Below are 144,179 nucleotides of genomic sequence, written 5' to 3' on the forward strand. Positions count from 1 at the left end.
ATGCAGATATATCATGTAGATACTGTACAGTCGAAAAACACATTTATTGGGTAATATTTTGAATAAATCAAAAGACTGGTTGGAGGCATGGGCAAACTAATGGTAAACAACATGCTGCATACAGTACTCTGGAGTCATAATTCTGTCTGGAAAGCTTCCCTGGCAAGTTGGGCTCAGCATGAGTCATTATGTACAGTCCTCTTTGAATGAGATCCCCTGGAATGATTAAACCTTTACAACCTATAGGGGTAAGTGAACAGCTCACAAGAGGGGATTTACCCCCCGTCCCCCCAAGCAAATCAGAACCTCCTGTATACTTCACCAATAATGATTTAGTCCCAAATAAAGACATTCATATTTTTGGACACAGATATTATTAAGAGTCCTCTGCTCTTTATCGAGAGCTATTCTTTTAATAGGAAATGACATCACTGGAAGCCCAAGGTGGGCCTGTTAAGGGACAAAACAACTGCACTGCCCATTGGCACAAACATGCTAGGGCCTGTCGTTTTTTTTCACAGATGAGGGAACTGAAATTAAGGGTATTTTGTTCACTCATGCTAGGGTCCGAAAAAGATTATGCTGGGACTTGCAGAGACAGCTGGATAGTAAAAAAAAAAGAAAAGAGGAAAATCCCCAGAAAGAAGCCTGGTCTTAATTACAAAAGGCTGATGGGAATGGTTGAATAGAGGAGCTTTGGAGAGCAGATATTTGCAGCGGGTTCAAAGGAGAAATGAAGGATGACAAATGACCCCCGGCCCAAGTCTGCTGGAATCCAACTGGTAGACAGTCTAACCCCAGGGATAGGGAGAGAGAAGGAGAGAGAGCGTGGAAGGGGTGATCTATTTGAGTTTGCCCTTTTTGGCATTATTTGTATTCAGAAAATAAGGAGCAGGTGGACCTTGCCAGTACTATCTTTTAAACAATTGCGATCCCCTCGAGTTGTACCAATAGGGTACTGTTTTGCAACTTTTTACATCAACAAACGACAGCAGAGTAGGAGAATTTCTTTCAGCTCTTGTTGTGATGTGTATTCAATGTCCAGTTCAATGTTTCACCAGCGCTGTCAATGGAACTGTCACGTTCGGCAAGCTTTGGTGAATTGAGAGTGCGGGTTACAAAAACAGGAAATAAAGTCACCCGTCTTTCCTCTCATTCCGAACATCTCCTCCGGCATTGGGAGAATTCCCAGATCAGCCACAGTATGAGTCCCGATTGTTTACACACTTCCTCTATTCAACACCAGGCTGACTTTATGAGAGGCTTTATTGTGTATTTGTAGGCTGATCTTAGACCAAGAATAGGGAACAAGACTAAATGAAAGAAGATTGCCAATAATGTGACAAAAGGCAATCCTATTTGTTTGACGTCGGTTTTCACTGCCAAGTGGTGTCTTGAGTCATAGTCGTGGGAAGTAGAGGTGCTGAGGACGCTGCAGCACCCCTGAAAAATCGGAATATTTTTGTTGTTGTTTCCCACGAAAGTAGTATACTTGGCCTTTAATAGTTCTGTATTAGTGGACCGACATAGCCGTCTGTAGCGCAAACACAATTTAAAAGGATTCCACCTGACCATCTGCTGTACATACCTTTGACATTACTGTAAGATGATTCAAGTACTGAGCTAACGCAGTATATTTTTCTTCCTGTCCTGTTCATGTAACTAACTGAGCCCATTGCTTAAAAATCACCCATACAAAGGATTGCAAAACCGGTGTCAAATTGTTTCAAGGGGTTCGACAGGAAATCACATTAATCTATGGTATATCATTATTGTTGCAGGTTTAAAAAAGAACCAAAGTAATCTTCTTCTTCAATAATTCCAGATGTCAGTATGATGGTAGAAGACATACCCCAGTACCAACCCCATTCTAAAACACACCACAGGAAAGAGAAGAGTAGCATTACAAGACGGTCCGTAGGGAACCTCAAGTTAGTCAAAATAAATTAAAGCCGTCTGGTAGGGGAAATGGGCGAGGAACCTGCATTAAGTTACCTAAGAAGTAATACCTTCATCCAGTCCATTGATTTGAAGTGGTGGCTAGTGCTCTATGTTCCAGTAATTGGCTTTTTAGATAACAAAACAACTTTAATAGGTTTGTGCTGACTGGCTGAGCAAGCATGTTGTTATCAGTAGTGCAGTGCACTTTGGAGGATGGATTAAGTGAGTGGTCTCAGTCACAAGACAACCGGGCCTTTGAAAAATTGACCCTTATCTCGCTGATGTCATCAACGAGAGACTGTTGCCATGACTCATGATACAGCAATCATACATGTCTGGAATGTACAATCACAAGGGCAAAGTAATGACTTTTCCTGAGAGATATTCAGAACTATTTCCTTACTGATTTACTGGAGTAAAGATACTTGACATTGGTTATGAATTTGGAATTCAAATATGCCACTTGTGTTACTGGATAGCCATAGTCATTGGTCTTAATTTGGTGTAATTTGGTGTAATTGGGAATCAAGTTGAAAGCACAAGAGATTTTAAGGTGCTAAAGCATTAATTGCTGCGGTGAAGGAGAACTAATGAATGCCGGCCAAACAGTTTCCACCCTAGGAAAGAACATGGTTTATTGAATCTCTGTGTGCTCCACTGTATCTGAGGCAAATGAAATTCTAGAAGCCCTGTAATGTATTGTGCTGTCTGTTATTGTATTGTGCTTTCAATATCCGCCTCAGCTGGGGCAATACAGCCCTTCTACTCAGTGCCAAAGTTGCCATTAGCCCAGTGAAAGTAGCCTGTTGCTTCCTTCCTCCCTCAGTTTTCTCTTTAAAATTTGATAAAGCCAAAGTTGTCCAAGTTGCTTCAATAAGCTGACCCAAAACAACAGAGCAGTAATGGGAAGGCAAGTTTGTCGAAAACACATTGTTGTTTGTGTGATTTTCTTTGCATTTTTGGGCATTTTGCGATCCAGATGCATGTAAAATGAATAACCACTAAACAGTCACGAATATCTATCGCACGTCAGATGATGCCTTGAGTTAATATTATGTCAAGTGCTTATTTGAAGCCCATGTTCCTCAGACACAAAGCAGACCCTTTAATTCAGAAAGTACAAAATGATGTCAAACTACACTTTTAAAATCGCAGAGTCCTCATACATATTAGGACAAATCATTATCATTGTCTGCTTCATTTTTAATCAACCAGCCAGCGAAAAAGGATTATACATGAAACATACTAAATTGATGTGTGGTCGGGTTTTCAACCCCAGTCAATCCTTTGTGGCTTAGTTATGGAGAGTTTCAATTAACATTATAGGATAAGTAAATTACTTCCCTGTCATCTTTGCTACATCTTTGCCCAAAAAGAACATTAGTAAAATTGAAGAGATTCTCTGGTACTTTTGTTTACTTTTTAGCCAGTGGTCTTGAAAGTAGCACTCATATACAGGTATGTGCAGATATGTGCACCCTGTCATTGTTCTCATTCTCACTCTGCTGTGTGTGCATCTTGGTAGCTGTCACTCAAATGGTGAGGGTATGAAGCTCATTGGCTAGAATTCAAATTGCTAGGGGGTGGCCCACGTGGGAGAAAATGTAAAGAAAATGGCGCAGCACAGCTTACAGAAAACAGACACTTTCAAACTAGGGACTTTGTGACTAATTGAGGTAATACAGTAATTCTGCTCATAGGTTTTGCACGTATGAACTACATACACATTGACCCATCCAGCCCAAAACAGAATCCGTAAAAAAATAGTTTGTAGTCGCCAAAGTTCCAGAGCATTTCTTTAAATGAAATCTGTGGAAAGGATCAGAATCTGTGGAAAGGATCAGGAAGTCAACACATTATAAGCCCTACAATAAGACATTATAAAGGTGCATACATGCTTATAACAAGTAATAGCATTATAAGCAGGTGTTAAAGTGGAACTAACAGTGTTTAAGCAACATGAAATTAAAATATTTTCATATACACCCCCAGGAAGAATATGATGCCTTTTTTTATTCTGAGAAGCGAGCACTTAGATATGACAATATTCACATTTTCATACTTTCATAGAATGGTTGGAAATTAAGTAGAGTAAGGGATTTGTGAAAATTCTATAGTGTGAAAGCAGCTGTGCGTCTGGACAGTTGATAGACACTGCAGTAAATACACACAATACCCAATAATGACAAAGTGAAAACAGGTTGTTAGAAATGTTTGCAAATGTATTAAAAATAAAAAACATAAGTATTCAGACCCTTTGCTATGAGACTCAAAATTGAGCTCATGTGCATCTTGTTTCCATTGATCATCCTTGAGATGTTTCTGCAACTTGATTGGAGTCCATTTGTTGTACATTCAATTGATTGGACATGATTTGTTAAAGAACACATCTGTCTATGTAAGGTCCCACAGTTGGCAGTGCATCTCAGAACAAAAACCAAGCCATGAGGTCGAAGGAATTGTCCTCGAGCTCCGAGACAGGATTGTGATGAGGCACAGATCTGGGGAAGGAAACCAAGAAATGTCTGCAGCATTGAATGTCCCCAAGAACACAGTGGCCTCCATCATTCTTAAATGGAAGAAGTTTGGAACCACCAAGACTCTTTCAAGAGCTGGCCTGCCCGGCCAAACTGAGCAATTGGGGGAGAAGGGCCTTGGGCAGGGAGGTGACCACGAACCCGATGGTCTCTCTGACAGAGCTTTAGAGTCCCTCTGTGGAGATGGGAAAACCTTCCAGAAGGACAACCATCTCTGCAGCACTCCACCAATCAGGACTTTATGCTAGAGTGGCTAGACAGAAGCCTGTTTGGAGTTTGCCAAAAGGCATCAGAAGGACTCTCAGACCATGAGAAACAAGATTCTCTGGTCCGATGAAACCAAGATTGAACTCTTTGGCCTGAATGCCAAGCGTCATGTCTGGAGGAAACCTAGCACCATCCCTATGGTAAAGCATGGTGGTGGCAGCATGATGCTGTGGGGATGTTTTTCAAGGAGCAGGGACTGGGGAACTATTAAGGATAGAGGGAAAGATGAACGGAGCATTGTACAAAGAGATCCTTGATGAAAACCTGCTCCAGAGCGCTCAGGACCTCAGACTAGGGTGAAGGTTCACATTCCAACAGGACAATGACCCTAAGCACACAGCCAAGACAACGCAGGAGTAGATTTAGGACAAGTCTCTGATTGTCTTTGAGTGGTCCAGCCAGAGCTCGGTCTTGAACCCCATCTCTGGAGAGACCTGAAAATACTCCAACTTACTCCACTCCAACTTGACAGAGCTTGAGAGGATCTGCAGAGAAGAATGGGAGAAACTCCCCAAATACACAAGACTCAAGGCTGTAATCGCTGCCAAAGGTGCTTCAAGAAAGTACTGAGGAAATGGTCTGAATACTTGGGGTATTGAGTGTAGATTGATGAGGGGAAAAAACTATTTAATCCATTTTAGAATAAGGCTGTAATTTAGCAAAATATGGAAAAAGTCAAGGGGTCTGAATACATTGCGAATGCACTGTATATGAACAGATTTGAATACGATTTCATGTTGCTAAAATGCTGTCAGTTCCACTTTAAAGTGTGTTTTTATTTCACTTTGTATGGTTGTCAGTCTCTTTGGTCCAGTGGAAAAATAACCACCTTTTTACTTTGATTCTCACAGCTGGTGTCAGTTATATTTGTTAGGAGTGGTGTGAGCATGGCAACCGATACATATGTACAAGTGGAATGCATTTGAAGTTTTACATGGTTCATATGCAAGCATTACTTAGGTATATATCAGGTTTCTGTTTGCGTATTCATTGGATGGAAGTCACAGAGTCAACACTGAAGTAGCGATGGTGTTGTTATGCACTGCTTCCTGTAGTCAGGGAAGTTGAGGGAACCATAGAGGCAATCAACTGAGAGACAGACATCATATTGAGTTCTGGATGCTGGTTGGATGATTGAAGATACTGAAGTCAAGCAACACTGTTTAGTGTATGTCACTGTGTTAGATAAGGTCTCAATGAAATGCTGGGTTCATCACATTGAAGTGGATGAAATTAGATGTCTCATTGGCCTGCTGGTAAGTGCAGATATAATCAAAGCAAAAAGGTCTGTGTTCTGAGAGCAGTTAGTCCTGGTTGCAGACATTTAAACATTAGTCTCCATGTTGGTTTTAGGATGGGAAAGGCCTGCATTTTGGTTCAACTAAAGTTGGTCAGACCCTAAATTATGCACTTAGGTCCTAGAAAGTAAATTTAGTATACTGTGTGTACCCGTTTACAGTCTTCATACAGGTGCACTGTAAAACATTTTTTATAAAAGAGTAGGATGCGCTGTTGTTCATCCGAAGTGCTTTTCTGATCGGTATGATCCAAAATTACGCTTTGGTTCATTCAACATACTCTATTCAATTTGTCTGAAATCAAATAACGAATTTGACAGATCAATGTGATTTTTTGAATTGAATGAAAGCTTCTAAATTGCTTTCAACGCCTCATGCATATTCACATTGCATAGCAAAAATCTACTTGGTACAATGTGAAAAAATGGGTTGTACATATACAGTACCAGTCAAATGTTTGGTCACACCTACTCATTCAAGTGTTTTTCTTTATTTTTACTATTTTCTACATTGTAGAATAATAGTGAAGACATCACGTCTATGAAATAACACATATGGAATCGTGTAGTAACCAAAAAAGTGTTAAACAAATCAAAATATGTTTTTTTATTTTATATTCTTCAAAGTTGCCACCCTTTGCCTTAATGACAGCAGGTAGCCTAGTGTTTAGAGTGTTGGGCCAGCAACCAAAATGTTGCTAGATCAAATACCTGGGCTGATAAGGTAAAAAATCTGTCGTTCTGCTCCTGAACAAGGCAGTTAACCCACTGTTCCTAGGCTGTCATTGTAAATAAGAATGTGTTCTTAACTGACTTGCCTGGCTAAATAAATACAAATAAAATGACAGCTTTGCAAACTCTTGGCATTATCTCAACCAGCTTCATGAGGAATGCTTTTCCAACAATCTTGAAGGAGTTCCCACATATGCTGAGCACTTGTTGGCTGCTTTTCCTTCACTCTGCCATCCAACTCATCCCAAACCATCTCAATTGGGTTGAGGTCGGGTGATTGTGGAAGCCAGGTCATCTGATGCAGCACTCTATCACTATAATTCTTGGTAAAATAGCCCTTACACAGTCTGGAGGTGTGTTGGGACATTGTCCTGTTGAAAAACAAATGATAGTACCACTAAGCCCAACACAATGGGATGGCATATTGCTGCAGAATGCTGTGGTAGCCATGCTGGTTAAGTGTGGCTTGAATTCTAAATAAATCACTGACAGTGTCACCAGCAAAGCACCACCACACCATCACATCTTTTCCTCCATGCTTCACGGTGGGAACCACACATGTGAAAATCATCTGTTCACCTATGCGTCTCTAAAAGACACCGCGGATGGAACCAAAAATCTCAATTTGGACTCATCAGACCAAGGGACTGATGTCCACCGGTCTAATGTCCATTGCTTGTGTTTCTTGGCCCAAGCAAGTCTCTTATTATCATTAGTGTTCTTTAGTAGTGGTTTCTTTGCAGCAATTCAATCATGAAGGTCTGATTCACGCAGTCTCCTCTGAACATTTGATGTTGAGATGTGTCTGTTACTTGAACTCTGTGAACCATTTATTTGGGCTGCATTTTGAGGTGCCGTTAATTGCCGATTTCTGAGGCTGGTAACTCTAATGAACTCATCCTCTGCAGAAGAGGAAACTCTGGTACTTCCTTTCCTGTGGCGGTCCTCATGAGAGCCAGTTTCATCATGGCACATGATGGTTTTTGCGACTGCACTTAAAGAAACTTTCAAAGTTCTTGAAACTTTTCGTACTGTCTGACTTTCATGTCTTAAAGTAATGATGGACTGTTGTTTCTCTTTGCTTATTTGAGCTGTTCTTGCCATAATATGGACTTGGTCTTTTACCAGATAGGGCTATCTTCTGTATACCGCCCCTACCTTGTCACAGCACAACTGATTGGCTCAAACACATTAAGATGGAAAGAAATTCCACAAATTAACTTTTAACAAGGCACACCTGTTAATTGAAATGAATTCCAGGTGACTACCTCATGAAGTTTAGAGAATGCCAAGAGTGTGAAATGCTGTCATCAAGGAAAAGGTTGGCTACTTTGAAGAATCTAAATATTTTGATTTGTTTAACACTTTTTGGTTACTACATGATTCCATATGTGTTATTTCATAGTTTTGATGTCTTCACTATTCTTCTACATTGTACAAAATAGTAAAAATAAAGAAAACCCTTGAATGAGTAGGTGTGTCCAAACTTTTGACTGGTACTGTATTATGTTAAATATTAGGTTTTATCAAAGAAAAGTAAGTTGAGTGTTAAATAAGTAGGTTGCAATTTGAAATATAGTTTTTTTTCAACATTTTCGGCGCTGTAGTCACATTTTTTTCTTCTCCTCTCTTCATCTGATGTGGAATTTATTTGTTTGCCTGATTGGACAGTCTTGGACCCAGGCTCACCTCAAAGCCAAGGTGTCAGCACTGTTTCCAACCCTATGGCATTACTCAACGACGGTTGAGTCAGTGTCGACTACAAGCTCTCCTCCATTCAGCTCCCTGACTGGTAATTACAGCATTGTGATCTGTGTGGCCGCCTAACAAACAGCCCACCGCTCATGATTGGCCAGCTCAAGGGCGACCGGGCGGCCCACCCTGTCTGCTGTCATTGCTCAACTGTCGGTCCCGGTTCACCGCCGTTCACGCACCCTCCCAGATTCCATGATTCGCCTTCCCTGTGCTATCCTCCTTCACCCTGCCAGGGACGACACATCAGGATGTTTCCACACAGATATCTTGGTGATCGAGTTGGCGATGGAAAATAAGTTTGAATGTCCAATAAAGTGCATCTTTCCTCGCTAACCTTGACAGAGGACGGGGGATGCGTCCATTTATCTTGCAGTGCCTTGGCGGGCCAGCACATTTATTAGGATTTACGTGTCACTCGCTGACAAGGTGCACATTCTTTCCGTGCATTATGGGCTGGATGATAGTGGTTCTATTTTATTGAGTTATATATTGTGTCGAATTTACGATTGGGACGAGGCCCACAGAGAAAACGACACGACTACAATGCCCAAGGGAGTGTATAAGGATGTGTAGAAAAATATCTGTTTTCCAGGGGGGGGGGGGGGGGGGGGGTTCTCGTTTGGCCTGTCTCATGTCAAATGTTATGAATAAATTCATGCCAATACCTGGACGTGTCAGAACAAATTCATTCTGAGTTCAATTATGTGCACTCACATTGGATTGAAATAGCTACTGTATATTCACGCTATCTATGAATACAATAGTAACGGTATAGCACATTTAGTGATGAGCCGTGCAGCTATGGGATGTGACAAGAACTCATCCTTTGTAAGGATATAAATTACCTCATGATTGAATGTTACACTGGTGTCATCAGGTTAGACAAATAGGGTATAATATTGGGGTGTTGCATTAGTTCTACATTGGTGCACTCAAATCCAGGAATGATTCAAATGGATTAAATAAGCACAACAACCATTGTCTCACATATTTTACAATAACAACCTTTACGGACCTGCCTGGAAAATATTGTATTGGGCTAACAATATTGGGTGTCATCGATGACGTGTTTGACTGGAAAGACTGAATCCTTTAGTTTTGTACTTCCCTCAGCCAATCGGTGTTATGGAAAAATATCAACAGTGGGAGATTCAAGATGGAGATCGATTGTGCAAAGTCCTACTCACATCACAGTTTTTCATGAGCAAGCAAAACTGGAATCAACGACTTGATTCTATTATAGTTGGCTCTGGTTTCTGATGGGAGGAGAAGTGTAAAGAAGTGTTCCCTGCAGGAGAAGCTAGATAACTCATGCTTGGTTAGGTTTTTCTGATCAAATCCACAATGTCTCTTAAATGACTTGCATGCACACTCAGCAACCTCCTCAGAATACATCTGTACATTTCAGCTAAGATCCAACTCATTTCTGTGTGGCGCAAATCAAATCCATATTGACCCGGCGTCCTGAATGCTTGGTGAGCTGAGGAGGCTGCCAGTCAATAACCCCCACAGCTCAGATCGGCTTTAGCACCGAGACGCCATCTGTCCGTCACCACACTACCCCTGTGATTCATAGCAGCTAAAACTCCCCACTCATGTCAGCAGCAATTAAGGTCTGGCTGTGTCAGCTGTAATAGAGAAAAATAGATGTTGAGATGAGATCCAATCACTTAAGGCGGGAGCTTTTTCATGTAAGACACTTTCCCTGAGATGTCCTTCATGAAGCGACTGTCTGTGTCATTTGACACTGTCATGAGAATGATATAGCTTATGCTATAAGCAGCCATAAAACTGTAATCAGTGTGTGTAACAAATGATGTGGCATTGTTCTCCATTGCTGCAGTACGCAACTGATAACCATGATCAGGTGATTGGCTATATCCCTAGCCAATCATAATTCATCATGGGCAACCACACACAGGACCCATCCAATCAATTTGTCCTGTTTGCAGTACTTGTCCTGAGTAATGTAATGTACATTTGATCATATTACTCCAGTGCTAGCCTCTCTACACTGCTGTTAAAGCTCGGGCTGATTTCAAGGTTTTACTGCTAACCTACAAAGCATTACATGGGCTTGCTCCTCCCTATCTCTCCGATTTGGTCCTGCCGTACATACCGACACATACGCTACAGTCACAAGATGCAGGCCTCCTTACTGTCCCTAGAATTTCTAAGCAAACAGCTGGAGGCAGGGCTTTCTTCTACAGAGCTCCATTTTTATGGAATGGTCTGCCTATCCATGTGAGAGATCAGATTCGGTCTCAATCTTTGTCTTTATTGAAGACTCATCTCTTCAGTAGGTCCTATGATTGACTGTCGTCTGGCCCAGGAGTGTGAAGGTGAATGGAAAGGCACTGGATCAACGAACCGCCCTTGCCGTCTCTGCCTGGCCGGTTCCCCTCTCTCCACAGGGATTCTCTAATTCAAACCCTATTACGGGGGCTGAGTCACTGGCTTACTGGTGCTCTTCCATGCTGTCCCTAGGAGGGGTGCGTCAGTGGGTTGAGTGACTGACATGATCTTCCTTTCCGGGTTGGCACCCCCCCCAACTCGGGTTTGTGCCATGGGGGAGATCTTCAGGGCTCTACAGGATAGTAAGTTGGTGGTTGAAGATATCCCTCTAGTGGTGTGGTGTGGGGGCTGTGCTTTGGCAAAGTGGGTGGGGTTATATCCTGCCTGTTTGGCCCTGTCCCCGGTCGTGCTGCTGCTCCAGTTTCGGCTATGGAACCCTGACCTGTTTACCGGACATGCTACCTTGTCCCAGACCTGCTGTTTTCAACTCTCTAGAGACAGCAGGTGCGGTAGAGAAACTCTGAATGATCAGCTATGAAAAGCTGAAACCAAAACTTTCAAAGGAGTTTTTCCTATCCACCGTGCTTCTACACCTGCATTGCTTGGTATTTGGGGTTTTAGGCTAGGTTTCTGTACAGCATTTGTGACATCAGCTGATGTAAGAAGGGCTATTTAAATCAATTTGATTTAAGTGTGTTTTTTGTTTGGTTTCTGTTTCTACCCAACATTTCAAATGTTGCTTTTTCTGGTCCTCATAAAGTCAATGTTCAAATAGCAAAGCCATATTCCACAGCATGTACTGTGTCATTTAGGCCGTTCTCTCGGCCCTAGATTTGCATGGGCTTCTAACAAGAGCTCCCAACTGGCTGGAATCAGACGATGTCAAGTCCACATCAGTATCCAATTAGCAGCTGTTAACGCTTGGAACCTCTCATGTCGAGTTTGGCTCGGCTAAAAGTTCAGAACCATTGCTTTTCCTCATCCAGTGTCAGTGGAGAGGGGAGAAGAATGTTCCCCTGGTAGTCCAGCAGTGACAGAGCTGGCAGACGAAGCCAAGACGAGATTAAATTAGTGTGAAACGCCTGTTTTCAGAGATCACATCATCCCCAAACCTCTGGATGTTTAATTCCCATGTTAAAAGGGAACAACGATATGTAAGATGTATTGTTTTGACGTGTTTCTCCTGACATAGAGTGACTTCATAACTCTGTATAGTGTTGTACAGTGCCGTGAAAAAGTATTTACCCCCCTTCTGATTTTCTCTATTTTTGCATATTTTTGATATTTAGATTAAGGGAACCTGAGTTTACAAATAACCTCCAAAAATGTATACTTTTATTTATGTAATTAACAAAGTTATGCAACACCCAATTCCACTGGGTGAAAAAGTAATTTCCCCCTTACGCTCAATAACTGGTTGTGCCACCTTTAGCTGCATTGACTGCAACCAAATGCTTCCTGTAGTCGCTCACATCGCTATGGAGGAATTTTGGCCCACTCTTGCACGGAGAACTGCTGTACCTTAGCGACATTTGTGGGTTTTCAAGCACGAACTGCTCATTTCTAGTCCTGACACAACATCTCAATTGGGATTAGGTCCGGACATTGACTAGGCCATTCCTTTTAGACATTTTCATGTAGACTTGATTGTGTGTTGCTGCATGACCCAGCTGCGCTTCAGCTTCAGCTCACAGATGGATGGCCAAACATTCTCCGGCTCCCGGCGACAGATCCCAGTCCAGAGCTTCCGGCGACAGTTCCCAGTCCAGAGCTTCCGGTGACGCTTCACAGTCCGGAACCTCCAACGACGGTCCACAGTCCGGAACCTCCAACGACGGCCCACAGTCCGGAACCTCCAACGACGGTCCACAGTCCGGAACCTCCAACGACGGTCTACAGTCCGGAACCTCCGGTGACGATCCACGGTCTGGAGCCTCTGGCGACGATTCAAGGTCCAGTTCCCAAGGCGACAACCCACGTTCTGGTTCCTCCGTTGACAACCCACGGTCCGGTTCCTCCAGCGAAGAGCCACGGTCTGGAACCTCCAACGACGGTCCACAGTCCAGAACCTCCAATGATGGTCCACAGTCCGGAACCTCCTGAGAAGGTCTACAGTCCGGAACCTCCTGCGACGGTCTGCGGTCCAGAGCCTCCAGCGAGGATCTACAGTCCGGAGTCCTCGGCGACGATCCACGATCCGGAGTCCCCGGCGATGATCCATGGTCCGGTTCCTCTGGTGACAATCCATGGTCCGGAGCCTCTGGTGATGATCCACGGTCCGGTTCCTCCGGCGACGATCCACGGCCCGGAGCCCCCGGCAACAATCCACGGTCCGGAGTATCCGGCGATGATTCACGGTCAGGTTACTATGGTGATGACCCGCAGTCCGGTTCCTCCAGCGATGACCCACGGTCCGTTTCCTCCGATGACGTATCCACGAGCGGAGTGGGTACTTCGCCTCGCACCAGAGTCGCCCCCAACGGTGGATACCCACCCGGACCCTCCCCTATTGAGTCAGGTTTTGCGGTCAGAGTCTGCACCTTTTGTTGGGGGGGGGGGGGGGGGGGTACTGTCACGCCCCGACCATAGAGAGCTTTTTATTCTCTATGTTGGTTAGGTCAGGGTGTGACTAGGGTGGGTCATCTAGGTAATTATATTTCTATGTTGGCCTGGTATGGTTCCCAATCAGAGGCAGGTGTTTATTGTTGTCTCTGATTGGGGATCATATTTAGGCAGCCATTTCCCCTTTGTGCTTTGTGGGATCTTGTCTAGGTATAGTTACCTGCAAGCACTACTTTGAGCTTCACGTTTCGTTTTTTTGCTTTATTGTTTTTGTTCTTTGAGTTTCACTTCCAAATAAAAGGATGGAAACATACCACTCTGCATCTTGGTCCACTCCTTTTAACGATCGTGACATAAAGCAAAGCAGTGCGACAGAATCAACAACACAGAGTTACACATGGAATAAACAAGTAGAGTCAATAACACAATAGAAAAAAGAAAGTCTATATACAGTTTGTGCAAATGGCATGAGGAGGTATGGAAATAAATAGGCCATAGTAGCAAAGTAATTACAATTTAGCAGATTAACACAGGAGTGATAGATGGGTAAGATGATGATGAGCAGATGATGGAGTGTAAGTAGTTATGCTGGTGTGCAAAAGAGCAGCAAAGTAAATAAAAACAATATGGGGATGAGGTAGGTAGATTGGGTGGGCTATTTACAGATGGACTATGTACAGCTGCAGAGATCGGTTAGCTGATCAGATAGCTGATGTTTAATGTTAGTGAGGGAAATGTAAGTCTCCAGCTTCAGTGATTTTTGCAATTCGTTCCAGTCACTAGAAGGAAAGGCGGGCAAAGGAGGTGTTCTCTTTGGGAATGACCCGTGAGATATACCTGTTGGAGCGCGTGCTACAGGTGGGTGTTATTATCGTGACCAGTGAGCTGAGATAAGGCTGAGCTTTACCTAGCATAGACTTATAGATGACCTGGAGCCAGTGGGTCTGGCAACGAATATGTAGCGAGGGCCAGCCGACTAGAACATACAGGTCGCAGTGGTGGGTGGTATAAGGGGCTTTGGTAACAAAACTGATGGCACTGTGATAGACTACATCCAATTTGCTGAGTAGAGTTTTGGAAGCTATTTTGTAGATGACATCGCCGAAGTCAAGGATCGGTAGGATAGTCAGTTTTACTAGGGTAAGTTTGCCGGCGTGAGTGAGGGAGGCTTTGTTGCGAAATAGAAAGCCGATTCTAGATTTGATTTTGGATTGGAGATGTTTGATATGAGTCTGGAAGGAGAGGATACAGTCTAGCCCGACACCTAGGTATTTGTAGTTGTCCACATATTCTAGATCAGAACCGTCCAGAGTAGTGATGCTAGTCGGGTGGGCAGGTGTGGGCAGCGAACGGTTGAAAACCATGCATTTGCTTTTACTAGCGTTTAAGAGCAGTTAGAGGCCATGGAAGGAGTGTGGTATGGTATTGAAGCTCGTTTGGAGGCTAGTTAACATAATGGGATAATGGTCCAAACGAGCAGTTCATGCTTGAAACCCCACAAATGGAGGTGAGTTACAGCAATTCTGTATGCAAGAATGGGACAATATTCCTCCACAACGACGTGAGAGACTGATCAACAACTACAGGAAGCGTTTGGTTGGAGTCCTTGCAGCTTAAGGTGGCACAACCAGTTATTGAGTGTAAGGAGGGGAATTACTTCTTCACAGAGGGGCATTGGGTCTTGCATAACTTTGTTTATGAAATAAAGGAAATAAGTATGTCAATGTGGTGTTATTTGTTCACTCGGGTTGTCTTTATCAAATATTAGGTTTTGGTTGAAGGTCTGATAACATTCAGTTTCAAAAATATGCAAAAGTAGAGAAGATTAGAAAGGGGACAAATACTTTTTCAGGGCTCTGTATGTCAACTGTCTTGTGCCTTTTACTGAGGAGTGGCTTCCGTCTGGCCACTCTACCATAAAGGTCTGATTGGTGGAGTGATGCAGAGATGGTTGTCCTTCTGGAAGGTTCTGCCATCTCCAAAGTGGAACTCTGGAGCTCTGTGAGAGTGACCATCGGGTTCTTGGTCACTTCCCTGACCAAGGCCCTTCTCCCCCGATTGCTCAGTTTGGCCGGCCGTCCAGCTATAGGAATAGTCTTGGTGGTTCCAAACTTCTTCCATTTAAGAATGACGGAGGCCACTGTGTTCTTGGGGACCTTCAATGCTGCAGACATGTTTTGGAACCTTTCCCCAGTTTTGTGCCTCGACACAATCCTGTCTCGGAGCTCTACGGACAATTTCTTCGGCCTCATGGCTTGGTTTTTGCTCTGACATGCACTGTCAACTGTGGGACCTTTATATAGACAGGTGTGTGCCTTTCCAAATCATGTCCAATCAATTGAATGTACCCCAAGTGAACTCCAATCAAGTTGTAATAAACATCTCAAGGATGATCAATGGAAACAGGATGCACCTGAGCTCAGTTTCGAGGCTCACAACAAAGGGTCTGAATACTTGAATACATTTGCGAACATTTCTTAAAACCTTTTTCCGCATTGTCATTATGGGGTATTTTGTGTAGATTGATGAGGACATTTTTTATTGAATACATTTTATAGTAAAGCTGTAACGTAACAAAATGTGGAAAAGGGGAAGGGGTCTGAATACTTTCCCAATGCATTGTATCTTGCTCTTTTCTGCACACACAATCATGCCTTTCCCCTTTGTATATTCCTCTGACAACATCACCCCCACTGTCTATTCATTTCCATGTCTCTCTATTCATCAAGTTTTCATTGGATTCAAACCAGTCAGATCTATTTGTAGTGGGAAACGTTTGTCTGAGGGAATGTTATTTTTAGTGGCATGATAAGCTATTGACTGCAATGTGTGCGTTAGATTGCAGTACTTCCCTGTTCTCTGGAGATCAATACTTTCCTCCTTTCTTTCCAACTGCTCCTCTTACAAGCTGTAAAAGCAGATAAAGGAGAGAATAAAGGAAAAATAGAGAGAGAAAGAGGGGAACGGAGATAGTGAGAGAGAACAAGTACATTAAAGAATCTGGAATTGGTTTTGAATGCCAGAACATGTCTTGACTTTGTTCTTGCCTGTGTTCTGCCTGTGTTCTGTTGGCTCTATGATGAGATAAAGTGTGGAGTGGGTGGATGAGGGTACTTTCCCCCGAACTCTATCTAACTATGTCCTTCAGGGTACTTTATCCCAACAAAGTGATGTGCTTCAAATCACCCAACTGGGTACAGAGCTATAGTACACTCACCTGATGCAGAGGATGAGATGTGGTTGCTTTATTCCTCACTGCTGAGAAACCTAGAATAAATTACTGGATGAAAAATGAATTGATTGACAACTGAAGCATATTGATTAAATATGATTAGAAAAATTGTTAAAACATGTTGTGTGACAGTTTTGTTTAAATGGCCTCATACTGCTGTTGGGCTTGGCTGAGACTCAAATAGAAAATATGGAGCATTTAGGGCCCAAACCATCTCTATTTTGTTAAAGGTGTTTCTGCATATTTGTAGGTGGTTATAAATGCTACTTTGCGAGCATTCTACCCTCTAGGTATGAATGGTATCTCCCTGCTGTACGCTATTGACCAGATGATGTAAAACACATGCTGAGGAAATGGTGGGAACCCAAGTTTTACTCCCAGAAGACACTGCAGGAGGGAAGCGGGCCAAATCGCCGTCCTCACACATGGAGGGATTGCACACAACTCGTGGTACCGTTTGCATGTAATGTTTCATTTCAGAAACAATGTGTAACTGTCAACTATCATCAGCGTAATATGTAGTTTACCTACCGAGCGTGTGGTTAAGTTAACATGGCCAATGGTGTTAAGTTTCCAGTGCTGTGGTTGATATTTTCTGTCTTTGAATGACTCATGTTCTTGAGAAAGAGTTTGACCTAGTACTGTTTCTACTTATTCTGCGGTTGTCATGACAGTTCTACTCTGTACCCACAACACAGTTCCAACAGCATGTTACAAAATCTTACATTACACCAAGTTTGTCAGTATAGACAGCATCTATTAATATTCACACGATGCCTAGCATACATTTTTTCTGAGAGAATTTGGGGGTTTGACTAATGCTGAGACGAGGGCTTGAGTACCAAACAGTATGGCCTAATAAAGGACAGAACCAGAATGACATGCCTGAAGGGCATTTCTCTCTGATGGGTTTATTCACTTGTGGTGTAAAGTACTTAAGTAAAAATACTTTACAGTACTACTTAAGTATTTTGGGGGGTATCTGTGCTTTACTTTACTATTTATATTTTTGACAACTTTTACTTGACATTCTTAATGAAAATCATTTTCCCTGACACCCAAAAGTACAGATGGTCCAATTCACGCACTTATCAAGAGAACATTCCTGTTCATCCCTACTGCCTCTGATCTAGCAAAATCACTAAACACAAATGCTTCGTTTGTAGATGATGTCTGTGTTGGAGTGTGCCCCTGGCTATGCATAAATGAAAAACTAAACAAGAAATGTGAAAGGTATACCTTTACTTTGTGTTCTTAAGTATATTTTAACAATTACATTTGCTTTTGATACTCAATTAAATACATATAAAACCAAATACTTTTAGACTTTTAGTGGGGGACTTCTACTTTAACTTGAGTCGTTCTCTATGAATGTATCTTTACTTTAACTCAAGTATGACAATTGAGTACCTTTTTCACCACTGTCAAAATGTTTATGTGCACTGTTCACCAGGCACCAGGAAAGGCGTCTGAGTGTGTGATTGAAAGCATGGTGGTGCTGAAGGTGAGACTGGCCACTGTTCCGTGAAACCATAGCCATAGGACTCCTCTTTAAATCTGCGTGTTCCTCCAAAGCTCAGTTGTCCTGAGTCTGCACAACTCTGCCAGGACCTAGGATCAAGGGAGACACTCAAGTTTCTTAATACTATATCTCTTGACACTTTGAGGAAAATAATCATGGCCTCTAAACCTTCAAGCTCCTTCAAGTTGGAATAGTTGGACCCTATTCCAACTAAACTACTGAAAGAGCTGCTTCCTGTGCTTGGCCCTCCTATGTTGAACATAATAAACGGCTCCCTATCCACCGGATGTGTATCAAACTCACTAAAAGTGGCAGTAATAAAGCATCTCTTGAAAAAGTCCAACCTTGACCCAGAAAATCTAAAAAACTATCGGCCTATATCAAATCTCCCATTCCTCTCAAACGTTTTAGAAAAAGCTGTTGCACAGCAACTCACTGCCTTCCTGAAGACAAACAATGTATACGAAATGCTTCAGTCTGGTTTTGCACTGAGACTGCACTTGTGAAGGTGGTAAATTCCATTTTAATGGTGTCAGACCGAGGCTCTGCATCTGTCCTCGTGCTCCTAGACCTTAGTACCATCGATCACCACATTCTTTTGGAGAGATTGGAAACCCAAATTAGTCTACACGGACAAGTTCTGGCCTGGTTTATATCTTATCTGTCGGAAAGATATCAGTATGTCTCTGTGGATGATTTGTCCTCTGACAAATCAACTGTACATTTCGGTGTTCCTCAAGGCTCCATTTTTGGACCGCTACTGTTTTCACTATATATTTTACCTCTTGGTGATGTCATTCGGAAACATAATGTTAACTTTCACTGCTATGCGGACGATGCACAGCTGTACATTTCGAGGAAACATGGTGAAGCCCCAAAATTGCCCTCCCTGGAAGCCTGTGTTTCAGAACACAAGGAAGTAGATGGCGGCAAATGTTCTACTTTTAAACTGACAAAACAGAGATGCTAGTTCTAGGTCACAAGAAACAAAGATATATTCTGTTGAATCTGACAATTAATCTTGATGGTTGTACAGTCGTCTCAAATAAAACTGTGAAGGACCTCAGCGGTAGTCTGGACCCTGATCTCTATTTTGATGAACATATCGAGACTGTTTCAAGGACAGCTTTTTTTCATCTACGTAACATTTCAAAAATCAGGAACTTTCTGTCCAAAAATGATGGAGAAAATGAATCCATGCTTTTGTCACTTCTAGGTTAGACTACTGCAATGCTCTACTTTCCGGCTACCCGGATAAAGCAATAAATATTTTCAGTTAGTGCTAAACATGGCTGCTAGAATCTTGACTAGAACCAAAATCATATTACTCCAGTGCTAGTCTCTCTACACTGGCTTCCTGTTAAGCCTAGGGCTCATTTCAAGGTTTTACTGCTAACCTACAAAGCATTACATGGGCTTGCTCCTACCTATCTCTCCGATTTGGTCCTGCCGTACATACCTACACATACGCTACAGTCACAAGATGCAGGCCTCCTTACTGTCCCTAGAATTTCTAAGCAAACAGCTGGAGGCAGGGCTTTCTCCTACAGAGCTCCATTTTTATGGAATGGTCTGCCTATCCATGTGAGAGACGCAGATTCGGTCTCAATTTTGTCTTTATTGAAGACTCATCTCTTCAGTAGGACCTATGATTGAGTGTTGTCTGGCCCAGGAGTGTGAAGGTGAATGGAAAGGTACTGGATCAACGAACCGCCCTTGCTGTCTCTGCCTGGCCGGTTCCACTCTCTCCACTGGGATTCTCTGCCTCAAACCCTATTACAGGGGCTGAGTCACTGGCTTACTGGTGCTCTTCCATGCCATCCCTAGCAGGGTTGAGTTACTGACTTGAGCCTCCTGTCCGGGTTAGCCCCCCTGTCCTGTGTGAATTTCAGTATGCTTTCTCTATTTCTCTCTCTCCTTTTCTCTCTTTTTCTCTCTTTCTTTCTTTCTTTCTTTCTTTTCTTTCTTTCTCTTTCTTTCTCTCTCTCAGAGAACCTGAGCTCTAGGACCATGCCTCAGGACTACCTGGCCTGATGACTCCTTGCTGCCCCCGTCCACCTGGCCGTGCTGCTGCTCCAGTTTCAACTGTTCTGCCTGCGTCTATGGTACCCTGACCTGTTCACCAGATGTGCTACCTGTCCCAGACCTGCTGTTTTCAACTCTCTAGAGACAACAGGAGCGGTAGAGATACTCTGAATGATCGGCTATGAAAAGCCAACTGACATTTACTCCTGAGGTGCTGACCTGTTGCACCCTCTACAAGCACTGTGATTATTATTATTATTTGACCCTGCTGGTCATCTATGAACATTTGAACATCTCTGCCATGTTCTATTATAATCGGCACAGCCAGAAGAGGACTGGCCAACCCTCATAGTCTGGGTCCTCTCTAGGTTTCTTCCTAAGTTCCATGCTTCTACACCTGCATTGCTTGCTGTTTTGGGTTTTAGGCTGGGTTTCTGTACAGCACTTTGTGACATCAGCTGATGTAAGAAAGGTTTTATAAATACATTTGATTGATTGAGAGTGGTTAAGAGTGTCGGGCCATTAACCGAAAAGTCACTAGTTCGAATCACTGAGTCGACTAGGTGAAAAATCTGTCTGTGCCCTTGAGCAAGGCACTTATCCCACTCCTGTAAGTCACTCTGGATAAGAGTGTCTGCTAAATTACAAATAAAACAAAAAATGTACTGTAGTGTTTTTGCGGACTGTACTTTACAATAGTATTTACTGTAATGTTTTTGCGGACATTACTGTCGTATTTACTATAGTGTTTTTGTTTTATTATCTTTAACATAGAAGTGGAGGCTTTCTCCTTCAGGAAACCTACTTGAGAAATACTAAAATAGCTTATTTTCCATAACCTGTAGGTAGGTAGGACTGGGGTCTGAATGGTTTGTTCAGAGCTTCTGCTATTTCTATAACCTGTAGGGAACACAATAAGGTTGTATACTTGGCATGTAGGTTTCTCACTTATTGGTGGCATATGGGGGAAAGGAATGGGCAAGGTATATGCAAGTTAAATACTTTAGTATTTACTATGGTTAAAGTGTAGTGTTTTTGCTGACTGTAATGTTTTTGCAGATATTACTGTAGTATTTACTACAGTGTTTTTATTGTGGATAATACTGTAGTATTTACTGTAGTTTTCTACCGTATACTAAAACATTCTAAGTACTACACATGATCGAGGGATACTACAGTGTGGTAGTATAGTATTCTACAGTACACTTACTACAGTTTACTATGGAATTCTATAGTAAGTACTGTAATATTCTAGAGTAGGTACTGTAGTATTCTAGAGTAAACTGTAGTATTTGTTCATGTGGGTCTCTCTCTCTCTCCTGGCTCTTTCCCCTCCTCAGCCTCCCTTTCCCAGATAGCAGTTTAAAGGCTTTGAAAAGCCAGAGAGTCTGTTGATCAGATAGCCCCATAACTAATGGAAAGCGTCATGGAAGTGACAGCCAGATTAATGAAGTAGCCCGGGCTGCACTTGCACGTGGTGCACTGGTGCTCCTCGGGCTGCGTCGCTGCTCTAACCGCTATTCATGGTGACAAATAATGCACCATCACTGACACCTGCGAGTCGAGGTTAAAAAATACATTTGCCCAGCCACCACAGCCATTGCCAGTGAAAGAGAGAGAGACAGAGAATGACCAAGAGAGGAGGGAGAGAAGGAGAGGCTGCCGTTTCAGATATGGAATAAACATATTTACTGGAAGTGGGCTCGGGGGTTGGGCGAGACAGAATGGGAATTCAGGATTAATTGAAAACATCTGTGCGACGCCATAGCGGAGCCTGAGGGGATAGGAGGAGAGAAATCGCAACACTTGAGAACATTGATTTCTTTTTGGGTCTTGAGGAGACAGTTATGATGTCACTAATGGCTGGGCTGGCTATCTTGGGGTGTGTGTGGACAGACATCACTCTGATCAGGACTGTCTCATTTGTAGTCGATAGCGGTGGCCAGACTTTGGAGCGGTCAATGCTACTGTCTGACCTTCAGAGGCATTACAGTGAACCAATCAAAGTGATTGTGTGAAAACAAAGCCAAGGGCGGTGGAGGTTAAGTGGGAAGGATGCTGACGCACACACATATATACAGGCGAACCCTTGTTGTGCATCACAAAACCTAGTTGGTATTTGTGGGTAACAGCGACCAGCCGTCTCTGTGTGGCCGGTGGCTGTCCCTTGTGCATGGTGCTGTTCTGTGTTGTGTTGTGCCTGAGGAGCCACCAGAAAGAGACGGAGAAGAGCAGTGGAGCCCAGCTCCAGGAGTCAGATTACAGAGAGAGAGAGAGAGAGAGAGAGAGAGAGAGAGAGAGAGAGAGAGAGAGAGAGAGAGAGAGAGAGAGAGAGTAAGAAAACAGACAGAGGAAGAGAGAACAGAGAACAGAGGAAGATAGGTAGTTAAAGAAAGAAGTAAAGAAAGAAAGATATTAAAAGGAGAGAAAAGAGGGAAAATATATAGAAAGTGTGAGGGAGGCGACGGGGAGAGTTTTACACAAAGAAGAGATGGACAGAGAAGAAACCCAGAGAGAGAGAGCGAGAGAGAGAGAGAGAGAGAGAGAGAGAGAGGCTGTAGCTGGAAAATGTAGATAGACACCTTGGAGAGGAGAGAAGCACGCAGAGGGGCCAGCGCTCAAGTAGAGTAGAGAGGAGATTGTACAGGAGGACGGGAGGAGAAAAGAGGGGAGGAGAGACCGGCAGAACCAGCAAGACGAGAGAGAGAGCAGTGTGTGGAGAGAAAGAGAGAGCGAGAGAGACGAAGGAGGGGGACACAGACCACTGTGAGAGGAGGGTGCCGGCTTTGCACGGTAACGGCTGCAGACACGACACACAGACAGAGAGACGGACTACAGAGCTGCACACACACACACACACACACTCACACAAACACACATAAAGAGTGTGTGAGACATGCCCAGGCTGCTGCCCATGGACACACACACACACAACCTGGCAGGGCATCCGAGAGGACATACAGACCCCTATGTCTAAGGAGTCATGGAGAGCAGCATGTTTTTCGGTGAGTTTGTGTCCTGTGCATGTGTTTGTGTGGCATTAGCAGTACATACATCATCTTCAGAGATGGAGCGGATGATTTGGTTAACGTAAAAGGAAGGAAAGTGTGAAGTTCCACACTTACTACATTTGACACGGTTGGATAAGCCCTAGGCACCGTGTCTACTCCCCCTAGCCATTATCCATCCTGCCAGACTAGATCCATGTGTGGGGTTGAAAGTCCAAGGTTTGCATTTCATCTCACATGTTTTATAGACTCTCGCTGATGTGTTTATAGCGAAGGAATTCAAAGAAGGACAAAGCTAGCTCACTGTCGGCTTTGAGAGCCACTTGATATGCTGTCTAGAATAGTTTGAGAAATGAAAGAATTAGACTTCTTCCATTAGATTTGTGTTTGATGAGAGGCTTAGGCAGACTTAAAGCAGGAGTGCTTTCCTTTCAAGTGCTCTTCACATCGCTGGCTTACATTCTCACGTTAGAAGAATAATTGCATTGATTCTTGCCGCAGCAAGGCTTCATAAAAGGGCACTGTCTTTTTTTGTGGGATTAAAATGATCTCAAATTACACAGCAACCTAATGGAGTGATATTCTGACATCATAAGGGGTTCATTATACATCATGCTGATGACAAGACTTATAATGCATTGTAACTGCATTACAATGCATTACACCTGCGGGCTTTAAGTAAAGTGTTACAGAGAGTTTTTGTTTTGGAGCCAGGTGACATTGTGGGCAGACTGCTAATGTGTCCTTTAGGAAAGAGGTTATGATGTAGGATGTGTGTCAGGTGTGATGTATTAGCTCTCAGAGACGTGTGACTGCTGGTTGTCTGGCAGGTGTTCATCCACAGGAGTATTTTTTGTTGTATCTTATTCGGATCCCCATTAGCTGTCGCTGAAGCAGCAGCTACTCTTCCTGGGGTCCACACAAAACATAAAACATGACGCAATACAGAATATCAGTAGGAAAGAACAGCTCAAAGACTGAACGACACACAGAGAATAAGAAGAATAGTACACACATTACTGACAGTTACACACATTACTGACAGTTACACACATTACTGACAGTTACACACACATCCGTACATATACATATGCCTCAAAGCCTAAGTGCTGTGTGTGTTGTTTTATTTCTTTGCTTGAATAATTTGATAGAAGGGAGTTCTTGGCTCTATATGATCATGGCTCTATATAATACTGTGTTTCCTGGAATTCATTCTGGATTTGGGGACTGTAAAGAGACCCCTGGTGGCATGTCTGCTGGGGTAAGTATGTCTCTCAGAGCTATACGTAAGTTGATTCTACAGAACATTTGGAATTTTCTACACAATAATATTTCTCACAGAAACAAGAATTGATGCAGTCAATCTCTCCTGTACTGATATGCATACTGTTGACATGAGCCCTCTGTGTACATTGAAGGGCAAGGAGTGTTGATGTAGTGGGGACGTGACTGGTCTGGTGTCCTTGGTCTGTGGAGTCACCTCCCTGGTGCCAGCTCAGCCTCGTGACTCATCAGCTTTAGTCAACACACAGGCCCACCTGAAGACAGAGGTAGCCCTAGTGACGATAGGGTGGTGAAATGCAGTTTTATCACTTTTGTCAAATGAAAAAGAAGTGCATTGTGAATAAAATAATCAAAAGTATATTATGTCTGGAATTATTTTGTTCTTGTACTAATGCCTAATGTCGTCATTGCATAATGGAGGAAAAGGGAGGAAGGAAGCTTGTTAGGTTTTGGTTGTGGAGAACGTGCGTTGCTTAAGCTTAAGCATTTGTTGATGAATATATTAATATAGTTTGCATAATATGTTAGACTATAAACACAGCTAAATTAGCTGTTTGTGTCAGTGATAGAATCATTTTAGAATAAAAATCCAAGTTTGTGGTTTTCCTCAAAGATGTTTTTGGTTGAAAACTTTTTGAATATGCATTTTGAATGATATAAATTCTCCTGTCACATAATACTTCTACAAATCCCTACGAATTTGATCCCTTAGAATTTCTGATGGGAAAAAAAGAAACAAAAATCAAGGGCGAGAATTCCCCATGTGCCCCCTATGCAAATAACCCTCTTCATGAACCAAATGGATGAAGAAGGCCAATGAAAAGACAGTAACTCAGCAGGAGTAATGTCTCCTAGTGTGAGCTGTAATCATAAAAGGGATTAGTGTTGAGTTGGAGGCCCAGAGCACGTATCTGGTGTATCTGGCCTGGTGGTTGGAGTTTAAGAGCACTTAAACATCTCTTTGGTTAACCTCAGATTACAGAGCACAGTGGAAGTGATTGTTGGATCAAACTCCGAGACAGCTGTGTTTATTAGAGGTTACACCGCGAAAGTCATGACAACAGAGCGGGTTACGTTGGGAGGGTGGGGTTCTGGAGTTAGCCAGGCTACTCGAGTCTGAGCCCGGAGCTAAATGCTAACCGTTAGCTATGCAGCGGAGAGCTTAGTGAAATGGATACAAACATGTAGCCTAGGGGTACATTGGTGTAAATCTGTTTCTAATTGACCAATCTTCAAATGTTATGGATTAATAAGAGATTTGAATGTTTCTACATGTTTGTTGTTTTTGTAAATGGGGTGAAACCACTGTAACCTCTGCATCTTAATTACATCCTAAGTGTAATTATGGTCATGGAATACACCCAGACAGCACCTAAGAACACAATGCTGTGAAACACATCTGAATACACATCATCAGGATATATGAATGTTTTTGACACGCACTTGACCTCATATTTCCCAATAATTGGATTTATATTTGCTCTGTGAAATAGTAGACCTTTGCATCGTAGATTCTATATTCCATGACAGCAGTTTTCCGGCTATGTGGAATCTCGGCCCTTTAGACAGATCTTATCGGAGAGCAGTCGGGATCAAGACCAGGAGAGGCGGAGGTGGGAGAGAGCAGTGGAAGACGATTAATTATTCACGTTAGTCTGTGTCCTTCAGACATCTTTACTCTCGCTCGACACACTGCCGCAGGGTTTTAGTCCCAGATAAAGACATTTTTAAGAGGGCCGATATGCAAGGCGCCCACACGCACAGACATGCATGAAAAGACGCGTGACGCACAAGACGTTGACAGATACACATTAAACAAACTTACAAGTACATGTTTACATGTATTTACGAGCAGCACACATATCTATTTTACACGTGTTTCAAAACACACCACATGAAAACACACTTGCACACTCCCCATAGGAGAACCCTTTGGCTCCAGGTAGAACCTATTTTGGGGTTCAATATAGGACAGTTTTCAGAGAGGGTTCTTTCTACCTGGAACCCAAAAGGGTTCTCCTATGGGGACAGCTGAAGAACCCTTTTTTTCTAAGAGTGTATTATACACAGCTAGAGAGTCTCATACCTAGAGACAGGACTTACTCAAGTCTACAAGCTCCACTCTTAATACTACAATGAGCCATGCGCCAATATAACGTTCAGGTCAGGGAGTTGAAACACTAGCCTTACATGAGGCAATGTTAAAAGATGGAATGTCTCCTTGTGTGTTTGTACATGTTGGGAGATCAGTGTTGCTTTGTTATCCTTCGGAACGGAGGAAGTGAAAATGAACGCATGAGGTTAAAGTGTCTTGTCTCAGTATGCCATCCTGAAATGGGGAAATTGTTTTTTGAGTTACTGCACTCTGTTAGGGGAGACTAAAAGATTGGCTAAAATATTGACCGATGTAATTTGTTCGCTTTTTGTCATTCAGTAGAGCTGAGATGCTGGACTCCTATGTGCCTCTTGTAATTTACTGTATAACAATTCCATCACAACCAGATCCATTCTTTCCTTTTTTTCTATGGACACGTTTATATTTGAAACACCACAATGGATACTGTAGCTCACTCCTCACTCCTCAACCAGAGTACAGTTCTGGTTGTATGAATAGGCTGTTTTGACTGCACGTTGCATTTCTGGTCGGCAATCTGGCTTGTCGGCAACGTGTTTCCAGGGTGACGTCAGGCAACATGTCAGTGGAGGATCCTGCAGGGATGATGGCTGCAGAAGGACATGCTTTGTTAGAGGAGAACTGGGACGTGTCTCCACATGACCATCGGCATTTGTTGCTTTCCAACAGATGGCAGTGCTCCTCCGAGCAGAGGGGGAAAAAAGACTTGTGGTTTCCCTCCCTCTCTCTCCCTCTTTCTTTTTTACAACTGTTTCTTTTTATTCACCCTTACCATCGCCTGGGGACTTGATGTGGCAAACATAGTTTTTTATTTGTCTCAAGCCGGTGTTTTGATATGGTATCTGCGCTTTTAGTCATGCTGGCTCTGAGTTCGTCATGTTGTTAAATGTACTGTGGTAAAAGTCATCCCTGGTTCTAATTAATGGGTACGGAATGGCTTTCTTTAGTTCCTAATGTTTTGGAAAGCTGCTTTCTAATCCCCCGGTGTTGAAGAAAGGCTCTGCTGGTTGTAATTCATGGCTTATAAAGCCCGCTCTGGCTTCTCTCGTGTAGATGACAATGAACGTATTTACTTTGGTTTTTCCAGACCGTTTTGCCGTTTTGTTATTGAATCTTCTTCGTTATTGATCTGTCTGGTCTGGTGCACTCATTTCATATTTGTGACTAAGAGGATGGTTTCAGCATTAAGACATTTCTCTCTTAAAGATGCACTATGCAGAAATCGCTTCGCCCTTTCCTGGTTGCTAAAATTCGAATAGTTCGCCTAATTTCAGTTTCTTTGACAAAACAAGCAACCATAGTGTAGAGAATCACTGTACCATCTAAACAGCTGTGAAATATATTTTCCACAACCAAAAATACTGTATTTTCAGCTGTTTGAAGCTGGTGTACAAAACCGAAAATAGAAGACTCAAAATCAAAACTTAAGAACGGGTCGCATAGAAATAGTGCACATAGAACATATCTGCCTCTTCTTAGACTTGGTTTCAATAAGAATGACAGATTTATAACTTACATTTATTTCGATGTGAATTTGGTCAGGTCACCCAAAAAGTTCCATATATTGATTGCAGCTTTAAAAAGTGCTGACGAGAAGGATTGTTAAAGAGTCAAATGCAACAGGATAAGGCTGACATGGCATTCCCATGATCCAATTAACATCATACTGTATTTGTCTCTGTAGGCTATGTCTGAATTGTCTCGGGTTATCTATAACTTGTTCAGACTCAGTCCAGAGGCCTTGTTTTCATTAGAAGAGAGGTCATCATAGTTAGAGAAGGCAGACCAATATCAGATTTTTTAAATATTTTATTTAACTAGGCAAGGCAGTTAAGAACAAAATCTTATTTACAATGACGGCCTACCCCGGGCCAATTGTGCACCACCCTATGGGCTTCCCAATCACGGCCAGATGTGATACAGCCTGGATTCAAACCAGGGACTGTAGTGATGCCTCCTGCACTGAGATGCAGTGCCTTAGACCGCTGTGCCACTCGGGAGCCTCCCAAATACAGTTGGAAGCCCCCCAGATACAAGTGCTCTCATATTTCATCTAATTTGAATCTTACTTTTTTGGTGGTTTTGTCTATGAGACATTGTACATTTTGCTCATAATATCATACTCTTGTTTAACTGAGAACCACCACAGCACAGACCCTTGAACACTGCCCATTCTCTTTCTTCTCCTCTACAGGTAATGCATGTCAAAATGGCCTCCTGCCGACGCTGATACGTCCTGCTCTGCCCACCATCCAGCAGTCTCTGGGCATGAAGCAGTTCCAGCTCCCGTTTCCCCTGGATACGGCCTCAGCAGTCAGCCTTTTCCCCGGCTTCGGCATGGTAAGCCCCGGGTCATGTGGTCAGCTCAGGTCATTGGGATCAGCTCAGGTCATTGGGCGTTACGATCCTGGTTAGGTCTGGCTAAGGTCATAAAGTATGGTATCTGATATCGTTGGTGCAATGGTTTAGATTTAGTATGATGACATTCATGTTAGAGGGCATGTGATTTGTCTTTTGAAGTGTGAGCCTCTTTCAAACATTTGACCATACATTTCCAATCATTTAAGCTGCTGATGTAAACAATGATATAGGACAGTCATAAATGTGTGCACTAAACCAGAGCAGGCAGACAACCAGGGTAATTTGAAAGAATATATTGGGATTGGGACTCGTTAAATACATTGCATGTGAACAGACTTCACACATATCCAATGTGCACTTATTGTAGAAGTTGACTGTATTCTCTTGCACTGTTTTCTTTGTACGCAGATATAAAGTATAGGCAAATACTGCATGTGGCCTCATCAGGTTTGAATTTAGCAAAATCATCACAAAATGATGACTAGTGGAAAATATGTGGCAGATAAAAGTCTACGGCTTGAGCTTTTTGCCTTTGAATTACGGGGGATAGCTCAATTTAAAGTCTGCTTGAAACAGAACCAGAAATATGGAGCACAGCTGCAGGAAAACACAGGAGACAAGTGGGGACATCATCACGGAACAAGGCTTGGATAGTCCAGTTGAAAGCCAGATAGTATCAGGAATGGATTTCGTGAGAAAGTTCAGGTTTTGCCTCCATTCCTCTTCTCACCCTCTAATCTGCATTAAACAGACCTTTCAGCACTTAATGAGTAATGTACTGTGAAGCCTCCAAATCACGGAAAGCTGATACTGGATTAACATGGGGTAATCACCTCTCCCATACACTGTCCATTTCTCTCTCTCACTCTCTCTCTCTCTCTCTCTCTCTCTCGCTCACTCTCTTCATTCTCTGTGCCCTTGACGTTTAATCACTGGCAGAATTAATGTAGGGTGATTGTAAAAGCTAGCGTTGGCACGATCAACAGCGCTATAAAAGTGTTTATGCACAAGTTATTGTTCCATGTTTGGTTGTGCTGCTTACACTTGCATAACTTTTGTATTGGTTTGGTTTCAGGGACATAACAAAGTGGTGATGTCTGTTTCTTGCATGTGGGATGGAACGCTTTTTTATGTGTGTGTCCATTTGAAATGATCCATGGTTAGTTGTGTGTGAAGACGTTTCACAGCATTGTTGTAAGTGGGATCAATTCAATGTTTTGAAGGAAGAGGCGCGACTCTAACTCACAATTGAAAACTCAATGCTTTATTGATTTAATTTGAGTTAAAATCGTGACGTTACGACCGTCAGTGCCCTTCATCAGAAAGAAGGGATCAATTCAATCAAATGATTGATGAAGTGGGTCAATAACATGTGTGGTAATCATGCAATGTTTTCCAGTGGAGATAGAGAGGTATTAGATGTTATTAAATGTACTATACAAGGTTTAGCTAAAGCTACTTACCATCATCAGCTATTGGAAAGGTGGCAGTTTTATCAGATATAATGTCCGTTTTGCTTATGCGCCTCTAGGGCACAATAAACATTTATGCACTCTGATTCGCAAAATGCAAAATAATCATATAGAATACGATGATGACTGCAGATTTCCGTTAATCTACTCCGGTGTAATAAAGTGTCAGAGTTCTGGCGTGATATTCAGCAGACACGTTCCGCACCTTCTTTCGAGAGGCGGGGAGTTACGTCCATGACCACACCTGCATCTGATGAGATAGATTCCAAGTCTCCTTGCAGCTCTCAGTCAATGTTGTTCTGTAATACAGTGTGTGACTCACATAAACAGGATACGTTTCCCCAGAAGGGATCGCAGGAATCTTTTCTCAATGTTTTGTTATACTCCCCTTTGGTTGCTATTCCTTCTTCCTGGGCTGTGCTACTTCTCATAGAATAGAAATGTGTCCTTGTGTAATATGACCGTGTATATATAATATATGGCATAATACACGTTTTTTGACTCATTTGCTGTATAGAAGCAGTGCAACACCCCGCTAATTTCCTTTGCATATTCAATTCTGGGCATTGTGCTGCAGTATTTTATGTTAGAAAGAATTGGTTTGTAGAATATCCTCTTCACATTTCCTAGAAAACATTCGGTTTATTTGTCAGGGTGAGAAAGAAAGTTTTTGTAGACGAAGAAACAACAGAGCAGGAAGGCCGTTCACAGCTAAGGTGAAACCAACTGTGAAATAGGTGTAGAACTTTAGATTACAGCAACTGCAGTAGTGATATTGAGCTGGCCAGAGTGAAAGAACAGAAACAAACCAAATAAAAAGAGTAAGAGCTCAACACTCAGCACAGACAGGTGTTGGTTTGGGGGTGTAATGAAAGGAGTGAATGGGAAAAGTAGTTTCCAGTTAAGGGGGCTTTCTTCACCGCTGAAAATACCATTTATCTTGCCAGGGGCCTACATTTGTCTTGAAGAAACAATACAAACTCTATTTCCTCTGTAGAGTAATCAGGAATGTGAGATATTGATTCCTTCTTACCGATCTGCAGGCTGGAAAATTGCTTTGTAGTCCCGGACTGAGAATGACACATGGGTTTCAGCCCGGAGTCCCTCAAGCATCACAACCCATTTCAATCGTCCCCCCCCCCCCCCCCCTCTAAAAGTCAATTATTCTATCAATACCAGTAATGGAAATGTAGGTTTCGAATGCACTTGCGGATAAGCATACGGTTTTATCTGTTTTTGCTTTGGATGATAAATGATAGTGGAGGAGCGCTGCGTGATTTGAAAAAAAGAACAAAGGGCGGAGACTATTTGCGGATTTTTATTTGATTTACGCAAGTCTCGTAACAGCTAATGGATTCTGTAAATTGTATTCCCATAAGGATAGCAGCCAAAACACCAAAGAGGAGAACACAGTGGGGATAAGGACCACCCTGGTGGTGCGCCCTTGCAAATGCCACCTGATGTAAACGCGCAAAACAGACTATATGGTTATTGCAATGGTTGCTATCAGTTAGCACCCGGTGCTTTTTAACCTCTGCCCCTAACAGTGGCTTTATGTGGTGAGCGCTTTCTTGACGGTTTCTCCCATGATAACATTTCACTCCCCTGGGTAGCGGCCAGCAGAGCTCTCTCAGTAGGAATGCAGAGATAAACCGTGGAGCTAAAGCCAATTCTTTATGGGGATGCTCTGTGCCAGCAGCTTGCCTGGCACAGTATTGTTAATACTCTTGTACTACTTTTGTAGTGCTTTCTCTCGTCTCAAGATTTGCAGTGAGCCCTCTCCAAAGTAGAATATTCACAAAATTGATTTAGATAGGACAATTATGTACGTTGTAAAATGTTGTGTGTAAAAGTTGACAAGAAATCATACTGTACTGTATGTGTTACAGTGCATTCAAGGGTCTATGTAGCCCCATCGTCTATGATACACAGGTTGATTTATAGTGGCTCAACCAATGAACCCTCGAGTTCAAAGTCTTTCATAAGAAGGAAACGTGATTCTGTTGCATTATTAGTTGCTCTTAAAGTAGGCCAAGATGAATAAGAAAAGGTGACAATATATCAATCTTAAACTGTTCATTCTGTGTATTACCCAACTGCTCTTTCTCACACCCCAGGTAGAGGCATCTGTCCATTGTGGGGATGTGTGCGTGAGGTTCAGGTCTGCACGGTACCATGTTTCACTGCTAAACCAGAAACAGCTGGGGAGTCACGCAAGCAGTTTGCACCTGCAACACTGATTGTTCCCTAATGTTAAGCACACGTGCCATGTACGGTCCCCGGGAAATATTTTCGCACCGAGACAAGATTAACCCAGTGCATTTACGAGACTGACAATCTTTCAAGACTACATCATCGTTTAGATTGTTAGCCTAGAGCGGCTAGAGGGCTGAACGTGCCTATCGTAGGAGATGTTTTGTGGTCTTTTGCCACACCCTACTTCGAGCTGGGATTCTGTGAACATTTATACTTTCCTTCCGCTGTTATGTGAAAGGTTTATGATATGTATTTATGTCTTCCTCCACAGTTATCCCCCTGAGACTCTGAAACATCCTCTGATTTGTACACAAACTACAATATCTAGAGCTCAGTAGTATTACAAACTTCCAAAGATATAATTCATTGCATTCACATAAAAAAATGACCATATCACTTCAAGCCAGCGCCGGCCCTAACCTTTTGGGGGCCATAGGCGAGAATCTGTTGGGAGGCCCCTCCACCTCGCGGGCAAAAGTAGTTTTACAATTAGATTTAGTTTTAAAGTTCATTTCCTGCAATTCTAAACATTTTGCCATGAGGCGGAGAGAAAAATGTGCAGTTTTACAGATAATTTCCTGCAATTCCATATATTTTGCCATGGGGTGGAAAGAAATTTGTGCTGTTTTGAAACTAATTGAAATCCATGTCTTAAACATTGCTACGTTAATATTATTTCAGTATTCCTCTATTATGACAAAAAATATATATCTATCTCGCATAGTTCAATAGTACACCCTTGTGGTTGAATATATGTGTACCTATTGCAGGTCCCAGGATACAACAATGAATAATGTTGAACTAACAAATACCATCAAGGGATACCTTAAAATGTACAACAACAAACACCTTGTGAAACAGCTGTGAAAACCAACCTGGCAATATTTTAAGATTTAAATATATAAACTCTGATTTTTTTTTGATACAGTTGTGTCATTCGTTTATTTTCACCAGATGTTTTGGAACACCCACGTGGCAGTCAGAGACTGAAATACTGATGTGTGTGGAATAGAGAGGAAGTGGGTGCTGTGTGGAATAGAGAGGAGGTGGGTGCTGTGTGGATGGGAGGTTCTACCTGTCACCTGTTCTCATCAGGCAGCCAGTCTCGGGAGGGGGACTTGAAGAGGGAGACTTCAAAGTCCAGGCGCTGCTGCTCTCTTTATTCTGTGTTTGCAGTGCTAGTGTAATATGTGCCCAGTGTGATGAAGCAAGAAAACTTTCTGAACAGATAATGACAACAACAGTAGCCGTAGATGGAATGAAAAGTTGGAGGGTGGTTGGTAAGGGAGGACATCAGGTAGATCCCCGTTTGGGTGTTAGGGGAACGCCTAGGTCCTGGAGAACAGGAGCAGAGTAAAGGGAACAGGGTAGGAGACAGACATAAACACACAGGTTACATTTCATGTGATGGATGAGTGCAGTGTTATAAATGAAAGAAATTTTGAAGGTATAACCTACCTCAAGCTGGTCCCCCTCCGACTCAGAGCACAGAGAATCAGACTGATACGAACTCAATGGCTCTGTTGGGTGAGATACCTCCTGAGTATCGATAATCGATAGTTCTATAGTCATTTGGAGAGGTAAATTAAGGAGGTACATTTTTTATAAGCTTTCTCAAATGTCAACCAAAGCTTAACAGACTTTGTCTCATGGGCTTCACCAAAGTGTAGGGCGTCAGGGCTTTCAGTAGTCGACCGCCCAATCACTCCAACTGGAGAAGATTGTTGGCCTCCATCGAGGTAACTCTAGGAAGACAAAGTGAAAAAAATCTGCATCAGGTTATTTTGTGTGCAAATGCAAATAGTTATTATCTGAGATTTTTATATTCACCTTAACAGATGGTGACCTCAGCTAGGAGCGAAAGAGCAGTGAGGTTTCCCAGGTCTCGTCTTCCTTTCGTCCTTCTTCCGAACCAAGTCATTTGCCTCCACATCCTTCTCAGCTCGTGCCTGAAGGTGGTCCTCGAAAGCGTTCTGATCTGGTTCGACCACTTCCACCACATCAGGTGTATTTTCGGTGATCTGAAAGTACATTATACATAAAAATAGCAATAAACAAATAACACTAAGTCAATCACAAATAAATTTGAAAGACTACGTGATATGCAATAATTGTATATACAGTACTATTGTATTGTTTATCTCAGTCAACAGCTGCCGCTCACGTCCATACATCAGGCGATCGGCGAGTACTCTGTGGAGGCCTGGACAATGCTGTTGTGTGCAAAGAGAATTACCTTCAGGTTGTCCTCCCACCATTCCTGGTACCGTCAAGGGATTTGCCCATGGCAGTCTTGAGGGTCTGGTTGGTCCATTCATCCAAAACCTGGAGAAGGGAGTAGGAAAGGGATATCTATTGACAATGTGAGATATTGAAATATGTCTTATGTACCATAAAATGTAAATAATAAAAAACAGAATATAACCAATAACATCCGTACCTTGTTTCACTCAAGATGGCCTCAGGAGAACTGTGGGTGTTGAAGATGTCCATCATCACCTTGAGGAGTCCTCGCCAGTCTCGTTCTTGATTGGTATCATACAAAACTAAAATCTATTTTTGGTTCCAAGCACCCTTTTTAATAGGTTACAGAAGGGAATTTGGAGTAAAGCACATTCTCTCCCGTTATTGACCTTAATGAATATTGCTTCCACCCACTTGGTGAAGTGATCGGTCGCTGTCAGACAACAGCTGTTGCCATTCCTGGATTTAGTGAAGGGTCCGATGAGGTCCACCCCTAACAAGTGTTAGAGAGGTTATTTTATTCTTACCCGTATCTGTGTCATGCAGTATGCAGATTTTCATATTTGTAAGAATACTAACACACACACACACACACAAATCTCACTCTATGATTATTAAAGCAAGCAAGCCTTACCAAACAACTTATCAAGGCAAAAATGGTTTTGTTACACTTACTGATCATGGTGAAACAACTTTGATGGGCTTGTCGTGTCTCTGACTTCTTTAATGAGATGACATGCTATTTTCAAATTGATTACCTAACGTGTAATTGATTATGTGATTGAATTAAACCATGCAACAATTAAACCATTAATAACCTGGGGCACCACAGAAGCATTAGTTTATATAGAGTGGCTATCTCCCGAATCCACTCCTCAAGATCTGAAGATCTTTTATATCAATAGCAGTCAATCAGTCATTAATTATTCTTTACCAAATATCAGTCTCATCTGAACGTCATAAAATTCTTGGTTATCTGCACAACCCCAGCCTTTGCTTATGAGTCATCCGTACACAAATTGGTTCAATTATTTATTTACGAATGAATTAAACAATTACAGAATATACAATACATAATAACATTATACAGTAAATACCGTCCCTACTGGACTAAACAAAAACAGTTTGGTTATAACACAATAGATTCAGAGAGAAGAGAAGGGATTTTTGGAAAGAAGACTAAGGACCATGGGTCTCTATCAGACCTGGGAAGCTATTCCCACATAAATACATATGTCACTAACGATCGCTCATTCGGAAAAGCAATGCATTGTATTTACGTGAAGCTGGCTTCGATAGTTGAGCTGGGGATGTGAGGCACTGGTTTGCCCATTCAATGTCACCCTCGTCCTTTGAGGAATCTTCAGTTTCATCATGTGAGAGGTTCCCGTGGTCTGAGAGGTTCATCTCACTCTAGAGATGCTTGAAATTGGTCCTTTTCATTGTGGAGGACATGTCCTCCCATTATTTGGAACTGAGGGGACTTTTCGTCAAGGAGGCTTTTATTCAATAGTGGAAAATATGTTTGTTCATTATTTCCAACCAATGTCTATTCATTTGTGTGTGGCTACTGAATTAGTTCAACTTCATATGGAAGGCCAATTCTCTCATTTTAAAGGTTAAACATCACATTACATCATTTCGCTAATAGTTTCATCTTTACTCATTCATTTTATACAAGAATTAGATGCAAGCCTTGTAACTGAGGAACCTGTATAAACAGATTTAGGGTAATGTGGCTGTATTTTCTTTCATGAGGTCACAAACATGAAACAAAACGGACCGGGTTGTAGCTGGCTTCTCCACCAACCGTTTACACATTCTCCAAAATAAGAATATTGTTAAATTCTCAAATTCTGGGATGTAGTAGAATTTGGCGGGAGAGTTCCTTTGTTCTACTGTGACCCTCTCTCTCCCATATTGCATGGTCAGGAAGACAAGAGTCTGCATGGAATTTAGGGTGTGGTTGTAAAGTTGTAAAACTGCTAACAGGAGAGGGGGGGTTGTTCACATCTCTGCTAGCCAATTCACTGAAAGGGCTAGCGACATGACAGGCTTCAACTCTGGCGCCACAGTTTTCACCCTCTCAAACTTCTGGCAGGCTTGGCAGGTACTGATCTTTTAGCACAAAGTAACAAATTGAAACGCTGTGTGCTCTCTGATATGACATTCATTGAAATCACAATAATTTCAGATATAATAGAATGTGATTGATAAACAAAAGGTTATTTCACTTGCCCAGCTGTCTGTCTGGATGTGTTTGTCTAGCAAAGACACCTAGTTAAGTGCAGTTGTAATTATCATAATTGCTTATACCTATCCATTTGATTGATCAGGGTTAATTATAGCTAGATACCTCTTGCGCCTCTTGTCGTGATCAGTAGTGCCTTCATAGTGCTTTGCCTGGTTGGAAAGATAAAATAAAATCTCTTTGAGGGATGCCATTGAAATGCAAACTACATACAAACAGAATACTACAATAGCAGGGGCACTCTTTGGGAGGGGGACACTATTTGGCATGACAGGCCTCCTGGAAGTCAGTGCCTCTGGACACCCTAGGCCCTTCGTGCCCGGTTGGTAATTCAGCCATGATTACCACAAGTTTAGATAGCTGGGTAGACTAACTTACCAACCTAAAAAATATTAGCTAACATGGGCTAACGAAACGGTCACTGAGTTTATCAAGAAGTGTATAGGAGATGTTATACCCACTGTGACTATTAAAACCTACCCTAACCAGAAACCATGGATAGATGGCAGCATCTGCATAAAACTGAAGGCACGAACCACCGCATTTAACCATGGCAAGGTGAGGGGGAATATGGCAGAATACTAAACAGAGTACTCGATCACTCCACAAGGCAATCAAACAGGGAAAATGTCAATATCGGGACAAAGTGGAGTCACAATTCAACGGCTCAGACACGAGACGCATGTGGCAGGGTTTACAAACAATCACGGACCACAAAAGGAAAACCAGCCACATCGCCGAGACCGAAGTCTTGATGCCAGACAAGCTAAACACGTTCTTTGCCCACTTTGAGTAAAACACAGTGCCAACGACGCGGCCAGCTACCAAGGACTGTGGGCTCTCCTTCTCTGTGGCCGACGTGAGTAAGACATTTAAACGTGTTAACCCCCGCAACGCTGTCGGCCCAGATGGCATCCCTAGCCACGTCCACAGAGCATGCGCAGACCAGCTGGCTGGTGTGTTTACGGACATATTCAATCAATCCCTATCCCAGTATGCTGTCCCCACATGCTTCAAGATGGCCACCATTGTTCCTGTACCCAATAATGTAAAGGTAACTGAACTAAATGACTATTGCCCCGTAGCACTCACTTCTGTCATCATGAAGTGCTTTGAGAGACTAGTCAAGGATCATATCACCTCCACCTTCCCTGTCACCCTAGACCCACTTCAATTTGTTTACCGCCCCAATAGGTCCACAGACGATGCAATCGCCATCACACTACTTATGTAAGAATGCTGTTCATTGACTATAGCTCAGCATTCAACTCCATAGTACCCTCCAAGCTCATCATTAAGCTTGAGGCCCTGGGTCTCAATCCCGCCCTATGCAATTGGGTCCTGGACTTCCTGACGCCCCCCCAAGAGTGCATTCTCGGCCCCCTCCTGTACTCCCTGTTCACCCATGACTGCGTGGACATGCACGCCTCCAACTCAATCATCAAGTTTGCAGATGACACAACAGTAGTGGGCTTGATTACCAACAACGATGAGACAGCCTACAGAGAGGAGGTGAGGACTCTCGGAGTGTGGTGTCAGGAAAATAACTCCTCACTCAACGTCAACAAAACAAAGGAGATGATCGTGGACTTCAGGAAACAGTTTTAAGTTCCTCTGAGTACATATCACTGAAATGGTCCACCCACACAGACAGTGTGGTGAAGAACGCCTCTTCAACCTCAGGAGGCTGAAGAAATTTGGCTTGTCACCTAAAACCTTCACAAACTTTTACAGTTGCACAATTGAGAGGATCCTGTCGGGCTTTATCACCGCCTGGTACGGAAACTGCACCGCCCACAAACGCAGGGCTCTCCAGATAGTGGTTTGGTCTGCACAGCGCATCATCGGGGGCAAACTACCTGCCCTCCAGAACACCTACAGCACCCAATGTCACAGGAAGGCCAAAAAGATAACCAAGGACAACAACCACCCAAGCCACTGCATGTTCACCCCTCCATCATCCAAAAGGCGAGGTCAGAACAGGTACATCGAAGCTGGAAGCGAGAGACTGAAAACAGCTTCTGTCTCAAGGCCATCAGACTGTTAAACAGCCATCACTAGCACAGAGAGGCTGCTGCCTATATACAGACTTGAAATCATTGGCCACTTTAATAAATGGAACACTAGCCACTTTAACAATGTTTACATATCTTGCATTACTCATCTCGTATGTAGAGACTGTATTCTATACTATCTATTTCATCTTAGCCTATGCCCCTCTGACATTGCTCATCCATATATTTATACATTCTTATTACATTCATTACTTAGATGTGTGTGTATTAGGTTTTTGTTTCGGAATTGTAAGATTTTACTTGTTAGATATTGCTGCACTGTTGGAACTAGAAGCACAAGCATTTCGCCACACTCGCAATAACATCTGCTAACCATGCGTATGTGACCAATAACATCTGCTAACCATGCGTATGTGACCAATAACATCTGCTAACCATGCGTATGTGACCAATAACATTTGATTTGATTTGACTGTCGGTAAGAAGAGGAAAACTGCTTGATGCACCACTAAACTTAGAAATGGTGTTTTCCACTATTCTAACTCTCAACAGTAAGGGGGTCGGGGGCCTAGGCAAGGGTTTCCCAAACTCGGTCCTGGGGCCCCGTCCGGGTGCACGTTTTGGTTTCTGCCCTAGCACTACATAGCTGATTCAAATAACCCTCTCACCATCAAGCTTTGATTTATTTGAATTAGATGTGTAGTGCTAGGGCAAAAACCAATGCGTGCACCCAGAGGGGGCCCCAGGACCGAGTTTGGAAAACCCTTGCTTAGGCAACCGCCTATGTATCTTACAGTATGCCAAGGGCCGGCACTGCTTCAAGCAGTGTAGGCATGTGTGTAAAACCCTTGAATTCATTGATATTAAAGTGTTCACCATTATTATACTGTGTGTTTGCAGGTAAGCCATGCATTTCTCATTTCAGGGCATTGATTTGGAAAAGAGGAATTCAAATGCAATGTAGGTTTTTCTTTCATTATTATGAATATTGTTCTTGTTTGATATTCATGGTATAATATTATGCAAAGATAAATTGTTTCATCTTAGATTTCATTGAACCATGTCAGGAGAGAATAACTCCGAGTGGGGTGTTGCCAGAGAGAGAGGTTTGATAGATTGATCGATTAGAAATCGGGTTACAAAAGAATTTAGCAAAACACTATCGAACCACATCAACTTGACCTACAGTACACAGATTAATCGTGATGTATATTCAAATGTATACACCTTATTATTGTGGTGAGTTTGGCTCAAGACCTGTGAAGACATATTTTAGTAATTCAAATAAGATGTGTGTGGGGGGGGGGGGTGCAGTTAAATGTATTCAACCCCTATTTAAGAGTTGTTTCATAACGTTCAAAGTTACTTTTTTAGGTGTTAGGGCTTTTATATCATGTCACGCTTGACAGTACTACAGATAAGGACAATTTGATGGAGCTCAGATGTGCTTTGTTCTGAGGCAAGGGGTGGGTGTGGCAGGGGTTAAGGGGTTAAGGTGTTACATTTTCATCTGAGCAGGTCGGGGACAGTATGAGGCAGCCAGGTGGCTCTGGGGAGCAGAGGAGACACCCTAGATCAATATTCCATCCTAACAGATCTTGATGGTGTGAGAGGGGTCAGCGGTGAAGACCGATGGGAAAGTTCTAAAGTACCACTCATACTGGAGAAAATACAATCTGAGACAAGAAGCAGAAAGCTGAGGGATAGATAAGTGGAACGAGAGGCGCAACGGAGAAAAAGAGCAGAGAGAGAGGGGGAGAAAGAATGGGTTATAAGGAGAGAGGAGAAATAGAGAGGGGGAGATAGAATTGTACTTGTGCTTGCTCTGTGTTCGTCGAAAGTAGTCTATTCAGGTTCTCCCCCCCCCCCTCTCTCTCACTCTCTCGCTAACCACTTACATTTTAATCATTTAGCACTCTTATTTAGCGTTACTGACAGTAAGTGCCTGCATCAAGGGGAACAACAGCATAAAACTTCAATCCTTTTATAGAATCCAAAACCCCTTAAAATCCCTTAAAAAGCAGCAATATCCACAGGAGCAATGTGCATAATGAACCCCCACTCCAGCCTTCAGTGTGGTATATTGAATAAGAAGCCCAATTGAAGAGCTCAATAGTGCTACTGCCCCTTTGCATAGTAATGATAAACACACACACACACACAAGTACAGTACACACACAAATTCCACTGAGATCCACTAGACCTATTTTCCTCTATACATGGTGAAGAAACACACGTGAATCCCTTTCAGTTTGGGATGCTTCAACCCTAAGGAGGAGAGATAAACAAGTGCAACGATAGAAAGAAAACAGACTGTTCCCTGGGGCTTTTTGAGCCAAGTTAACACTTAGAAGAAGGTCAAATTGATCTGCAGTAACGGACTCATAATCCTATTAGAATATTAAATTGAATCAAGATTCTATGAGTTTCATTCTATTCACGGTCACTGTGAATTTTCCTATCCAGTGACCCACTCAAGTACACTATGGGGAAATTCTTCTCTTCTCTCTCATTCTCCCACTCTCTCCTCCTGTTGCAAACAAATCCATATCACACCAAACATATTCACTTCTCACAGTATATGATTACGAAAAAAAAACTCTAAGTTTAACAGTTGTACTAAGACGGGGGGAAATGGATTGATCTTTCTCTATCTCAGTCTTTCAGCATCTTCAGGGGATACATCCACTAGTAGTGCACTCAGTTCACAGCAGACACTGCTCTTCACCCCTCAGACATCATTGCTTCCTCTCTTCCCCTCTCAACGTCCTCTCATGTGAGGGTCTGCATTTTTATTAACACCTGGGAAGCTTGTTGTTTCTCATTATAAGTTATGAGCGTCCCCCGCATTTGACTTGCAAATGTTTTGGTGTGGCAACAATCTATAGCGGCATGTCTGCTGATAACTAACTGACTGGCCTAGGCAGCGAGGTAATTGGGAAACGCATAGGAGGGAGGATTAATTTTGACAGGTCATTCATCCCACTTTAGTTAATGGTAAGCGTGCGTGGCGGCCGTGAATGGAACATTCAGACCACACGGTGGGGGCTAGCTCAGTGTGTTGACCAGTCATTCATTCATTCATTCATTCTCTCTCTCTCTCTCTCTCTCTCTCTCTCTCTCTCTCTCTCTATCTCTGTGTGTAACTGGGCAGCATTTGAGCTGCTGGCCACAATCTTTTACTAAATGTATAAGAACACAAAATACTATAATTTTTATTATAATTGTGACACTTTGCAAAAAGGCTGATCTATGGATTCATTTGACCTCATGTTTTATGCAGTGATGTGTGGGCCTTGTATGGGCATATAGAAAATATCATGTTGGTAAATTAACAAATATAGTGCTCAGTGTTGTGTTTGTCCAGTTTATCACAGTTAGGAAGTGAAAGTCACCCACCCACACACAGCCACCGCGTCTCATCACTGTCTAGTCTTGTTGCATTATCTTCTGCTCTGAGTGAACCGGTCTCACGTCCGACGTGCTGAACTGTATGACAGACAGGCTGCTGTCGGCTCTCAGATAGTATCCATTAAACAGCCTGGTTATTCCTCTATCGTCAGGGGTGATGGTCCCCCGACATCTCCCCAACACATCAGCATGAATCACAGAGGACACGTGAATGAAAGGAGACACTCGCTCGGACGGAGAGACTAAAATAGGGAAAACTACACGTACGTGGGCTTTGATAGGAGGCATGTGACTTAGCATAAAGATGTGTGTGTGGATGGGGAGATATCTCAATTGAAGCCAGCTCCCAGCAGGAGGTTCTCTGTGGAGTATGTGGCGCAGTGGGTGGCTGATGAGAGAGTATGGTGGAGGAATAATGTGCTGCTAGGAATGCAGCTGTGCTGGCTAAGGCCCTGTTCACACTCAAGTGTGAGCTGATTTACAACACATTTGTTTAAACGGTTGTGATACAACAGAGATAAACGGTTGTGATACAACCAAAATAATTACTCAAGCGCTGTGGAGAAACCGTTAAAAAATATTGCAGACAAACTCTATCAGGTTGTATCACCATCGTGTCAAATACGTTGTACATCAGTTGTACAACCGGAGTGTGTACGGGGCCTTAGACCGCAGCTGAGTGGTGGAGGACTGTGTAATGGACAGATTTTATACAGTAGATCGAGAAGAGAGTTCTGTGAACGTTATGTGATGAGGCTATGTGAACATTTACTGAATATACACCGAAACACACCAAGGTTACTTGTGTGAGGTACTTCCCTAGTAACCTTGGTGTATTGTGTATTATTCTAAGTCTACATAGCCTAATATTAATTTGACACTGATTGTGATGGCATTTCTGACACTCAAGCCCAGTGCGTGTTTTAAGTCGAAGGTCATCCTTTTTCCGTGGCACAGATGTTTCTCACACTCGATACGTTTCCAGTCCTCCATATTAGCCTATTTCCCAGCAGGCTGTAGCTAATGTATCTGTACTGAAGCTTTCCCTGCCAGGGACCTGTGCCAAGTTTATGTGTCATCTTCTCTCCGAAACTTGGGTGAGATTTACAATGGAAGAATGTTGCATAACACACCTGTTTCTTCAATTCACCCACAGTTTGGACTCACCCACAGTTGCTCTACTCACAAACTTGTGCAAACATTTTATGATTGCGTTAATCCAATTATGTTCTTGTAGAAAGTTCCCTTTTAATAGTTTAGTTATAGCCCTATAGATCTAGATCTATATACAGGTGGGATACTTAGCAATAAACCGATGCGTGCGTAACTGTGGAGCACAACAGGCAGGGTTGGCTTAAAATCAAAGGATTGTTGACAACACCAAAACTATATTTCCTCTCCATATCTTTATTGAAAACATATTGTCACTTAATGTTACTCGTTGTACACTCAAATACATCGTTACAGTAGTTGGTTAGCTAGCAAGCAAATTTTTGCAGCTTCTTGTCATTGTTGTTAGCTATCTGACAGTCCAGAATCAAAACAACACACAGACATCTGCTGTGGACCCGCGTGCATCGTTTTTGTGACATTGTCAGCTAACCCGTCTATGTACACTATCGTTCAAAAGTTTGGGGTCACTTAGAAATGTCCTTGTTTTTGAAAGAAAAGCACATTTTTTGTTCATTTAAATAACATCAAATTGATCAGAAATACAGTGTAGACAATGTTGTAAATGACCATTGTAGCTGGAAACGGCTGATTTTGAATGGAATATCTACATAGGCGTACAGAGGCCCATTATCAGCAACCATCACTCTTGTGCTCCAATGGCACGTTGTGTTAGCTAATCCAAGTTTATAATTTTAAAAGGCTAATTGATCATTAGAAAACCCTTTTGCAATTATGTTGAACACAGCTAAAAACCGTTGTGCTGATTAAAGAAGCAATAAAACTGGCCTTCTTTAGACTAGTTGAGTATCTAGAGCATCAGCATTTGTGGGTTCAATTACAGGCTCAAAATGTCCAGAAACAAAGAACTTTCTTCTGAAACTCGTCAGTCTATTCTTGTTCTGAGAAATGAAGGCTATTCCATGTGAGAAATTGCCAAGAAACTGAAGATCTGGTACAATCCTGTGTACTACTCCCTTCACTGAACAGTGCAAACTGGCCCTAACCAGAATAGAAAGAGGAGTGGGAGGCCCCGGTGCACAACTGAGCAAGAGGACAAGTACATTAGAGCGTCTAGTTTGAGAAACAGACGCCTCACAAGTCCTCAACTGGCAGCTTCATCAAATAGTACCTGCAAAACACCAGTCTCAACGTCAACAGTGAAGAGGTGACTCCGGGATGCTGGCCTTCTAGGCAGGGTTCCTCCGGCCAGTGTCTGTGTTTTTTTGCCCATCTTAATCTTTTCTTTTTATTGGCCAGTCTGAGATATGGCTTTTTCTCTTCAACTCTGCCTAGACGGCCAGAATCCCAGAATCACTGTTGACATTGAGACTAGTGTCTCAACGTCTAACCCCCGAAGAAGCTCTAAAGCAGGGCTCATCAACTATATTCAGCCGCAGGCCAATCTTTTCTTGAGCGGATGGTAAGGGGGGCGGGAATATAATTACAAATAATTTGTAGACAGCAAATTGGCCTCAAGAAGCCCAAACAGATATAATTTTTTACTAAAACATAATCATTTTAAACATTGCTTTGTATGCGATCACATATATCTCTCCTGTGCGTGGGAATACTTTGGAACAGATTTCCAAAATTAAAATCACTTGGAGCTGATGATTTGCTGGTGTTTTTACAGTCTTTTGTGTTCAGCAGTAGAAAAAAAGAAAAAATCCATAAAAAAAAGAGAATCACCTGCCTGAGTTAGGGAACCCTGCTCTAAAGAAAATAATGTTCTCTTTCCACCACACCAAAGGATGTAAGGTGGTTGATTTAGAGGTCCGCTCTAACACTGTATCTCACTTAGATTCTATACTCTCCTCTCTCCCCCCAGATGGACCCAGTTCAGAAAGCTGTTATGCATCACACGTTCGGAGTTCATCCCTTGACGAAGAGAAGACACGTCTCGTGCAGCGTGTGCCAACTGAGATTCAACTCACAGGTGAGGAAGCTTCAGGAAGATCACACGGGTCCAAATGCCCTCGATGAACCTGTGTTGTGTTGAGTCGTATTAGACTGAATAACAAAGCACGACGGTCCACTCCTACTTGTTCAACCCATATTTACAGGATCCCAGAAGATGTTGATGAGGTCATACTTCCAACAAAGTCTTGCTTGAAACATAAGACATAACGGGCTCATGGATCTTCAAAAGTATATGTCATTTGTTATTAAAGGGGACACATTACATCCTTATATAAGATGTCAGTTGTGAAATAGCATACGATGTTGCTTGTCTCATATGTGGATGTGTCCTGAATAATATATCCAGCACAACATGCTGTCTTTGCAATCTAGGACAACTTTCTTGTAAAGACTTTAAAGTTGGAGTAAGCAACTGTTATCTTGCAATACATGACAGCAGTTGTTTTTAATAATAAACAAAGTAGTTCTGATATAACCCTCATTACTAAAATGCATGGAATCTGACTGTTCAATTTCCTTGTTCTTACCATCAAATCACATTTTCCTACAATTGAAAACACATTTTTGAGCCAGGGGTAGTTAATTCAGTAGCATTACAAAATGGCATCGTCATACTTCCTCCAATAAGGAAGCTAGCTATCTATTCAGGGCCCCAATGTGCTAGTGATTTCTCAATGCGGCGGTTAATATTTCTTCAACATTGAGGTCTAGCTCAGGATAATCATCATCCATCCCAGCCATCAATCACAACTCCTGAGCAAACAGATAAAGATGATGTTTACCTATCAATTCTCTGTGGTGCCGAGATAGGGAGAAGAAATTTCAGTTTGATGTCACTTGGACATCAAAAATACTTGATCATCTTTGCAGATTGACTATATAGGAGTTTAAATTGGGTGGAGAAACCTGGTGGACTTGGAGGTTGTTCGGGTGGTGGATGGTGCGTGTAGCTTAACTTACTTTAGTGAAGAACAGAATACCTGGACTTTTGAGTGGTGAAAAACAACTAAAATACATACAATATGATTAAATAAAGGGGTCAAATAAGCAAAAATAAACCACAGTCCATCATTACTTTAAGACATGAAGGATAGTCAATCCTGAAAATTTCAAGAACTTTAAACGTTTCTTGAAGTGCAGTCGCAAAAACCATCAAGCGCTATGGTGAAACTAGCTCTCATGAGGACCGCCACAGGAAAGGAAGACCCAGAGTTACTTCTGCTGCAGATGATAAGTTCAATAGTTATCAGCCTCAGAAATTGCAGCCCAAATAAATGGTTCACAGAGTTCAAGTAACAGACACATCTCTAGCTGGGGTGGCAGGGTAGCCTGGTGGTTAGAGTGTTGGACTAGTAACTGAAAGGTTGCAAGTTCAAATCCCCAAGCTGACAAGGTACAAATCTGTCATTCTGCCCCTGAACAGGCAGTTAACCAACTGTCATTGAAAATAAGAGTTTATTCTTAACTGACTTGCCAAGTTAAATAAAGGTAAAATAAATAAAAACTGTTCAGAGGAAACTGTGTGCTTCATGGTCAAATTGCTGCAAAGAAATCACTACTAAAGGACACCAATAAGAAGAAGAGACTTGCTTGGGCCAAGAAACACAAGTAATGGACATTTGACTGTTCCTTTGGTCTGATGAGTCCAAATTTCAGATTTTTGGTTCCAGTTTTGATGTCTTTACTATTATTCTACAATGTAGAAAATAGTAAAAACAAAGCAAAACCTTTGAATGAGTAAATGTGTCCAAACGTATGTCTGGTACTGTATATATAGAAATAATTCCAATGCAAGTCATTGGAGAGTGAGGCCTGCTACAGCATTCTCCCTCTTTCTCTCCCTCTCTCACAAGCACACATAACTCTGTTATGCCTTTGTTTGGACTTCTTTGTCCAGATTGGAATCTTTTTCCTTACACATGGTTTTATTGATCTAATTACAGACAGCAAGATATTTCCATACAGCCACCCATATACAGTAACATAGTGACTATAAAAATTTCAAATTTTGTATATTTTAAGCATGATTTAAAGAATGCACAGAACATTAAATACCACGTGGGAAGGAATTTTAATTTTCTGTGTGTTGATTGACTGACTAAATGGCTATTTGCCAGTCTTTTTCCATAAGATGTCTTTCTCACTTATAGACCATCCAAAAACGAATTACCTCCTTCCCCACCTTAATCAGGTCTGTGTCAAACCGCAAGTATCATTAAGGCAATTTTTCCACATCATTGCTCTAATGAAAGATGAATTATGGTCTTGATTACACTAAACACTCATCCATATCACTTGTGTCTTCTGGCAAAAATCTACTGATGGCTTGGATACCTGGAGTATGATATAAGGAAGCAATATATTGGAGTAAAGATAACATAGACATGAACCAGATTTCCATCCGACCTTTTTATGCGTGTAAAGAACATGTCGAATTAAAAATGTCATGACAGGCCTGATGGAAACAGCACATTTTGTCTTTAAACTTTCCAAATGTCAAACTTAGAAAATACGCTCGACAAAGTGGGATCTTTTTTGTTTCTGTAAAATATATAATGCGGTGGAAATGCATTTATGTGCACATATTGATAGAATAACTATCATATCGAAGTCAATTTTAAGTCACGCGATGATATTGCGTGTCTTTCCACTACGACTCGTTACAGCAGGCTGTATATTAGGCTACAGATTAAATAAGTGATGATGAACTTTACAGGGTGGTAAAAGTGCAAGTTGATGAGCTTGATGCTCCTTTCCAATAAATATCTAGCGTCTTATTCTGATGGCATGATAACCGATCCTTGGCTGCCGTTTGAAATACAAAAATAATCTTGCTCTCATCGTGTAGGTAGCCTACCCGCACCGCACGTGCCAAGACCAAAGATTCGCTATAATTATACATTTATTCTGACAAAACGATCACTAGAGTTGAAAATGCGATGGAAATCCATTTAATTTATATTTTACTGCAATAGTATAACAAAATATGTTATATGTATATGTATACGTCATCATGCACAGATCTTTGGTGGGAAAATATCTTAATTCAGATTTTAGAATATTCGCATGAAAATCTGTTGCCAATTGGATGGAAAACTAGCTAGTGCCATGCTTGGCTTTTTTTTGGTTCCTTGCAGCAGAGGATTAGTATTTTATGCATTTTCCAATGCCAATAATTGTCTATGACCTCCACAGACTAAATCAATTTAGGTTGAGTGCAGAGAAAAGGAGTTTTATCTGGAAATTTCCATTTTGTTGATTTGCTCTAATTGGCATGGAGAAAGTTCATTTTCTCCTAAAAATTGCAAACAGCAAGTAAGAATTCTTTGTCTCAATGGTTTTGATTGAAACTTCCCTCGTAGCCCATACAGACGCTAACAATGCCTTACTGGGGATGTGGTTGGCACAAAAGGCAATACCATTTTTCCTAATACCTTCCTTTCCCGCCAAGGGCAAAGTCAGCCAGGAAGTATGTGGAGGTAAACAAGGAGGACTGAAAGTTTTTGCATGTGATCCAGTCCACGAGTCCGGGTAAATCCGTTGTGAAGGTGAATCTTGGACAAATCGTGTCTGGACTAAATTCAAACAGCTACATAAATATTACATCAGACTATCACAGATTCACCCATCACATGGCCGTGATACTATACTGAGATGTGAGATAAAGAAAAAAAATCACATAACAGGCAAAGGAGCATGGATAACATTGTAAATATAATTGGACTAAACTCTGCAGCGCATGGTCTTTGTTATTGTCATGGATGTTCTTTTGATGCTGAACCCCTTTAAAGTTTGTGTTTAATCAGCACTATAAAAGGCAATGCTTTGTGATGCCTGCTCACTGTGTTGTATATTTCATGGGTCACTGATTTGAGTTTGTTTTTGCTCATAATTTGGCCTGGTTTAAATTGAGCCTGCTTATTTGTTCTTCTCACAGAGCCAAGCTGTAGCCCACTACAAAGGAACAAAACATGCCAAGAAGCTGAAATCTCTGGAAGCTACCAAATGTAAGCTCAAAGGTACAGTGGTCACCAAGGAAACCACCAACCAGGAAGTCCCTAAGAGCATCAACCCTCCAGCAATGTGCTACAGCACTGGCAGGAAAGGTTGGTAATTTCCCTTTACTTTCCTTCCGTATCTGCTGTTTTTACCAAAACCCATCCACTCTCTCTGTGTGTCACTCTTCTTTGTCACATCCATCCAACAAATTTCAAAAGGTGCCGAGTCTCCCGAAATACCTGACCAGGACCCTTTGGTGTAAAGGTTGCAAAAGAAAACTGTGGGAGAACAGAAACGGTGTGCTGATAGTTCTCTTTCTCCACATCCATTTGTTTTCACCTGGATAACATTACTGTAAATGTTGTATACAGTGGGGAGAACAAGTATTTGATACACTGCCGATTTTGCAGGTTTTCCTACTTACAAAGCATGTAGAGGTCTGTCATTTTTATCATAGGTACACTTCAACTGTGAGAGACGGAATCTAAAACAAAAATCCAGAAAAACACTTTGTATGATTTTTCAGTAATTAATTTGCATTTTATTGCATGGCATAAGTATTTGATATATCAGAAAAGCAGAACTTAATATTTGGTACAGAAACCTTTGTTTGCAATTACAGAGATCATACGTTTCCTGTAGTTCTTGACCAGGTTTGCACACACTGCAGCAGGGATTTTGGCCCACTCCTCCATACAGACCTTCTCCAGATCCTTCAGGTTTCGGGGCTGTCGCTGGGCAATACGGACTTTCAGCTCCCTCCAAAGATTTTCTATTGGGTTCAGGTCTGGAGACTGGCTAGGCCACTCCAGGACCTTGAGATGCTTCTTACGGAGCCACTCCTTAGTTTTCCTGGCTGTGTGTTTCGGGTCGTTGTCATGCTGGAAGACCCAGCCACGACCCATCTTCAATGCTCTTACTGAGGGAAGGAGGTTGTTGGCTAAGATATTGCGATACAGGCACCATCCATCCTCCCCTCAATACGGTGCAGTCGTCCTGTCCCCTTTGCAGAAAAGCATCCCCAAAGAATGATGTTTCCACCTCCATGCTTCATGTTCTTGGGGTTGTACTCATCCTTCTTCTTCCTTCAAACACGGCGAGTGGAGTTTAGACCAAAGAGCTCTATTTTTGTCTCATCAGACCAGATGACCTTCTCCCATTCCTCCTCTGGATCATCCAGATGGTCATTGGCAAACTTCAGACGGGCCTGGACATGCGCTGGCTTTAGCAGGAGGACCTTGCTTGCGCTGCAGGATTTTGATCCATGACGGCGTAGTGTGTTACTAATGGTTTTCTTTGAGACTGTGGTCCCAGCTCTCTGTTAGGTCATTGCCCAGATCCTGCCATGTAGTTCTGGGCTGATCCCTCACCTGCCTCATGATCATTGATGCCCCACGAGGTGAGATCTTGCATGGAGCCCCAGACCGAGGGTGATTGACCGTCATCTTTAACTTCTTCCTTTTTCTGATAATTGCACCAACAGTTGTTGCCTTCTCACCAAGCTGCTTGCCTATTGTCCTGTAGCCCATCCCAGCCTTGTGCAGGTCTACAATTCTATCCCTGATGTCCTTACACTGCTCTCTGGTCTTGGCCATTGTGGAGTGGTTGGAGTCTGTTTGATTGAGTGTGTGGACAGGTGTCTTTTATACAGGTAACGAGTTCAAACAGGTGCAGTTAATACAGGTAATGAGTGGAGAACAGGGGGGCTTCTTAAAGAAAAACTAACAGGTCTGTGAGAGCCGGAATTCTTACTGTTTGGTAGGTGATCAAATACTTATGTCATGCAATAAAATGCAAATTAATTACTTAAAAATCATACAATGTGATTTTCTGGATTTTTGTTTTAGATTCCGTCTCTCACAGTTGAACTGTACCTATGATAAAAATTACAGACCTCTACATGCTTTGTAAGTAGGAAACCCTGCAAAATCGGCAGTGTATCAAATACTTGTTCTCCCCACTGTATCTGATCATGGTGTCAAACTAGAGGAAGTTGGGAGCAGGAGGAAGTAGATACAGGAGACATCGTGATGATGTACATTTACTACAGGAGACAGGCACCAGGACCAGATAAGCTTGACTCTCCTTTATCTTTCTAAAATGTAGTCAGTGGAGGCCCGGAGGCTGACCTCTGTCAATTCCATTAGTCTTACCGCTAAACCCATAGGACCTGGAGAACCAGAGTGCTCTCTGGGCTACCTCTGTCCACTACTAAAGTCTTCCTGTATCCATCTTTAATTGCCTCATAAAATGGCACCAATGAAACCTTGGACCATGGCTTTCCAGGATTAGGTCTGAGTGCCTCAGTCTAGGGCCTACAATCCAATGTTCCATGAGTAAGCGATTTTAAACCAGGAGCACATTTCTGGAGCACATACAAGCATCCATAATTGAGCTCAGGTTCTGCGATTCCTGTTCTCACTCTGAAGGCACTGCATTGTGAACCATCTGGTCCCACATGCTCACACCTGCAGAATAGGATCATTCACAATTTACAGAGAGAGTATCAACATATTTCAAAAGTCATAAGTTATTTATTCCAATGGGATAATGTTTTGTCCCCAAATTCTAGTCACTTTACCCCTACCTACACATACAAATTACCTTGACTAACCTGTAACCCTGCACATTGACTCGGTACCGGTACCCCCTGTATATAGCCTTGTTATTGTTATTTTATTGTGTTACTTCTTATTAAATATTTTCTTAACTCTTTCTTGAACGCATTGTTGGTTAATGCTCGTAAGTAAGTATTTCAAGGTCTACACCTGTTGTATTCGGCGCATATGACAAATAAAGTTTGATTTGAGTTGTGAAGGTAGAGTATACCAGGTAACTTTTTAATATAACTTTTGCTCCACAAATGGGGGATTTCGTCAATGTATGTTTTGGTCCTCCTCATGTTAGTTGAATTGAAACCCCCTCTAACGAGAGCTGATATCACACTTCAGTCTGGTACAAATCTAATGAATTCCAAAACAAGCTTTCGTTTATTCATCCGGTATGTCTTTGAGTATTTATGCATAATGTTAGAGAAATGCAGTCCAGAGCTTACTCGTAGGTGTGTCTCAAGAACAAGCCCACGTCTCACTATGTGGAAAATATTGTTTGCAAAATAATGTTTAAAAATAAGACCCTGAAAGCCCTCAAAGACAAACCATTAAACACTGTATCGGGAAAAGGAACAAATAGCCATAAATCATTTTCATCACTGACCTCCCAAAACACAACAAGCAGTTTTCTCCTCCACCTCACTATCGTGTCTACAAAGCGTGGGAGCGTCAGTTTGTCAAAAGTGGTGTTGGGTAATGAATATTAATGGGCTCAGATGTCAGGGAAATTAATTGGCGAGGCGGGTAAACGCCACATTATCTTTGGGGCTGAAGTATTTAGTGGTATATCAGTGCCCATGAGCTCCTCTAATGAAAAGCGGAGGTCAGGGAAGAGAAATGGCTACTGAGAGCAGATATGAGGAATGGGGAGAAGAACTGCAGTCTCTTTTGATAGTGGGCACTCAGTGTTGATGCAAAACCTCTGCCAAATAGCCATTATAACACACATTCTGTGTACATGTGAGTTCATGTATTTTCTGTATGCATTTTGAGGATGTGTGCGTGCATGTGTGTTTTAAACTTGTGAACTTGTGTGTGGCTTCGAATGGACAGCCGGCCACAGTGAGATTGCATGGATTAGCCAATGCTTGTCAAGCTGTGTGCCTGTGTGTGTGTGCGTGTGTGCGCATGCACGTGGCTAAGAAAGAGAACAGTTGCCCATAACGCAGTCGCCATCTCTCAGTTCCAGTCCAGTGCCTGAGGAAATGTACCCTGATATTAGCTATTAAAGAGCAGATTGTCAGGGGAGCTATGCCTCATGCACTGACAGCAGCTGCACAATAGAACAGGCATGGGGCATGGGGGCGTGCTTAGGCTTGTTCAGCCATCAGTTAACCACTAAAGCTCCCCATGCACGTCTCCTAACCAACAAGGAATTCAAAGATCCAAATCTGTATGCACTGGGTTGGAAAAAGCCCTTAAACACAGACATGCATCACAAAGTGGCAAAGCTGATGACTCTGTGCATTAAACCCGCTTTTCACTTGCGTGGAACTAGGATTTCCTGTAAATGCCCTCATTTGTGAGAAGTTCTGAGGAGGTTTGAAGCTGTAGAAACTTTCCAAAAGGATTTTGTCTGGAGAATGAATTCCAATGAGGAAGGAGGGGCTGAATGAGTCAACGTAAGTTCTATGACCCCTGCTGTGAAATATCTCAAAGATAACTTTGCTCTGTTATCCAAATTATAATCACGAGCATTATAAATACACTTCTGTATCAAAGCTACTTTATCAAGATCCTAATCACAGTAGATTCAAAACTGCCTATGTAGTTGGCCTGAAATTCTAAATGAAGAAAGGAAGGAATGCCTCACAACTGCAGGGCCTTGAGGGGTTTCTGTCCTTTAAGTCATGGTGGCATATAATGGGGCCCAATCATTTTAATTAAAGAGCTTAATCCAGCAACATTGAGAAAGGTAATCAGATCTCAGGGGGAGCTCTGTGATTGCCTGGAAGCCTAACGAGAGTGGAAGGATTTGAGAAGAGCATTTCTGCTCTATCGCCAAAGGAAATCTCCTGGGAAAACTGAGAGCTATAGAGGTATAGAAACAGGCAATGTGGGCCTCCCGAATGGCGCACCGGTCTAAGGCACTTGGCTCATCGCTCCCTAGCGACTCCTTGTGGTGGGGCCGAGTGCCTGCAGGCTGATGCCGGTCACCAGTTGAGCGGTGTTTCCTCCGACACATTGGTGCGGCTGGCTTCCGGGTTAAGCTGGCGGGTGTTAATAAATCCTCTCTGGTACTCTCTGGTACACCTCGACAACAGCCAGTGAAATTGCAGGGCGCCAAATTCAAAACAACAGAAGTCCCATAATTAAAATTCCTCAAACATACAAGTATTATACACCATTTTAAAGATAAACTTCTTGTAAATCCAACCACAGTTTCCGATTTCAAAAAGGCTTTACTGAGAAAGCACACCATGCGATTATGTTAGGTCAGCGCCTAGCCACAGAAAACCATACAGACATTTTCCAACCAAGGAGAGGTGTCACAAAAGTCAGAAATAGTGTTAAAATTAATCACTTACCTTTGATGATCTTCATCTGATGGCACTCCCAGGTATCCATGTTAGACAACAAATGTTTGTTTTGTTCGATGAAGTTCATCTTTATGTCCAAATACCTCCTTTTTGTTTGCGTGTTTAGTCCAGTAATCCTATCGCACAAGGCGAGGGTACTAAGTCCAGAAAAGTTCCATTACAGTTTGTAGAAACATGTCAAACGATGTATAGAATCAATCTTTAGGATGTTTTTATCAGAAATCTTCAATAATATTCCACCTGGACAATTCCTTTGTCATTAGAAATGAAAGGGAATGGAGCTCGTGCTCACGGCCGCGCACGTGACTAAACTAAAGGCTTTCAGCCTGACCACTGCTCGCTCCCCTTTCACAATAGAAGCCTGAAACAACATTCTAAAGACTGTTGACATCTAGTGGAAGCCTTAGGAAGTGCAATCTGACCCCATAGACACAGTATATTGGATTGGCAATCACTTGAAAAACTACAAACCTCAGATTTCCCACTTCCTGGTTGAATTTTTCTCAGGTTTTCGCCTGCCATATGAGTTCTGTTATACTCACAGACATCATTCAAACAGTTTTAGAAACTTCAGAGTATTTTCTATCCAAATCTACTAATAATATGCATATCCTAGCCTCTGGGCCTGAGTAGCAGGCAGTTTACTCTGGGCATGCTTTTAATCCGGACGTGAAAATACTGCCCCCTACACCAAATAAGTTTTAACTCTACCTTCGCCTGACTCTACCGTCGCCTCTCCCAAGCCCATTGGGGAGTTGCAGCGATGGGACAAGAACAAAATTGGGGAGAAAAGGGGGGTAAAAAAGAAACAGATGACAAAAAGGACAGGAAGCTCTCCAAGAGGGTCATGATAGCTGTCTCTTTTCCCCAATCAAATTCCCTCTTTCTTTGTGGCATCCTCTCTCTCTCTCTCTCCCTCTCTCCCTCTCTCTCTCTCTCTCTCTCTCTCTCTCTCTCTCTCTCTCTCGCTCTCTCTCTCTCTCTCTCTCTCTCTCTCTCTCTCTCTCTCTCTCTCTCTCGCTCTCTCTCTCTCTCTCTCTAATTGTGTCCCTCTCTTTTGATTTTATTTCTTCTCTTCCCCCTTTCCTTCTGGGGCCCCTGCACTTCCTCATCTTTCTTTCACTTACTGTATTTTTCATTCCCTCTTTCTCTCTCACTGTTACATTCCTCTCCCTGCTCTCCTTCCCTCTCCAATCTCTCTTTCTTGTTCCATCTCCTTACTCCTTTCCTTATTTACTCTATTACCCCTTGTGTCCCCTTTTCTCTCTCTCTCTCTCTCTCCCTCACTACCCCCCCCCCCTCTCTTAGCCCATAACTGTCAGTCCCCACCCGCTGCCTCTCTAGATTGATCACAGTCATTACCTTCATTAATGAGAGGTGATTGAGTTCTTAACAGAGCCAGTTAGGTCACAGCGAGTGGGGATATGGATTACTGGAGCCTTCCCAGAGTAGAGGGCGTTTTAGGCCAGCCAAAGTACACTATAATCACCTGCTCGCAAAAGGCAAATGGCTCTTTAATGGCATTATGGAAGATGAGTGCACTGCAATGCAAGAACAGACACATGTATGTGCCTACATTGCCTTTTGAACAGGTTGCCCTTGATTGAAATAGAGGTGGGTCACTGAAATGGGATTTCCTGTTTAAAAGATGAAGCAATGAAGAGACACATCCATGCTTGTGTGTGAACAGTACACAACCACACACATACTGTATATACTCACCACACAGTGTACATGGAGAGAGTACATACTCAAAAGCACATATAGAGTCACGCACATATAGAGACACGCATGTGCGCATGCAAGCACAATACATGTATGGTGACAGACAAACAAAAACCCATTTAACCCTGCTTTTCAAGGACAAATCAAATCATTATCTTGTGCTGAAAACCTGCCCACAGAAGGAGGTCGGTTGACAGCTCTTGGTCTCTAGTGACTTGGCTTTGATTGAGGGATTGGCATAGTGTGACTGCGGGGTGTTTTGATACCTGGCACTCAAAAGAAGGCTGGGAGTAGCTGGATAATAATTGCAGGGGGGTAATGGGGCACTGTTAATGTTTTCCTCTTACCATAAATAGTATTCATCAGAGACAAGGTGAGGCCCACCATCAATTGCCACCCAATTAAGGATTCACTCAAATGCTAATTATGGTGGCTTTATGCGATATAACAGAAATATCAAGTATCAAAGGTGTCAACTAGAGTTAATGGTGTATACTGTAATTTGGATATTGTAGAGTATTATAAATTAAATTAATTCACTATTGATTCGCTCTCTTGGCTGGCGATCTTCACTCTGTGTCATTGCAGTAGAGAGAACTGAGAGGAATTGACATCGATCAGGGGATGCTGCCAAGACTAACATTTTACTTTGGTAAATGAGGAGCCAGTTCACAGTATTTTTTATACCGACTTGTGTTGTTTCTCTCATCAGATCTTATTGATCCATAGATGACTTTGATCTCCATACATGAGACAATTCTTTTTGGTGCAGTAGTCGTCTTGTAACAGGTTATTTCAGCAGGGAAGGTCAATTAACATATCTATCGCCCTCTGCAGATGGCTTTCCAGGTGCATCGCCACTCCCACTATCTCCTGTGCTCACACTGGCTCCAACCCTGGGATCCCTGACATCAACCCTGGCACCCATGACATCAATGTTACCACCCCTGGCACCTACGCTGGCATCGAGTCCCAATTCATCCACAGGGACAGAGACTACCTCAGCTACAGGATGGGATGACAGGGCCTCGCCCAAATCCAGCTCACCTTTAGAACCAGACATGGAGGTGGAGCAAGAGGCTGAGACAGACCCGGAGACAGAGGAAGAGAAAGCCAGGCGTCTGCTCTACTGCTCGCTCTGCAAGATGGCCGTCAACTCGGCATCCCAACTGGAGGCTCATAACAGCGGTGAGAGGACCTGCCCTCCTCTCAGTCCCTCCTGTCCCTAGGGGCTCAATCACTAACCCTGAATAGTAGCTCTTAAATAGAGTTCACTCTTCTGTCAATGTGAAGAACACAGCCAATCATGTCCATCATTTGATTGGTAGGGTCTATTCATTGGCAAATAATGTCAGTGCCTCTCAATGCTGTTTACATAATAGTGGCAAATGATTGTGGATGCAAATGCCTTATAGACCTTATTGTGACTCACTTTTTCCTATTTTATCATCCAGGTACGAAGCACAAGACCATGCTAGAGGCCAGGAGTGGTGTGGGCTCCATCAAGTCCTTCCCCCGGCCAGGGGTCAAGAGTAAGCTAGCTCCGCCCACCAAGGCAGCCACGGGCCTGCAGAACAAAACATTTCACTGTGAGATCTGCGATGTGCACGTCAACTCCGAGACACAGCTAAAACAGGTGGGATACACCAGGGTGTTACATGAACATTAGCCATTGTATATTATCACAGTTCCATGAGTGAAAATTATGAATTTGTTTAAATGGAAATTGTTTGAATTCACTATATTTAAATGTCATGTTCTTATCAGTGGTATAACTGTATCTGTCTCTCTTGGGTTCGTTGAAGTAGTGTCTAATTAGAAATTATTACTAAGCCTACGTAATATAACCTTGAAATGACAGAGAACAGTTTTCAGGCATTGATTACACTAAATGAATAGAAACAAATGAGTAGGTAGGCTTTCAAAACTGGATGAATGGAACATGTCTTAAAATTGAATTGGCAAGTTTTTTTGTATATATATTTGGACTTTTAGAGTGCTGCATTGATCATGCAATTTTGACATGATATAAAACAATTTTCTTGTTTTAATTTGTACCTCTACGGCTGACAACCCTTACGAATCAATTAGTGGTGTTCTGTACTCCTTGGTCTTTTTGAGGCCTCTTAACTCTTAAGGATGCTCCCTTTTTTTCAATTTCTGCCTAAAATGACATACCCAAATCTAACTGCCTGTAGCTCAGGACCTGAAGCAAGAATATGCATATTCTTGATAACATTTGAAAGGAAACACTTTGCAGTTTGTGGAAATGTTAAATGAATGTTGGAGAATATAACACATTAGATCTGGTAAAATATAATACAAAGAAAATAATGCGTATTTGTATAGTTTTTTTTGTACTGTCATCTTTGAAATGCAAGAGAAAGGCCATAAATGTATTATTCCAGCCCAGGCACAATTTTGATTTTGGCCACTAGATGGCAGCAGTGTCTATGCAACGTTTTAGACTGATCCAATGAACCATTGCATTTCTGTTCAAAATGTTGTATAAAGACTGCCCAAACATGCCTAATTGGTTTATTAATACATTTTCAAGTTCATAACTGTGCAATCTCCTTAAACAATAGCATGGTATTATTTCACTGTAATAGCTACTGTAAATTGGACAGTGCAGTTAGATTAACAAGAATTTAAGCTTTCTGCAAATATCAGATAGATCTATGTCCTGGGAAACGTTCTTGTTTCTTACAATCTCATGCTAATCACATTAGCCTACATTAGCTCAACCGTCCCGCGGGGGACCCACCGGTCCTGTAGAGGTTTAAGTAAATCTAGGACCAATCACTTGTGGTCTCACTCTTTCTTACTCTATAACCTTACTGTCCTCTCCATCTCTCCTCCAGCACATCAGCAGCAGACGTCACAAAGACCGAGCGGCGGGCAAACCGGCTAAACCCAAATACAGTCCCTACAGTAAACCCCCAAAAGTCCAGGCCACACAACCAGTAAGTCCATCCTTGTCTCAATACTGACAAAATACAGAATCATAGGAATCACCTAAACAATCAGAAAGTCTCCACAAATCTATGTCACCAAGATGTGAGAGACACGATTGAGGGTATCTCTTTCTTGTTTTGTAATCTAAAACGGTGTTCTTCATTATTCGTTTATTTAATAACCCCTGGATATGAAGTTGATACGGTTTGTGACTTTACAGGCCTAGTAAAAATGAAGGTCTGAGACCGACATGCTAAAGGTGGAATGTATTGGGGATTCATCTGGGGCAAAAAAAAATGAAAGTCGAGTTTCCATCACGGGTCTCATAAAGTGGCAGACAGAGATAACTTGCGACCAGGCCCAGGGGTTGACAATCTGTGGGAAATGACACATCTAAATCCCATCATCAACTGTATTAACCCAGAGGAGACACTTATATATGGAAAGAGCAAAGATTCCTCCCAGTAGGTTAGAATACATGAGTCAGTTGATTGACAGCACATAACAATTTCCATCTTGGTGTTCAGAGGAAGCTCCATTTCCCTATGACTAATACAGAAGACGATTTCAAAGGGCTCCATTGACCTTCAAACCCATACTCTCAGACACTGATTGAGTTTTTTGTTCTGTCTTTCTCTCTCCTTGTCTCTCTTTCGCTCTGTCTCTCTCACTCTCTCTCTCTCTGTCTCTCTCTCTCTCTCTCTCTCTCTCTCTCTCTCTCTCAATCTCACTGTCCAGGTGAAGCTGACAGTGGGGAAGGAGTTGTGCCAACCTCAGATCACCCAGATAATGCCCGCTCACCTGGCAGCATTGGCATCAGCAGCAGCAGCCATGGGCTCGGCCTTCCCCGGCCTCCGCTCCAACCACGCTCCCTCCCATGGCCCCACACTTTTTCAGACACAGACCCTCCCTGCTGCCCTGCTCCGCCCCGCCCCCGGGCCTGTCAGGACCTCCCATACACAGTTACTGTTTGCCCCCTACTGACTCACAACCCCACCCTATAGACTCTATGGACTTCCCATGACGGCCGTGCCACGGAAGTTGTTATGAACCAGAGTCCTCTTCCCTCTGCTTATCCCTTTATACATTTGGACCATAGGCCACCTTCACCAGAATATGGGGATAATAGGCACACAGGTATTGTTTAACCCATACTGCCAGATAAACCCTACTGGGCTGGCCAGACCTCCCGTTATGGATTTCCCAAGGAACCCATCAATGGCCTAGAATTGATCAGTGTCCCCCTTCCCTCTGCTGTTCCCCCTACATTCAGAGAAGAACCACACCGGAACGAATAATGGCTAAAATAAACAGATGGGCGCAGTGTGTTAGCGATCACCTGCTGGGTATGAACGATCCAACATGTAGAATCATGGGGAAATAACCTCAAATAATAGCCGATATTCTGGTCAGTGGCGATAGGACGGCCACCCATGGCTTTTAACCAACCGTTTGTCGTCCTGGTGTGTTTCCTCTGAAGACTACGATCTTCACCAAAACATATGGACTCCAGACAACCTGAAGCATTACATCTGGACTACTGCCCACTCTATTCCATTTGGATTACTACTGCTCTACAGTATTAACCCTGCATTTCCCCTTCCACTTGACTACAGGCCAGTCTCTTCATTACTGGAGAACCACCCTGTCGAATCTACTCTACTACTTCATCTTCAGAGAGTCATTGACTCATCACAATTCCCTCCTATAGTAGCTAGTACTTAGTCGTACCCACACAGACACCCCTTCTAGTATTACAGGGCTACTTAGCCCCAAACGTTCCTGTGCCATTCTCTTGCCCTTGAATCATACCCAAGAACAGGACTTGGAGTTATATTGTACTGCAATAATGTATAAGACAAACCAGTGAACTATGCAGTGTCATTTCTGTCTAATGCGAGGCACAGTTTGAGCTATAAATGTGTTCTAGGGATATCATATTTGCAGAGATAGTGTCGCACTAAGATCATTGCTTCAGTGGAGGTAGTTATCACTCACGGCTGATACGGATCTCCTCTTTTGCTGTATGCACTTTAAGTCCCCCCTCTGTTGACGTCGGCAGTGCATTAGCTGGCTAGAGTATGTGTTGTAGTTCCTCTTGCATTACGTGTATGTGTCTGTTGGTGTGTAAGTGTTTGTTTCTTTGTGTGTGTGCGTATGTGTGTGGGTGTATATGGGTGTTTGTGTGTGACCTTGCCCTCCACCTTAAAGCCATCCCAGCTGACACCCAATAACCATTCTGAATGACCACGTCACGGTTTAAAGGGACCACTAATGCTTGTGTATAATATCTGTTAATGTGTAAAAGATTAACAATTTCAAATAAAAGAGTCTTACTTTGTTAACTTTGTTGATGCTAGAATTCACCAATGGGACTGTACCGTTGCACATGCATGTAGAAAAATGTACGCACTACATTAAGTCACTCTGGATAAGAGCCTCTGCTAAATGACTAAAACGTCAAATGCCGCCTGATGACCAGAGAGCAAGAGAGCAAGACATTAATTGTGTGACAAATGGGTATTGAGGTTCCTTGGTAACACAGGGTGAAATTTATTTATCACCTGTTTATTAGGACTCCTGAGAAAACCACAGATTGGATTGATGAATTGCATCCTATTCGATGCCAACCAAACTTTTGATATCTTTTCCTTTGGCCACAGAAAACATTCATTTTATGATTGTGAAGAATTGATCTGGTGGGCTGTGGATGTGTAACAACAGGCGTGTTTATATGCAGTAGCACACACTGCTGAACTAACAGCTGGTTGTTTTCTGTCATCTTTTTTTTTTTAAAGACAGAAGTTCATTGCGCTATTGCTTCTATTGAGTAGGTCTTCCCTTTCTATCTATGTAGGCTGTAGAAAACGGTGTCGTGCTGGAGGGCTAATGTACAGGCAGGAGGATGTGTAGTAACACAGTAGGAACAGGCTCTGAAGTCGGATACCCTTGGGACACAAGGGCAGATTCCGACAGCGTGTCTGTCCACGTTCACCTCGGATTCCACAGTATGATAAGTGCCTCAATTAACATTCCACGTCCATTAGAACTTCATATTTCTTCCAGCCGTTTTTATACCGTTTTGAAACCTGGTGCTGTTAGGCAGGGTAGCCTAGTGGTTAGAGCATTTGACTAGTAACCGGAAGGTTGCAAGTTCAAACCCCTGAGCTGACAAGGTTGTTCTGCCCCTGAACAGGCAGCTAACCCACTGTTCCTAGGCCGTCATTGAAAATAAGAATTTGTTCTTAACTGACTTGCCCAGTTAAATAAAGATAAAATAAATCTTTGACTGAACACCTGCATCACATGCCAGTTGGTTTTTACAGTCTCATGTTTCAGCAGACTGCTTTCATGCCTTTCATGGTTGAAGTTAGGATAGGGATTTGATTAGAAGTCCCAGTCAAATATTTTTGTGAGAAGGTAGAATTATTAGAGTGCACAAAACAACAAATGAAATCCAAATGAAATCCTAATCCAAACATAGGTCACAACACAGAGTTTTTGAGGTTTGGTTTCGAAATGTGTCTAAAATGTGCTGTTTGCCTTTTCTTTTTCTCAGTCTTAAAGAGCTATACAGTACCTTTGACCTTGGCAATAAAGTTAGCCTTAATGAGAGCAAAGCCCAAAAGCTTCGGCTTGTTTAGGAGTCTATGGTTACCATGCAGTTCAGATCGACCATGACACAACAACATTACAAACATGTTTCCCCAAATGTATTGGAATGAGTTTGTTTGAATGGAACTGAGATCCAAACATAAGTTAAGGAAAGCATTTACATGCAAACAAATAGCCCAACTAAGTTTTCTGCTCTCCACATTGTACAATATAGCTATTGTTGACATCTTCCATTGGCTCCAAATCCACCTTCATTCCGAGGCTTTGTCATGTCCAATATCAACATGCGGAATCACTGAGTCAGGGGGAGAAGAAATTGGCACAAATAGTATACAAATAAATAAATAATACTAGCCTTGATTACTAATGTTGTCATGGATTCATTGCATGCATACAGAAACCCTTACTCAGCTCAGATTACTACTGGCTGACCCCTCATACTAAATTAGTATATTCAGTTATATGACCCGCCCTTGCCTTGCTCTCCTTGGCCACATCAATTATTGAGCCATTAATTATTGGCTCAAACAGATGTCACTCAAGTGAGACGGAGACTGTGACCCTAATGAATAACCTGCCGCCATAAACACACAGAGAGCGTGTTGGACCAGTCTGAACGGATCTGAGAGGTGCTATTTATTACAAGGAGAAAGAACTAGTAAAAGGGAATGGTTCCATGTCAGTGATTGGCCAATATATCAGCCAGTATGATGTTAGAAATGCTTATACTGCTCCATGTCTCTTCTAGGAACCAAATAAACATTCAAATAGAACATATTCATATATATCTGAGGCAATATGGGAGGAGTAGCCTACCTATAAAAGGGCACTATGTGTGCAGCAACTACTCAGCTAGCGCACAACATTCTGAGAACCATATGTTTCTTAGAGTTTGTTGTGAGCGTGGTTGTCTTATGATTATTTTGCATACAACATTCTAGGAAAGGTGCAGGATATCCAGCTAGAGCGAAACATTCTGAGAACCATATGTTTCTTAGGGGTGAATTTCAGTACTTCAGCATAACATTTCCTAAAGGTTTCCTCATTGTTCTATTTAAAATAATGTTCTCAAATTGTTCCCGAGAACGTTAAGAAACAACGTTCTTCTGTGGGAATTTCAGTACTTCAGCATAACGTTTTCTGCAGGTTTCCTCATGGTTCTATTTAAAGTCGTGTTCTCAGAGCATTAAGAGAACTTTCCATAAAAACCACAAGAAAACACAAGTAACGTTCAAAGAACATAATAAGAATATACACTCCGTTCTCTGGGTCAACAAAACTCTCTCCATCCTCTGTCTTGTTAAGTGTGCCCAGATGTGTTGGCCGCACCCACTAATTGGCCACACCTGATCTTAATGAGTGAGTGTTTTCTTTGAAATGGGGTTTGTTTGAATAGACAAATATGTAAAACTTTGTATGAGTAAACAGGATTTAAAGATTTTTTAACCAGTAAGTTGACTGAGAACACATTCTCATGTAGAGTAACGACCTGGGGAGTAGTTACAGCGGAGGGATGAATGAGCCAATTGGAAGCTGGGGATAATTACATGTCTATGATTTGGAATTTAGGCAGGATACTGGGATTAACACCCCTACTCTTATGATAAGTGAAATGTGAGCTTTGGTGACCACGTCGTCCCATCCGAAAGACGGCACTGGGTGAGCAGGGCAACCCTCAATCACTGCACCTGGGATATTTGCTTTTTTTCAGACCAGAGGAAAGAGTGCCTTCTACTGGCCCTCCAACACCACTTCCAGCAGCATCTGGTCTCCAATCTAGGGACCGACCATGATCAACCCTGCTTAGTTTCAGAGGCAAGCCAGCAGTGGGATGCAGGGTGGTATGCTGCCCACTTCTGTTCTCAGAATGTTTAAAAAATGTTCAGTTTTACCAGGAAACTTACAGCTTAATTCCCAGAACCAATGGGAAACCAAAAATGTACATTCCCACAACTTCCAAAGAACCTCCAAAGAACCAAATGTCAAAATAACCATGCTGGGTATGATCTAGAAGGCAAGGTTATACACTTTATAGAGTGCTTAAGAAAATGAAAGTGCCCCTGGGCTGAGTGTAAGGTTGTGTAAGGTCTGCGGAAAGGTTGTATAATTGTGCGTGCGTGTGTTCAGTGTTCTCTATCAATGTCAAGTGCCTATCAATATTTAGTTGACAGGAAATATTCAAGCTATGATGGAGATAATGTAAACTGTTTACCAATGATACATTTTGGTTAGTCATTTTTTGGAACAACTTACTGTAGATGACATATCCCTGCAGGCAACTGCCTGGTTCTGATAGTTGGGAATTTGTGTCATAGTTTCAGTGTCGCTGTCTCCTTCTCATCACCTGATATAGAAATATAGCAGTAATGTATGCAGTCCAGGAGAGTTATCATGGTAATAGAACTGTCACGGAAGTGACATCTCAGGGTTACGGTGATGACATCTAGGATAGGCGATGCAGGACGACAGCTAAGGAGATCACGCCAGATAGCAGCTGTGACTTTCAGGAAGTGTCACCTTGTGTTTCATGTCAACTGCAGGTTTTATTTGTTATCATTTTTAATTTAACCTTTATTTAAGAAGGAAGTGAACACATTCATGCATCCCACTGCTTCCCTAATGATCTATTAACCATGTGTCATGCAGTAATGTCTGCACATTACAGCAGTATGTTATAACAACATTTTCACCAATATTCTGTAAGGTACACTATATATACAAAAGTTAGTGGATTTGGCTATTTCAGCCATTATTGTGAAGTGGAAACGTCTAGGAGCAACAACGGCTCAGCCGTGAAGTGGTTGGCCACACAAGCTCACAGAACGGGACCGCCAAGTACTGAAGCACGTAGCGCGTAAAAATCGCCCATCCTCGGTTGCAACACCCACTACCAACTACCAAACTGCCTCTGGAAGCAACGTCAGCACAATAACTGTTCGTCGGGAGCTTCATGAAATGGGTTTCTACGGCTGAGCAGCCCCACAAAAGCCTAAGATCCCCATGTGCAATGCCAAGCGTCGGCTGGAATGGTGTAAAGTTCACCGCCATTGGACTCTGGAGCAGCTGAAACACATTCTCTGGAGTGATGAATCACGCTTCCTCATCTGGCAGTCCAAAGGACGAATCTGGGTTTGGCGGATCCCAGGAGAACACTACCTGCCCCAATGCATAGTGTCAACTGTAAAGTTTGGTGGAGGAGGAATAATGGTCTGGGAATTTTCATTCCAGTGAAGGAAAATCTTAACATTAGATCATACAATGATATTCTAGACGATTCTGTGTCCATATACTTTTGGTTATGTAGTGTGTTTGAGGTGCCTTTAATGATGGTATGGATGTAAAATTCTCATTCTAATTGTTTAAGGATTATTTCATTAAACTCCAAGTATGAAATTATAGATTTTGTCAACATTTCAAGAGTAGCCTATAAGGTAGGCTGGCTCAAACTGACTCTTATGCCATGGTCCCCTTTGAGATGGTGTACTACTGCTGCCATCTGTTGGATAAAAGAGGGGCATACAGGTGCACAAAGCCAGCTCTTTAATTTAAGTACTTTAAGTAAATTCACAAGCCTGTACTCTTTTTGTTGTTTTGTTGTTGTCCCCTTCCACTCAACACTATTAATCAGACTACTACTCTAAATGTCCATAATGACCAAAAGCCTACCAAACATCTTTCTCCATTTGATTCCGGAAAAAAAATATATATATATTTGGAAGGCTCTCGCATAAGCTGCACAATGTTGTCATAGTGCCTTTAGTTGCCAAGGAAACTGTTTCTGTGGAAAGGCCAGTAAACAGCTGAACTCAATCTAAAGTACTGCCATTACTTGAGGCGAGCATAAATGGACTCATGGTACACCCCTTCACATTATGTCTGGAAATATTCACTAGGCTAGTTTGAGAAATAAGTCATTATTTGTTACTAATATAATGGAACTTGTGAAATGGAAAATGAAAGGGCGACACATTTCAGTCCTGATTTGTTTGTGTTTGTATTCCCATTCTTTGAATAATTCTCACTCCAGTATTCCCATAGAGGGGATCCCTGGGGAATCCTTTGACTCCAGTCCTGACACAGGAAGCCCTTACCCTTCCCAACACCATGCCCTCCACCACAGTGGGAGCAATATCCATGGCAACCCATCTTCCAATTTGGAGAAAGGTAAGAGCCCCTTCAGCGTCAGGGTGCAGTGTGTGGACTTTGTCCAACTTCAGCGCATGGCAGAATACAGCATTACCACGCACAAAGGGAGCAACCCGTTCATCCGTGCTGTGGCAGTGTGTGAGGAGAAAAACTCCACATGGAAAAAGAACATGGAGGATGTGACCATTTTTCATGAGGGGTATGGAGGCAAAGAGGGGACCAGCTTTTTCGGGGTCTTTGACGGGTTTCACGGACAGATTTCTGCAGTTACAGCATCTAGGGAGATGCCTGTTTTAGTCCTGGAGCAACTCTCCAAACAGGACTCCTTGCTCTCCTTGGAGAAGGACCAGGTGAAGCTACTGTCACGCTTTGAAGCCCTGTTCCAGAAAGACTACAACAGACCTTACCCAGGCCAGGCCCAGAACATTGGACTAGGCCTAGGCCCCGAGCAGCTGGAGAATCTGACCAATATGGAACAGGTGAACCTAGCCTTCACCACAGCCTTCTGGAAGATGGACCGGGTCCTGGGGCTTGGCAAGAACGAGACCTCCAAGATCCGCTGGAGTGGCTGCACAGCGCTCCTCTGCCTGATCGACAGTGGGCTGCCCTCCTCAGACGGGAAGGAGCAGGGAACAGGACAGGAGAGTAATACACCAACCCCCCCACAGGAGTTACAGGGTGGAAGAATTCTCATTGCTAACTGTGGTCAGTATTTTACTAGCATACTGATAATACACAGAAAAAAATTATACAGAATAAGTCTTATTCATTGAATACTATCAATTTCCAAATCTCTTGTTGATTCACTTTTCTCCCAAATCTCTTGTTGATTCCCATTTCACAGGTAATGTCCATGCGGTGCTGTACAAACAAGGCAGGGGCTTTCGTCTGACCAAAGACCACAGCACGTCCAACCCTAAAGAGCGCAAACGCATCCTCCAGTCCGGAGGGGCAATCAGCGTCAACAAACAGCACGGTCTGGTGGAGGGGCTGACCGAGGCCACCCGAGGGCTTGGTCATTATGGTGATCGCAAGCTGAAAAAGTCAGTCATCCCTGTGCCTTACTCTGTGTCGCTGCCCACGGACCCATCCTTCCAGATGCTGGTCCTAGCGTCCAGTGGCCTCTGGGAAGTCTTGGATGAGCATGCAGTGGCTGAGAGAGCTCTGACTGTCATTGAGTTGACTCAACAGAAATTAATAGTGAAGAACCTGTGCCTCATGCAAACTGTTGAGGATTCGTCCGTTTCAGATTCTCAAGGTTGCATACAGTCAAGACCAGGGTCATCTATTTTTGATAGTGAAGAACCTTCCAGTGTCAAGGATGAGGACAACCCACCAGAGTTGGACATGCCAGAACCTCTGGGGGTACAAGCTAGAGATATTCAGAATGCAGAGGAAACAGAGAGACATCAATCCCTAGTCCTGCAGCAGGAGAGTGAGGTCAATGTGAAGGGAACTATGGCTGACAGTCTGAAGAATCTCACCTTGGACTACGAGCGCCTTGCAGCTGACATTTGTAGAGAGCTAGTGGACACAGCATTGGTCTCAGGTTCAAGGGAAAACATTTCAGTCATGGTCATACTTCTTCATGGGTTGGATGTGCTCAGAGAAAACACTCTCAAAGGAGAGTTGACAAAGCAAACAAATACCATGTAATTATAACTTCAGGACAATTGTTCAAGTTTTGCCAAGAATGAACAGCTCTTGCAGTTCTTGTGATATTGAAAACATAAAGGCATGCAATATACCTAATTTATTGAATTTATTGACTTGTACCCTGATACTCAAACTGATCAGTCCTTCACTAGTCATGTTTTACATTGTTAAATCCACCTGGCTTCAGAAAGACTACCAGTCAGATAGTGCTACTATCGGTTGTTTGAGGCAATAGAGGTTAGCAAGTCCGACACAGTGCATGAGTTTTATAAAACGTAATGGCCAGTCATTAATTAAACTATAACCAACAATTGTGCAATGCAATAGTCCTCTGAAATATGAACAGACCATTGAGAAAAGTAACAAGACACAGGTGAATTGCAATTGAATTGTTAATAACACTACATATTTAAAAAGACCACCATTGATTAGCATTTAACCAGTTTGTGACAAGGTAAAAAAACACATAGCTGACCTAGACCTACATTGGTGTACTGTACAATTGTTTGAAATCTCTAGACATTTTCCGGACAAGCTTATGCCCTCCAATATGTATTGGTAGGAGACAACATTGCAACGCCATATATAACAGTAGAGTAATATTCCAGACTGATGATAGGTAATAGTCAAGACTTATGTTGGTGCATGTTTTGAGGCCTAATTTTAAACACCACTAATTCTGACAAGTTGATAGCTGAACAATAGCAGTTTGGGGAAACAAAGGACTTGTCATATGGTAGGTCTTAACAAGACAATTTACAAAGCTTGTCTGAGCATGTCCAACTGTCTCAGTGTTCTTCATTAAATCAATGCATCAACCAGAGAATGTTGTGATTTCAAGAGGGACTTCCAATGATGCACAAGCCAGTCATCATAGATGTGACAAACTTGCAGTCACCAGCCATCCAATAACAAAACCACCCTTAAATCCTGTTCAACCAGTTGGATGTTCTCGCCAAACTTCTCTGCAGACAAAGATGTTGTCGTCTCGGCAGCAGGTGCAAGGAAGTGGAATGCTTGGTTTGACAGTCCTTGCCTGACACGGCTTCAATAACGTTATTATACTCAGTACAAACAGTAATAGCCTCCAGGCATTTAACAATGGATGAATTTGGTTTGTTTTGGTTGGAAGGACACAACTTACTTTTATCCCCAGTCCACTAACCCTATGACCTAGGTTACACTTTCTCTTCAGGGAATCAGACAGACACACACCTCTCTCATATGGATTAGTCTTCCAACTGAATGAAGTAAAAAAAAAAAATATGTTTTAGGCCTTGTAGTGATACATGCATACATTATACTGACATAATACTTTTTTTTGTTTTTACTTTCATTTAAAAAAATGGTAAATGCAGCTATACAGAGTCTTTAGCTATTCCAGGGAGAAAGGACGAGAGGTGGAAGGTGATGTCAGAAAGGGGAACACCGTGTCCAGATGTTATTCAAAGTTAGGAGGAGAGGGGGAAGGTGCATGTGGGAAGAGTGGGCCAGATTTAGGTACTGCAGCAGGAGCGACTGGCCGGCTGAGCTGCCTCCGTAAGATCCACTCCCCGGTTCCGCCCACTGTACGCGCCGTCAGCTTGAGGCTCGTTCTTGGGTAAATTCTTTGCTGTGAAGCGATAGGGAAAAGGTTTAGGACCTGTGTTTCTATTATCAGATTGATAGACGCTTTAACATTTTCAAACTAAGTGTAATGAACATGGAACATAAAACACTTACCAATAGCCATGAACATCTCATTAACGTTCATAGAGGTCTTTGCTGATGTTTCCATGAACAGTAAACTGTTATCATCTGCGTATGACTGGGCATCCTGGAAGAAAACCACCAAAATCAGTCAATATGCAACAAAGGTTGTGTTTAACTGCCTTATAGGTCAAATTGTATGATGACTCCATTGAGAATAAAACTAGCACAGTGTAATGTTCATTAGCAAATTCACTGGCACGAACCTGAAAATCCAATGCTCTTTTGTTTGCAAGGTCAGCTTTGTTCCCAGCTAAAGCTATTACAATATTTGGACTGGCTTGTCTCTGAAGCTCCTTAACCCAGTTCTTTGCTCGTGCAAAGGACTCCTGGCAAACATCAGAGGACGAGAGATTAAGTCAGACAATAACAAGGTCCTTGTGGAAGAATGACAACACAACCCCTCCCTTCATTCCCTGGTTATGCTATTGACTTTGCAGGATATCCAAAATGTGGTCTCATTAAAGGAGAACTTCTATAAAATATGACAATTAAGTATAATGTTCCCCAGCTTACATGTATGGGGAGTTTGTCAACAAGATGTATCATATTGCTGAGTTGAAGGCATGCTCTGCTCCAAACATTGGCTTAAGCTTTGTGTACAAAGCATTGAGTTAGAAAACCAAGCTCGTTTGACAGCTTATTTCCATGAAATACTACGTTCTAACAACTTCCCAGCAAACATCTTAGCAAATAAAGCAAAAGCAGACATGGGGATCAACATAGAATTTCTCATTGGAGTTGCTCTTTTTTTTTTTCACCAGGTTTGTTCATCTCAATGAGACTCTTTTACAAGAGAGACCTGGCCAAAATTGCAGCACAAAGTATCAGAAACATTTAACATAAAAAGATCAATTTACACATTGAACAGAAAGATGGTTTGGGAAAGTGTGGTGCAACTAGGGGTAAAAACAATGACAGCCCCTCAATTCATTTGTTAAAACAAAAGTGCCCTAGATGTTACAAGTTTGTTAGGACCAAATTAAATTAATAGGGATATTTTAGAATTGGGTCAAATCTAAGGACTACAGAAAGATGCTTGAAAACATGTCAGCAAAACGAGGCTACCCCTTTCCTCAATATTTTCTTCAGATTCTCAACTAGGCCTAATCATCAAACTCCTGCTAAATGTTCACAAAATGTCTTCAGCTGTACCTAATGCTATACAGTTAATTCGGAAAGTATTCAGACCCCTTTACTTTTTACACATTGTTACGTTACAGCCTTATTCTAAAATTGATTAAATTGTTTGTGCCCCCTCATCAATCTACACACAATGACAAAGCAAAAACAGGCACAGACATTTTTGCAAATGTATTAAAGATATGTGAAATTTGATATTTCAGGTTTAGAAGTATTCAGACCCTTTACTCAGTACTTTGTTGAAGCACCTTTGGCAGAGATTACAGCCTCGAGTATTATTGGGTATGACGCTACAAGCTTGGCAAACCTGACTTGAACCCTCTCAAGCTCTGTCAGGTTGGATGAGGAGCTATTTTCATGTCTCTCCAGAGAAGTTTGATCGAGTTCAAGTCTGGGCTCTGGTTGGGCCACTCAAGGACATTCAGAGACTTGTTCCAAAGCCACTCCGTTGTCTTGGCTGTGTGTTTAGGGCCGTTGTCTTGTTGGAAGGTGAACCTTCGCCCCAGTCTAAGGTCCTGAGCACTCTGGAGCAGGTTTTCATCAAGGATCTCACTGTACTTTTCTCTGTTCATCTTTCCCCTCGATCCTGACTAGTCTCCCAGTCCCTGCCACTGAAAAACATCTCCACGGCATGATGCTGCCACCACCATAGGGGTGGTGCCAGATTTCCACCAGACGTGACGCTTGGCATTCAGGCCAAAGAGTTCAATCTTGGTTTCATCAGAGCAGCTTGTTTCTCATGGTCTGAGAGTCCTTTAGGTGCCTTTAGCGGGATGTCATGTGCCTTTTACTGAAGAGTGGCGTCTGTCTGGTCACTCTACCATAAAGGCCTGATTGGTGGAGGGCTGCAGAGATGGTTGTCCTTCTGAGAGGTTCCCCCATCTCCACAGAGGAACTCTGGAGCTCTGTCAGTGACCATTGGGTTTGTGGTCACCTCCCTGGCCTGGGCCAATCTCCCCCAATTCCTCATTCAGCTCTAGGAAGAGTCTTGGTGGTTCCAAACATCTGCCATTTAAGAATGATGGAGGCACTGTGTTCTTGGGGACCTTCAATGCGGCAGAAATGTTTTGGTACCCTTCCACCAAATCTGTGCCTCGACACAATCCGGTCTTGGATATCTACGGACAATTCCATCGACCTCATGGCTTGGTTTTTGCTCTGACATGAACTGTCAACTATGGGACCTTATATAGACAGGTGTGTGCGCCTTTCCAAATCATGTCCATTCAATGGAATTTACCACAGGTGAACTCCAATCAAGTTGTAGAAACATCTCAAGGATGATCAAAGGAAACAGGATGCACCTGAGCTCAATTTCGAGTCTCATAGCAAAAGGTCTGAATACTTACCTTATTTACGTATCTGGTTTTTATTTTTAATACATGTCTAAAACCCTGTTTTTGCTTTGTCATTATGGGGTTGTGTGTGTAGATTGATGAGGGGAAAAAAATATTTAATCAATTTTAGAATAAAAATGTGGAAAACGGGAAGGGGTCTGAATACTTTCCAAATGCACTGTACCTAATTTAAGAGTCTCTTTTAATGTGTGACAGAGTACATAAACCTGGCTGCTGACTCACTTTGTTAGTGATGTCGTAGACCACGATCGCGGCCTGGGCACCTCTGTAGTACATGGGTGCTAAGCTGTGGTAGCGCTCCTGACCAGCTGTGTCCCAGATCTCAAACTTGACTGTTGTGTCATCCAAACATACTGTCTGAGTCAGGAAGGCAGCTGAGAGGAGACACAGTCAAAGCAGCATTTAGAATTTTGTTTGCAGTAGGCTATAAGAAAAACATCTGGCTGTCCAGTTTCCAACAATGGACTATATATACACACATCATGGGAGATTGCATAACCTACAGAATGTAATCAGAAATGTAATCAGAATCACTACAGGACAAAAAAGATAGTGGAATGGACATAACCCAAAACCACTAACACATGAATAGAAGATGTCAGATCAGCCAACCTCCGATTGTGCTCTCTTGGAATTCATGAAACTGGCCCTTGACGAAGCGAAGTACAAGACTGGACTTTCCCACGGCGGACTCCCCTAAGAGTACTAATTTGAACTGGGAGATCTTGTTGCCTGTGTTCGGCCCATTGGGTCGTGTAGCACCACCCCTACTTGCCATGTCCTACACCCCAGTCTCTTGCTCTGGATGCAGAAGTACCGCTTGAATGGTTACTCCTAGAACTGCCAAAAATGAGATGTCACATTACTTAAATTGTCAATAGATCAGTGAATAAAGTAGTGGGGGAAAAAAATAAATACAACTACAAAATAATCCTAATGATCAACTTTGACATTGAATTGGTTAGAAATTGTTAAATTAGCTTTGTCTCTGATCATCGTTGTAATATCATTGAATCACAGGATGTAGCTAGCTAGTTAACTACAGACAGTATTTGGAAATGTGACAACGACTTTCACTTGGCAATTAGCTAGTAACATTAGACTTGTTTACAAAGAATATATTACACCTATTTCTTAACTGTCCAAACTAGGGTTGTAAAGGGTCAGAAACCTTCCGGGAAATTTCGGGGGTTTTCTATGGGAAGTTAAGCCCGGGAATTTTGCTTAAATTCTCTCTCTTTTTTAAGTTAGCTTATAACAGTGAATTTTTTTTTGAGGGATACACAAGGCAATTTTGGTTAAACTATCCCCAATTCAATGGAATTGCAACCCTCTGCATGCACACTGCATTCTTCCATCACATGTACAGCTGATTCTCAAGATCTTGCACACTAATGAGATGCTATTGAGCCCACACTACTACACTGTCTGAGCCAAGGACTACATGCTTTCTGGTAAGTTTTGATTAAAATACTGGGTGAATATATTTTATGACATACATGATTTTGTTAGATAGTAAATAGTAGCCTACAGCAAAGTGTGTTTTAATCATTTCTAACTTGTTAATCATTTTTGCTAGTTAGTTTTAGTTAACATTTGGGTTTTAGCTAGCTTGAGCCTGCTAATTGAGTGTTAATTCACCTGTTTCCATACTTGTTTCATTTAAAAAATATATATATGTATCACAAAAGGAGTTGTTTAATCTAACTGCTTAACTATTTATCTGTACATGAATTGTATTCTGGTTTTTTTTCCCACTCTTTTTCTAATCTTTACAGGAAAATGCCAGGGGCACTATCTGATGTGTGGAGACATTTCACTGCAGCTAATGTAGAAAGAAAAGCTCTGTACATTTGCAAATACTGTGCCAAATCATATGTGAAGAATGCAACAAAGATGCAGAATCATCTGGCCAAGTACATAATGTTCCCTCAGCGCTCACAACAAGCAACCTCTGTTAGAAGTAGAGAAACTTTTGTCAGAGGTGAAAATTATGAATCAGACACATTATCGATAGCAACAGCTCATGGTCCTCCTGGAATCCAAAGTTTTTTTTTACTCAATGGGGGAACGAAGTCAGAGAAATGCTGATGAATGTCTTCGAGCTGTGTATGCTATTGGAAGACATTTCTGAATGTTGTTTGCCCAGCATAGATCCCGCAGAGACCAACCAGACATGCTTTATCTACTCATTTGCTGGATGCAGAGTTCAACAGAGTGAAGGTCAAGCAAATCATAGACAAAGCAGACTGTATTGCAATCATCTCTGATGGGTGGTCAAATGTTCGAGGGCAAGGAATAATTAACATCATCATCATCATCTCCACCACTCAACCAGTATTCTACAAGAGCACAGACAAGGGACAACAGACACACACGTCTCTACATTGCAGATGAGCGGAAGGCAGTCATCAATGACCTTGGACCTTGAATCTGCTCCTCTGCTCCTCAAGGACATCATGGCACTGAAAACAATGGATACACTCAAGAAGAGAGCCAAGGAAATGGCTAGGTATGTGAAGGGTCATCAAGGTATAGCAGCAATCTACCTCACCAAGCAAAGTGAGATGAATAAGAGCACCACATTGAAGCTGCCCAGCAACACCCGTTGGGGTGGTGTTGTCATGTTTGACAGTCTCCTGGAGGGGAAGGGGTCTCTCCAAGAATTGGCGATATCACAGTCTGTAGATATAGACAGCCCCATCAAGAGGATCCTCCTGGATGATGCATTTTTGGAGAGAGTGGTATGCAGCCTGAAACTCCTGAAACATACAGCAGTAGTCATTGCATGGATTGAGGGAGACAATGCCATTCGGTCTGATGTTCAGACTCTGCTTGCAGATGTAAAAGAAGAAATTCGTACTGCCCTGCCCACTTCACTGTTGCTCCAAGCAGAGGAAACTGCAATTCTGAAATACATTAAAAAGCATAAAGACTTCTACCTGAAGCCCATACACACCGCAGCATACATGTTGGACACTGAGTATGCTGGCAAGAGCATCCTGTCTGGTGCAGAGATCAACAAGGCCTATGGTGTCATCACTATCGTGTCTCACCACCTTGGCCTGGATGAGGGCAATGTTTTTGGCAGTCTGGCGAAGTACACTTCCAAGCAAGGGCATTGGGAAGGAGATGCAATATACCAACAAATCTCATCAGCCACCTGGTGGAAAGGACTTTGTGGAGCTGAGGCTCTTTCCCCTGTTGCCTCAATCATCCTCCAAATCCCACCAACATCAGCCACCTCAGAGCCCAACTGGTCCTTGTTTGGGAACACACACACCAAAGCACACAACAAGCTGACCAATACAAGGGTTGAAAAATTGGTGGCCATCTGGGCAAATTTGAGGCATTTCGAGCCAGACAATGAGCCATCCTCAACAAGATTGGAATGAAGAGAGTGAAGATGAGGCCTCAGAGGCCTCAGAGTCTGATGTACAAGAGGTGGACATTGAGGAGTTACAGGGAGAAGGGAGAAGACATGGAAGCCTGAGAGGAATACAACCAAAGCTTTATATTCTAGAATATTCTAATTTTATAGATGCATGTTGAAAACGTTTTTTGGAGATGCAATGGATCATTGGGGATCATTCAATATTCCCTTTCTTTTTTTCAGTGAAATCATCCCATGTGAAGAGTCAACTAATTTAGTTAAAGTTCAACTCATAACTAAATCGTTTTTTTTTATTGGAAGGATTTAATCATTTGCATTTATGTATACTTATGATAAGGTAAAATGTTTGTCGCCAAATGATATGGTAAATATATCAAATGCAAAAAACATCTACATTTAAAGGGTATTAATAATAATATATTCCCACGGAAAGTTTCCACATCTGAATATTTCCCAAAATGTGCAACCCTAGTCCCAACAAGTAAACACAACAAGCCATTGTGTCTAGTCTAGCCAAAAATAATTGCAGTGAAGACATGTCGGTCGAAATCGTGTTACGTCAGTCTTAACCACAAATAACCACTGTGTTGACTAGCAAGCTAGTAAGTCATGATGGCGGATAAAACCTATCAGGCACTGTGTCCGTCAAAAATAATGATTAGCTTCCTCTGGACCAATGGGTGGGACGATCTTGTCTATGACAAATTGGTTAGCTAGCCAGCCAGTTACAATTAGCTAACGTAGTTCGCTATAATTATTTAGATTAGGTGGCTACTGTTATCGAGCTAGTTTACTTTATCTAGCTAACTAACTACAGTACATACAGTCTATTGAAGAATGTGCTAGTTCGTACACGAAAACTATCGGTCTTACTGCTAGCAAGCGACATAAGGTTGAACCACACCTCACCCTGCTTCACGCAAATACATAGAAGCTAGCTACATACATACATTTCAATGGTCAACACATAACAGTATATTAAGAACAGGTCAACTGTTGATTTATTATTTGCTGTGAGCTAGCTAACAAAACATAGCTTTCGGCCTAGCCAGGGCTAGCTAACAAGCTAGTTTTGCCGGTAAACTAGCTAGCTAGAATGATATCTGCTTACCTTATCCGATATCATTAACTAGGTAGCTGAAGGGATTAACAAAAATATATATATATATTTCCGGCACTCCACAATCTTTTCAAAGGTCGATCAATTTCATAAAGCTTATCCCTTTCCCACTTCCCGTTTGTTTTGTATGGTACGGTGTATGATGATAAATCGAGCATCTACGTAGCGCTGAGAATAAACCAATCACACACTCGTGTTAAAGGGGGAATCTGCGATTTTGAGGTTATACAATGTTTGTTTACATTTACTTTGTTGGAGTAAAACAAACGTATATTTAGGGTTCTGATGGGGTAAGACAGTTGAACTAAGTTCGAGGCATTTATAAGTTATATTCTTAAAGAATCAATTTGTGCATTTAATTAATGTACAAGTCCAAAAATCGATGGAGCAACTGCAGATTGCCACTAATGAAAGGAACCGGAAAACGAATAATTTTATTAGGCAAAGAGGTAATGTTACACAAGTGTGATAACTCATTCACAAAAAACTTTGTAACATATAACATGACTTGATGTATGCAACTTTGTCATAACATGTCATATTGTTAAAGTGTAGGCTAAAAGCAAACATTTGCAATGTTCATAATCATACAGGTTCTTAATTGTTTTTTTATTTATACTTATACCTTTATTTAACTACGCAAGTCAGTTAAGGACAAGTTCTTATTTACAATGACGGCCTAGGAACAGTGGGTTAACTGCCTTGTTCAGGGGCAGAACGACAGTCATGATGTATGTATTGTAGAAGGCCCACAATGTGGTTACTTAAGTCCGATTTGGATATATTTAGCTGTTTTTGCTTTAGAAGTTGTCCCTTTTCAGATTTAGAAGTGACTTGCTAAATGCTAACTCCCTTTCAGAAAAACTGGTTAGCATAGTTAGCATACAGAAATCGGTAGTGGTAATCAGTCGTTTTTAACTGTAATGCAGTTGATTGGTGACAATGACATGAACATGTGTTGGGGTTAACATCTATACAAACATTATACTCCGATTTTTTATCTCAACATAGTGTGAAATACACATAAACAATAGCCAAAATGTAGACTAATGTTGCTGGGGGGCAATGAGAAGATTCGGGATCTTTCCCTCACGGCCCTTCCCCTACACATTTCCATGTCAATTCCATTGTTTTGATCGAGTTCGATTGACCTCTTTGCGCTGGAGTCACTTTTTCCCCGCCATAGTAATTATAACAATATAATGTTTATGTTTTGTTTTTCTAGAACACAGGCACAGTAAGCCTATAATTATAATTCCAATCAGATCAGACCTCGGTTTCCTAGTGGTGGAAATGTGAATGTGTCTGTTTGTATGGATGTATATTCAGTGTCTCACACACCTTCCCTTTAAAGCCCCAAACCCCACCAGTAGTGAGGATGTTTCTCAACACAACATGCCCAGGTGCAGTGACTATCCGAGTGTTCCATGGGAAAGCCAACGACCCTGACATTGCCAGTACTCTAGTTCATGGAGTGAGCAGCTAAGCTTCTATTTCGGTGAGTAGAGACCTAAATAAACAGAGACAAGCATAGTGAGTTTTAAGCTAACTAAACCCAGATTTTCATTTTACAGATGTAGGATCTTAATTTGATCCCTATTTTGTTGCTGAGAATTTTTACTGCATAACAGGAAATGCAAACGTGTAGTGTATTCATGGTTTAAAAAGACTTCTAAAGTTTCTAATTTCCAGACTTGATTTGCCCTAACAAAAAATGTATAAACCGCTACAGAAAATGTCCATTAATTATAATCCACATAATAATTCAAATTTCCTGTTGCTGCAGGATTGTTTTCCTGCTGTAGGAAACTGGCTAAAATTAAGATCATACACCTGTACATACATTTAACATGGTAGAGATCATCAACACATTAATTAATGGGATTGGTATGGTCGTATTTGTTTCTGTATTTCCTACAGGGTGGATTAGTGATCAACCCACCACCTAAGACCATCTATCAACAGAGGTTACATCAGCTCCACGAAGCTGGATATTCTACCAATCAAAAAGCCCCCCTGGGCATATCACATGATCAGAGCCCTGGGCTTCCAAGGTGCGGTGCGATTATCAACCCACCTAAAAGCGTGGAGCAGGTGGAGACAGAGGCTCAGGAGGGACACCAGTCTTATATCTGCTCCCACAATGCCTACTTTGTCAGTGAGTATTGTGGACATTTGTCTCTCTTTGGTTCTGACAGTGTTCAAATGGGGACTTCATTTAGGCTTGGAAGTAAATTATATGCTATTCAATATGTTGTTTTACACATTGATTTAACACCCATCATTTTCAGACACATTTCTGTAGAAACACCATAGCCAGTGGTTAATCATACCTGTTTGATTTTAGCCTGGGTAAATCCATCATAACTGTGTTGCGTCCCAGGTGAACAGGTTGATAGGAAATACAAGGGGAGCCGTTATGGAAAGGACGGCAGGTTCGGAGTGCCTACTCCCCACCACAACGATGGACGCAGTGTCTCCAAATCTCTCCACTGGTTGTGTGATACTCAGAAGTAAGCACTTATCCTACCTTATGTTTATTCAAAACACTCGACTTCTCATCACCATTCAATGTCACACAATGCATTGCCAATAGTCATGACATCAAATGTTGATTTGTGTACTGCTATTTTTTCCCATACTCATAACAGTGCAAAGTTTGTTTCTCAGAGATGTGATGACAGGGAAAGGATACAGCCACAGATTAGCAAAGTGCATGACCCGTAAGTCTATCACATTAACTCTTTAATGCAGATCTAGTTAAATGCCTGTTCAGTATATGTTCCAGACATGTGTATACACAACTCATGCCCAGCTACTACAGTAGCTTTACTTCCTCTATTCCCAGCCTTTTATAGCATAGCAGACACATTGAAAGTGCCAGCAGGTCATACATTTGGAATCTTGCTAGCGGCCAGATGAATTTGGTGAGTAAAATTTTAATTAATAAAAGGACGCATATTCATAAAAGGACACATATTGAGTTTTCTATTACAATGCCAGTATGAAATTGGTAAAAATGGGTAAAGCTATGATGTAGTCTAGAGGGGTGACCAAAATGTAAGCCTTCTGTTATTGTTTGAAGATGAAGAATTTGGTTTAACTTTCTCCACAGATGGTCAGTGCTGTACGCCAGCACCTCAAGAAGGTCAACTTCCACAACTTTAACTCCCTGCTGCAGGCCTTCAGGCACGACGACAAGGTTACATACAGTGCATTCAGAAAGTATTAAGACCCCTTGACTTTTTCCACATTTTGTTATGTTACAGCCTAATCCTAAAATGGATTTTTTTCTTAAATCAATCTACACTACACACAATCTGCACTCATCAATCTACACACAATACCCCATAATGACAAAGCAAAAACAGGTTTTTAGACATTTTTGCTAATTTATTACAAATAAAAAACAGAAATACCTTATTTACATAAGTATCTAGATCCTTTGCTATGAGTCTCGAAATTGAGGTCGGGTGCATCCTGTTTCCATTGATCATCCTTGAGATGTTTCTACAACTCTTGATTGGAGCACCACCTGTGGTAAATTAAATTGATTGGACATGATTTGAAAAAGCACACACCTGTCTGTAAAAGGCACATGACAGCCCGTTTGGAGTTTGCGAAAAGGCACCTAGAGGACTCTTAGACCATGAAAACAAAATTTTCTGGTCTGATGAAAACAAGATTGAACTATTTGACCTGAATGCCAAGCATCTGGAGGAAAGGTGGCATCATCCCTACGGGGAAGCATGGTGGTGGCAGCATCATGCTTGGGGTTTTTCAGCGGCAGGGACTGGGGGATTATTCAGGATAGAGGAAAAGATGAACGGAGCAAAGTACAGAGAGATTCTTGATGAAAACCTGCTCCAGAGCGCTCAGGACCACAGACTTGGGCGAAGGTTCACCTTCCAACAGGACAATGACCCTAAGCACACAGCCAAGACAACGCAGGAGTGGCTTCGGGACAAGTCTCTGAATGTCCTTCAGTTGCCCAGCCAGAGCCCGGACTTGAACCCGATCAAACATCACTGGATAGACCTGAAAATAGCTGTGCATCGACGCTCCCCATCCAACCTAACAGAGCTTGAGAGGATCTGCAGAGAAGAATGGGAGAAACTCCCCAAATACAGGTGGCCAAGCTTGTACTGTAGGGTCATACCCAAGAAGACTCAAAGGTGTAATCGCTGCCAAAGGTGCTTCAACAAAGTACTTAGTAAAGGGTCTGAATACGTATGTAAATGTAGAATTTTTAATACATTTGCAAAAATGTCTAAAAACCTGTTTTTGCTTTGTCACTATGGGGTATTGTGTGCAGATTGATGAGGGAAAACAACAATTTAATCCATTTTAGAATAAGGCTGTAATGCAACAATGCGAAAAAAGTAATGTTGTCTGAATACTTTTCGAATACACTGTATATACAATTCTACTGTATTAACTTGATAATATCACAGAATTTCTAAACCCCAGGACCTACATCGCAATACTTCCGGGAATGCTTTGCGAAGCAGACTCGACCGACCAGTCATGGGTTTGGGGTCTGCAAGTCAATGGGAGAAGTGAAAAATTCTTCCATAGTTGTTAATTTTCCTTAAATCTAAAGGCACAGCCTAGATTCAAGCCCATGTCTGAAGTAGCTGAACATGTTATTTCTCCAACGTTGTGAAAGTGACAAACTGACACATATTCATTTTCATCAAAAACAACTTAAAGTCGAAGGAGTGCCTTTGATTTGATTGCCTGCACATGTGCAGTTTGGCACGAGACTACCTTTAGGCCTGATGACATGTTTCTGCGCATGAGCTTAGCCAACCAACGTCGCCATGACATCGCCTACAAGTATTTCTATTGGAGAAGCAGTTTCTAGATATCTTCATACTGTACTGTCTTTGATAGTATTAAGTTAGTTTGAGTTCACTGTGTTCAGTCTGAGGTGTGTCTGTCTGTGTGTGTGCTATGTGCATGTGTTCGTGTGTGTGTGTGTGACTCCACAGAAGGGTCAGGGTGTGATCGACGGGGAGGACCTGCAGGACAAGTGTTGTCAGTTTAACCTGGACCTGAGTGGGCCGGTGCTGGATGACTTGATGGAGTACTGTGACATGGACAAAGATGGACTCATCAACTTTCAGGAGTTCGCCAACTTCCTCAACTGGAAGAACAAAATGCCCGCCAGTAAAGTGGAGCAGCGCATTCTGACTAGTGGTCAGTTACAGTGTCTAAGCATAGAAATATAATTACTAGAATGCTCATTCCCATGCAAGTACATTTTCTGTGATTGTTGTACTGGTGGTAATTCTATTCCCTTTTGATTGACAACTCTACCTCAGAGAGTAAGTCCAGCACGCCCCAGATAACATGCAGAGAGAGGCTCTCCCTGTGAGACCTGCAGCCTCAGAGGCTTTGGCCAGACCGGAGGACCGGGAACCTGCAGAGGTGGGCAGCACGCTGAAGAATAGATATTTAGGTGAAAGATGCATGAAGGGAAAATTCTATGAGTTTCAGCACACGATTTCTCACATTTGTATCTTAGCATTACAATGGACTGGTAGTCCTTTTCCCCCTGCTTCTCTACATTGTGTGAATCTCACTGTATAATTATGACATCTTTCCACACAGACTATCGTATGTACGGGACTCCCACAGTGTGCACCAACCTGGTGGCCCCGCGGATCAAGAGCGTCAGCGACAGCACTAACTACGGTGACCAGACCACAGCATTTGACTTCCTGTTTCCTACGCTGTACTCCCTAAGGGGAGTCCACATGGAGCACTTCTTCTGTCCCCGCACCTAAGAGGAGGTACAGAATACCAATGAACCCACTGAAGAATCAAGGGAGAGAAAGAAAGATATGGTCTCGTAGATTTTATAGAATAGCACTGGGACATACAGTACCATGTGGGATTTTGTGACAGCATTCAAAATGTAGGAAAAACGTTTCAAAAATATAATTGGTATGAACAATTCTGCCATTGGAGAAGTGATTGACACAAAATGTTATTGAAATAGGACGGAGCATGAGGAAATCATTTGTCAAAGAGATCTTCTGATTCTTATTTCCGCCTCCATTTCCTTTTCAGATCACTGACATATTCCGAAATGTGGGCGCAAGTATTTCCGAGGAGACATTTGCGGAGGCGTAGAAGCTGGCATCCATGAGACACCCCACTGGGGACGTGTGTGGAGATTTTCCAGGACGTTCTAAAGGAAATTCAAGCTAATTAAATCTGAATAGTATCTTTTACCTCCTCAGTATCTATTCTGTGAAAGAATGTACTTCAAGTGTTATTATTCTTTTTTTTTCTTTGAGACTAACTATTAATTGTCATATTAACGGTCATTAAAATTATTTTTGATTGTGGACTGTCATGTATTTTCTTAGGTTGAGAGCAATAAGCTGTTGCTAGAATAAGTAATACATTTTTTTCTGCTGCTAACTAAATGCTTACCCTTCCTGCATGTGATAATATACAATATCTACTCCTGACACCTAAGTAAATATTGAGAATTATGAGTACCATCAATGCCATCGGAGTCTTATCATTTGAAGTCCTGTTTATTCTGTCATACTCTTTGATTAGATTTACACACATATTTACTCTATGGTTGTATTAAGTCAGTGTTATAATGTTAATCTGTCAATCCTAATTAAATATGTGGCCACAGCCACAGCCTTAGACACACAAACACACAGGCGTGCGCACATACACACAAGCGTGCGCAAACACCCACCTACTGTACTGACGGCATATTGAATTGTTTGGATAACAATATCAACTTGAATAACCAGATGAATAAAAGGTTCCCGGGTGCATACACTAATCTATGTCGAAACCCAACAACACAGAAACATAACATGTTAATAAACAACACATGATCTTTTTGTCAGTGTTTTATCACAATTATTCTACTACTGTAAATGACCATTTAACAATCTGACACCCTGGCGTGGTGAATTGGCTAATATGCTATAAACATATTCACTAGCGTTTTAACATAAGTAAAGCTATGCACACTCATAATCACATTAGGAATAACCAGGAAGCGTCTAACCAGAACCCCCTACGCACCTGTCCATATTACCACGCCTGGAAATTATAATAATCCCCATCCATATTTCATTATGCATGAATTAATGCTTACTAATGAAGGAATTGTCTCTCTTTTTGATGCATCATTAATAGTGTGATTTAAGAGTTGACAGAATTGGATGAAACACAGTGTTCAATAGCCTGTCAGTGTAAATGTTTCACATTGTATTTGATTAAAAATCTATTTAACTAGGCAAGTCAGTTAAGAACAAATGGTTGTAGTTGTATACAATGAGGGCCTAATAGAGGATGTTTGATTTTGGCACTGGCACGATACATTACAGTACACCGACATCTGTGATTCCTTTGAGACATTTAATCATAATGTAAGATATTTGTATGCTTCATAAGCACTACATAAAACAAATCAACTATAAGCATCTGTCATACTCTATAAATGATGTATAAAGGGTGACATAACCATTAACACTGTAGGGTGATTTGCCAAATGTGACATTACACACTTTGTATGTTTTTACAAAATGTATAGAATATGACATATGCTTATAGATTATTTGTGAAGCATTTATGTAGTGCTTATGTATGCTATATAAAGCCTTTACAAGCTGTACTTCCTTTAAAGTGGGACCGGTATGTGTATACTATTCTACCTTTGTTTATTCCCAAACTAAACCGAGGTCACTTATGTAAAATGTGTATCATATAAACATCTATAGGAGGATAGGGAGACTTGCCAGTTATTATCCAACCGCTTTCAATCAACACTAATTCATAATGTGATTTGTGTAACACTATCGCCCCCTTCTGCTGAGGATTGTTGTGTTTATTAATTGTGTCTTACCTTTATAGATGCTATGCGGTATCAATTTTACTTCTGAATAATCAGACAACTAAGGTGTTTCTGAACAATACAGAACAACAGTTTAACCTGTGATACTGTTTCACAGAGACAAAATGTCATACAGTATCACCGTGAAGCAGTTTATTTTGTTCTGGGACAATCTATAACAGCAGGGATATTGTAGAAACGAATTGTTCATGCTGAGGTTCATAGAAAGTCTATTGTTCCCAACAAACCTGAGATCGGAGAACTTAGGGATAAATAATAGGTCTGTATTTCAGTGTGTAGGGCTCTGGTTCCATCCAGTCCACCCTACAAAGCAGCTAGGATTCAAGGTGACTCTTCTGTTGACTTGTAATGTTTCAGTTGAGTTTGTGTGCGCTTGGCTGAGTACAATGGTCCTGCTGATTGAAGTCCTGTTGGTTAATAATGTTTTGTTGAGTTTAATGTTGTCAGAGCTGAATTAGGTCAACGATGCTGTGTATGCTTGGTCTGATGCTGTATCCTGGTGACAGAGGTGTTCATGGGTCTTGTCCAATCACCCTATCAGTTTCCAGTGCCAGATGTTAGTGACTGTCCAATCAGGTTCAGCTCCCTTGGTCAGCTCCCAGTGGAATCTGAGAGGGGAGATGGAGGGAGGGAGGGAGGGAGGGAGAGAGAGAGAGAGAGAACAAAAGGAGAGGGAGAGAAACACATTAAAATTAGATCTCATAGAAATTGCTTTAGATTTTTCAATGGTGTTTTAGCACCTCTGCAAAGCGACAAGAGAAGTAGAGTGAATGAGACAGAGAGAGAGTAGAGAGAGAGAGTAGAGAGTAGAGCGAGAGAGTAGAGAGAGAGTGTAGAGAGAGAGAGTAGAGAGAGAGTAGAGAGAGAGAGAGTAGAGAGAGAGAGTAGAGAGAGAGAGTAGAGAGAGAGTAGAGAGAGAGAGGAGAGAGAGAGTAGAGAGAGAGAGTAGAGAGAGAGTAGAGAGAGAGAGTAGAGTGAATGAGACAGAGAGAGAGTAGAGAGAGAGTAGAGTGAATGAGACAGAGAGAGAGTAGAGAGAGAGAGAGTAGAGAGAGAGAGAGTAGAGAGAGTAGAGAGAGAGTAGAGAGAGAGTAGAGTGAATGAGACAGAGAGAGAGAGAGTAGAGAGAGAGAGTAGAGTGAATGACAGAGAGAGAGAGAGTAGAGAGAGAGAGTAGAGAGAGAGAGTAGAGAGAGAGTAGAGTGAATGAGACAGAGAGAGAGAGAGAGTAGAGAGAGAGAGTAGAGTGAATGAGACAGAGAGAGAGAGAGAGTAGAGAGAGAGAGTAGAGTGAATGAGACAGAGAGAGAGAGAGTAGAGAGAGAGAGTAGAGTGAATGAGACAGAGAGAGAGAGAGTAGAGAGAGAGAGTAGAGAGAGAGAGTAGAGTGAATGAGACAGAGAGAGAGAGAGTAGAGAGAGAGAGAGTCAGAGAGAAAGAGAGTGTGCCGACAAATATATTTTATAGAGTATACTTTTGAAGATGTATTCAAACAGCTGAGGGAAGACCATTTAAACCAATGCTGACAAACAACCAAACTAATCTTCCCACCGTCACCTTGAAAATAAGGTGAAGCATCTTAACAGAGCTCTCTTGTCCTGCCAAACTGTGTCTCAGCAATGAAAGGGGAAACATATGACGTTTGACAGGCTTTTAGAAAAGAGTTTAAGACCTGAAACAATGAGAGTGAGATTCTGGCCAACTAGGTAGGTGGATATTAGGTATGACAACCAAACCGTGTGGTCCGATTCCTAACTGGATTTCTGATCAGGAATGGGAGAAGAAGCTTGATCCTGCTCCGTGGATCGGAAGTGGATTTAATTCCTGTCATTATGCTTGGAGCAAATCGCGTAAGTGATTCAGACCAAACCAGAGGTTACAGCACTGAAGCCTTCTCTTCAATTGGTTATACACAGGTGTACTTTTATAGCACTTAGGAGGTGTTATAACACATTTCCTACACTGTCAACATACTATGTACAAAACATATAAAAGCAGCAAGAGCAAATACAATGTGCTTTCTTTATACACAATATAACTATCTCACGTAGAGGTTTGTATGTTTCCCATACTTCCCCCAACCTTTCTCTATGAGATGCAGAAAATGAAGTCCCTGTTTAGATGTTTGCATTACTTATTGTGGGTTCACATGCATGGAGAAGGTAAATAAAATATTGACAAACTCTCGCACATCAAATCTCTTGGCTTATCCATCCAGATCCAGTAAGAGATTAAGAATTGGTAGAGACACAGCACATAAAAGTTTTTAATTCATATTTAAGTAAAATTTAGGGAGACTTAATAATTATAATCCAAACATGTGGATGCATGAAATGAATATTGATTAGTCTTGGATGCCATGCTTACTCATAGACAGCTGTCACTATCTTCTTCTGTGGGCGGTCTTCTTCAGTGGTGGCCATTTTGAAGATCTTGGTACTCTCCTGGTCCTCAGGAACATCAGCAGTGGACATATGCCAGAACCTCATCACAATGAAGCAAAACTTCCTACCTGAGAATAAGAGGAAGCAGGAAAACAGAGAGTTAACAAAAGACAAATATACAGAAACAGTGAAGTAGGACACAGTTATGCGTCACACTAACACACACACACACACACACACACACACACACACACACACACACACACACACACACACACACACACACACACACACACACACACACACACACACACACACACACACACACACAGTTATGCCAACGCACCTGCGAAAGCAAAACGATATAGTATCATTTTCATTCTGGATTTTGATAGAGAGCAAGATGCAGTCTCCCTTGTGGTTCTTCAGGCAACCTTATGAAACTATCCGATGCTGTACCCATAATCCTTATGGTAAAACGTTTACTGTACCTACAATATCCAGTAGAGGGAACTAAATGTCTACAATTCAGTCTTGTACATGGATAGTTTCACAACTAAAATTGGCTGGGCAAAATAGGCACGTTTCTTAGCGTGAAATCAGATTCCCCATGGAACCTTGAATTGCAGAAGTTCTGTAAGGTCTTATTTCTAAAACCTTGCATTCCAGACCCATGCCTTTAAAGCTGCAATATGTAACTTTTTGGGTGACGACCAAATTCACTTAGAAATGTGGGTTATAAATCTGTCATTCTCATTGAAAGCAAGTCTAAGAAGCGGAAGGTCTGTTATATGTGTTATTTCTATTCTCCATTGTTAAGTTTCGTTTTTGCATCTTTTACTTTCAGTTTTGTAAACCAGCTTCAAACAGCTGAAAATACAGTATTTTTGGTTGTGGAAAATATATTTCACAGCGGTTTAGATGGTACAGTTATTCTCTACACTATACTTGCTTGTTTTGTTACATAAACTGAAATTAGGTGAACTATTAGAATTTGAGCATTCAGGAAATGGCGGAGCAATTTTTGCATAGTGCATATTTAATCATTAAGTCCAGAAAAACAATATACAGCCCAACACAAATAGACTTACTGTTAGAGATTGTTGTCACACATGCCCATGAACCAATGGACAATTTAGTTCAAATCAAATCTAATTTTATTGGTCGCATACACATGTCTAGCAGATGTTATTGCGGGTTTAGCTAAATCCTTGTGTTCCTAGCTCCAACAGTGCAGTAATATCTAACAATACACAACAATACACACACATCTAAAAGAAAAATAATGGAATTAAGAAATAAAGAAACATTAGGAAGAGCAATGTTGGAGTCCGGAGTATATATAAATATATACTGTATATATGTATATATACAGTATATTACTGTATGTGATGGCATGTATAGACATTATGGGCAGTATGTGGGTAAAATATATAGAATATCGGAGGAATACGTGGATAGAATAGTGTAAATACAGCAATAGTTGAATAAGATGGACTTGACTAGAATACAGTATATACATATGAAATGGGTTAAACAGTATGCAAACATTATTAGTGACCAGTGTTCCATGTCTATGTACATAGGGCAGCAGCCTCTAAGGTTCAGCAAATGAGTAACCAGGTAATAGCAGGCTAGGGATAGTGACTAAGTTCAGGACAGGGTACTGGGTGGAAGCCGGCTAGTGATGGCTATTTAACAGTCTGATGGCCCTGAGAGAGAAGCTGTTTTTCAGTCTCCCAGTCCCAGCTTTGATGCAGCTGTACTGACCTTGCCTTCTGGATGATAATGTGGTGAACAAGCCGTGGCTCAGGTGGCTGAGGTCCTTTATGATCTTCATGACCTTCCTTTGACACCGGGTGCTGTAGATGTCCTGAAGGGCAGGCAGTGTGCTCCCGGTGATGCGTTGGGCTGAGCGGTGCAGTTGCCGTGCATGGCTGTGACATAGCCTGACAGGATGCTCTCAATGGTGCATCTGTAAAAGTTTGTGAGGGTCTTAGGGACCAAGACAAATTTCTTCAGCCTCCTGTGGTTGATAAGGCGCTGTTGCAGCTTCTTCACCACACTGTCTGTGTGGGTGGACCATTTTAAATCGTCGGTGCTGTGTACGCCGGGGAACATTAAGCTTTTCACCTTCTCCCTCCGTCGGTGTGGATGGCGACGTGCTCCCTCTGCTGTCTCCTGAAGTCCACAATCAGATTCTTCGTTTTGTTGATGTTGAGGGAGAGGTTATTTTCCTGGCACGACTCCGCCAGGGCCCTCACCTCTTCCCTGTCTCGTCTTTGTTGGTAATCAGGCCTACCACTGTTGTGTCGTCTGCAAACTTGATGATTGAGTTGGAGGCGTGCGTGGCCACGCATTCATGGGTAAACAGGGAGTACAGGAGGGGGCTGAGCATGCACCCTTGTCAGGCCCACAAATGTTTAGGCCTACATTGTGTGTGTGTGTGTGTGTGTGTGTGTGTGTGTGTGTGTGTGTGTGTGTGTGTGTGTGTGTGTGTGTGTGTGTGTGTGTGTGTGTGTGTGTGTGTGTGTGTGTGTGTGTGTGAGTGAGTGAGTGAGTGAGTGAGTGAGTGAGTGAGTGAGTGAGTGAGTGAGAGAGAGAGAGAGAGAGAGAGAGAGAGAGAGAGAGAGAGAGAGAGAGAGAGAGAGAAAGAGAAAGAGAAAGAGAGAAAAAAACTACAATGGTTGAGTAAACATACAACTGCGTTCAAATAGCTTTGTTTTCAGACGGTTGTTTGTGCACAGGTGCACAAAATCATTGTCTCAAAAGCTGAAATTTGATCAGTAGACCAAAACATAATTAAATTCCCGCTGTTCTGGGTGATTACAGGTCACGAACATTTGTGTTTGCTTGATATTTCGATTTCCTTTTAGTGTTCAGGCGAATTAATCTGAAAATATATTCTAGTTTGAGATAATATTCCCACGTATGAAAACAAGCGGAGAGACGCCTGCGCGTGTCCACACCCCTTTAAGTTCTGCAAGTCATTTTATTGATACATAATTGCTAGCGCAGCACTTGATTATTGAAACTGCGTTCAGATATGGAAACCTTTCTGAGAGTATTATAGTAATTATCCATGTCACTTTAAAATGCTTTTACACCTGTGGGTTGAATGGAGCAAAATAATAAAATATATTGCTGCTCTGATTCCACACGATTGCCAAACTATTTCTATATAAGAATGAAGCCTTCTTCATGTGCAGGCAACAGTCTGCAATTTAATTGTAGTTAGTAAAGCCATAATCTATTTAGCCACTTTTGTCCACAACTTTGTCAATAAAACATCCCCATTAACAGGCCAGCAAATAACATACATTTAAAACATTTAAAAGAAAGAAATGTGACAGGGTAGGAACTATAGTTTTGGTCAGTGTTTCCCTTGGGACTATAATGAGGGGTGAACATGTAAACTGGTATAATAACCCTCCTTGTATACCTGTCCCCCCCACTCTTCCCCATTAATCTAATATTATTGACTTTATTATCATCTATTATCTATTTTTTTTAGTTGTCTATTTAATCTTTTAACCAAACAAAGTTTGTTTTAAACAAAATCATGTTGAGAAATCACATTAGTTGAATGCATACAGGGAATCTACCTGACCCAAGAGCACCTTTAAAATCACAATTCAAATCCACATTAAAGCAGAGAAATGCCTTGATCTAACCACATCCCTCCTTGATCCTTGCCTGCCTCACGTCTTCCTCACATCCAAGATAGCTATATGGACAGAAAAGAGCAGAAGCTCTGAGCTGTCCCATCAAGCCCAGTTAGTCTTAATCTCTCTTAGTCTCTTAGTGTCCAGATGAGAGCTTTTGTGCCGAAGGTACTGTGTGGAGTCATTAGGCTACTGTGTTGTTGCTGTAGGCCCTACTAGTCTACAGTGTATTTGTGAGAGAGCAACCATTTTCTGAACATGCTGCTTTTAAGAAGAATTTGGGTTTTGGGTTTTCTGAGAAGTTATGCTTGTTTTTTATATATAAATATATATTTAAACAGTACCAGTCAAAAGTTTGGACACATTTACTCATTCAAGAGTTTTTCTTTATTTTTACTATTTTCTACATTGTAGAATAATAGTGAAGATATCAAAACGATGAATTAACACACATGGAATCATGTAGTAAGCAACATTTTTTAAGCAAATCAAAATATATTTTATATTTGAGATTCTTCATAGTAGCCACCCTTTGCCTTGATGACAGCATTGCACACTCTTGGCATTCTTTCAACCAGATTAATTAGGAATGCTTTTCCAACAGTCTTGAAGGAGTTCCCACATATGCTGAGCACTTGTTGGCTGCTTTTCCTTCACTCTGCAGTCCAACTCATCCCAAACCATCTCAATTGGGTTGAGGTTGGGTGATTGTGGAAACACTATATATGCCTCAAACTCCCTGTAGGCCTAAATGGATAGTTTGAATGAACCCTTACAGAAAAATCACATTATTTCACATGTGAAAAATCACATTATTTCACATGAAATTTCACATGTAGAATCATGTGAAAACGTGTTTTTTGAACACTTCTCATGGGCACTCTTAGAAAAAGGGGTTCCAAAAGGGTTCTTCTGCTGTCACCATAGGAAAACTCTTTTTGGTTCCAAGTACTTTTTGGTCTACAAGGAACCCAACACGTTTCTACTTGGAACCAAAAGGGTTCTACAAAGGATTCTCTGATGGGAACAGCGGAAGAACCCTTTTAGGTTCTAGATAGCACCTTTTTTTTTTACAAGTGTGTAGTTTCATGTTATTACATGTTGTCACGTGTTATCATTAACTTCACATAAGATCACATGTGATTGCATGAAACCATGTTTTTGGAACACTTCATATGCTCAAGTAAAATTAATGTGTTTTTTTCTGTAAGGGGATTAAATAAAGAAAGAGATCAAGAAAGAAAGAAAGAAAGAAAGAAAGATCAATGCAATATCTAAATTGTAAATGCAAATCCATGGATCAAATTTAAAGGGCAGTTCTGCCACTTTCCAACCTCATATTCATTATCTCGAGCACCATACCAGTCTACATATTTGAAAACAGCGTGTTTCTATGATCTGTAGTTAAAAAGATAAGAAAGACCCCCGCCCCCGACCCCAGAAATAAAATCTGTGACATCACAGGGATTCAAAGTCAGAAAAACTGTGATTTACAAATACAATGTTTTGTATTTTCTTGCTCCCCACATCACTGCAAATCTCATAGTGTTTGAAAATCACAGTTTTTAGAATGTTTTAACTTTTGGTGATGTCAAAAAACTTTCAATTTTTTTTCTACTGAAACAATGAAATGCACTATTAGACACTGATATTGTGCTGGAGATAATGAAAGCGAGGTTGACAAGTGGTGGAATTGCTCTTCAAGACAGTCATTATCATCCTATTGTGGTTATAAGAAGCTGAGGCCTTATCTGCCTCATCAGCACTCTGTTAGTCAAGTCTTTCCCATGTCATGCCACTGAAAGGCACTGTTGTCCACAAATGAACCCATGAATACCATAGGTTGATGGTATATTACAAACCACTGTTGTCCACAAATGAACCCATGAATACCATAGGTTGATGGTGTATTACAAACCACTGTTGTCCACAAATGAACCCATGAATACCATAGGTTGATGGTGTATTACAAACCACTGTTGTCCACAAATGAACCCATGAATACCATAGGTTGATGGTGTATTACAAACCACTGTTGTCCACAAATGAACCCATGAATACCATAGGTTGATGGTGTATTACAAACCACTGTTGTCCACAAATGAACCCATGAATACCATAGGTTGATGGTGTATTACAAAGCACTGTTGTCCACAAATGAACCCATGAATACCATAGGTTGATGGTGTATTACAAATCACTGTTGTTGAACCGCATAACTGCTGTCTGTCCTTCTTAAAGATTCTGATAAACAATCGAAAAAATTGCTACAAATTGTCCTAGCATACTTGCATGCCACCAAAAACTCTCAGGGACCTGCATACGTTTCACATTTTTGTTGTGGCCCTGAACTAGCTCATCAAATTCACCTATTCAAGGGCTTAATGATTAGCTGACGAGTGGAATCAGGTGTGCTACTGTAGCTGTGGAATAGTTCAAATACATTGAATGGCTGCGGTCCCCGAGGATAGGTTTGAAAACCCCTGGCCTAGACTTAACTGTAATGATTGAACAAAGCATGAGGGCTTCTGAGTGCGTGTTCAATGTGCGTCCTCTCCTCAAGACCTGTGGCCTTTGTTAGTATGTTGTCAAGGAGGGTGTTCACGTGTTTTGGGGAGCAGAGGATCACTAGTTCGAGCCTGGTATGGGACAGGGACAGTGGAGGAAGCTATACTGACATCGGTTTCGCTTATACAACCGAACAGCCTGCTTTTACTATTTAACACTACTTTCTTACCATAACTTTTATGCCATGTACACTACAGGTTTGGCATGTATTATCTGTCTATTGGCAAGTGGCCACTTGCACAATCCTCGGCACAGGTGTGTCGATCAAGGAGAAAAGAAAAATCCACATTAAAAAATTTAAATTGGAGTGACAGTCACCGCAGGAACAAGGTCAAAGTGAAAAAACTAAATAGATTCTGGAAAATAAATATATATATTTATTTTTTCTTGCCAAACTAGTTCTTAAAATAATATAGAGCTTGTTGATCAAGATTCTGAGCAAAGATGTCTCTTGAACTTTGGTGCAGGGTAATGAGAGAAATGAGTGCAAATGCTCTAAGAAATAGTTCCTAATTTTTTCCATCACAAATTATTTTTTCTACTCGTTTTTGTATCTATGCATAAATTAAAAAATCCGCTGAAATTTATTATTCATCTGAGATGTGATTAATATGCAAAATTATGTAAATTAAGATGCAATTAGGCTCCAATTCTCTAGTGGAATTTTCCATTATAATTTAATACAAAGTAACAGAGTAATTGGTGTCACGTGTAATTACGGTTACTCAAGTATACTTTCATTCAGGCATGCAAATGATTTGCTATATGTTGGTTATCCTATGCAAATGTACCATGTGGTGCTTTATCAAGTTGGGAAATATGAAGGGAAACCAAGAGGAATTAACAAAAAAGGCAACTACACCAATGTGCATTTCTTTATTATGAATGGACATTCTAGGTGCTGTATGTTTTAGGATGAATTGACCAAAGATACTTGGCTGGAAAGCAGTCAACTGAATGTTGAGGAGATAGATCAGGCCTCTTATATTGAAGCTTATAAAACATCACCTGCGCACAATACTATCATATTGTATCTGATCAACGAGAAAAGTAACATCACTTTCAGAGATGGACGAGCTTAACAGTTGGATATAAACGTTTTTTTTGTTTTCGAGGGCTAAGGTGGGCATTGAGGAACATTAAAACTGTTGATTGCCAATCAGGGAAGATCATGCTAGAGAAATGAAAGGGGCCATGAATATTATACTATATTTGATCATTGGAAAAGAAAATGACACAACCAATAGTAGGCCTGCAACATAATGTATGAGCTCAATTACTCTGCACAGGGCGACTAACTTCACCGTGGCAGTCTGCTCTGAGGGGAGAGAAAAGCGATTATGTAATTGATATCTATTTAGATAGAATAAAAGTCCTTTACTGCTTCTTGGGAAATTCCTTTGCGGAGAGCAACTCCCTCTCAGGAGCCAAATTGATTTAAAATTGTTACATGGCTGGTTACATGTCCTGACATCTTGCTTTGCTCTCTCTCTCTCTCTCTCTCTCTCTCTCTCTCTCTCTCTCTCTTTCTCTCTCGATCACTTTCTCTCTATATATATCAGACACACACACACACACACACACACACACACACACACACACACACACACACACACACACACACACACACACACACACACACACTGCTATCTGTCTTGTTCATGATCATTGCACTGAACAAAGACGTCCTTCCCCCCTCTCCCAGCGCTCTCTCCGCCTCCACGCTGTGTGCCTGCCTGCTTGCACAACTCTCTCAAAGAACATAATCCCTCAACAAAATGCCAACACAAAAGAAACTTGAGCTCAATCCTATAACACACGGACACAGCAGACAATGCCCCCTCCCACCAGTCCCCCCCCCCCCCTCCAACCCAGCTTCTCTCCCAGCAATAAATGCCCCGTGGCAGAGATCAGACTTTATCAGCCCCCCCATTCCCCCTCCTCCTCCATCTCCATCCCACTCTCCCTCCCTCCATCATTTTCCCTCCACCCCAACCAGGATGATAAGAACCCCCACTCCCCCAGACACACACACTACAATCTCCCTCTCCCTCCCCAGTCTCTCCCATACCTCCACACACACGACCCATCCCCATCATTGGAACTGAAGAATGGAGGCTGCAGCCCCATAAACAAGGGTCTCTGTGACCTAAAGACAGACTGATGTGTCATGAAGATAATGGATCACTTACTTTAGGTTGCCAGGGTGATACTGATGATGGACAGCCAGATTAGAGAAATGTAATGCCGAATGAATCTGCGTGTGTTCATAATGTATGCCACCTTGCACAAGCCCTCATTTTCTTTTAACTACAGCACAGCTGTCATGTGTAACGGAGGTAACACCTCATGTGATGACTGACCTTACCTGAGGTTGGCTCTCTACGTGAATGTCTAGGCTTCAGCGCGGCGATCGAAGACAGCCTTGTCTCATGCAGTGACCCGGGTTCAAGTCAGACTGTGCATTAGTGAGATTTGTGGCATTTTTTTTTTTTTTACATAAATGGAGGGTGATTAACTTATTTGACTGTCAGAATGTCAACATTTGTAATAAATGCACAAGGCTTCATAGGAACATGGAGATATGCTGTTATGCATGGCACGGCAATGCAAAAGATAAAGATCCAAAGAATGACGTTTGTGGCTTTTGTACATGTAATGTAGGAATGATAGTGGTGGTTTGCTTCTGCCTAGTGTTTACTTCCATTTGATATTACCGCCCATGCTTCTCCAATGCACTGATACCTGCTCCCTGTATCCCAGCCAAACCCCTATTTTCTCTCTGTTGAGTGTGTGTTGTCAGCTCTGGCTCTGGCTGGCGTAGCTACATGGTGCGGTTGGACGAGTGAGTGGGTGAGGTGGGTGAGAGAGGGGCGGAGGTCTGATGTAATCTCATGTCGGAGGCGTTGGCACGAGCAGGGCTCTCATTCACTGTGTGGTCTTCTGAGAGCGTCTACACCCCCTGCCTCGGTTTCGGGGCGAGACGTGTGCTCTGCCCCCATCTGCTGATTACATCAACAGTGCACTGGCAGACGTGACACCGAGAGAAAGTAGGCCACCTTAGCACCTCGTTGTCACAGGAAGTGGAAGTGTACCGGTGCACCTTCTTCACCTGTCTCTGTCTCTGAGCTCAGTGATGTAGCCGTCGGTACTAGTCAAGCACACATCACTGTGATGCTCTTGTGCAGGATGTGGTAGCTTTCAAAAAAGGGTCCTAGCGTGTTTGCCTTTTGAATGGTCATATGAGGCCTCAACATCATGCTAAAAATACATATAGTGGTGTATAGATGATTTTCCATTTAATATCGAATGACTTAAAAAAATATATATAAGTAAAGTATTGTGCACATGTCTATTCCAAAAGGAACATATTGTATAATGCAAGAATAGTATATATTAATTACAATAAATATATTTCATAAATTAATATAAGACTTTAAAGTGCATTAATGTTTATTACATTATAATAACTGTACAAAATTTGAAATATATATATATTTTCATCATTGTATTTTTATCCAGAAAGCAGAGCAATTAACTCTAAATTAATGTGACATTTAAAAATCCTAGTAAGGCATTTGTATGATTTTTGGAGGACGCACAAGGCTATTGAACCTCTTACCAAAAATAAAACCCAAAGACATCGGAGATGTGGCATCAAAATACATTCTATACATTTGTGCTGTTTTTCATGGATTACTGTCATTTCACATCCTCCATTGTGAGAGCCTGCCAGCCCTGCTTGCCATTGCTGGGCCTGTGTTTGGAATCTTGATATATTTGCCAAATGAATATTTGAAGCTTTAATGAAATGCATTCCACCTCTACACCTTCTGTAAGACGGCCAAGGCCACCTTGCACATTTCTCATATTTCACATTGGGTGTATAATGTACCTGCTGGTTAGGGTGAAAATCTACAGCATGTTGCCATTTCAGTGAATATTTCCGCTAGGTTAAATTGACTGATTTGTGAACATGTATAAAGCTGTGAATATAGGCTTTACTGTAACAGGATCATTCAAAGACGGCTTTAGTCCTAAAACATATCAAACAAAGAAGTCAGTCATTATGACCAAAAATAAGATAACAAAGCACAAATCAGAAATATAATTGAAGCATATGAATGAAAACAGTAATGATGCAGTAGAACTGTGCTGTGGTGTTTTTCTGGTGCTAATCTCCACTCTCCTGACAGACGAGGGACTATTTCCAGCCAGCCAGGGGAAGACGAGCTAGCATACTTTTAACCAGGACAGAGTAATACATCTTACTCTGAATACTAACTCAACAACATGGAGCATTTACCTTTCATATATCCACAGAGATGGTAACTTCCATTATATTGGAATTGTTCAGGGGTGAGGGGTTATATTCCAACTGTCATCGTGTTTGCCAAATGAAAAGTCTAATAAACCATGCGTACAGTAGATGTGTAATTGACTGTGTACGTGTAGGTTATAGATGGGCGGAGGGATATGAATAGGAAGTGTTCTGTGAGTACTATTCATGCCTACCTACCATAACAGTAGTATATACAGTATAGAACAGCTACACTCTGACAAACAAACACTTGTTTATGGTGAAAGAGGGCATTGAAGTAATGGCACAGTAGGACCTTGAAAACATCAAATACATATTTGATTTCAGAATACAACATTTGTCTGACTGTTTGAATCACCTCATCAAATCCTAGCCCCTCTCCCATCCCCAACCCATAGTATTCAATAAGTACACCCTACACACCATCATCTTCCCTAGGGATCTTGGTAGGTACCCTTCAAAGGCGCCCTCACTTAATTACCCCACTGGTTCCCAAGCATTTTTAGATCACGGTTATGGTGACATAATTCATTAGTGTTTGCCCAAAGAAATGATTTAAACTCTTTAAAGTGCTCCTCCAAGCAGAATAGCTATTACTGGAGCCATATGCACCAGCTTAAGTATCAAACGGTTTGTTGAAGTCAACTACGGAACAAGAGATGATAAACATAAATTATGGCTAATATACTGCACCAGTGGTTTTTAGAAAAAATGAAATGTTACTGACACAGGGAAAACACTTTGTAGTCAACGTCGCAGCAAAAATGTCCCTCTAATCCGTGACTGGTGAAGCGAGTGCCTGGAAAACACAACACAACATGGCACCGCGTCACCTTGAACATTCAGACGTGTTACTGCATCGTTTATGCCTGGGTACACCAGTGTGATTCGTGACTCCTGGTTTGACGTAACTTTGATTTGTTGAGATATCTAGGAAAACATAACTAAATAGAATGTATGAATTCTATGTTTTTTTTATGTTGCTCCTAGGAAATTACATTTTACCCTCAAACATAGTGTGATGAAAGTAAAGAACGCTAACTATCACTGTCTTGTACGTGTGGTTAAGATTGATGTAATTATTATCCTTTCTATATAAAAAAAAATCCCCCAAGTAAGGATGTGTTTTAAATGTCAGAGAAGAAAGGTCTTTTTTATCATTTAATAACAGTTAAATCAAGTTTCAACGAGTCTAACGCCACTAATGTTCTAAATTTGTTGCTCTACTCAGGGAGTTAAACCGTATTCTTCTCATTTATTTTTATTTTACCTTTATTTAACCAGGCAAGTCAGTTAAGAACAAATTCTTATTTTCAATGACGGCCTAGGAACAGTGGGTTAACTACCTATTCAGGGGCAGAACGACAGATTTGTACCTTGTCAGCTTCCGGTTACTAGTCCAACGCTCTAACCACTAGGCTACCCTGCCGCCCCGGGTAATGTTAACTGACTTGTATAACTAACATTGTTGTTTAACTTTGTATCCCACACTTTAACCGTTTGTTCTTCTATTCATCAAAATGATCATGACAGTGAAATATGATAGCGTCAGAAGGGTCCAGTAATTTGATCTCTTATCTCCTCACATTGTAACTGTACCTTGTCGCTACAGCCAATCAGGTGTGACTTTTAGTTCCAAGAATTTCCAGTGATTCTGAGGGGAAAACTAGAGGATACTTTGTGCAGGTTCGCTATTATGAGGGAACTGATGTGACCTAGCAGCCACTCCCAGTATCTGAGTGGTCTTTGTGAAGGCCTGGGGTTCATTGTCAGCATGGCCTTACTATTACCATATACAAGGATTCATTACTTTGTCTCGCCTTTGTGTGTATCGCTTTTTTAAGGGAACTGCAGGAATTATTAGAGGCTTAGCATTGAATGGGCCTCTAAGTAGCTTGAGGGGTGTAAGCCTCTTCCCCAAGTCAAGGCCAACATGCACACTCTGATCCCCATTCCTATTCAGTGATAATGTACATGTCAGTGGGGACATGCAATGATCCCGCACTTCTCCATGCTAAATGATCACTCTCTTTCTTCCCCTCTTTCTTTAATTTGACTAAATCCATTCCCCTAAAACTCGCAGCAAATATTAACATGTTCCCAAACAATAGTCCACAGAAAGCATGAATCAGCAGACAATTCCCAATTCCAGGCACACAACAGGGGCCTGTGTAGGGGAGGGAAGAGCTCTGTCGAAGCCTCCATCTTAAAAAATTCCAAACCCTGGAATAGGGAGGATTTTGATCCTGGGAAAGCCAAAGCGAGTTGCGAGCAGTGCCGCACAACTCCGTGTCTCCAGACGGCCTGATTTGGGAACGCCGTGAAATCCGTGGCACCTCTCCTGCTTCTCCGGCTGAATCGGTGCCATATCTGTGATGGACTGAGGCAGGAAAAGGAGGCAGCCAGGGATGAATACAGCTTAATCTTTACCCAGGCCACATGTGTGTGTATGATAACATGGATGCTTTCTTCCTGTGCAGGGCTATATTCAGCCAGCTGCCAGGTTGCTGCTTCGCTGCGATATTTGCTCACACTAAAAAGAACTATTGCACCTAAGGAGGGGGTTAATGCATGTTTTTGGAATAGGAGGCTCAAATGGTGGTAATTCCTGACACATTTCGAGAGGCAGATAGGGTTGTCTTATGGATACTGACAATATGTAAAAGCAACTACTCATGGCGCTTTCTCCCCTCGAGGTCCTTATATCTGATTTGTGCAGATCACCTCACGTGGGGTTATTTTTGTACACAAGTGACAGTGTTGCCATAGATGCTCTTGTCAATTAGAATAAATAAGACATTTTAGTCTCCACGCACGAGGAGAAATGCTACCTGCAGCGTAACACCCCACCAAGATTCTATGGAGTATAAATGTAGGCCATGATCTGTTCACCTTAAATCCTCTGATTTAACAGAATATAAACAAATGTCTCCTCCTAAGCATGTATGGTGCCATAACAAAATACCTGTGTGAGTGTGTGTGTGTGTGTGTGTGTGTGTGTGTGTGTGTGTGTGTGTGTGTGGTGTGTGTGTGTGTGTGTGTGTGTGTGTGTGTGTGTGTGTGTGTGTGTGTGTGTGTGTGTGTGTGTGTGTGTGTGTGTGTGTGTGTGTGTGTGTGTGTGTGTGTAACATCTTTCACCGCATACTGCCTATATGCAGTAGTCACTTGGACAGCTTTGTTTTAAAAAATGTAAACGGCCTCCCCATTCCCCACCCTTTCCCACATCAAGTCCCCCCCACCCCCCACCCAGCAACAAAAGCCATTTATTATGATTGCATTACCATAAATGACTTTATAACATCTGCTTGTCAATAATTATCGTACAAATTCCCCTACCCTCTGACCCCTGGTTTGGATGAACCCCAGGTGTATGCCACAGTCAGGCTAATGAGTAGCGCAGCGCTAGCACATTGTCCCCACGTCACTGCACACAGCCACCCAGCCACTTCAATTAAAACACAGTGTGGGCCTTAATATTAAGAGGAAATGAGGAATCATGAGCTAATTGAAAATATCACATTCAAGAGATACTGTAGCTTCTAAACAAAAGACTTGGATATTTTATCTAATATTGCTCAAATAGCTCATCAGTAACATATGGAAGGATGATATGTATTGTATGTGATAGATACAACAAGGTGATATACGAGTATTATATATTTATTTTATTTAACCTTTATTGATCTAGGCAAGTCAGTTAAGAACAAATTCATTTACAATGACAGCCGACCAAAAGGCAAAAGGCGTGCTGTGGGAACAGGGGCTGGGATTAAAATATATATATATATAAACACTACCGTACAAAAGTTTGGGGTCACTTAGGCATGTCCTTGTTTTTGAAAGAAAAGCACTTTTTTTGTCCATTAAAATAACATCAAATTGATCAGAAATACAGTGTAGACATTGTTAATGTTGTAAATGACTGTTATAGCTGGAAAGGCAGATTTTTTATGGAATATCTACATCGTCGTACAGAGGCCCATTATCAGCAACCATCACTCCTGTGTTCCAATGGCACATTGTGTTAGCTAATCTGTAACGGCTGTCGTAGGTGGAAGAAGGAGAGGACCAAGGTGCAGCATGGTAAGTGTCCATGTTCATATTTATTTTAACTCAGAACACTAAGACCAAAATAACAAAAATAGACCAACACGAAACAGTTCTGTCTGGTGCAGACACAGAGACAGAAAACAACTACCCACAATCCATAGTGGAAAAACAGGCTATTTATGTTAGCATAGCTGAAAACTGTTGTGCTGATTAATTAAGCAATAAAACTGGCCTTCTTTAGACTAGTTGAGTATCTGGAGCATCAGAATTGGTGGTTTTGATTACAGGTTCAAAATGTCTAGAAACAAAGACCTTTCTTCTGAAACTCGTCAGTCTACTCTTGTTCTGAGAAATGAAGGCTATTCCATGTGAGAAATTGCCAAGAAACTGAAGATCTGGTACAATGCTGTGAACTACTCCCTTCACTGAACAGTGCAAACTGGCCCTAACCAGAATAGAAAGAGGAGTGGGAGGCCCCGGTGCACAACTGAGCAAGAGGACAAGTACATTAGAGTGTTAAGTTTGAGAAACAGATGCCTCACAAGTTCTCAACTGGCAGCTTCATTAAAAAGTACCCTGTGTTTTGCGCATACTATTTAATGAAGCTGCCAACAAACATTTTGAGTGTTTGTTGCAGCTCATTCCAGTCGCTAGCTGCAGCGAACTGAAAAGACGAGCGTCCAGGGATGTGTGTGCTTTGGGGACCTTTAACAGAATGTGAGCGGCAGAACAGGTGTTGTATGTGGAGGATGAAGGCTGCAGTAGATATCTCAGATGGGGGGAGTGAGGCCTAAGAGGGTTTTATAAATAAGCATCAACTGGTGGGTTGGGTATACAGAGATAACCAGTTTACAGAGGAGTATAGAGTGCAGTGATGTGTTCTATAAGGAGCATTGGTGGCAAATCTGATGGCCGAATGGTAAAGATCATCTAGCTGCCATCATCTAGCCGCCAACATCTAGCCACACTTACCTGCCTATCTATAAATGTCTCCGTAATCCAGCATGGGTAGGATGGTCATCTGAATCAGGGTTCATTTGGCAGCTGGGGTGAAAGACGAGCGATTGCAATAGAGGAAACCAAGTCTAGATTTAACTTTAGCCTGCAGCTTTGATATGTGCTGAGAGAAGGACAGTGTACCATCTAGCCATACTCACAAGTACTTGTATGAGGTGACTAACTCAAGCTCTAAACCCTCAGAGGTGGTAATCACACCTGTGGGGATAGGGGCATTCTTCTTACCAAACCACTTGACCTTTGTTTTGTAGGTGTTCAGAACAAGGTTAAAGGTAGAGAAAGCTTGTTGGAGAGAGGCAGTTAGCAAACCAGGCCAAAGACCCCTCATGGACACCAATACTCATTAGCCAGCCCACAAGAATGGAATGTTCTACCATAAAAAAAGATTTGGCCAAGTCAATAAAAAATAGCAGCACAACATTGCTTAGAATCAAGGGCCATGGGGACATCATTGAGGACCTGTCAGGTTACAGTGACACATCCATAACCTGAGCGGAAACCAGACTGCCTACCAGAGAGAATACTATAGACATCAAGAAAGCCAGTCAGTTGATTATTGACAAGTTGTTCCAACACTTTTGATAAACAGGGTAAAAGTAGTGTTTTGAATAAAAACCATCAGTGCTTGGATTTAGGGTTTTATTAGTGTTCACTGGATTTATAACTATCATTTTCCAGACTAAATGTCATTATGAGAGCTAATAGCAAACATATTTTGGAAAATTACAATATCTCACAAAGTTTCAAAGCACAACGCTCACATTACAAAAATAACATCTTTCAAACACCTAAATAATGCAAAGTGTGTCAATCTATTACCCAAGTCTCCCTAAACAGCAGTCTAGTTGTTTGACTAGACACCACGGCAATGTCAGATGCAGCACTAATTGAAAAGTTAATTATCTTTTCTAAGCCATCAGCTGTCATTTGGGCAGATCAGATTCTAGCACAGCCTCCCGGGACCAACTTTATTTTCTTCTTAATGGTTCGGGGCCTTCCATTTAGCTGTGTGGAAACATTTGGTCATTGAAAGTACCATTTATACAGCATTGTTTAATTAAATTCAAATTAAGAGAACTGTATGCAGAATTTAATTTCTTGTATAAATGATTGTCTAAAAAACTGGGTGCAAGTTAGATCATCAAACTTTTCATTATCTTTCCCATCTCTCGAGGTGCCTATGTTGTTTTGCTGACGCCTCTCTGCATCTTGTTGACGGCTCCCGAAACATAAATGAGAGGAAATCACCCACAATGCACTGCATATCTCTTCAATGAATTCGTTTTTTTGCTCTACCTTTTCCAAAACATGGAGTGAAATAGGTTGTGAGAACTTGTTTATCTAATTTCCTTGTCAAAAATGTTGCCCTGAATTGTATCACTACAAAGGAGGTTTAAGTCTAGAGAAGATAACTGTCACTAAAGTGTTGAAATCAATGGCTATTTTAAATTCCAGAGGATTTAGGTTTACAATCCATTTAAGTAAGTAAGGATTAAGCCATCATGATTACAAGGGTACAACAAAGTGCATTCTGCCAAAGTTTGAGAGTGGCTTAGACCCAAAACTGCATTATTGAAATCTCATTACAGTGCATTGTGCATTGTGTACAATATAAACTCACAGACTGTTTCCTCCTGTTCTTATGGTTCACATCATGACTTTAGAAAAGCCTTGCGTTGGTGCTGAAGTAAAAGATAAATATTCCATCCCAAATGTTGTCTTGAGACAAATGCTTTTGTGTACCACATTGCTCTCCGTAGTCACATTCCTTCTGAGGGTCAGCATCAGTGTAATTGATTCTGCTTCATCTTATTCCATTTGTTATTAGGGCCACATCGCTCTCCATGGGAACGCCTAATTGGTCTTCCCAGGTGGCCACTTGGAGAAACAGACAGAGGCAGTCTAGCAGTCACTCGCCGTGTCCAGTGGGACAGCAGCTGATAAAAAATGTACTTCATCTTGCAACTATAGGATTCTGCCAGTGTTGCGCTCATATTAAGGTATCTCGCTCAAATGAATTCTGTTTTTTGTTTGTTTTGAGATTTGCATTTGTGTCAATCAAGTAAATGTATTCTGTGCAACTTCCAGCACGCGTTTACTGTGAACACTGAGGCTGTACCCACTTTAAATTGCAGTTTTAACAGTTACCAAGTAGGCTACTGTGGCTATTTGATCATAATGTAGGCCTACCAGAGTGGCCTAACATCAAAACAATGGAGAAAATGCATCTCATAATAACATGGAAACAGCTGTTCTATCAATCAGTCTACAGTAGCAGCCAATGTGTGGTGTTCAATGTAGGTCTACATTCCATGAGACGTTTGAAAAAAAACATGCAGGGCTTGACATGAACCTGTTCATCCACTTGTCCTTCAGACAAGGAGGTGACTGAAAGTGTTGTTTTGTTGTTTTGTTGTGTTGTTGTTTGTGTTGTTGTTTGCAAGAAAACACTTTACAAAATAAAATGCATGTTATTCCCATACCATTACGACAGAGAATCAGACACATTATGTTAGCTACCCCCTGCCTGTTGGCTACTTAGCTTATTCAAGCATTCCTCAAAATACAACACTGCCCTTTTATGATGTAAAATCTCTTTACCTGACTCACTTTTCAAAGTGTTGTGCTCCTGTAGGAAGCAATCACTCCCCTATTGCTGACTACAAATGATCTATAAGTGGGATAGTAACTCACTAACTAGCAAAGGATATTAACAAAATAATGTAGGTCTAATGCAGCTCTAATTGGTTATGCCGAGTACGGGCTGAGTCGGGCTGAGTTGTTTAATTAGAATCCTACTCCAATGTGTTCTACCTACAACAAAATCTCTTGCATCGTTTTGCATGCTGTGCGTAGTTCGTTTTATTTCGATATGTTGCTTTTCAAGTGGATAATATTGCGTTGATTCGATCACAATTGCCACAGTAAAGGGAAACAGTTGATATAGTGTTAACTAACAGGGAAAGTTGAGTGAAGTTCAATCTCGTCCTTCGTTCAGCAGGCTTGTATTTCTTCTGCTTTCTTCTACAAGGCAGTCCCAGTTTCGAGGGTCATTGGTGTCAACCATGTTCAATGTCTTCATAAGGGCAACTTTTTTGTTGTAGAATAACTTAGTTTGTACGTACACACTGCACTAGTATGCAATTTGAGGAGATTGATGCCTTACTTTGTAAGGTAGACGGGTTATGACGATATGTGTACATTTATCATTTGCTACGTGTAGGCCTATGGAACACAGTGACATTTTCAGAAGGTCAGAGAGAGCAGCTTGCAAAACCTTTTCTAATATAACAGCTGTAGCTGTTTTAAAATCTCCATTGGCATCATGGTGAAATCCCTGACAGATTTCCTTCCTCTCCGGCAACTGAGTTTGGAGGGACACCTGTATCTTTGTGGTGACTGGGTGTATAGATACACCATCCAAAGTGTAATTAATAACTTCACAATTCAGACATTTTTACATTTTTATACATCTACCAATTAGTGCCCTTCTTTGCGAGGCATTGAAAAACCTCCCTGATCTTCACTACTCAACTGAGGAACCTTTACAGACAATTGTATGTGTAGGGTATAGAGATGTCATTCAAAAATAATGTTAACCACTATCATTGAACACGGAAGGAGTCCATGCAACTGATTATAGGATTTGTTATGCACATATTTACTCCTGAACTTATTTAGGCTTGCCATAACAACGTGTTTGAATACTTATTTGCTCAAGACATTTCAGCTTTACATTTTTTATTCATTTTAAACATTTTCTACAAACAAAATTCCACTTTGACATTATGGGGTATAAGTTATAAGTTAACGTTAAATGGGGCCTTCCTCAGCTGGAGCAAAAAAATAGGATACTAAGTTCTCATAATGACTTACTCTCTTTACAGAGAGTAGGCTACTGAGACGGACCGTGATGTGGCGCTCAGTGGTGAGGCTGAGGCAGGCTGCAATCACTGTGGTATAATACAAAACGGAGACTGCGTCCAAGATGCCCAATTGTTGTTTTCAAGGTAATCTACTCACGTTCTCATACACCAATTCATGGACCATGTATATCTGGGTTGATCAACACCACATGAGCCCTAGCAATCAGTGAGCACAGGGAGCAGCGCGGGCAGCACCGAAGTCATCACGTCATCCAAAAACCTGGCAGACGTTGGATGAATATAACATTTGAATATCTTTGACTGTGAGTTATGAAGAAAAAAAATAGGCCTCAGCGACTATTATTTGAATAATTAAATGGATGTTTTGTGGACAGAGGTGATGACTAAAGTTTCTTATTAGGAATTTTCAAATCTGACATCTCTATGTGGCCGTCTGTGGAAATTGTCTTTCTGGGCCGGGCGTCATTTCAACTGCAGTACTGAAGCAAAACTATAGGAGCAATCGAAACCGTGCTTCTAGACTGGAAACCCTGGCTCCTTGGCTGCAATGCATGCAGGAGGAAGCAGAGGAGACAGAGAGAGAAGAAGCAAGCAGAGACAGAGGCTAGTACAGTGGTTCCCAAACATAGGGTTGGGGCCCCATGTGGGGCCCCTAAGAAAATCTGTTCTAATCTTATCAAACAAGTCTTGAACAACAAAAAGATATGTTTCAATATGCTATCTTCCCTGTAGGCCTATATTGAAATGCAATCACACAATACAATTCTAAAAATGTCATACGTTTTCATTTATATCGGTGGTTGTTCATCTTACCTCGATCACCCACTGGAGTTCATAGTTAACCCATTACCCACCTTTTTTTTTACCACTACATCACTGATATTAATACAGAATCATAGGCAATATTCTAATACATCATGTGAATGTGAGAATACGATCATCTGTGTGCTCTGTTGATGTCTGTTTGTGTGTAGTTTTATTAGAACCTCCACACACACCCCTTTCAGACCTCACTAAAACTCAATCCCTGCTTACAGCCCTATTTGCCATGATTACGTGCCACTTCCCTCAACTTCAATGTTGCCCAGGTAGCTACTGTTTGTCTGTCTGGCTGGTGCGTCGTGGAACATTGTTCTCTTAGCTCTTTATCTGCTTCCTGTCACAATTGTCACAAAAATGTCCTCGGTAGCTAACTTACAATTTAAACTCACACAATCAGTTCTCACTCCTCAAATATGTCATTACCTCTGCAAACGAATCAGAGTGCAGTTGCTTGGTATCCATTTAACCTATCAGTCATGATCGTGCTACATAACTGTGGGTTTTCAAGTCTGGGTTAGGCTCTATTCATATAATCTCACAGTTTATTTATTATGGCAAATTTTACGGTATATAGATTAATACTATATACTATCCAAATGTCAAAAGGAACTCTGAAAATGACGCCCCGCCAATTACAGTTCCTATGGTATGACTCAACATATGAATTTAACAAATACTTTGAACTTTCCCATGCTTTGTTGTGGCAGTAATTCTTTTCAGAACGCCCTCAATTTACCTGAAGTAATTCAACACAATTTTCCCAGTACTTTGCTAGACCACAAAGAAGTCAAGGTACAAAGACAAGTGAACTGAGAGAAACAGGGCCCCAAACGTTTCTGTTTTATCCTCACATACCATTCTGTGTAAGGTAGCATGGGTTTATTCCATGAAATCACACCAAACAACGCAAAATAAGAAGAGATAGTGACAGAGATCTGTACTTTAGGAAGTTGTTTTGGAAATGTAAAAAATGTACGTGAGATAGAGGTCTCAACAGTAACATGGGCATGTGAAAGGTTTTCAGTAGTATCTTTCTTCCCAACAATAAATATTGATTTGAAAATGAACGTACACATGTTTGGAGGATACAAGAAGAGCAAATTTTATTAAAATGCATCTGAGTTTAAAATGAGTTTAAAATGATGATGTCTGAATGCAGAAATCACTGTGGATCTCCATTGCCCAGCTTTAGCATCTCAGGGTTAAATAGTATTATCTGTTGTGATTAAGGAGTGTGTAAACGATACCTGATCTACCACTGAGACAGCCATGGGTGTCAATAGGGCTAATTAGCTCATTACACCGCTATTTAACTGTGCCATAATCATTCCATGTCATCACTTAAGCCTTGGTAGAGCATTGGGGCTTTGAGGGCTGAATACCCCGCAACCCCTGAAATGATCTGAAATATGGAATACTTTAGTTTGAGTGACTGGTTGAACATTTTGTTTGTATAGCTTTTATGGACTTATCTTTTCCCTTTAGTGTCCCTTCTCCAGCAACACACCCTCACAAAGAAAATCACCCCCCAAAAAGTTATATGTGATGCTCATGGCTTTCGCTGTGAGTCTGTGGATATTAAGGGCCACTTCTATACTCAGAATTCCCCTCTCTATGGACTGATAGCACACACTTAGGCAAAACAGACACAGAAACATTCGGCAGAAAAGTTTCAGTGCAGTCACATTGATGTATTTATCAAACCTTTTACTCCCCTCTCTTTTTGTCAACCTGCCACTTGTATAATTCCATTGATTCAATTCACCATGTTATCTTCTCATATCCCACATATTCCATAGGACAGTCATGCCTTCACTGACAGTCTCTAGTTGAGGAGAAGGGGGATGACTTCAGGGCCTGAGTGCTGGCATGGTGTTGACCGTGCCTCTGCTCTCTGTGAAAGGAATGTGTTTGGTGTGGCATCAGCTCACTGCTGGCATCTAGGAGATGGGCTGCCAGTCCCCCATCATATGCCACCGTCACACACACACACGCACGCACGCACACGCACGCACACACACACGCACGCGCACGCGCGCACACACACACACACACACACATGCACGCACACACGCACGCACACACGCACACACACACACAGACATCGACCGTCACACTCGGCTCTCACCTTGTGCAGGGTAGTGATAGGCAGAGGAGGACGATCGAGGCTCCTTATCGACGCCAATCCAGATGAACCTACAGACACGCTCCCCAATATGCCAGTCTCACTCGCTCTGTATTTGGCCACCATTAGTCGTCTTTTAGCTTCAGCAGTCCTAAGGCTAGGGGGGCCCCACTGCCAAGGTGCTCTTGTGATTTGCTACGTCTCCCTGGGCTACAGGGCCTGTGGATTTACTGGCCCATGGAGACTTAAGCCCCGGCCTCCCTGGGGCTCTCGACCAACTCAAGCGCTTGGCATGGGCTGAACCGCCCCACAGATCCTTCCCAGAGCAGTGGATGACTATAATATCCTTCCACCGAGGGCCATGTCAGTCACGTGTCATTTGAAAGGATGAAGGGAATGTGTTAACTGGAGCTGGCCTGCTGGAGAGAGGGAGTTCACCTGCCTTCACATCACATCCCTCTGTCATAGGGTTCCAGTCAATGATGGCTTAAAATGGACCCATACTTAACTGTAGAATAATTGCCATTGTGGGATTGAAGTGTATAATATACCCATGTCATTAGTGAGGCCTGGTTTAGATTATAGTACAACTATCTTAGTTGACAGTTAAAGTCACATTACCAAGTACAATGGAAAGCAAGTGTTAGTTTTACAGTATATCAATTATGTCAATTTCACCTCTATTCTAAATGTACTCACTGAATCAGAGGGAGTTATCAGTATTGCATTTTCTTCATTGTCTGTCTTATTGCAGTAGCAACAGCTTTCTCCTTTGTGAGACGTATTATCCTTATAGCTAATTACTTGGAGACATATATCATTTCATAAGAACTGTCACAAGTAACAAAATAATTCAACCGAGACTGCGCCACTTCAACATGAATATATCCAAGGGGTTACAAACACATTGAGAGATTACTGTCATTTTTTATTTAGACATGTTGTTATTTTAATTCTCTCCGACTGCTTTGCCTTGATGGTTTTGATTAATATCTCTAGGAAGTGTTTGTGAGTAAGACGTATACCGTGATTCATCTGCAAAATAATCCAATCATTACCAGCTAATGACAGGGGGGTGAAAAATGACGCGTCTACCCGGGTACTCCCCAGCATGCGCGATGGCCCAATAGACATGGTGGATGTGGGCCCCACCTGTCACAGCATTGCAGTAATTGCATTATGGGTCCTCTCGCTCTCTCCTCTTCTCGCTGTCTCCCTCCATCCTTTGCAGTTCAGCTGCACAGACAATACTGGTCTTAATGAAGCCGTCTGACGAGGTGGCAATTACAGACTTCTGTCGCCGTCACCGGGGGCAACCAGGAGCGGGGGGAGGGGCGTGCTGATGCCCTGAGGGCCCTCCACACCCCCTGGTTGGGTTTAATAGGAGGGAGGAGGGAGGCTAAGCTGCTGTCAGAAGCAACTTGGGGCACAGAAGGATGAAGGGTTACTGTATGGGTAAACTAGAACAAGATAGTGTTAATGTGGAGATGGTGGGACTGAGGAACTCAGCAGGGCCTAGTGCAATGATGTAGCAATATGATCAGCGTGAAACTCCTGTGTAAAACCTTCATCTTTGCCTGTTGACTTAACGATCATGTGAATACAGTGCTTTCAGAAGGTTTTGATACCCCTTGAATTATCACACATTTTGTTGTGTTACAGCCTGAATTTAAAATGTATTAAATCGTTTTTTTTCTCTCACCCATCTACACACAATACCCCACAATGATGAAGTGAAAACACGGTTTTAGAACTGTTTGTAAATGTATTGAAGATTAAATACAGAAATATATTGTATATACAGAAATATCTTATATTGTAGAAGCACCTTTGCCAGGGATTACAGCTGTGAGTCTTTCTGGGTAAGTCTCTAAGAGGTTTCCATACCTGGATTGTGTAGCATTTGCCTATTATTATTTTCTTAATTCCATAAGCTCTGTCAAGTTGGTTGTTGATCATTGCTAGACAACCATTTTTAGGTCTCGCCATAGATTTTCAAGTAGATTTAACTCAAAAATGTAACTCGGCCACTCAAGAACATTCAATGTCTTCGTGGTAAGCAACTCCAGTGTAGACTTGGCCTGGGATTTTAGGTTATTGTCATGCTGAAAGGAGACATTTTCCTCTAGGATTTTGCCCGTGCTTAGCTCCATTACGTTTCTTTTTTTATCCTGAAAAACTCCCCAGTCCTTAATGATTACAAGCATATCCATAACATGAGGCAGCCACCACTATGCTTGCAAATATGTGGAGTGGTATTCAGTAATGTGTTGTATTGGATTTGCCGCAAACACTTTTTATTCAGGACAGAAAGTAATACTACTTTGCCACATTTTTTGCAGTATTACTTTAGTACCTTGTTGCAAACCAGAATGCATGTTTTGGAATATTTGTATTCTGTACAGGTTACCTTCTTTTCGCTCTGTCGATTATGTTAGTATTGTGGAGTAACTACAATGTTGTTGATCCATCCTCAGTTTTCTCCTGTCACAGCCATTCAACTCTGTAACTGTTTTAAAAGCAGCATTGGCCTCACGGTGAAATCCCTAAGAGGGTATTACCTTCCTCTCCGATAACTGAGTCAGGAAAGACACCTGTATCTTTGTAGTGACTGGGTGTATTGATAGACCATCCAAAGTGTAATTAATAACTTCACCATGCTCAAAGGGATATTCAATGTCTGCCTTTTGTATTTGTTTTGAGGTAGTCATTCAAAAATAATGTTAAACACTATTACTGCACACAGAGTGAGTCCATGCAACTTATTATGTGACTTGTAAAGCAAAGTTTTACTCCTGAACTTCTTTAGGCTTGCCACAATAAAGGGGTTGAATAATTATTGACTCAAGACATTTCAACTTTTTATTTTTAAATCAATTTTAACATTACGGGGTTATTGTGTGTTGGCCAGTGACCCAAAAATCAAAATTGAATAAATTTTAAATTCAAAAGGAGTGAAAACGGGGGTGGGGTGTAAATACTTTCTGAAGGCTCTGTAAATACTATGTTATGGATCATTTATTAGTGCTTTGGCATTTCATGTTTCATATTCTGTATGATTCTAGAGGACAACAGTTTGGCATAACGTATAATAAGGCAAAGTATGGACGCGAAGAAATGACCTGCCACATATCGCACAAGCCTTACATCAACATGCAGCGACATTTAAAGGTTTTACACAGGAGTTTTACACTGCTGATAGTTGCATCATTGCAATGGGCAAGGTATGGAAGCAAAGATATAGCAAAGAAAGAATGGATGCCAAGAAATAAATTCAAATCAGTGAACTCTCCTTATGTCAATAAGTGTATGTCTACTCTCTATAAAGTTGTTAAATAGTTTAACACGGATGCAATTTTTTCTCTCAATTATTTATGTTCTTGGACAAATGTTAATTGAATCAGGTCGTAAATGCTAGGCTGAAGTGTTTTGATGGCGTTAATGAAGCTGACACTTGCGACATGCTCACTCACTCCTCCTCTCCCCCCCGTCACACTACCCCACCCCTGATTGGCCTCAGGTGTGCCCTGACGCTTACAGATGTTGCCATGGTTACATCATGTATTCCGCTCCTATATAATTATGTGGAATAACTTGACGTGGCTCCTCAACATAACAAAATAGTGCAAATATATCTCTCAGTACAGTACATTCCACTCGCCTCCCATCTCTACCCACACAGACTTCTTACTCTTCTCTCTCAAACTATTTGAGCAAAGTGACATGATCCATGTCATCTGGAGTGTAGGCTACATTATATTTAGTCATATGTGACTTCACTTAATTGATGCTCTTACTGTCTCACATATTGACAAAATAAAAAGAATGACATTAATGAAAGTAACTCTTGATAATTGCGTAAGTAAACTATTGGAAGAAATATCGGCGACCTCATTAGCTTGAATAGCGAGTCACCCAATAACATATGAGGGCATATTACTTCATGCCCTGGCAGAAGTCAAGGTCCTCATTTTGGTCTGAGATAGGATAGGAAGACTATTGTTAAGAAAAAATCCAATGCCCTGGATATCTTGAGTTTAGCTGGCCCTTTAGTAATGAGTTCATTGTTAAACGACTTCAACCACCATATCCTGAGATACAGGGGCAGAGAAAGTTCAAATTGGAACTCAGTGTGCTCCCCTGTTACTTTTTGGAACTCTGTTAATTTGCAGAGCTACTTCTGACATATTCAATATACTGTTTGCCACTGTACTGCTAATGCGCTGTACTTTACTGCTACTGTACGAATACTACTACTGTACTGTAATTCTAAAAAAAAAATTACAGTAAGTAACACAGTCCAGTATGTATTGGTAATTGGGAGTCATTTGAATTGAGTGATGACTCATTTCCCCTCAATAGCTTTAAGGGCAAGGGAAATTAGGTCACATGTTCAAGCAAAACAACTGGCCATAGGCTTTTAGGCTTAAAGTACCTCACACTCAATGACTAACTCATACTCAATGACTAACTCATACTCAATGACTAACTCATACTCAATGACTAACTCATACTCAATGACTCACTCATTCTCAGTGACTCACTCATACCCAATGACTCACTCACACACTCAGTGACTCACTCACACTCTCAATAACTCAATCACACTCAGTGACTCACTCACACTCAATGACTCACTCACTCACTCACTCACTCACTCACTCACTCAATGACTCACTCACACTCACAATGACTCACTCACAATCTCAATGACTCACTCACACTCAATGTCTCACTCACACAATGACTCACTCACATTCAATGACTCACTCACTCAATGACACACTCACACTCTCAATGACTCACTCACACGCTCAATAACTCACTCATACTCAATGACTCACTCACGCTCTCAATAACTCACTCATACTCAATGACTCACTCACACTCTCAATGACTCACTCACACACTCAATGACTCACTCACACTCAATGTTCCACTCACTCACTCAATGAATCACTCACACTCTCAATGACCCACTCACTCACTCAATGACTCACTCACACTCACAATGTCTCACTCACAATCTCAATGACTCACTCACACTCAATGTCTCACTCACACAATGACTCACTCACATTCAATGACTCACTCACTCAATGACTCACTCACACTCTCAATGACCCACTCACACTCTCAATGACTCACTCACACTCTCAATAACTCACTCATACTCAATGACTCACTCACACCTCAATGACTCACTTACACTCAATGAGTCACTCACACACTCAATGGCTCCAACCAAATCAAAATAATGATATAGAGAGAAATTATTCTTTGGTGTTCATCAGTCATTGATTGTCAGCATCCTTTGGGCCCACCCAACATATGTTTGAAGCAATATATGTAATTTGCAAGTCACAAGCTTTCTAGTTTACAATAGAGCATTGCTTGCTCAATCAACCCATATTCATCGTTGGTTTTACAAAATCTGAAAAACTTAGTAGACACATTATCCACGCACAAGCTCTCAAGCTCAGCGAAGAGCGTATTACTGTGTAATAGGTAGGCCTACCATTACTAATGTCTAGCCAGGGGATGTGGCAACACTACTCCTCTCATGGCCGCTTCCTTATCAACGATTCAGTCGTCTGAGTTTGGATATGTCTAATTACATTAGTTTAATTAAGCATGGCTAATAGACTCTCCTGGAAGATATGATGTCTTGCTGTGACTGGAGCGCCGTGCTGAGATGCATGTCAAACACACAGACATGGGCATTGTGGGGACTTCAAATGCTTTGTATTGGCAGGCATGTCAGACCAGGCAGCTCGGAGTGGAGGGCTGCAGATTAGATAAGGTTCAACTACTGGGAGAGTTAATTAACGGAACTTACTGTATTTGTCTATGGAATGTTTCAGCATACTGTAAACTCTGCTTGTAGCCTACCAATAACTATGTTTTGACATGTAAATGTAATTTGCTTGTGTGATTGTAAAAACTGAAATATCATTTTTTTTCTCATCTTTCACTTACAGGAAGCATAAAGGTGACAGGAAGTATGGATTTAGCCTCGGAAGCCCAGGCTTCAACTAGACGAGGTTTGTAAGGATGGTCTCACAAGACTAATTTGGATGACAAGGGTATGAAATGCACTGTTGAATGTTCTGTTATAGCGACACCTCACTGACTGAGTGTGTAGCCATACACTTGGGTCGGTAGTTAGCACAAAGGCTACGGAGATGGACCTGTGGCCAAAAGGTGGCAGGTATGAATCCCAGGCCAGGCGTAGGAAAAACAGTCAGAATTTATCTGGAAACTGGAGGGCTGCTGGGTTCACAACCTCAAGACATTCCCCTACCGTTGGTCCCATTACCCCACAACACGCTCCCCATCCAGGCGCGCTGCACTGCAGCTTGACCCTCTGCTCATCTCACCTGTATGCGTGATGTCAGGGGGGTTTAGAACAGAGCGGAAGACACATTTATGTTGTTCGCTGTAACAAATGGACAATAAATAAATACATTTGATACACTTTACTGACATTTAGCAGCCATTAACAACCAGTGGGCAAACAGACGTGATAAATACTTTTACTGAGTACCTAGAACTGCGAACCAGACTGACTGACACACCATTAGTGCAGTAGGCATATTAGGCATGTGCAGTTTGGATAGGGCCTCTGTGGGTCAGCTTATTGTTCTGCTTGGTTCTCCACTTCAAAGTCCTCCCTGACGGAGCACAGTAGCATCTTGAGGGAGCAGATGAATGAGGATGAATAGCGTTTCATCTGGGCTGTGAGCATGTTTAGCACAGCAGAACACATCAAGTTAGACATGAAGGTCCCATCGCCACATACAGAATTGGGGAGAGGTAGAGGCTACAGTGGAGGGAGGGTAGGGGGGGGATTGAGCTCAAATTCCCTATTTAATTTCTAACGGGTGAAAATAGAGACAATACGCCTTGTGAAATGGTGAAATTATCAGAAACAACATGAAATGCTGGAAAACACAAGTAGATGACAAGTGCTAGTTTGGATTCCTCAGGAATTCTTGTTAAGCATAAGGTGATGAGAAGTTAATTATGAAAGAGAGTAACTCCAGCGAGCAGTGAACAGTAACCACAAAATCAAAACAATAAAACACATTCCAGATTTAGACGAGACGTCTGACTCGTGGCTCAAGGCATCTTTTTTAGACAAATTACATTCAGTCGAAAATAGTCTGTAATTAAAATAGACCCACTTGATGGAAATGCAATGATGTCTTGCCATTAAGTTGGTCGGAAACATGAATTCTGGAGTGTTGAACCCTTGTAATCTTCAAAGTACTCTTTACTGTCTTCAGAAAAACACAGACAATTAAAATGTTTTGTGGACCCAACCCATGGTGTTGCTTGATCATGGTTTGTGTAAACTTCACTTCTCACATCTCAGTTCTTTTAACGATATTCCTAGCAAGAGAGGTCTCCATGTTACTACAGCTCAGTGTAGAATAGTTGATAATATGCATTATCACTGCTATTTGGAATATCCATAATACTTCTCCAATACTCACAACTATCAAAGTGTAATGTCTCTATAGAGATAGTTATTATACAGTTATTCCAGTTGTAAACATATTACCATTAAATTTAGCAGTTTTGTAAAGTTTTTAAAGTGTGGTTGTTGGTCAATGAGATGAAAAGCAAAACAATTTTATAAAATGTCCCCGAATTGACTGATGGGTAAGAAATCAGGATTATGGGAGAAAGGGTCATCACTTTTCTGTTTCTGTCCTCTGAGTTTTCTGCCATCTGTCTGATGCAAACGTCATAGCAGTCCCCCTTGTGGCCTAAGTTGGAAAAACATACCAGTGCTTGAGCAACTAATCAGGTGGGAGGGTAAGTCTACATTTGAGTAAATACATAAATTGTTTGTTATCCATATCTTTGAAAAATATTTAGGCAGAATGCAAACTTAAACATAAAATAACAGTAAAAATCGTAAATCTCCGAGTCCTTTTAACTGTAACTTTGGAAGCCACTTCATTCTCCCATGAGAGTGCAGTAAATGAATCATACAGAGAAACTGAGTTTTTTTAAATGTAGATTTCAGATATAACTCATTATGAAACCAAAAAGTATTTTGTGGATTCCCAAACCCACAACAAATACACCTTTCTGAGAAGTTTTTATTCCTGTGCCTTACAATAAACCTGCATCCATATAGAACCATTTTAAAATAGTTAACGTTACACTCATTCTTACTTGTTACAAAGTAGTAGGCCTACCGGTAAAGTAATTGTTATGCTACAACTCCTGTGATTTTAGTTGAGTTATTTATGGTTGTGCTGCAGCGCCTCATTGCAGCACAACTGCAACTACTGGTACCTCTGTGTGCACGTTAAAATAATCAATCAAAGATCAAATCGTCAATCACTTAGTCCAGACAACGTATTCTACACGCACGCACGCACGCACACACACACACACACACCTAAGAGAGAGAGAGAAAATGATGTAACAACAAAAGCCCACTATCATATTTGATTAAAAAACAGAGTCCTCATTAGATCATACTTGACGTTCCTTCTGCCTTATTCCAAAAATGTAGTAGATAACACATTCTGAGGAAAAGTCAATTACACAATTAAATGACCATGTCCTCTTGCCCATAGGCTACATAGTTTGGTCATGTAATACAACCACTCTGTTCGTTTGAATGTTTACACATGCATACCTTTTGCAGTGCATGGCCATCATTGACTAGTCTTTTGGTCACTCATTTTTAAGTCACATTATGAAACATATCAAAGCTACCTACATTTATTTACCTATACTTTACTAAGCATTACGCACGTTTTCACATTGGCAAAATGTTTTCAACCCACTGCATTTATATTTTCAACACATCAAATTCATACAGGTGAACCTACAGGATTTAGCAAATACCTATTTAAATTGTTTTAGTAGAAATTTGAGAAAAGCTATCATATAGACTGCAATGAACTTTTAGCAAATTAAATACATGTAAATGTTCTCCTCTCCTTCCAACCGCGTTTTGTTAAATTGTTAACACATTTTCAAACAGGCATAATAACCTAATTGAGTAAAATTATATAGAAAATCTAATTCAGTATTTTTTTTTTAGCTTTGGACTAATAAAGCCTTATTGGTGGCACTCTTATCGACCACAAGACGATTTTCAATTCGATTGTGCCATACAGTAGCCATAAATGCGCAAATGTCGGCTACTGTATTAACTATGGCTGAAGCAACAGCTTGCAGTCTTAAGTGATTTAAATGGTAGATATGGAATGCCAAAGGCATTTTTCTTACGTAGAAAGTAGGCTATATTATTTATATATTATTATTGTTATTTTTACAATTTATTCATTGTAAATGTAATTACTGTTATTTTTTAAATATGTGTGTGTGTTATCTTTTCAATGCAAAAGCCTTTCAACAAGTTTGTCTCGTATAGCAGTTTTTATTATCTTTTCAACTGACATTGATGGAAATGAAACAATGAAGTGGTTATTTTTTTATCGCTTGTTTGGTTAACCATGGATGAAATGTTAGGCGCTGGTGCTGTAATTGATTTGATACTTAATGTTGTGCCAGGTTAGATACCAACACTACAAACCACTGCCTAGGAAGCCTATATAGTTCTATATTATCCGGCAGGACCAATTTGAGAGTTTGGACAATATAATGATCTGTTTTGCCATGCACCATTGTTAAAAAGAGGCTATGCGCACCCTCAAACAAATCTATCTTATGAACACGCAATGTTTCATATTATCGGTCGTTTTTCTTGACACCCAAACATGTGGCGTGTAGATATGAAAATGAATGAGTGTGAACGCTCTCCTGGCAGTCGGCTCCTATCTGCTATTCCCGAGTCGAGCTCCCTGGAGACCCTGGAGAGCGCGCCGGGAGAAGAGCGTTGTAAAAACTAAAGTGGGGCATGAGACAAGCTGCGCCACAGCTGGCAAATCATCGATTTGAGCATCAGAAACGGGGAGGGGCGGTTCGTTTACCTGCCACCCTTTCAAAGAAACCCTCCTCTCATGCCGCTACTCAAATCTAGCACACTCTCGCAGCACACGTTGCTTGCATTTGCGCTCAATTCTGGCTCTCCGAAGTTCAGCTTTGCGCAGTCTTCGCGAGTGCAATTTTGACAGCTCGTGTGTCTTTCTCAACCGGAATTGTCCGAGCAGTTTTGGATCCGTCAAGGTGGAGCAGACTCTATTAGAATTCTGAACTTTTTGATGGAAAACAAGAGGCTTCACGGTAACTGCTAACTTTGAAGGTATTGTTACATTTTCTCCTGAATAAATTTTTTCTCTTTCAATTCAACAGAACCTACTTATTTTTGCTATTTGCTATTTTGTAAGCTACCGACAGACTGGAATGTCCACCTATTTAAAAAATGTAGGTGTGATCCTTGAATGAACGGAAGTAGTCTTTGACAGTAAGCATTTAGGTCAGTTGACCAACAGTTTTCAGACCCTTTCTCGATAACCGACTTAAGGCCAAAATGCATCTAAATATTGGCACATTTATGTCTTCTATTTAGAGAAGACAATCTCTACGTTCTGAGTGCATGATTTAATGATATGCTATAGATGAAATACTACAATAGGCTATACTATGTAAATGTTTATACTTTTGTGTCGCGTTTAGTTCAGTTGTAAATAATAACTCGGCATATTCCAGGCTTAATAGGCACTCTTGAATGAGGTTAAACCGATTCATGTATATTGCGCATCTTGAGAGAACGCACCAACTCTGTGCTTCCTTATCTTTTCAGTTCCGTGATGTAGCCTAGGCTACCTGCAAACTTGGCTAGAAAAATGCATTACCTGACCAGTATTTGTTTTGAGTGAAGTCTTGGAATAACCACAATAGAAAAACATTAGCCATCTTTATTGTTATACAACTGTATATAGGAATAGATAACAGTGTCTTTGACAAAAGTTTTTTTTTTTTTTGTCGCGGCAGTTGTTTTACATACTGTTAGATGAATTATATACTTTCCGAACGTGACAGTTTGTATCACGTGTTAATAACAAGTAGGCTAAGTAGTCTATTAGCCTATACCAACAGGCCATGATAGCCCCCCCCCCCCCTTTTTTTTATTTGCCAATGGGTGTTTTATGAAGTCAAGTGATAATCGTTCAAATGTATGCTTATGCTCTTATGCTTATTTTAACACAGAACTCACACAATCCAACTAATTCATATAGTTTAAGATAGTTCTCCAGATAATTTTTACATTTTCCAGGATTCAAACAATAGGTGATCTTTAATAGTCAGAGAACATAGTTATTATACCGTACTACTTATATATCTAACACTGCACTTCATGAAGAATTGCTTTATAATAGCGTCATAATCAAATGCCTTGTAGCCTAATGGAACTCAAATAGTAAATGAAGAAATAAAGTGGATTGCGGACATAATGAATATCCCCATTTGCAGTGTCTTGCGTTGACAACATGTTTTTTTCAACTGATAGTGAGCATATTGGGTAAAAATAGTAATGATGGCCTTGATTTTTTGTCTAATTGAGGTTTTTGTAATTGTGCTGATACAGTGTTTTTAGAAAGATCCAGATGAGTGTGTGTATAAGGGCATGTTATGGGAAGTTGTAGTGTCCCATTGTGAGATTGTGTGGGCATAGGTGTGTTGTGGTTTTGTTCAGGTTCACGACAGACAGTCTCTTTCACATATCTCAGTACGGCTTGGATTCTTGACATGCCATAATCACTAGCATTGCTGCTGACTTAGATTAATCTGATCTGATTCACTGATCCCCGATAGGTAAACAAGCTGTCTATTGTCTCAGCCCTGAAAAATGTCATGGTATCTTTATTTCAGCTAATATTAATAAATCATTCAATATGGAAAAGATGCATTTATTAAAACAATTATTCCACAGGGACATCAGGTAAAAACAGCATGTTATGGAGAATTCCATTTACCATAGTTACATTTTAAGTAATCTTATAGTTAAGTTTTAAGTATTCTTTTACAGGAGGTAAAGTTTGAATGTCTAATATTTCTAACTAGCCTAATAAGCCTATGGAATATGTTATAGAAGAAGTTGATTCGACAAATCTAGAGTGTAAATATTTTTCTTTCCACTGCTGACTGTATGCTGAGAGTATGATAGTCCTGTATGCTGAGAGTGTGATAGTCCTGTATGCTGAGAGTGTGATAGTCCTGTATGCTGAGAGTGTGATAGTCCTGTATGCTGAGAGTGTGATAGTCCTGTATACTGAGAGTGTGATAGTCCTGTATGCTGAGAGTGTGATAGTCCTGTATGCTGAGAGTGTGATAGTCCTGTATGCTAAGAGTCTGATAGTCCTGTATGCTGAGAGTGTGATAGTCCTGTATGCTGAGAGTGTGATAGTCCTGTATGCTGAGAGTGTGATAGTCCTGTATGCTGAGAGTGTGATAGTCCTGTATGCTGAGAGTGTGGCACAAGCTGAAGAAAACCAGGTTATGGTTTTAGTAGAGGTGATTGTATCCTGTCAAATCTCTCACAGTTTGAGGAGCTGTTGTAGTTAATCTGGTCACTATTTCACAGAACAATGTCACAGCCCTTTTCCTGTCTTAGCGACCGTGTCACTTCTTGTAAGTCCTGATTAAGATGAAAGACTGAACGTTGAACGTTGAGCGCTGCTGTTAGCCCTCTCAGTCTCACTTTCTGCTTACTAAAACCAGTCTTAACACTTAGCTAGCCGTTGTGAAAGTGGCACACACACACACACACACACACACACACACACACACACACACACACACACACACACACACACACACACACACACACACACACACACACACACACACACACACACACACACACACACACACACACACACACAAACCTGTTACTTAACCTTATTTGACAGGAACAACACAAGTCAGATGGCAAGGACAGTGCTAACAGTCCAGATACCTAACAGGACACAGATCCAATAGTGATGCCCTGAAGAAGCCTATCAGTGTGCCATAATTTCATGTTCTCATACCCTTTTGCAAATTCCTTTGACATGTAATAATGACCATAAGGCAGAAGAAATACAGAGACTTTTAACTGTCTGTCTTTGCCTATAGATGTATTTGAGGTTATCAAAAGTCAGGTTAAATTTGTCAAGGCACCAAAGTGAAAGTAGTGTCCGCCTTTGTTATTGACAGCTCTGTAATAGCAGGAAATCAACCGACTGTTTGAGAACTGTTAGAAACACAGCTAGGGGATCTCTCCCTCTCCTCTCCACCCTTGTCATCCTGGTGGCACGTTTGCCTCACATCTCCAATAATTGCCACTTCATTTGTCAGGTCGCTCTAGCATACGGGAGCAGAAGATTCTGAGGGAGCGGAGGCATTGCAGGCTCAGCTGAACGTTGGCTGCTGCTCTTAACATACAGTACAGAAGACAGGAGTAGGGTGTGCAGCTCATAGTGCTCTTTCAGATGAGGTCCCCACAGCCGTTGAACAGCAGTTGTGGTAAGGGATGTAGGGTTGGAAGTACATAGTAATAGATACTAACGTACATAATAGGTGGGCGAGAGGAAACAACGTCTTCAGTTCATGTCCTGACCCTAAGAGACCAATTAGGCAGTACAGTACATCATAGAGGTTTCCTCTTTGCTACCTCTCCTCAAAAAACACACAATGATGTCTCAATGACACTGAACAACACTGACGTTTGAAACTGAATTATTCACTCAAGCTCCTTGCAGTGGTAGCTTGTTTTTGAAGAAGAAGAGAAAATGATGTGGATGTTAAATGGTAGAACCTCCAGACATTTGAGACTAAACGATGGCTTCAGGTTAGGGTGTAGCTAAAAGAGTTTGGGGCTTGTTCAAAATACCTCCTACGAAGATCTCTACGCTATTAAAATTCATACAGCAAAGTACTTGGAGAGTCTAGAGTTGGGTTGTGTCTCGCTGGGCTGAGACTGATATCTAGGGTAAAACCATTAATCGTCTTTACCACCCTCGATAATTAGCAGTGTAGAAATAACAGCTCAGCAAACAGTGAAATTATACCTGTGGTAAGGAGCAGAGTAAATACCTGTTTAGCTGCCAGCAAATGCATTTATTAGACTGTCGCCAGTAAATAAGAGGCCTGTCTCGTTTTTTGATGTGTGGCTCTTTGGGGATTCCACCTCCTCTGAAATAGGTCTGTTATGATTGCTAATAGAGAACAAAGGTAACAATGAATCTGAGACTTTTTGATGACATGCTGCAACCAGTTTTGGTAAAAGGTCTGTGTCTTAATAGGGATTGTTTGCACATTCCATGGCTCAGTGTCAAAAATGTAAAAAGGCCTGACAATTGCAGACATACCACCCTGGATGCGCACTTGTATGCAACTGCAGAGTTACAGCACATTTGGCCATGATCTGAGACTCCTTTAAAAGGGGGATATGTTGTCCCAGCATGTTGAAAACAATTTATTTTGGCATATGCTTTGCATACTGTTGATCCAGATTCCTTGGCTTAACGATAAAAGCTTGCATTGTTTCTGGTCCTCACAATCAGCACTGTTTGGTTGAATGGGGAGGCTGTCTTTCCACAGAGATAAATAACCAAAGTCTGTCATGTCGATTCTGTCACGGTTTGGCAAAATGACAATTCTGTAAAAAATTTAATAGCAATTGTTTGCATGCTTCACTGCACAATAACAAACACAATTTGAAATACATGTTGACTGATACCTTGAACTTTTTATAATTCAAATCACCTTATTTCAGGCCCAACATGTGTTTTGATTTCTTGAAAAAATGTGATTGTGTTTTATTTTTATGCTTGTCATTATCCGATCTGTGTAGGTTTTCCTGAATCCTTTGTTCAGATAATACAACAAAAAAGGAACCGAGTGCTTTGGTGGAATTTGCATCCTGCTAAGATCAGGTTGTTAATACCCACCCACATACTCCGATGAAACAAATTCAACCGATACTGTATTCTCTTGTACACACAAACACAACCTCAACCATTCCCTTGTCAAATGTTTTGTACAGTGGTGGATGATGCATCCTTTGACTGCAGATTAAATGTGCAGAGGAAAATATGTAGATACAACTGCATTGACATGTTGGCACTCCTTATCCAATGCTCCCACCCAGGCCTATGGAATGGTTGGCTCAGTAGCCTTTCTGTGTACTGGGCGTAGTAAACATTTGTTTCACCTGCCCACATTCACTTAACACTCTTAAGAGTTCTCCTGCACCAATCATAGTTTTGTCCTTTCAAGTATTCCCCACAGCAGAGTATATGGCATCCTTTGCACCATCTTTAGCCTCCCTCTTCACTGTGTAGCTCAACATCAAAGTGTGGACAAAGCCATCTTCAGTGTCGTTTCCCGAAACACACAACCCTGTCTCTCTAGCTATTAATTGTTGATATGTTGCAATCCACGAGGCAGAAATTAGAGTTCAAATTATTCAGTCATGTGATGAGCACTGGCCCTGCAACCAGTGACAGAAAAGTAATTTCCAAGGCCCTGAAACTGATGCTAGTTAATTGTTCTATGACTAATTTGTTTTATAATTCGATAAAAGCGAAGGGGGATAAACAAGCTGATACAGGGTCCTCTCACCAGCCTCGGGGACACAATCATTTGTTTTGAATCATTAATAAAGATTCCTGTGGGCAGATTAAAATGAGGCCAGCTCTGGCCCTGTGTTAATCTTGGCCCGGTCGTCGTCGTGGCACCACTGTCGCTACGGCTGCTGAGGCTCGGGACAGCGATCTTGACCTTATGATGCATATAGGCCCAGACAGACACAGAGCTGAGACCAGCTCAATCTCGGATACCGAGAAACCTGTGTTTCCGTGTGTGGGGGGAGTTGTACAGTGCACACCACACATCGTACTAGTGGTGGGCGTCAGAGTTCCGTTCTGTGTGGCAAATAGTATATTTTGTAAGAGCATGCGGCTTCTCTAAATCGTCACCGTCTCATTTCTGTTACTCTTTGATGCCGGCGTCTACGACTTGACGCATACTGTGAGGCCTGTTCAGAGGAAAGTGAAAAGGTCTTCCAGTAAGTGGGCAGGGACGTCGTCCGGTTCTACTTTGGACATTCATGTGATTATAAAAGAATTAAGCACTTAGGAAACTTTAAGATGTTCATTTGAATCACACTCTCTTTCTCCGATGACGACACAACACTGCCAAATCAGAATTTTAAAAAAATTATTTACTTTCTTTCACTTTTAATTAAAAACCATACTGACTATGAGGGCCAAATAGAGAGCCTACAACTCGTTCAGTTTAAAGAACACTATCCATTGCTGATATGGAATATCTTTCATATTCAGGTTCACTGCTTAACGACTGAGTACTAAAAGGATATCTCAGTTTCTCACTGATGTCTTTTTAGTAATAGTTTATTTGTATATGTGGCACACCATGCAGTACTGCTGGAAATGTCCCTTCAACTAAAACAATTTGCACCGGACACTATCCTCTTCAAGTTTCCATGTGACTTTGGTAATTGGTTTGCTGTCTACACACTCTCAATGCAAACACACTTGCAAATACCTACTACTGTATAAACAATATCTCATTAGTGGAGAGGGAATTTGTGCATGTACTATAATCATGTTTTGACATCAGCACACCAATATTAATAATACACAGATGATTGAATACCTCATTGGCTTATTAGTGCCTTCTTTTTTGTGTGCTTTCATATATCCCAGATCCTACACAGCCAGCTGAGATCTGCACTGACAGCATTACCCCATGCTGTTAGTATTCACACACGGCTAAGATGCAGACAGACTAATTTGTATTAGATAATCCAAATAATCGTATTAATGCCCATTAAAGTAGTGAGCATGACGATATCACAACACCTACATACTGTATGTGATGACACGTTCGGCGTCTGGGACAACAAAGAAGCCACGCCGTCCGAGACGCTAAGCTAACATTGCTGCGTTCGCTCATGCCGCTTTCTTTTGCAGGATCTTGACATGTTAAAGAGTAGATTATCAACTGGTTGTTAAAACTGACCTCGTACTTATTTTCTCTCCATTATTTAACAAGGGGCTTCATGATCGTTCTATGTGATGGTATAGTGAGGGTCAAAGAAGGGGCTACAATATGGCAATAACATTTGTAAGGTTATATATTATGGTGGTGCAAAAGATGGCAAAGGGGATAGTGCAATAGAAGGGATCATGAGTAGGTGTTGTAAAATGATAGTGAAATCGATTTCTGATTGCCATTTTCGACTTCTTATCTTACTTATAAAGGCCAGGTGCATGTGATTTGCCTACTGTTTATGGCTATGAATCTTGATACAAGCTTTGTATTGTAACTAAATCATATGGCTCAAGTATTACACTATTTAACAGAGATACATCTTTAAAGACATCCATTATGTTTACATCGTTACATGTTTACATACATGTACATTTTATTGAAGATGTGCATGCCAAACCTCTGCTTCATACTAAGGAGCTCAGCTATAACATCACCCATCTCTTACAAACATGTAATAACACATATGCCGTGGCCCTGGTAAATCTATCACAATAGTGTGTTTGTAATCAGCTGGTATTGATAGAGTCCTTTCAGTGTGAAAACTATTTTTTTCTCTCTCTGATACAAAAACCTATATGTTAATTGATAATCAGTACTGTTGATTCAGTGGTGCAGTCAGTGCAAATCTGTGCCCTTCTGGATGTCAGAGGGTTTTCACAGCCATGTTTGTGCCAACGTCGCTGGCAGTGGCAGCACCTGTTGGCAGTGCCAGAACCTGGCTGGCAGGGTTATCAATGCTCTCTGATGGTCTCCCACAATCACAGTGGAAATGACAGCGGCTGCTTGCGTCACGGCAGATAACAATTTGCCCGACTATAGCTCGCATTCGCTGTTATTTCTATGTCCATGCCCACTCTGACAGATATGAAAATGTACACCCAACCAAATGTACAGCAAGCGTCATGTGTAGTCTCTCAAAAACCATTTTGATAAAAAAAAACATTTTATGTATTTGGCTTTGAATTTTCCCAATGTGTTATATAAAACCTTGACCCTGCTATTACAGGTGATATCATGTGAAATGAGCAATGGATTTCACCCCAAAACATTGAGTTGTTTTTATACATCACCAGCAGTAACACTGTAATAACATAGTAATAGCCCCAGAATATTGCGTTGTCCTTTTCATCTTTATTATCATGCACCTTACTTGATTAAAACAAAGTAATACTGCAGTACTCTGTTGATGAATGCAGTATGAATTTGTCAGTTTAGACAGTTTTTACATCTCTGTACAACCCAACATTTTATAGATAGGCTACTAAGTTTATTGAATTGTGACATACACCTGACTAGTTTGAACCTCAGTAAGGTTTTAACATTGGAGCATACAGTATGGGTTTCCGGTGACAGGCCACAGACATGGGACAGCATCACTTACCGGCAGCACAGACTCACTGCTTTGAAAGTGACTGACATTGAGCTAGGTGTTGTTGTTGTTGTTTACTCAAGACAGTGTTCCACCTCAACTTGATACCACTGAATCTTACCTTGCTCTGTTTACTTCTGGCTCAAACGTTTTTTCAGCAATACAATCATTGGGAATACAGTGACTTGGGTGCTCTTTCTGTCAAAAAACATAAAACACTTACATTTGTATATGATAAAGAGGTAATCTGCTGGGTCAATCCTTATAAAGCTTGAACACCATAAAGTATTACCCTCTTGGCTTAAAACTCCTTAAACATGTATGAACTAAGAGTTTCCCTGAGCTCAATATGTCTCATCTCTAGGAACCATCTCTCAGGAATTTAAGAGAAACCCTCTTTTGAAGAGTTGGACTTTTTATCACAAATCTTTTCCCCTTACATATTTCCTTCTGCTCGCCTCTATGCGTTATTGACAAAACAACAGGTTTTTTGTTGTTGTGTGGGAAGAGATTTATGATTTGGCTTAACATTTCTGGGAGCTATAGGCCTTACCATGGTTTATGATTAAATACTACAATATATGCAACATTTTGTTTCTATATGCAGCATTTCCTCTGTGTTTGACCAAAGAGGTAGGCAATCACTGCACATATAGAGTTTGTGTTTATGGTTTGCCAGGTATTAATGCATCCTGTTTTGGTTGGTTTCCTTTTTAGCTTTTTTTATGAATTTGGACTGCCTTGTTTTCATGTTGTGTTGACAACATGCCTGATATACTGTACCTAATATCTTGGTCTGTCTCTGTAAGTATTTACACCCACATATGTTTTTGTTTATAGTCCCCTGCTGACAATCTTTTCGTGTAGAATAGTGTTTTATCTCAGGGTATGCAGGATAACTGTAATGATTTGCATTCTTTGATTCTGTGTGACAATTGATGTTCTCTCTACGTTGTTTGTGCAAACATATGTTTTATAGCATCGCTGTGCTGTGCACATTCCCATTTGAGCGAGAATAATTGTATTGTGATGTATATAGTAATAGACAGCAACATTGCTTTCAGTTATAGACAATACTTTGTCTATAACAGAGGTTGTAAGGCACTTGCCTTGAAAGTGATGTCCTTGAGGTGCGCCTCTAGGGTCTTGGGAAGGTCACACTCACTCTACTCTCTCCCAGTCCCCCCTCTCTCCTGTACGAGGTTAGGACAGTGCCATATTTGTGGTCAGGGAAAGTCAGTACCGTAATCCAATCTTTTTAGTAGTAGAGGATTGGCTATGCTCTCTATTGCGTTGTCACCCGTGTGTAGGGCTGCTCGTAGCATGTGTGAAATGAATGCACTGTGTACATAAGCTATTTTAGAAAGGCACCAGAACATCTTTTGCTCACCACCCTCTACTTCTATGATGTGTGCTGTAGCAATAAGACATATTCAGCCAGTGAGGCACCTCTAAGTGATATGCAAACACAGTTAACAGGCTTATGTTCACACCTAACAGATTTGATCTGTCTTCAATAATCATAATATTGGAGCCCGGCATTATTATTGTAGGCTATTATTCATCTTATTATGGGAAAAGTTCAGGAAAATAATAGTAACCATGTAATAAACAAACAGCCTATTAAAATTTGGGATAACAGTTTTGTTTGTTTGTTTCTGTATTTGTTTGTACAATAAGAATAGCTTACGGGTCGAGTAGGCTACTCAGGACTGACGTAGATCAATAGGCAAAATGGCATGGGAGTTCATCTATTGTGCTCTCTCAGATAGCATTTCAGTGATGCGCGGTTTATATCGGCCTATTTTAACAATTTCACACATGGTCCTCCTGTAGCCTATATAATGTCCATTCGCATAGCATCTCGAATATGTATAGCCTATGCTCGCCTCTGTGTATGTGCATGTGTGTTATTCAGTAATAAATGCAGAACCGCCTCACTCTAATCAAGCTGATTAAAAATTCCTGCGCGCACAGCCGGAAATCGCACCATCCTCTGTTTTCTTTCCACTTTTTACTTTATTTTAGGTTCTCCACTCCGCCAGGACATCGGCTGTCGCGGGTGGCTGCATTCAACACTCGACATGCGGGTTAAATCGTCTTGTTTTGGGGGTATTTTCTTTTGAAATGAGGAGGAGAAAGGGAAAGCACAGGCAGCACCAGCAAGGGGAGTGATGAGTCAATACAACTCATAATTTAATGGGGACACAGAGGGGGAAAGCGAGAAAGAAAGAAGAGCTCCCGTCCGGACGTTAATCAAACCAGCAGAAAGAACACATATCGCAAGCAGATGTTATGCATCCATAGCAAGCCTTAACTCGACATTGGAAAGTAAATCGCACTTTTTAACATGGGTGTGCATATCGTTGCGCCATCGTCTCTACATGAGATAGCAGATCATTGTCGAATTTTTTTTTTCTAGAGAAGCCGAATTTATTTAATACACGTTATTTTTGTATGCGTTTATACATCAGGATTGTTCGCGACTGGTAGAAATAACAGATTTCAGCACCGCTTACCACTATCCGATGTTCTATTCACGAACGACTGACTGATAATCGTGGTGGATACGTTGTGTTAACTCGTTGCACTTGTAACCGATGGACTATGCCCGAGACAGTTAGCCAGTTTATTGTATCAGGTGTTATTTTCCTCCGCTACTTCTAATAAGACGTAAGAATGACTATTTTTCCAGTGAGAAAATAATTCGATTTATTTAGGCTATACTGTACATACTTAATTCCTTACCAATGTTATCGTATCCCAGTCTGTCTCGACGTCTTCTTTTATATAGATTTGGGTTGCTCTTTTGTATATCAACCTTTCATCTCTCAAAAGAAGAACACATTTCTGTAGAGGACCTATCATTTAAAATTAGAAAGCATCAGACATTGAAGTTGTCTTTCCCTTGACAAAACTTGAAGAAGACATCGTTCACCAAGACTGCATTATATGCTTTCGAGTTTTGACGTGCTGAGTTTCAGGTTGGTTTGTCCTAAATGTAACTTAACTTGTGTTTTGCACTCTTGCTTGTCTTTTTTAAAGGTCATTCAGAAATCCTGCCCTGGACTACCACCATATCCGGGTCTGGATTCTGTTGCCCCCCCCCCCCCCCCCCCCCCCCCCCTATTTAAATAATTAGTTGCTTCATTGCATATCATGAATGAGATAGTTCATGATCATTTGTGTGCTGGTGGGAAGGTGGGGATACATTATTTTGACCTGTTCAGTTTTTGTTTAAATATTTAAAAAACCTTTCTATTGCACAATGTAAACACTGTATAATAACCCATCTGAATTTAGCCTTATTTTTTACCAAAAAGAATGAAACACCATTAACAGATAATTATTCAAATGTTGCTAAAGAAAATGGTGTGTATTGGGTGTTTAACCATGTCATTCAGTTGTGGAGAGCCTGTCAAGGTGTTGATTGTGTGCTTCCTGCAGTCAGTGGCTGTGTATGTGGGCGGCAGGTAGCCTAGTGGTTAGAGTGTTGGGCCAGTAACTGAAAGGTTGCTCGATCGAATCCCCGAGCTGACAAGGTAAAAATCTGGCGTTTTTCCCCAAACTGTTCCCTGGTAGGCTGTCATTGTAATTAAGAATTTGTTCTTAACCTGACTTGCCTAGTTAAATAAACTAAAAATGTGTTTACACTTATCAAATGCAACTGGCATGTCAGGCTTTGCTTTATCCATTATTTTTTCTGATTGCACTTTTAATTTCTGATAGGCTCAAAGGTATAAAAAGTCAGCATCTTTTCAATGGTACTGCTTTCATTCAGTTTTACCTCACATTTTGTAATGTCTTCTCTGAAATTTAAAGAGCAATTTAAAGAGACATCCCACACAATTCTTCTCCCTTATATCATGTCCTGTTTAGGCACATGTGATACCACTTGTGGGTCTTTTGCCTTTTTATATTTTTTTTCCAAAAGCCTTTCTGGTAATTTTTTGTTTTTTGGAGTGCTGAAAGTGGCTCAAGATGAATATGCTAGCTCTACTCTCTCAGCCTTCACTTCACTGTTGCAAGGCTTGTGGGCTTGTGGGCTTGTGCTGTGAACTGCAGTAATCATCGGAGTGGAATCTCTCTGCAAATGAATGTGTTTGCAAAAAAATGGTCTTGTTTGCCCACCATATGGGAATCCGTAGTGGGACAGACATAAATAATACATGCTCTGAAAAATGGGAACATTACGATGGCACGAAACATTGTGAGTGCCAAGTAATGAAAGCACAGAATTGGCAGTTATTGTTGTAACTGTTGTGTTTTTGTTATGTGCTTTTTCCCACAGATAGATGTTCATGTTGACAAGTTATCACCCTCTTTGTTGTAACATTTTCAATGTCAAAACAATCAACCCTAAAAATATTATTTGGCATATTTCATATCATGCAATTGAATATGATGTGCTTACTGTGTGAAGGCCTTACATGTTCATGAAACCCCCTAATGTTCTGCCAGCTAGTGAACACCCAGAATGTCCCTGTCTTATCTCCTCCCAGGTGATATTGAGCAGAGGTGCTGAGAATGATGGACCATCTCAGCGAGGCGTGCCTGGGGAAGGAGAACTGTGACCTGGTCAACAGCATGGGCGACCGCGACTCCAAGGCCCCCCCAGCCAAGCTGGCCCGGCTGGAACAGAACGGCAGCCCCGTGGGCAGGGCCCGCCTGGGCAGCACGGGGGCCAAGCTGGCCGGGGTACCCTACAAACCCTCGGGACACCTCCTCAAGAACTGCCACAAGAGGGGTGAGTGACACTGGTCAGGGTGGTGTGTGTTTGTGTGTTTAGGTGTGTGAGATAGCATAATATAAACCCTCAGACACTTCAAAAGGGCCCTCAGTACAAGTAGGCCCAAATTTTGGCCTGTGTGTGTTTGGCAAGATGGGAGAGAGGTGGAATGTCGTAAGTGTGTGTGTGCTGTCTGTGTTTACAATTGCCATGTTTTCATGGTTCACAAGTGTCATGTTGTCATGGTTTTGTTTCCATCTTCCTGCGCAAACCGATTTAAATTTCCCTTAGTCATCTTAGTGCACACACCCACACTTAGGCCTATCTACAAAGACCTATTTTTTTATACCAAGGCCGTTTAAGAATTATTACTGTGTTATTCTGCATAACGCTGCGTCACTGTTTCTCTCCTGTTGTTTATTGAAGAGAATGTCATTTAAGAGCCTTTTCTGCTTAAGGGGCCTTCATTTCGAGATGATGACATAGCTTTTTTATATAACTACAGGCCTGGTCATCACATGAATAATGTTACTATTTTATGAAGTTTTTGGGCTAGATACGAGCATTCAGACCTGCAGATTTTCATGAGTTTATTAGCGGTTGGCCGTTATGTCTCGACTGTTTGTTCGGTTGTGTTTTTTGGGGACTTTGGAAGCATAGAATGTTGCGTTGAGTACCTTGATGCGCTGTTGCTCTTAGTTGGTTCCTCTCTCAGTTGTCACAAAACACCACCTGAGAAAGCCCTGCAACATTCTGCCCTCCCGTTTTTCAGAAGGTTCCAGTATATTTTTTGCCTTTTTTCGAGAGGAAATTGTGAAATTTATAGAAGCGTCTGTTGCTGAAGTTTCGCATGGCCACAGTGGGCATTGTTTGAGCTGAATAATATTTACCATGGGCTTTTCTCCGCTCCATGAAAACAAAGGCTGTATTGATCCCCAAATGAACCTACACAGCAGTCTTTATTGTTAGATCTCTATCTATTAAAATCAGGGAGAGAAGCAGCATTTCAGCACATTCCCTGGCACCTGCTGGTGATTACCCTGTTTATTGATTGTTTGTCAGAGATGTTTGCATCTTCAGGATGCCGGCCATTAGAAATATGGTTCATTGCAAATGCTCAAACCCCATGAATAATGTGTGGCATATCATCACCACTGAAGGCTATAGAGGAACATTTTAACCAAAAAAGTTATGATGCTCCGAAACTTAAGTCACCGAATGATCAAAAGCAGTTTTTAACCCAAATGGTATAATGTAAAATTTGCACAGTGCACCCCGAACACTCAATGTCTTTGGACAAGGATTCCTCGTTTTCTACCTAATAGCAGTGCAGTGTTTACACAGACTAGTAAACCTCAGGGCGCACCAGAGTGTTGGGATTTGGAGCGGTGCATCATGGGAAGGTGATATGGGGTTGACAGCAGAGGCAGAAGCAGTCTAATGTGATCTGAGCTCCTTGACAATGAATCAACAGATCTCAGCCAAAAGTGGTTGAAAGCTGAGATAGGACAAGATTCATCTGAACAGCATTCAATTTATTTAGACTTTAGTTCAAATTGAATAATGATGTCATTAATAATGGCTAAGAACATTGAAATCATTACTTTAATCATGATGTCACTGATCATGATTGAATAACTAAAATCACAGTACCACCACATCAACTACCGCTACCACAACTAGTTCTATCAATGTGAATAAGGCTAATATGGAAATTCTAATAAAAAAACAATGCAATATTTATCATTGTGCAGTCACTGATAATACGAATGGCACTGGCATTCATTCATTCATGAATAGAGGTAGTCTGACTGTATCAGCTGTGTCTAAATGTAATATTAATCCCCCCATTGAAGGTCACCATTTGTCATGTCTGAGCCCTTGCTGTGTTGTCTGTGTCTCTCCAGGCAACATGCTCCCTGTGTTCTGCGTGGTGGAGCATTACGAGAGCCCCATCGAGTTTGACAGCAAGGAGGAGCACGCCGAGTTTGTGCTGGTCAGGAAAGACATGCTGTTCAACCAGCTCATCGAGATGGCCCTTCTGTCACTGGGCTACTCGCACAGCTCGGCGGCACAGGCGAAAGGTAGGACTGGCACAAGCCCCACTCTATTGATGACCCGATCACACACACATACACACATGCACGCACATACACACACATACACATATACACACACATACAAACTCAGGCATGCACGCACACACACCCGCACACACACAGGCCCGCTCCACAAACTATAGAACTGGCCTTGCTATGATTTGGCTTCTCCCACAGCTTACCCCACATACACCCCCCCTTCCATCCACACGCACACGCACATACACACACACACACACACACACACACACACACACACACACACACACACACACACACACACACACACACACACACACACTGCCCCCTCCCCCACGCTCCCCACACACACACAACCGCCTTAGCTGTCCAGGCCTCTGATAGTTTCCCAGCTGATCTGAAGGCTCAGTAACGTAGGCTGACATTGATCCCAGACAGGGGATGCAACTACATGTCTCTCAGGAGTTCTCAGGGCCTCTCTGCTCTGTAAACCTCTAGCTAGAACACTCAGTGGGAGTGAAGGTGGAACCCGTTGCAGCTGACTGCAACTCTAACACACAGACCTGGGCAGGGCTTACTGGGAAAAGAGATGTCAATCTTAATGTGGCCTTGCTAGGAAAATACAGAATCATTCAATGATTGTAAATGTTTATCTGTATGCGTGTAACTTTGAGAAACATAACATTTACCATTGATAGTGTTTGTGTTTCTCTTTCCATTTCAGGTCTCATTCAGGTGGGCAAGTGGAACCCGGTCCCACTGTCCTACGTGACGGACGCGCCGGACGCCACCGTGGCAGACATGCTGCAGGACGTGTACCATGTGGTCACACTGAAAATTCAGCTGCACAGGTCAGTCTCCACACCCTGTTGCCCAATCAACTACCCACCCAATGCAAGTCCAGTGAAGTACCCAACCACATCACCCTCCTGACCCCACCACCCAGCTATGCTAGTCTAGTGTAGCATGCGTACCTATTTAACTTGGGTTAAACACCCAACACATAGGCCTACCATTCCTTTCCATGCTTCCACCCTAACTCAAATTAGCATTATAGCCATAGACTTTGCAGCAGCCATAACTGCAAAGACATGGAATCCAGCCATAGACCCCATAGTCATGGACGGGCTGGACATAGCAATGGTAGCTATCCAGTCCATACAAAAACGGTGCATGGCAGTCAGGTTTGCTCATAGCACCTACTGTAAAACTGTACACACCATTTACGTTATCTATCATATCTATCCTACCCTGCCTTTTTAAGGTCTTCAAAAGCCAAGTTAACAAACTGATCACCGACCATTTTGAATCCCACCGTACCTTCTCTGCTATGCAATCTGGTTTCTGAGCTGGTCATGGGTGCACCTCAGCCACACTCAAGGTCCTAAACGATATCATAACCGCCATTGATAAGAGACAATACTGTGCAGCTGTATTCATTGACCTGGCCAAGGCTTTCGACTCTGTCATTCACCACATTCTAATCGGCAGACGATCCCCTCTCCCACGCTCGATTCTCTGATCCACCTCTACGCCTTGGTTTCTCAAATGACTGTCCCGCCTGGTTCACCAACTACTTCTCAGACAGAGTTCAGTGTGTCAAATTGGGGGGCCTGTTGTCCGGACCTCTGGCAGTCTCTATGGGGGTGCCACAGGGTTCAATCCTCGGCCCGACTCTTTTCTCTGTATACATCAATGATGTCGCTCTTGCTGCTGGTGATTCTCTGATCCACCTCTACGCAGACGACACCATTCTGTATACTTCTGGCCCTTCTTTGGACACTGTGTTAACCAACCTCCGGACGAGCTTCAATGCCATACAACTCTCCTTCCGTGGCCTCCAACTGCTCTTAAATGCAAGTAAAACTAAATGCATGCTCTTCAACCAATCGCTGCCCACACCTGCCCGCCCGTTCAGCATCACTACTCTGGATGGTTCTGACTTAGAATATGTGGACAACTACAAATACCTAGGTGTCTGGTTACACTGTAAACTCTCCTTCCAGACTCACATTAAGCATCTCCAATTCAACATTTTATCTAGAAATCGCTTCCTATTTCGCAACAAAGCATCCTTCACTCAAGCTGTCAAACATACACTCGTAAAACTGACTATCCTACCGATCCTTGACTTTGGCGATGTCATTTACAAAATAGCCTCCAACACTCTACTCAGCAAATTGGATGCAATCTATCACAGTGCCATCCGTTATGTCACCAAAGACCCATATACTACCCACCACTGCGACCTGTGTGCTCTCGTTGGCTGGCCCTCGCTTCATATTCGTCGCCAAACCCACTGGCTCCAGGTCATCTATAAGTCTTTGATAGGTAAAGCCCGCCTTATCTCAGCTCACTGGTCACCATAGCAGCACCCACCCGTAGCACGCGCTCCAGCAGGTATATTTGACTGGTCACCCCCAAAGCCAATTCCTTCTTCGGCCGCCTTTCCATCCAGTTCTCTGCTGCCAATGACTGGAACAAACTGCAAAAATCCCTGAAGCTGGAGACTCATATCTCCCTCACTAGTTTTAAGTACCAGCTGTCAGAGCAGCTCACAGATCACTGCACCTGTACATAGCCCATCTGTAAATAGCCCATCCATCTCCTTCATCCCCATACTGTATCTCTACTTGCACACTCATCTTCTGCACATCTATTAATCCAGTGTTTATTTGCTATATTGTAATTATTTTGCCACTATGGCCTATTTATTGCCTTACCTCCCTCATCCAACCTCATTTGCACACACTGTATATAGACTTTTTCTATTGTATTATTGACTGTTTGTTTGTTTATTCCATGTGTAACTCTGTGTTGTTGTTTGTGTCGCACTGCTTTGCTTTATCTTGGCCAGGTCGCAGTTGTAAAGGAGAACTTGTTCTCAACTGGCCTATCTGGTTAAATAAAGGTGACATAAATACAAAAATGTAATACGTTGACCACAGTCAGTAGCAACACCAACAAGATCTCATAGTTTCCCTTCGAAATTCAACATATTATGGATGAATGTCTATTTTTTACGCTTTTATTACGTGTGGTCACAGGGTTAATTCCACATGGTTACAGGATTAAAACAGAAACAACTCAAAGGTTAACAGTTTGGGCATTAATAGTTAAGGTTAGGGCTATGGTTTGGGGAAGGCTTAACCTTTCACCCCAGTGGGACTACCAAGTGTTTCTTGGTAGTCTTAAACAAATCTACTTTAAGTTTGCATCCCAATATTACACTTTATATACATCACAGAAGATGGAAATATACCAAAACCGTTTGACATAGAAACACAGATTTTTGGCATAAAAAGAAAAGGTATGTTTATTTATGATGAAATTATGAAAAATATTTATAACATTCCACTTATAAGGCCACTAGTTAATTTGACTGCAGGAAAAGGCTACAACTAAATAATAATAAAAAACATGCAATATTACCATCAGGGATCATCAGTATTCACAGTGTTCTCAAAGCTTGCTAGAGCATTGTGAACTGCAGTAGTACAGTGGTCTCACTCCGATCATCATCAGTTCTCGTCCAGTGCTGGGCAAAAGTTGATATTTTTGCTGGTGTGATAGCCGAGGAAGGCATATATCGACATTCTCAGGACGTTTTCAAACATCCAAAATCGCCGCCTATTTCTAATGACCAGTCTGGCCACACAGCCCACACATACTGTTTACAGACCACACAGCAGCCACAGACTACACACACACACACACACACTGAGATTGGTACTGCTGGTGTAGAGGCCTGTGCCAGCTGCATACACTCAGCCCTACCCTCACTAGTTCACTGCTAATGCAACCCTCTGGGGGGCTGTTCACTCACACACACGCACACACACTCACATACACACACATACACACACAGGTTGTTCCTCCTCCCTCTCTTTCCTCCCCTCCTCTGCACACACACCAGCCAGGACACAGACGGTTGTGTTTATTTCCAGCAAGCTTGTGTGTCTGCATGGATAGCTGTCTGTCTATCTCCACTCGCCCCCCCTCTTTTCCTCCCCTCTGTTCCTTTGCTTTCCCCAGAGGCTCTCTTGCTGCTACAGCCGTTTAAGGTGTTCTGGCAAAGCCTCAACCAGAGCCGTGTGTGTTGTGTGTGTGTGTGTGTGTGTTCGCCCTCTATCTTTGAATCCTCAAACTTCTACCTATCTACCTTCTGTTTATTATATATGCATCAAATATATCAAAGTACCTACAACATTTTTGATAACCTCGAAGACAATAGCAACCCGTCTCCCCCACCACACACACATAAACTCAATAGACACCCATACCAACTGTGGAGTGTACGGTTCACGTGTTTCTTTTGTCGTTGCCATAATTCAGGAATGCATGCAATGCGAACACGGCCATATGTCCCACACACGTGACGTCTGCGTGGCGCGTGCTTGATCAAATGAAGAGATCCTTATCTGAAGCGAACAGGGCTCTCTCACTGGAGACCTGCTTGTTCACTTTCGAATCCCCCCTCATTAAAATGATCTGGTTTGAAAGGGGGTCCACTTGTCTGTAAATAGAGTACATTCATCCGTATATCGCATAGGCCCATATATTATTTGTCTTTTTATCAAAAATGTGTGTTTTTACGTGCGGCATGTTGTTAGTTCCTTTCCCCCCGCTGCAGAAATCTAGCCGGTAACACCTTAAATTGTTTCGCCGAGCACATCGAGCCAGGAAGGTAGAAGTAACATGAAATAATAGTCGCCACATGCAGCTGATGTATAATTCATGCATCAATACAGCAGATGTGTTGTATAAAGTAATTAACTAATCAGAACAATCAGGAGAGAGAGAGGGAAGGAGAGAGAACGAGGAAGAAGGGAGGGAGGGAGGGAGGGAGAGAGCAATCTCCAGATGCATCTGCTTGATGCGCCAAATGAAATCTGTCTGTCTTGGAGGGGCGCTTGCAGCAGGAAAGCAAGGCCCTGTGCTCATCTCTCTCTCTCTTTCTCCCCCTGTTCTCTCCTGTTCTATTTTCTCTCCTTCTCTCTATTTCCCCCTCCCCTGTCTCAATCTCCCTGTTCTCCGTCTTCTCCCCCCACCCTCATCCCTTTCTCTTTCTCTCTCCCCCTCTATCTCTTCTTCCTACCTCCTATCTCGTCTCACAGTTGTCCTAAACTGGAGGACCTGCCGCCAGAGCAGTGGACCCACTCTACAGTAAGAAATGCCCTCAAGGAGTTACTCAAAGACATGAACCAGAGCTCTCTGGCAAAAGAATGTCCCTTATCACAGGTGCTGGAGCCGTCCACAAACCCCCACTATTCCATTTGCCAAAGACTGCCAGTGTCCCTTTTTCAAATGCCCAGAGTTTGATAGAGTGGAACACGATGGAGAATTCCATAGACAATCCAAATCAATACCCATTGTCGTCCATATAGATGCACCCCTCCCTCCTCTTCTTCTTTTCCTCCCTCATTTGCAGAAGCAGTACTGTTGATTGAATGCAGGGTTATTGTTGGGTAAACAATGGACCAACCCAGAATAATCTTCATTCTCCTCTTTATACGTCAGGCTAGAAATATGTATGTTTTTTTCTCTGACCGTTATGTAATACACTCACTCTGTATTCAAGTAGCTTGATTCTATAGAATTGCAGCTTTCGTCGTATATCATAGCTCATAACAGAAGCTGTTCTGCAGGAAAGAAACTGCAGTATATCTATCACAGGAGCCGTCTGGGTGTGTGTGTGTGTGCTCTTACGGTATAGAGTGTGTGTGTGAGCGCTTACGGTATGGAGTGTGTATGTTATGGTGTGCGGTATGGAGTGGACTCTCCCCTCACCGAGGCTGCCGTATGGTCACCCAGAGGCCCGTGGTGTGTTTGTTTTTGTTTAGCCGGGCAGAGCGTGGCGATGATGTAAAGAGTCCCCCGATGGTGTTCAGGCTGAGCCGTGCCGCCGCTCCCTCCCTCTCTGCAAGGTAATCACCCTGTTTACGGTCCGTATGTGAACAACTCTCTCTGATTTTACGCCGTTGTTCAGCCATTGTTATTTACTCATTGTAAGACGTTCTGTGTTGGTAAGAGGGTCTGTTTTACAGGCTACCGGAAATATGAAATGATAGTTGAGATGTGCATTGTTAATCCCAAATATCACATATGATATACTCTAAGCAGCTATCCTTTTACTTGCATTGTAGGGGTTCACAGATGGCCCAACATGAAAATATCTGACACCTGTTACACTGTGGGTTCTGCATTGCTATACCCACAGAGAGGTGTGTTGTTGCTTTTCATAGGTCTCTCTATAAGTCTCATTTGGGCCATTGAGCCCAGTATTAGACCTGCGTGGCTACTCCTGTTTCCTATCTGTATTAAACTCTGGCTCAGAGTCTCTGATGATAGTGCCTGAGGGGGACGTGATGGGCGGCAGGTGAGAAGCCACTGAGGCCGAGGCGCTCCTAAAGCTTCTGGGAAGCCAACAGTACCCGGGGAGAAGAAAGGGCGTGTTCGGAGGCTTGGATGATTGGCAGCTTTTATAGGATTAGTGTCTCCTTGATATTCAGGAGGGTAATCCTGGGGAGAGAAAGGTTAATAAACAGAGAATTTGGGGGAGAGAATGAACCCTACCTCAGAACAGGGCTCAAAGAGAGAAAGAAAGGGGGGGGGGGTCTTGAAAAAACGGTGCCTTTGTTCTGGGTCTTGTCAAACATTTAGTTCATTCTTTTGTGGTGGGGAGTCATGCTTTGTGTGTTTGGCCTACAAATGCCCTGAAGAGACTCCGACTCCAAGAGAGGGGAGGGGGGCCTGAGAGAAAAGAGACTTTATTCACCACTGTGACTATTGTTATTGTTCCCAGTGGAATATCATTTGACTGCGCTCAGATGGAGTTTGAGTGTAATGCCCCCAGTAGAGGAAAAGTAGATGGGGTCTCACTAAAAAGTTTGACTCCCGTCCACCCCCTTCTCCTCATCACCACCCTCTCTGAGAGTGCCGGCTCAGTGACTGGGAGCGAACTTAACCCCCAGGCTCCTCTGAAACTACGGCAACAAAAGAGGCCCCCCTCGCCTCTCTGCCCCCCCCCCCCCCCCCAGCAGAGCAGCTGTCCTGTTGCATAGCAGCAAATAACCATCAAATGCCATCTTTGTGAGTCTGGGCTCTGCTCTGAGGCTGCCAGCAGCTGAGGTAGCGGTAGGGTCTATTGGTGTGTATGTGTGCGTGTGTGTGTGTGCAGGCGTGCGGACATGTGTGTGGGGAGGGGTGGGGACGCTTAACCCAATTGGTGTGGAATTGACTGTAATTAGTTTTAGATGTTTGGGGGGGGAGAAGCAAGATATTAGCCACAATCAGAGCTAGGGAACAAGAAAAGGGTGAGTATACGGTGTCTTAGTTAGTTTATGTGTGTGTGTGTGTGTGTGTGCAATATGCTTGCAGGCCATGGCAGGTTTTACCAACCTGTCTTTTTCATGCATCTCTCTCCCATGACGGAAAGTGGAGTAGATAGTTGGGGCAGATAACAGCCCTGTGCGACTTCCTGGGGACACTGATAAGCTCCTGTGCTGTAGATGGCTATCACTTAAAGGGCCCAGGGCAGGCAGACGGCAGCATCCTGGTGCCACACAGTACCCACCACTACCTGTTGATGGCTGCTGGCTGGCAGAGGCTTCGTGGGCATGAGGTGGCGGTGGTTATTTGCACGGCTTAGCAAGTGTGTGTACCGTGTCTGTGCCTGTGTGTGTGTTTGTGTGTGCGTGTGTGTGTGTGTGTGTGTGTGTGTGTGTGTGTGTGTGTGTGTGTGTGTGTGTGTGTGCGTGTGTGTGTGTGTTTGTGCCCCAGTGAGAGGTGTGAAGTATGGAGGGAGATGCCTGATTAATGAGGACTGTTTATTAGAACATCTGTGTCGAAGATGAACACAGGAAGTGTGTCTTGGGTGGGCCCTGCTATAGCTGGCTCCGCCTCGCCCATATACTGTAAATATAGCATGCTACGCCCAAGGAATAGCTCCCATTATGCCACAATACTGACTACACTGTACTCACCAAAATAGTGCATTCATATGGACTTGGTTCGGCTGATATACTGTACTGTATGTGCCATTTTTCTGTTAACACTACTGAAGATACCAATCGTCAGATCCTCAATAACTCATTCTCAATGATCATTCCGCAATTCACCGGGATTGTAATGTATGCCAGTTGTGTAGTGGTGTTGAGGTCAGGAGTTCAGCATCAGGTCCATAGTGATCCACAGCAGCAGACTCAATCCTCCCTCGTCTTCCATCTCCGGTGAGGAGGAGTGGGAGATGAGGCTGCGGCTCTGCTGCCAGCGCCGTGCGTTGTTCACTGAAGTGCTGTTGTGCCAGAAGGTTTCCCTCCCGTCCCCAAGTGCTCATATTAAAGATATGATAAAGATGGCATACCTGTAATTTGAAAACAGATGGTTTCATCTATTGAATATTTATAACAATCAAAACAATTTCTCCTGCTATTCACCCGCAGGCCAGGAAGGTGTTAAAACATTTAATGAAAAGAAGACTGCGCCTTGTTTGCGAGGAATGCGTTCGAGAAATAAATAAGGAAGAGTAGAGTCAATTGTGGAGAAGGCGAGAGGG

The 144,179-nt window shown here is 41.8% G+C and overlaps 6 protein-coding genes and 1 long non-coding RNA gene across 19 annotated transcripts in view; 5 read left to right on the forward strand and 2 right to left on the reverse strand.

Moving 5' to 3' along the window:
* The first annotated feature begins 22,491 nt into the window (after positions 1-22,491).
* On the forward strand, positions 22,492-63,503 carry LOC109902073 (zinc finger protein 385D). The gene is made up of 8 exons (XM_020498138.2): positions 22,492-23,170; positions 28,786-28,931; positions 45,603-45,710; positions 49,632-49,800; positions 57,408-57,758; positions 58,025-58,206; positions 59,435-59,536; positions 60,267-63,503. Exons 1-8 carry the CDS (start codon positions 23,149-23,151, stop codon positions 60,510-60,512), a joined length of 1,326 nt encoding a protein of 441 aa, XP_020353727.1. The 5' UTR covers positions 22,492-23,148; the 3' UTR covers positions 60,513-63,503.
* Positions 63,504-66,987: 3,484 nt separating this feature from the next.
* LOC109901737 (protein phosphatase 2C-like domain-containing protein 1) lies at positions 66,988-68,945 on the forward strand. Its single transcript, XM_020497707.1, has 3 exons — positions 66,988-66,998; positions 67,171-67,994; positions 68,134-68,945. Exons 1-3 carry the CDS (start codon positions 66,988-66,990, stop codon positions 68,943-68,945), a joined length of 1,647 nt encoding a protein of 548 aa, XP_020353296.1.
* An 89-nt stretch (positions 68,946-69,034) lies between these two features.
* LOC109902072 (ras-related protein Rab-5A-like) lies at positions 69,035-77,907 on the reverse strand. The gene is made up of 6 exons (XM_020498137.2): positions 77,701-77,907; positions 73,808-74,035; positions 73,418-73,569; positions 70,901-71,023; positions 70,668-70,761; positions 69,035-70,557 (listed from the first exon to the last, which is right to left on the reverse strand). Exons 2-6 carry the CDS (start codon positions 73,971-73,973, stop codon positions 70,442-70,444), a joined length of 651 nt encoding a protein of 216 aa, XP_020353726.1. The 5' UTR covers positions 73,974-74,035; positions 77,701-77,907; the 3' UTR covers positions 69,035-70,441.
* A 1,180-nt stretch (positions 77,908-79,087) lies between these two features.
* Positions 79,088-80,988, forward strand: LOC109901736 (EF-hand domain-containing family member B-like). The gene is made up of 5 exons (XM_031838088.1): positions 79,088-79,183; positions 79,630-79,867; positions 80,093-80,222; positions 80,361-80,432; positions 80,825-80,988. The coding sequence occupies exons 1-5, from the start codon at positions 79,088-79,090 to the stop codon at positions 80,949-80,951; spliced, it is 663 nt and encodes a 220-aa protein (XP_031693948.1). The 3' UTR covers positions 80,952-80,988.
* A 1,150-nt stretch (positions 80,989-82,138) lies between these two features.
* Positions 82,139-84,060, forward strand: LOC116352868 (uncharacterized). Its single transcript, XR_004202477.1, has 4 exons — positions 82,139-82,911; positions 83,037-83,142; positions 83,326-83,507; positions 83,788-84,060. It is a non-coding gene; the product is annotated as an uncharacterized LOC116352868 (long non-coding RNA).
* Positions 84,061-84,181: 121 nt separating this feature from the next.
* On the reverse strand, positions 84,182-89,931 carry LOC109902071 (m-AAA protease-interacting protein 1, mitochondrial-like). The gene is made up of 3 exons (XM_031786715.1): positions 89,764-89,931; positions 87,977-88,121; positions 84,182-86,217 (listed from the first exon to the last, which is right to left on the reverse strand). Exons 1-3 carry the CDS (start codon positions 89,831-89,833, stop codon positions 86,139-86,141), a joined length of 294 nt encoding a protein of 97 aa, XP_031642575.1. The 5' UTR covers positions 89,834-89,931; the 3' UTR covers positions 84,182-86,138.
* Positions 89,932-120,443: 30,512 nt separating this feature from the next.
* The window catches only part of LOC109902069 (DNA-binding protein SATB1-like), a 53,124-nt gene continuing 29,388 nt past the window's right edge, over positions 120,444-144,179 (forward strand). For 11 of the 13 annotated variants that reach the window (XM_031786717.1, XM_031786719.1, XM_031786721.1 and 8 more), the window contains exons 1-5: positions 120,444-120,685; positions 133,318-133,562; positions 135,452-135,628; positions 136,347-136,473; positions 140,740-140,863. In XM_031786717.1, the coding sequence (XP_031642577.1) occupies positions 133,343-133,562; positions 135,452-135,628; positions 136,347-136,473; positions 140,740-140,863 (648 nt within the window). In that variant the 5' untranslated portion in view covers positions 120,444-120,685; positions 133,318-133,342. Of the gene's footprint in view, positions 120,686-130,772; positions 131,800-133,317; positions 133,563-135,451; positions 135,629-136,346; positions 136,474-140,739; positions 140,864-144,179 lie in introns of those variants that run through there. The other 2 variants (XM_031786725.1, XM_031786718.1) reach the window with 2 other exon arrangements.

Source organism: Oncorhynchus kisutch, linkage group LG13 (assembly GCF_002021735.2).
Source record: "Oncorhynchus kisutch isolate 150728-3 linkage group LG13, Okis_V2, whole genome shotgun sequence".
NCBI lineage: Eukaryota > Metazoa > Chordata > Actinopteri > Salmoniformes > Salmonidae > Oncorhynchus > Oncorhynchus kisutch.

Bases quoted from the DNA above. Each gene is read 5' to 3' on its own strand.
- LOC109902073 (XM_020498138.2), top strand. From the start codon at position 23,149: ATGGAGAGCAGCATGTTTTTCG. The intron at 57,759-58,024 runs GTGAGAGGACCT...TTTATCATCCAG, and splicing joins ACTGGAGGCTCATAACAGCG to GTACGAAGCACAAGACCATG. The intron at 59,537-60,266 runs GTAAGTCCATCC...CTCACTGTCCAG, and splicing joins AAGTCCAGGCCACACAACCA to GTGAAGCTGACAGTGGGGAA.
- LOC109901737 (XM_020497707.1), top strand. The intron at 67,995-68,133 runs GTCAGTATTTTA...CCCATTTCACAG, and splicing joins AATTCTCATTGCTAACTGTG to GTAATGTCCATGCGGTGCTG.
- LOC109902072 (XM_020498137.2), bottom strand. From the start codon at position 73,973: ATGGCAAGTAGGGGTGGTGCTACACGACCCAATGGGCCGAACACAGGC. The intron at 71,024-73,417 runs GTGAGTCAGCAG...GATGTTTGCCAG, and splicing joins TCTACGACATCACTAACAAA to GAGTCCTTTGCACGAGCAAA. The intron at 70,762-70,900 runs GTTCGTGCCAGT...GTTTTCTTCCAG, and splicing joins AAAGAGCATTGGATTTTCAG to GATGCCCAGTCATACGCAGA.
- LOC109901736 (XM_031838088.1), top strand. From the start codon at position 79,088: ATGTTTCTCAACACAACATGCCCAGGTGCAGTGACTATCCGAGTGTTC. The intron at 80,223-80,360 runs GTAAGCACTTAT...TACTCATAACAG, and splicing joins TGGTTGTGTGATACTCAGAA to TGCAAAGTTTGTTTCTCAGA. The intron at 80,433-80,824 runs GTAAGTCTATCA...CTTTCTCCACAG, and splicing joins ATTAGCAAAGTGCATGACCC to ATGGTCAGTGCTGTACGCCA.
- LOC109902071 (XM_031786715.1), bottom strand. From the start codon at position 89,833: ATGAAGATCATAAAGGACCTCAGCCACCTGAGCCACGGCTTGTTCACC. The intron at 88,122-89,763 runs GTCAGTACAGCT...TCTTATTCTCAG, and splicing joins ATTATCATCCAGAAGGCAAG to GTAGGAAGTTTTGCTTCATT. The intron at 86,218-87,976 runs GTAAGCATGGCA...CTCCCCTCTCAG, and splicing joins ATAGTGACAGCTGTCTATGA to ATTCCACTGGGAGCTGACCA.